Raw genomic sequence first — 113,296 nt, forward strand, 5'->3', positions numbered from 1 at the left:
AGAGACGAGTAGCAGGTGGCTCACGGCAGGGAGGAGCTAGGCCCATCGTGAGCATCCCAGCTGCCCAGGCTGAAGGAAGTAATCCTAAGTTGAGGACTCAGAGCCAGGGGGGTCACCTTGGCCTCCCCCTCCTCCAGTGCTGCTCCCTAGGACTGTGGCTGCTTTCTGCCCCTAGAAGGGGACATCTTCATCTTGTACAGCCAGAGTCAAACCGCTCACAGTCCGGCTTCTCACTGAAACCCCACTTCCTCTGCCTGTGCACTGACAGCCTGGAGGTCCATGCAGAGGATAGGATGCTGAGTGAGAAGATGCTGAGCGGAAGCAACGGGTCTCTGAGCCCCAGAGCTAGATGAGCACCAGAGACAGACACGTGTGGAGTGGGAGGATGTGGGTGTGTGTGAGCGATCACAGCCGCCAAGGCGTTTGGAAGGGCAACAAAGGAGGGGCCTGGGGCCCCGGCTTACTCGCCTCTCTAGTCCTCTGGTGACCTCCATCTCCTGACCTGAATCCCTCGGTCACAGGTATGTCCTCCAATGCTCTTTTCCTTCCTGTTTCACTGTGGGGTTGTTGTTGGGTCAGGGGACAGAGAGAGATAAAGCTGGGAGTTAACCCCCACAAGGCAAGAGCCTGGAGCCATGGGAAGTGAGAAACTACAAAGACTGGAGGGGAGGGCCCCAACTCTCCCTAAAGGACAGAGGTCGGAACAGGGATTAGTACACATTTATCCTTTAGATTTGTGTTCAGGGATCGGATTTATGGAATGAGAAAGTCACCAGGGAGGCTCAATCAGCACATAGGAATCACCTCTGGTCTAGCTGTAAAAGGCACTGGGTAAAGTTAAGGGACAAGAAAGAAGACCGTTCTGTGCTTAGTCCGGTGCATGGGACCCAGGATAGCACCTTAGAGAGGTTTGAGGTACGAATCTGAGGGCACTTCCGGGAGGAGGCAGAGGATGAGTGAGAAATAGACTGAGGCAGGGTGAGGAATGGGGGTGTGTCAAGAAAACTGGGTAGAAAGGTAGCGAAAGGAGAGACAGGTGTGGGAGACAGGAGGAAGGTGAAGGGACCCACGGGAGGAGCCGGGTGATGAGTTGACCTATTCAACCCAGAAAACCTCTTCTGAGGGCCTCTGTGCCTCTGCCGTGGCTGTGCTAAGCCGGGCGGCCTGGGGCAACGCGCGGCCAGCTCCTGCCCGCCAAAGTCACTGTGAAGAAGCAACTTCTGTGAAATTTCTAATTGGCAGTTGTGCTGAGTGCCAGGCATGCGGCAGCGGCAGGGAGATGGGGCCCCACAGGAGGAACTGACACAGGCCGGTTCTGTGTGGGAGATGAGCCGTGCTGGGGCACAGCAGGTGAAAAACCCAAACGCTAGGGGCTCTGTCAGCAGAGGCCCCAGGAGCTGGGGCCTGGAGGGGCCTGCATGTGAAATCAGAATCCAGTCCTCTGTGGAATGAGAGGTGGAATGAGAAAGGGGGAGGGATGAGGTGGGCACCATGCCCCCCTGCTGCAGGTTTAAAAGGGGAGTCTGCTGCCTCTCCATTTCTCTGAAGGTGAAGCTCCTAGAGGAGGGGGTGCCGAGGCAAGAGCAGGAAGGACTTCCTGAGGCCTGGGGCGGGGCTCGGTGGAAGTCTGAGCAGCTGGTGGCCGCCCCTCCATCCTGGAGCCAAGACTGATCCCAGGAGGGGAGGGAGTGGCCTGCAGCCCCTTCTCTTAGTCAGACCTTCAGACGAAGGATGTCACCTCTGTTTTCTGTTTCCCTCTCTGGACCCCTTCTTTGCAGCCTCCCTGGCCTTTCGCTGTGTCCTGTCTGGACAGGGGAAATGGGCAGTGGGTCTGGTGCCAAGTCTTTGGACTGTTCAGCTTCCTCTGGCCCCAGCTCTTCCAGACTGGGATCTAGGGGCAGGGTTGGGTCTGCTCTGATGCTCAGAAGAGGCTTCTTTGCCTGGCCTGCTTGCCTGGTTACCCACAGCCTCGCTCTCTCCCTGGCCAGGGCTCTAGATCCAGACAGAACTCTCCCTCAGGCTCCTGCAGCACCCCTGCCACATCTCTAAAACGCGAGGACCAAGTGGGTGGAGAGTTTGCGTCCTGAGTGAGGGTCCAGGGCCCAGGGTGGGTGGAAGATGGGAGCCCCTGAGATGAGGGTTTGGGGAGGGTGGGGGATGTTGGGAGGAGGCCAGGGGAGGAGGTAGTGAGGGTGGTGAGCCCCAGGGAGAGGCAGGGAGTGGGGTGGATTCAGGTAAAGGCAAGTGCAGACTAGAAGCTCTAATAGGCGTGCAGGAGCAAGGACCAAGGAGAAGGCTCTGAGAGGAAGTGGTCATGACTAGGCTGGAGCTGCCGTTCTAAAGCACTGATCACTCAAGGGCAGATGCAGTGTCTTTTGGGTGTGTGTAACAGACACACACACACACACACACACACACACACACCCCCTTGAGAAGCAGAAGCTGGAGGGGGAAGGCACCTCCTGCACATTCAAACACTACCAAACTTGCCCGCTAGGCAGGCCTGTTCCCTCCCGTAGCACAGCTCCAGACCTGCCCCTGCTTTCTCTTTCGCTCTCCCAGCCTCTCCTTGCCCTCTGGCCACCGCTGTCAGCACCACAGGCCTGTTCAGTGACCGTTTCCTTGCCCTCATCATGCACGGGTAGCTTGACCACCAGCCAGAATGTACCTCCAGTTAAATGTGGGGTCCCAGCTCTGGCCTCGGTCAGCTCCCCACTGGTCCCCAGCTCTGTCCACCCTCATAGACCTCTCTCCAGCTTGCTCCCTCTCCGGGAGAAGTGAGAGCCAGTCTCTCCTCTGCCCCTCACTCTACCATGGTCCTTAGCAGTTAAAGAGTGTCTGGCTGTGACCTGCTGGTCCTAGGAAGGTTTGGCTTGGGGCCCATCAGTGTTCCAGCTCCTTGCCTCGGTCCCCCACCCCAGGAATGGGGAGGGGAGGAGATGGGGGAACTGGACTGGAACCACCCTTGGGGTCAGGAGCCTGGCCAAGCGGACTTTCAGCCTTCCAGAGCTCAGTGGTGGAGTGCAGGTAAGGGGAGCTGGGCTCTCTGAATTGTCTGTCTCTCTCCATTGTCAATAAGCCGTGGCCAAGCGAGAATGGTGGGGATGCTGAGGGAGGCTGCAGCAGACTGAAGAACAGCCCATACACCCTCTGGTCTCCAAACTGGCCCTTTTCCATAGTCCCACAGGAGGCCTGTTAGCTAAGATGCCCTCCAACCTCCAACCTGCGCCCTCCATCCCACCAACAACTTCAAAGGATGTAGCTGAGCCTCGTGAGCAAGGTCTGTAGCATAGGAGAAGGAAGAAAGAATAGGAGACAAGGAAGCAGCCAGGAGGGAGACGAAATAAAATGTCCTCAAAATGAACTGGAAGAGCAGCTGCTCTCCCTTCCGCCCCGCCCTTGGTACATGCCCACAGCTGGCCCTGGCTGACTCCCCCCAGACTTCAACTCATTTCCCCCCGGAATCATTAAGCACCCACTATATGCCAGACACTGCGCTGGGTAGAGGCCTGACCAGATTAGTGTGTTAGGGAGTTACCAGAAAATTCCACCAGGCTCCATGGCCCTGGAGCCCAGTATCTGCCTGGTTTCAGATCCTCAGTTTATGGTAGAGTTCCTAACACTTACAATAAATGCTGCTGAAGGAATTAAAGATCCTTGTGGCATTGCATAGGAATGGCTGAGGAAGGCAAGGCTGAGAGTAGTGATCAGGGTTGTTCAGTCTCTCAGTCGTGTCTGACTCTTTGCAACTCTGGACTGCAGCATACCAGGCTTCCCCTGTCCTTCACTATCTCTCGGAGTTTGCTCAAACTCATGTCCGTTGAGTAGGTGATGCCATCCAACCATTTCATCCTCTGTCACCCCTTCTCCTGCTCTCAATCTTTCCCAGCATCAAGGTCTTTTCTGATGAGTCAGCTCTTCACATCAGGTGACCAAAGTGTTGAAGCTTCAGCTTCAGCATCAGTGATCAGGGAGGCAGTACCAAACTGACTGAGTCTGGGCTTTGTGGTCAGACTGAGTCTGGCATTACTACTTACTAGCTATGTGACCTTGGCTATATTACTTCACCTCTCTGTTCCTCAGGGTCTTCATTGGTAAATAGTGATTGTTTTGAGGGTTAAAAGGTGATGTCTCTAAAGTAGTAAGCAGATTACCCTGCATAGAGTAAGTGCTGGAAGAGACCATCATTGGGCTAGAGCACTTTCAGGGGAGATGGGGCATCACCAACTCTATGGACATGAGTTTGCGTAAGCTCCAGGAGTTGGTGATGGAGGGAAGCCTGGCATGCTGCAGTCCATGGGGTTGCAAAGAGTCAGATATGACTGAGCTGCTGAACTGAACTGAACTGGGGCATAATGGATGGATGCAAGAGGTTATCCACTGGTTGAATCAGCCCAAATTTGAGACTGGTTTTCATTCCAATCCCAAAGAAAGGCAATGCCAAAGAATGCTCAAACTACCGCACAATTGCACTCATCTCACATGCTAGGAAAGTAATGCTCAAAATTCTCCAAGCCAGGCTTCAGCAATATGTGAACTGTGAACTTCCAGATGTTTAAGCTGGTTTTAGAAAAGGCAGAGGAACCAGAGATCAAATTGCCAACATCCGCTAGATCATCGAAAAAGCAAGAAAGTTCCAGAAAAACATCTATTTCTGCTTTATTGACTATGCCAAAGCCTTTGATTGTGAGGATCACAATAAACTGTGGAAAATTCTGAAAGAGATGGGAATACCAGACCATCTGACCTATGTCTTGAGAAACCTATATGCAGGTCAGGAAACAACAGTTAGAATTGGACATGGAACAACAGACTGGTTCCAAATAGGAAAAGGAGTCCTTCAAGGCTGTATACTGTCACCCTGCTTATTTAACTTATATGCAGAGTACATCATGAGAAATGCTGGGCTGGAAGAAGCACAAGCTGGAATCAAGATTGCCGGGAGAAATATCAATAACCTCAGATATGCAGATGACACCACCCTTATGGCAGAAAGTGAAGAGGAACTAAAAAGCCTCTTGATGAAAGTGAAGGAGGAGAGTGAAAAAGTTGGCTTAAAGCTCAACATTCAGAAAACGAAGATCATGGCATCTGGTCCCATCACTTCATGGGAAATAGATGGGGAAACAGTGGAAACAGTGTCAGACTTTATTTTTTTGGGCTTCAAAATCACTGCAGATGGTGATTGCAGCCATGAAATTAAAAGATGCTTACTCCTTGGAAGGAAAGTTATGACAACCTAGACAGCATATTAAAAGCAGAAACATTACTTTGTCAACAAAGGTCCGTCTAGTCAAGGCTATTGTTTTTCCTGTGGTCATGTGTGGATGTGACAGTTGGACAGTGAAGAAAGCTGAGCGCTGAAGAATTGATGCTTTTGAACTGGTGTTGGAGAAGACTCTTGAGAGTCCCTTGAACTGCAAGAAGATCCAACCAGTCCATCCTAAAGGAGATCAGTCTTGGGTGTTCATTGGAAGGACTGATGTTGAAGCTGAAACTCCAATACTTGGGCCACCTCTTGCAAAGAGTTGACTCATTGGAAAAGACCCTAATGCTGGGAAGGATTGGGGGCAGGAGGAGAAGGGGATGACAGAGGATGAGATGGCTGGATGGCATCACCGACTCGATGGATGTGAGTTTGAGTGAACTCTGGGAGGTGATGATGAACAGGGAGGCCTGGCATTCTGCAATTCATTGGGTCGCAAAGAGTCAGATATGACTGAGCAACTGAACTGAACTGGATGTGGGAGAAGGAAGGACCGAGGTATGAGGTGCCCTGCTTAGGCAGTGGTGGGGATCCTGGAGCAGGGAGCTGAGAGAGGCAGGGTGGGAAGAGGAGCAGCTAGGGTGGGAAGGCAGTTTTCCATTCATGTAGTGTGAAGATCCAGGAGGCCGTGGGCTCCACCAGTGTAGAGCTCAGCAGAGAGGCCTGGATGAGGACTACAGCCCAGAGCCACAGCAGACCGAGAAGCCCTCCTTATCCATCAACCCTCCTGGACTACTCCCTGGGAACCTCTGCTTTCCTCTGCTACCAGTCTGAAAACAGGGAGGCATGATTCCAGGAGGCTTGTGTCCTGGCAGAGAGCTCAGCATCGAGGTGGACGGTGTCAAGGGGCCCAGCTGCTCAGCCTCCATTATCTGTCTGTCCCACTCCCCACCTCTTGGAGCCTGTGCACCCAGGTGTCGGGGAAAGGACTCTGGATGTGGGCTTTGCCTTTGCGGGAGCTGTCAGTATATCTGAGAGGCAGGACTGCAGAGTGGTAAATAAAGCACACACAGATTTCTAAGTGCTTGGGGAGAATCACTCAATGCTCCCCATCTTAGCTGTGAGACTTTGAGCACGTCAGTTAACCTTTCCATGTCTCCATCTCCTCATCTGCAAAATGGGATAACAATAGTACCTATCAGATAGGGTTGTTGTGATGATTAAACCTGTGAATGTATAACAAATGTCAAGAACAGAGCCTGGTGCATGCTAACTATTGTTATTATTTATCTGTCCTAACATACCTTTCAGGCATCTAAAGACAGTTGGGGGAGGGTGGAGGTTGTATCGGGGCATGGCACGATTGTCCCCATGATGACTCACCATCTAGCTTAAAGTGTCTTCCTCAGACACACTCCTTTAGACCCCTGCCCCCTCCAGGCCTCAGCCTCCATCAAAAATCTACTGAGCATTCATTCCACCGACCAGTCCCAACCAGGAATCCTGAGAAGGCAACACCTGCTCAATCATTTGCCTTGGTGGGAGGTGGGGGGCCCTGTTCTTCAGAGATAAAGAAACAAGTTGGAAGGTCCCATTTGATGACTTTCTTGGATAGTGGCACCTTACCCCCCACCATACTCAGCTTCTCTTTCTGTAGCCCCCTCTCTTAGGCATGTAGTCTGGATCAGAAAATGAATATGATGTACACACAGTGCAGCATAGCTTGGGGGTTAAGTGCAGCCAGGCCACCCAGGTTCAAGCCCCAGTTCTATCACTGAATAGCTGTGTGACCTTGGCAAGTTACTTAATATCTCTGAGCCTCATCTTCACCATCTTAGGTGGTAATGACAGTAGTACTAATTCACAGGCTGGTGGCAGAGAGAAAATACCTGTGAACACCTGGAACAGTGCCAGGCACTTATAGGCTATTGTGGTCTGCTGTGAGGGATGCAAGTGTCCTGCCTTACTCACTGGCTCCTTTTCCACCTGCCTAAAGTAGTGGCAGTATGAATAGGAAATCAGAGACCCCTTTCTGATTGCAATCTCTGGAAACTCCCCTGCAGCAACTTCTAGACAGATCAATGGCACCAGCAACCTGAAATTTCAACTCACTTCCCAGCCCCACTCCCTCTCAACTCTCTTCCCCATGTGACCTCTGCCTGTTAATCCCTCCAAACTGTTCTTCCTTCTTTAAAATTACCTGCATTTGGGCGGCTGGGTTTGGGCTTGGGGCTAGAATCATCTTTAGGCTCCCCTCCCAGGTGCTCAGTGGTAAAGAATCTGCCTGCCAATGCAGGACACTCATCTTTCATCCTGGGCTGGGAAGGTCCCCTGGAGGAGGAAATGGCAAACCCCCTCCAGTGTTCTTGTCTGGAAAATCCTATGGACAGAGGAGCCTGGTGGGCTAAAGTCCATGGGGTCGCAAAGAGACGCGACTGAGGACTGAGGACGCATACCTAACCTCGTCTTCCCTGAGGGAGCATTTAAAACTCCACCAACATTTTTCAAAGTGTGAACCCAGCAGACAACTTTAGGGTATTTGTTCAAAACACAGATTTTCCATTTCATGCCAGTTAGACTGAGTCTGAATTTAAGGGGCTGGAACTTACATTTGATAAGCTCCTGGGAAGACTTTTAAAGATACATTGAAATTGAGGTTTTAATCACAATGAAAACCCACACCCACACCCCCAAGAGAATAATCATCGGTGGAAGAGCAGGGGGCATGGTACGTTAGAGATGTGTCTTCCTCTGTCCAGGCAGGCTCAGCTGCAGAGGGAAAGGGACACTGATGGGCCAAAAGAGAGTACGTTCTAGAAAGCCGGGGGCGGGGCGCGCGACTCCTTCCAAAACCCTCAATGAAGAATGGGACCAGTTTCGCCGCTGGCGCCGGGGGAATAGCTGACCCGGAGCCACTGTCTCTCCGCCGCCTCAGAAGCAGGAGAAGGGCGAAGAGGGGGCGCTGGGCCACCGACGCGGCGGTGGGAACTGAGGCCCAGGGAGGCGACGGCCCTCCACACATAGCCGGCTTGGGACTCCGGAACCGCGGGGGGGCGAGGCCTTCTAACCCCTTCTCCTCCCAGAGCTCGGCCCCGACTCCAGCCCCCACCATCCGCGAGCGCCGTCCTTCCATTCCAGCCTCAACTTCCCCACCCGTGCCGGGGGTGTGCGTGCGTGTGTAGGGCGGGGAGAAGGCGGATGGGGTGCGTGCAGAGGAGCGCTGCGGTGGGAGGCTGGGCAGCGGGATTCCCTCCGGGAAAATGGCCCAGTCCCTCCCCCAGCCTGTTCGAGACCCTGAACCGAAACAGGAGGCAGGGCGCCCCCGGCCGGGAAGCGGCCCCAGCCCGGATTTCCCTCCCGGGTGGGGCCGCAATGACTCACCCCCTTCCCCCTGCCCCCCGTTTCCTTGTTTGCGTTTCTCTTCCCGGCCGCATGGCGGCCCTACCCCGCAGCCCCTACCCCGACAGCCCCGCCGCCGCCGCCGCTGCTACCGGGCACACACTCCCGGGGCGCTACGGCGCCCGGGGTTTCTCGAGGCCAAGGTTCCCGCCAGCTCCGGGTACCCTGCGCTCCGACTCCGCCCCCTGCCGGAGCCCGCCCCCTTCCCTACCCGAGCGCCAGGCGCGTCCTCCCCGCCCCCTCCGGTCTGCCCTGGAGGGGAAGGGGGCGGGCCGCGCCGGGGGTGTGACAGCTCCCGCCCGGATCTGTGCCAGCTGCAGCCTCGCTTCAGCGCCCGGTGCCAGCTGGCTCTTTCGTTTGGGACGGAGGGGAGGCTCGGGGTTCCTTGTCGCTGGGGGCTGGGGTGACGTTGTCCCCCCACCAAGTCCCCAGTTCTCCCCCAACCCGAGAGGAGCCTTTCCACCCAGCCTGGCTGGGGCTGCCTTGGAAGCGGCTCCAGCTACGAATTGGTCGGCTCACTTCTCCTGGGACTTACAGGCCGGGGGCACACAGTGGCTCGTTGTGGGGCGGGCGGGTGCTCCCGCCACCCCTTGCCTTCTGCTAGAGCCTGCAGGGCTGTGCGAGCTTGAAGGAGGAACATGAAGGTGGGTATGATGGGGTGGGGGCAGGGGAGGAGGAGCAGAGGAGGAAGCTGACACGGTGGGGGAGTTGGGGTGGGAGACAGAGGCTTGGTCAAGGGTGAGGAGGGAGGAGAAAAGAAGGGTTTGAGCTGAAGCTGCGTTTCTCGGGGATCCAGTGAGTCCGCAGCTCCATTCTGGGAGTTGGTGGAGATCCCTGCAGGTCCATGGTCGGTGGGGTGGGGCAGAATTCCAAAGAAGGGCCTGATCTCTGGTACGCCGCCGCCGCCGCCGGCTGGAGACCCCTAAGTGCGCCAGACCGGCAGGCCCCAGTGAAGGTCTTCCTGTCCCTCCCCCGGCTCCTGGCAGGGGCGCAGCACCTCCGCCTGACCAGTACAGAGGATTCGAAGGAGGTGCTTCTGCTTGGGGCAGCCGAGCCGTGCTTTGGTCCAGCTGCCCCGGACCCAGCCTCATGGCTGTCTGCCGTCCTCTTCCCATCACAGGTGGGCTGGCCAGGTGAGGGCCGCTGGCAGGTGGGCCTGGCTGTAGAGGGCGACTCGATTCTGGGAGCACCGCCGTTGGGAGGCCTCCCGGACGTGGTGCCGGAGGGGACGCTGCTCAACATGGTGCTCAGGAGGATGTATCGGTCCCGAAGCTGCTCCTACCAGCTGCTGCTCGAACACCAGCGCCCCAGCTGCATCCAGGGGCTGCGCTGGGTGAGTCCCATCCCCTTCCCTGGCCAGGGCCAGGCCCCCCTGGGCTGGAGAGGGCCCCCGACTGGGAGGGCGAGCATGCTGCTACCAGTCCAGCTTGCTCGGCGGGCATGGGGGATACACCTGGGGTGGGCAGCAGGTCAGGCAGCCTGGCTGCAGTGTGGGTGTCTCACACAACTGCGTTGGGTATGCGGGTATGCTGGGTATGCGTGGTGCCCAAGTCCCCCTATTCAGGAATGTGGCGAAGGGGAAAAGAACTTGTCACTTCCCTGTGGCTTGAGTTAGGTGCTCGTGTGTTCTTCAGGTGGTGTGGGAGACATGTATGAAATACAGGGGTCGGGTCAAGTGCTGGGGAGGTAAGCTTGGTACTATTCTTTAAACATCACCGTGGCAGCATTCTCCTTAGTGAGGACTGAACTGCATGGAGTCTGTGTCTTGATCTGGGGTGAAGTGGTTGGCATTTGGCTTGGAGGGGCTCAGGGGAGAATTATGAGAAGTTTGGAGACTGTGAGATGAACGGAGCTCCCTTTGCCAGTGAAGAACATCTCTGGAGCTGCAAGAATGAAGGAAAGAGAAGTGTGTGTGGTGGGGGGCAGGGTGCGGGGGGGTGGGTAGATGGTGGATGGTAGGCAGGATATGGTTGCAGGATCCAAAACAGCAGAGAAGCTCTCCCCAACCACCCAGACTTAATAGATTTTCTTCACCTGAGCTCTGGTGTGTGTCTGTGACATGTGTGCAGGTGGGTGGGGGGGCCCATCGGGGCAAAGGGGTGGAGTTGGATCAGGTGATAGAGTTTGGAGAACCCCTCTCTTAGGAGCAAATTCTTTTGAGTAGAATGACCACCACCTTCTGCCTCCTCCTTCCTACCTCACCCATTTATATATTTACCAAATATAGCCATTTATATTTACCAAATGTACCAAAATATGAAGCTGAGTTGAGAAAACCAAGGCCCACCAAGATAATGGGGTCCCCCTTGCAATGGGAAGTGAGAGGAGAATCTAGGTGTCAGTCCCCAGCTGTCCTCCACCTCCTCCCTCCCTGGGTCTTCCTGAGAAGGGGCCTCATGGGCCTGGGTGCTGCTCCAGATGGCACTCTGGACGGAGCAGGGGAGCCATGGTCTTTCTGGGCTCAGCTGTCTGTCCCTCCCACCCCCACCCCAGGTCACTGGCAGTAGCTACTGCTTGGAGCCAGTGGGCTGGAACCCTCCCTCCCTCTTTCCCTCTCAGGCTATAATTACTTGTGCATTTCCTGTCCCTTTCCTAGCTTGTAGAGGCTAGGTGGGGAGTAGGGGGAAGGTCAGGGGCCAGGACAATGAGGTCACTGGAGGATCCCCTGGGACCCAAAGTAAGGGAGAGAGTGGAGGAGGCTGCCAGGCTCTCTCCTGACTCCCTCAGTCCCAGAATTGGAGGGCTGGTATGCGAGGGGAGGCCAGAAAGGTGGGGGTGAGGATCAGTGGAGTGAGAGATGGGGTCAGAGGCACAGAAACAAGGCCCCTCCCCCACCAGGTATATGTGCGTGAATTGATGATTAGAGGGAACTTAGATTTTTAGGGCTCGAGGCAGGGGCCACATCCTCTCCTGAGGACGTCTCTGGGGAGTAGGCGTGAGGTGGTTTCAGCCCATTGTGTCTGTGTTTAAGAGACTCTGGGTCCCTGTGAAGCTATTAATTCTCACCTGTGGGATGATGCCTTTGGCTGAGGGGGCTCGGATGAGGGAACAAGTGTCTGGCAGGGAGTGTGCACACACAGGGCGATGGGTGGATGTTGTAAGGACGTGGAGCCCAGCGTCCCAGGAGGACGGTGCTGGGAGTTACCCAGGCCATGGCCACCTTTAGAAAGCTGAGGGGGAAATCCATCAACCTCCTGAGGTCTGAAGAGAGCACTTTCTGTTCCCATTAGACCAGAACAAGAGAAAATTAAAGCAGGTTACAGCTGGAGACCCTGAGGTTTGATACAGAAAGGACTTAACAACCATGGCAAAGCTGATGCTGGAACAGTATGGAAGAACGTCTCCTTTGATAAACATGGGGTCGCACAGAGTCGGACACGACTGAAGTGACTTAGCAGCAGCAGCAGGGGTACATGAGATTATCTGATGCCTGGGAGCCAACACAGAAACCAATCTATCTAGAGGCAGGGGCAAGGTCGGGATGACCTCTGGTGGGTCCCCTAAGCTTAGAGAACCCTGAGATGCTACTCTTTGAGTGATTGTTTGGGGAGAGGTGGCTCTATTCTCTAACTCAGAAAGCATGCTTTCATTCAACCTGTCCAAATGATGGAAGTAGTTAGTGTTTGTGCAGTATTTATATCTGAAGTGCTATTATGAGCTTTAATCACATCAAATAATCTCACAGAAGCCTGAGAGATACCTACTAACGCCATCATTTCATTTTATAGATGCAAAAGCAGAAACACAGAGAGGCTAAGTGACAGTCTAGGGTTACACAGCTGCTAAGGGACAAGCTGGGCTTGGGTCCGAGACAATCTGGCTGCAGAGTTCAAGTCTGTGGTGTATATTCTCTTGCTACAGAAGGTACCATTGACCCTCCAGAACCTCACCCTGCCTCATGCATCCTTTCCCAGTCCCATCACACACAGCCCTGGCCTGAGACCCTAGCCGTGGCTTAAGGGAACTGGTCTGACGGGTCCCCATGTGGCTGTCTGGCTCTGTGCCTGCCCCTCCAGTGTGACTCTGACACTCAGTGACAGGGAGGGGGGTGGGGCAAGCCATGGCCCTGTGCAGGGAAACTAACTATAGGACCTCTTCTCCCACCCTGAGTCCTTCGTGTCCAAACCTGACAGGAGGTGGTGGGTGAGGGCCTCCACCCCTACCCATACCAGCCACTGCTTTCTAGCTGAGAAGCCCCTAAGCTGACACTCAGGGTCATCAGATCAGGTACAGCATCAAAGTACAGCATTTCTTGCACCGTGTCCAGGTGATAGCTGCCCATCGTGAAAGAGGAGTTATATTAAGTTACCATTGACTAAGTAGTTACTGCAAAGCAGGCATGGCTTTGAATGCTCCATATTATTAATTAACTCATTTGATCCTCAAAATTACCCTATGGGATAGGTACTATTGCCACCAACCCCATGTTATAGATGAGGAGGCTGGAGCACAGAGAGCTTTATAAGCAGCCCAGGGTCACACAACAAGCTGGTAGTGGGGAACCAAGATTTGAACCCAGGCACCTGACTCCAGAGCCCACACAGCTGACCGCAGCCCCTGAATAGCACCCCCACCGTGATCCCAGGAGGTCCCCATGCATAGGAGCACGGCAGGGGTTCAGAGGGACTATGATGACACACACACGGGACTTCATCTAACCCAGGATTGTTCAGACTTCCCTGCCGGCGGAACATTCCTGAAGACAGAATTTACCATCGTGCGCAGTGGGGGAGGCCCAGCACCAAGGAGGTGCCATGGGCAATGGTAGGGCTTAGTGGCTAAGACCATGGGCTTTGGAATCAGGTGGGCACAGGGTGAATTCTGGTGCCCCTATTTACCAGCTTGAAAAGGGCAGGTTACATAACCTCTGTGCCTCCTTTTCCCTAGCCAGGAAATAGGAGACAAACACCTACTTCTGGATCAGTGTTAATAACAATTATTCAGTAGGATCGGACATTTCTAAGCAGTTGTGTGACTCTGGGCAAGTTACTTCATCTGTCTGGGCTCCTGCTGCTTTCCTTAGGAAAATAAGAGGGGATGCCTTCAGGTCTCTTCCTTAGCTCTGATGGGCCAGCGTTCCAGCTCTGAGCCTCCTGCACGTCCCCTGGGGCAGGACAGGAAATGGTTGAAGCAAGGCCTGCGGATCTGAGATCTGAGTCTTGCCCAGCCTGGCCACGTGACTGGGCACCTCCCCTCCTGATGTGCCCTCCACGGTCAGAATAATACCAGGAAGGGAGTGTGTGCTGGAGCCTGGGTCCTGGGCACCGAGGGGCGTTGGGGGGACTGAGGCCACCTGGGTACTCTGACATGAACAACAACGAGTCATGAGCACTTGGCACTGTTTGTTCCAACACAGGAGGCTGGGGGGTAGCATTCCTGCCCTTCCTCCCTCCTTGGCTCCTCCTCCTCTTTTCCTGTGCTATCGCTGAGTCCCCAGGGCCATGTCTGGCGGTAGGATGGGCCCCATGACTAGGGTAAGGATACCTCTGGGACACCTAGCAACTTCCGCCCGGCACTGGGCCAGGTGCCTAGGCATGTCGGACCTCAGGCCTCTGCCTGGCGCACAGTGGGAAGATGCTGGGACCAGGGGAGAGGGCTTGGGCGCCAGGCCAGGTCCTCTTCAGGCCCTGAGTGCTGATAGGGAGGCATCGCAGAGAAGGAAGGGGAGGGAGAGGAAACAGGCAGGTGTACTGGGTGGAGTGAGACCGAGAATGTGAGCACTTCTGGAAGGGCTTGAGTTTATCCCTGGCTGTCTGGCTATGTGTCTGAGTTACCAGGGCACATCACCTCTAGAGTTTTGTTTCTTGATAAGTCAAGGAGGACTGACCTTGCCTGCTCTGCCTACTTCCTGTCTGAGCCTATTCTGTATGAAGTCAGATGAAATCACAAGAAAGACATGCTGTATGAACTATCCAGTGCCTGCCTTTGGGAGGGCTCCTAGAGGGTAGGGCATCCTGCTCAGGGGTGTTCACAAATTCCAGTTCTCAGATGGTAGGAGAGGAGCGTGAGAGGCTTTTATGACCGACATCCCAGGGCGAACAGGCCTGTGAGTCCGGCATGGCCTGATGGATGCCAAGGCAGGGAACCTCGTTCACCAATGATTCTACATAAACCCCATTTCCGGAGCCATCCCATGTGCTACCAAGCCTGACTCACGTTTGAAGGGTTAGGGACCAGCAGCAGCATCTCGGAGAATAAAGGGCCTTCCAGCAGGCAGCCCGCCCTGTGCTTCACAGATGAGTAATAATAACTAACGTGCACACACAACTGCATGTATATGCCAGTCAGTGCTTTAAACATTTGATCTCTATTAACTCACATAATCCTTTCCAAAGCTTGAGTTGTTATTATGAATGTTTTATAGATTCATAGGCAGGGAGAGATTAAATCATATATTCAGGGTTACATAGCAGCAGGGACTAGAACCCAGGAGTTGGCTCCAGGGTTTGTGTCTTTAACTACGAGGCTGCACCGAGGCCCGCAGAAGGCAGGAGGTTTGTCCATAGTCCTGTGACTGGGGACCGACCCTGGCTCGGCATCAGGCCGTGGGTCTCCGGACCTCCTGAGCTGCTTACTTCCTGGCCTTCTTATCTCATGTCCCCATGCTCCCCCAGGTCCACTGTGCCCCTCCCTGCCCTACACGCTGAATTACCTGGATGCCTGGGCACAGTGGGCCCTGAGGAAGCAGAGCCTGGACCTTATCCCTGGGGATGCGCTGATGGAGTCATGAAGGAAGACACGGGTCCAGTAATAGGGCTGCAGGGTGGCGATGAGGCGGATGCCTGGCATATGGGGGGGTTACCCAGGGAGTATTTGTTGAACCGTTAGCTAAATGAATGTCTGGAGTCAAGAACTGGGCCGGGGCTGGGAGTCACAGTGGAGGAGCCCGAGAGCTGGGTTTCAAGGCCTGGCACTAACACTCAGACTCCCCACTGCCCTCAGACGCCACTCACCAGCAGCGAGGAGTCCCTGGATTTCAGTGTGAGCCTGGAGCAGGTATGAGTCCAGAGGGGCGGGGCTGGGAGGGGGCCCGCATGCCTGGACTCAGGGCTTGAGCCAGCTAGCTGTGTCTGCCTCCTCCAGGCCTCCGCGGAGCGGGTGCTCAGGGCGGGAAAGCAGCTGCATCGACACCTCCTGGCCAACTGCCCCAACCTCATCCGAGACAGAAAGTACCACCTCCGGCTCCACCGGTGAGTGGCGGCCCGGGCTGCCTACTCGCCCGCCTCTCCACTACCCCCGGCAGTTTTCTCTCCTTTTCACTCTGTCCAGGCTCTGGACCCAGCCTTGCTGCTAGCTCTAGAAGGTGCCATTCGGATGGACTTCCTCCCTCCCCTCTCTCCCTCCTGCCATCTGACCTCCTTTCCCTGCCCTGTCCCCTTGTCTTCCCAGGCAGTGCTGCTCCGGCCGGGAGCTGGTAGATGGGATCCTGGCCCTGGGGCTGGGCGTCCACTCCCGGAGCCAAGCCGTGGGTATCTGCCAGGTGCTCCTGGATGAAGGCGCCCTCTGCCATGGTGAGCCTGAGCCCCGGTGGGTGGGCGCCCGGTGCCAGGCAGTCCTGGGGAGCAGGCCTGTGCTGGGCATCTCCGTATGGGCAAGCCTCATACCTACGTGGCCTCTATTTCCTCTCCTCCCCCTCACCTGGGCCTCTGCCCTGCAGTGAAACACGACTGGGCCTTCCAGGACCGAGACACCCAGTTCTACCGTTTCCCGGGGCCGGAGCCAGAGCCTGTGGGTGTCCATGAGCTAGAGGAAGAGCTGGTGGAGGCTCTGGCCCTGTTGTCCCAGCGGGGGCCCGATGCCCTGCTCACGGTGGCACTTCGAAAGCCGTAAGTGGGTGAAACCCTGCTCTCAGACTCCGTAGTCTCCCCTCCGAGGGTGAGTGAGCCCCGACTTCTCATGGAGGGTTAGGACCCTGGCTGGACCCGAGGCCTGAGCTCTGGTCTGCACCTGCCACGGACATGCTGTGTGATCTCGAGCCCTCCTGCCCCCTCTGAACCTGGTCCTTCCTCTGTAACTGAGGCCGTGGGGCCTGTGGCCTCCAGGGACCCTGCCCTCTCTGAGAAGCATCCGTGGCCAGGACAATCATGGCAGGTCTGGGTTCAAATTCCAGTTCCACTGGCTACTAGCTCTGTGTCCTTGGGTCTCTGCTGGCCAGCTTCCTCTTTTGTCAAAGGATAATGATAGCCCACATCGTGGGGTTGTTGTGAGGGTGGAATGAAGTCATATGTAAAGTGCTTGGCCCAGTGTCTGGCACATGGTGTGTTCCCATCAGAGGCTGGCCCGTTATTGATAAACAGCCACCGCTGGGGCCCCGGGTGGCCCAGGCTGAGTGGGCGCTGTGGCTCCCCGCACCTGGCTTGTTCATCACTTCTTCCTGGTCCCATGTGCCCGCAGCCCTGGTCAGCGCACAGATGAGGAGCTGGACCTCATCTTTGAGGAGCTGCTGCACATCAAGGCCGTGGCCCACCTCTCCAACTCGGTCAGCCCCTGGCCCCGCCCCACCTTGCCCTCCCCCAAACCTCCCTTCCTGTGACCCCTGCCAGGGCAGAAGACACGCCCCTCCCCTTCCACCTGTGGCCTGGATACTTCAGTCTAATGTCTTGTCCCCAGCATGGCATCCTTGTCTGAAGGTCCTTCTGGCTCTCTGTGCCCATTTCTTCCCCTGCCTTGTCTCCTGCTGAATCCCAGGTCACCTGACCTCATCAAGCTCTGTCCCCCGAGCATGCGTGGCTTTGGACCTAACCTCCTCACCTGGCCCCTCGTCCCTGGACTCGCCTCTCTGATTCTCATCCTACTGCCCACAGGTGAAGCGGGAACTGGCTGCAGTCCTGCTCTTTGAACCGCACAGCAAGGCAGGAACTGTGTGTAAGTCCTGCCTGGACGGGGGCGGAGGCCACAGGGAAGAAGCGATGGGTGCCTGGGGCATGTCTGATTTGTGCTGCTTCTCTCAGTGTTCAGCCAGGGGGACAAGGGCACCTCGTGGTACATTATCTGGAAGGGATCGGTCAACGTGGTGACCCATGGCAAGGTGAGTCTTCCCCCATGCCCAGCCCCTGGGCAGAGCTGGTCTCTGGTCCTTGTCCTTTAATGGACCCAAGGCTGCTGGCCTCTCAGGTCTCCTCCTGCTTTGGTGGCTCTGGGTCTGTCCCGGTGAGGGCTGGGGGGCTGGGCTGTAACTCGGGCCTGGCTGCAGGGCCTGGTGACCACCCTGCACGAGGGAGATGACTTCGGACAGCTGGCTCTGGTGAACGATGCACCTCGGGCCGCCACCATCATCCTGGGAGAAGACAACTGTCATTTTCTTCGTGTGGACAAGCAGGACTTCAACCGTATCATCAAGGTGCCGCTGCTGGGGGTGGGGAGGGCAGGGACATGTGTCTGGAGAAGTGGTGTGGGGCAAGGAGTAGGGACCAGATGGACACTTTAAGGAGTAGGGAGAGGTCAGAGGTGGAAACCTTGGGGATGATGGCTGGAGGAGGGAGCCCAGCTCTGGGTGTGTGAGGAGGTGCGTGGCTTGCTGAGGAGGCTCAGTGAGCCCTGGGAACCCTGGTTCCCGTGGGAGACCAGGGGTGAGGTTACAGAGGGGTGAGGGTCTGGGGTGCAGGGGGAGGCGGCGTAATGGAGAGTGGGGTCCATAGAAGGAGCCCTGGGAGGGACAGGGTGGAGGAGGGGCTCAGGCTGGGTGAGAGGCACCAGTGAGGGACAAATCTAAGGTTGTGGGCGTTGACTAGGGCGGGAGAAGGGCTGTGGGTCCTTGTGGGAGCCTTGTGGGGCTTGGAGTTTGGAATGGGGGAGGCAGAGGGAGAGGCCCTAGAATGGGTAAAGGAGTTGTGGTGTGTTTTGAGCACTGGGTGTGGCTTGTTCTCCAGGATGTGGAAGCAAAGACCATGAGGCTGGAAGAACATGGCAAAGTGGTGTTAGTGCTGGAGAGAACCTCTCAGGGCACTGGCCCTTCTCGTCCCCCAACCCCAGGCAGGAATCGGTAACACACCCGCCGTGTTCCCCTCTCCATACCATCTCTCTTGCCCACCTTCTCTTCTGTTTCCTGGGCTTTACTCCCTTCTCTGTGTCATATACCTGCCCGCTGCGGGTGGAGAGGCTTCCAGGGGTTAAGATGCATCCCCCGAGTTAGTCCCCCTTCCACCACACGGGGTGGGGAGAGGGCTGGCAAATAGGGGTGAGCGATATGATTGATTCTTGATGTCTGCCCCCGCTGCGGGAGCGGGAGTCGGGGCTCAAGTGCTATGGACCGGCTGTTTCTTCCAGGTATACAGTGATGTCTGGCACCCCAGAGAAGATCCTAGAACTTCTGTTGGAGGCCATGCGGCCTGACTCCAGTGCTCATGACCCAACAGGTAGGGGCGGGAGACACGCTGCCTGCTTTCTGACTCAGAGGGTGGTCAGCACCACCTGGGAGAGAGCCAGGCACCTGCATCTGACCTCATCGGGTGCTCGATTGGCCTCTTTGGTCAGCTGGCCGGAAGTTTTCGTTCCTGTGTTCTTGGCTTGTGTAGGAAGTGCTGTGACAGGGACAGGGTGTCACTGCTCCCTGGCCCGTGGCGGGATTGGTAAAAGGGGTGTCCCGGTTGTGCATATACTTGGGCTCAGGAGACTCGACTGCTGAATCCCTCACCTGTCCCCTGTCCCTGCCTTGCAGAGACATTCCTCAGTGACTTCCTCCTGACCCACAGTGTCTTCATGCCCACTGCCCAGCTCTGTGCTGCCCTCCTGCACCAATATCCTTCCAGCCCTGGGGGTGAGGATGGTGTGTGGAGCGGGGAGGAGGGATCCCCCGAAGCATGGCTGTACTGATCCCTCCAGGCCCAGCCCATTCATGGGCTCCGGGTGTCCTGCCCTTCCTGTGCCGGTTCCTGAGGGTGGTGGGTGGTCCTGTTGGACACTGTGGTTCCCTTGACTGGGACTCACCTTCCACGCGGAGCCCGCCGGGGGCAGCGAGCAGGAGCGCAGCTCCTACATATGCAACAAGAGGCAGCAGATCCTGCGGCTGGTCAGTCAGTGGGTGACCCTGTACGGCCCTACGCTCCGCACCGACCCTGTGGCCACCAGCTTCCTCAAGGTACCTGGGAGCCAGGAGGGGCTGGGCCGGGTTACCCAGGGTGGACACGGGGGTCTCAGTGAACCTTGGCTTCTCCCAGAAACTGTCGGACCTGGTGAGCAGGGACACCCGGCTTAGCAACCTGCTGCGGGAGCAGTGGCCAGAGAGGCGGCGACACCACAGGTAATGCTTTGGCTCGAGTGAGCTCGTCACGGGCGGGCGGGACAGGCTGTGTGACAGGAGCTGGGAGCACTGCCTTGGGGGGCAAACAGGTGGCTTAAATCCAGCCTGCACCCCTGCAGCTGTGCCGCCCTAAGCCCGTTACCCCACCCCCAGGGCTCCTGCTCCTGTCTGTAAAACCCTGTGCTATGCTCACTTGTCCAGTCCTGCTCATCTCAGCGAGTGTTCTCACCAGTGCCTCACTTCGCACCCTCCCGTCACGCGTCCATCCATGCTCAGGCAGCCCACAGTCATTCGTGTGTCATCCTCCCACTGCCCTGCACACCTGCTCTGCTCACTGGCTCCTCTTTATTGCTGAGCACCCTTGGTGCCAGCTCCCGCCTGCTCCACCCAATTTCCCAGCCTTTACCTCACACTCCCAGGTCTTCCCGCCCTCCCAGGCCTCCTGTGGGGGCAGCTGGGCCTCGGGGAGAGCTCTCATGTGGCCTCCCTGACCTGACACCACATCGGATCCCCTTCTCCCTTGAGCTCCTTCCCTCCCCTGCTGGCCTGGGACAGTCGTAGGATCCAGGGGCTGGATTTCAAGTCATGCCTGTTCTGGGTCATCCTCCCCAAGTCTGCCAACCTCTGAGCCTCTGGTGATGGTGGAGGGAATCCAGAGCCTGGTACCCTTCGGCTCTTGAGCCTGCATCGTCCTGCCTGCTGGGGGACCCTGCCCCCAGTCTCACCTCTCTCTCACTTGCTCCACAGGTTGGAGAACGGCTGTGGGAACGTGTCTCCGCAGATGAAGGTGTCTGACCCGAGTGGGCTCCTCACGCCTCTGCTGGGCCCCTGCTTTCCCCCTCCTCCAAGGACCTCCAGGCCCCTCTGCATGGGAAGGTCCCCCCCCAAACACAGGCACATCCTTGGTCTGGGATAGGTGATCATGGAGCTCGGGCTGCGTGTGACACTGGGGCTGGGCCTTGCAGGAGACAGAGGTCTAAGGTCACTCCCCCCCATCCCCACAAGAGGTTTTATTCCATCTGGTCATGCTCACATGTGAGCTAAGTTGCTTCAGCTGTGTCCAACTTTTTGCGACTCCATGGACTGTAGCCCATCAGGCTTCTCTGTCCATGGGATTCTCCAGGCAAGAACACTGGAGTGGCTTGCTATGCCCTCCTCCAGGGGATCTTCCTGGAGATCTCTGACCCAGGGATCGAACCCACGTCTCTTATGTCTCCTGCACTGGCAGGCGGGTTCTGTACCACTAGCACCACCTGGGAAGCCCACTCATGCTCCCAGCTCGAGCCAGTTAGCAGTTCCTGCCTGGCAGGTGAGGGGTGGTACCTGGAGGCAGCTCAGAAACCCCGGGGTCCTGGGGCCAGTGCCATCCCCAGCAGTGGGCTGGGAGCGGAAAGTGGGAGGAGGAGTCCTGACTGGAGTGAGATTTGAAGAATGGGGTGGCGAGGACTGGGAAGGTAGCTGGGGCCACCTTGGAGACTCACAGTGAGAATCACACCCAAATGCCACATCTGGGCCTGCAGGGCCCAGCTGGCTCTCCCACCTCATCCTGCCCCCTTCCTCCTCGGACTCCTTTTCTGCTGAAGGTGAAGCTCGCTCCCTCCTCGTCTCCTGCCCCCTCCTGCTGGCCCCTCCCATCTCCCTGTGAGAGCCCCTCCCCCACTGGCTCCTCTCCAGGGTGTCCTCCGTGGTTTTCCTCAAAGCTTTGTCCCAGTGGAATTGTTTTCTTTGTTTAGTTGTCTCCTTGCTAGTTGTCTGCTGGTGTCTGTCACGGCCCACTAGAATGCTGGCTCCATCCCTGAGGGGCCTTGACCTCAGTGAAGAACAGGCTGCATGCCTTAGGTGCCAAATATGCTGTAGCGGGTTGGGAGAGCCACCCTGGCCTCCAGTGGCTCACAAGGAAGTGAGGGACAGAGCTGCAGAGCAACCTCATGCTGAATAAGGACAAAGATGGGGTCTCTGGAGGCAGGAAGGAAAGGGCTGAAAAGGAAAGTGTCAGGGTCAGGGAGAAGCGACTGCTGGAACTGAGAGATGCAGGGAGTGAAGATGGAGGGAGAAGAGGCTGCAGGCAGATGTGGGGAAGGAAGCCCGCCTCCTAATGGAGCCCTGGAAGGGCCAGAGCAGGTGGGGCCCTGTGGGCCCTGGAAAGGGGCCTGGCCTTTGTCCTTTGAGCATTGCGAGCCATTGGAGGTGTTTGAGCCCAGGATTGACAAGATGGGATTTGTATATTGAATAGGTCAGCTGGGGAGCCTGAGCTTTGTTCAGCAGACAATGGTGGCCTGGACACTGTGATAGGAAGGTTAATCTGGCTCTGGTCAGGCAGATGGGAGTGGGAGGGAGGGAGGCACCCGAGAGGCAAGGCTGGCGGAGAATAGTTGGCGCTGTTATAGAAGATAAGGCGTGAGGAGATACGGGCTGGTGGGTCTGGGGATGGCCTGGGCTGTGGAAAGGGGAACACAGAGACCCTGGAACTAGATGATACTCTGTGGGGGAGGGGAGCAGGGGGGAGCAGGAGGCTTGAACCCAGGGGAATGGCCGGAAGAGTAGCCTGGGAGGCGGGATGAGGGGATCTGAGGAGTGTGTCGAGTTTGGGATGATGCAGCACAGATATGGAAGATCCTGGAGGCATTTGAGACCAAGGTCTGCAAGAGAATTCAGTGCCCAGTGGTATGGTTTTAAGAGTCTTCCATATGCTGGGGGCGGAGAGAAAGGAGGTATTGGTGCGTGATGCTGGGAGGAGCCCTGAGGGGAGTGCAGAGATTTGGAAATCCAGGGAAGAACCATGGACCAAGGTCTAAACCTCATCTGCCTCCTTCAGAGTTGGGAGGAGGAAAACAGTACAAAATCTGGAAAGAATAGTCGGTGGGCAGAGGAAGTGTGTGAGGGAGGCCTTTAGGCAGTGGGGGCCCCCAAAAGCCCACTGTGGTGGGGCCTTGGAGGAAGGGTTATGGGGCAGCTCACACAGTTGAGTGTTGCTGGACAAGAGCATGGGGGAGGGGGAGCGGGGGGGCAGGTTTAGAATTTTAGCTGGGCCACTTAGCAGCTGTGCTGCTTTGGGTATGTTACTTAACCTCTCTGAGCCCTCACTGATTTTATCTGTAAAAGGGGATAATAATATTTTGTCAAAGGGCTTTTGTGCATATTTAGATACTTAAAATAAGCATGTAGAAAATAGCAAATGGTAGCTGAAGGAGGAAAAGACCAGGATCAACAGCTGCCTTGTGTTCATATTAGAGAGGCTCTGGACCCATTTGGCAGAGGGGGTAACACACATATAGAGGGGCACAGACTCATTCTGAGCTCTGCCCTGTCTTCCTCGGGAGCCTTGGTCCCCAGGTTCCCAGCGCCTTACCTGCCCCGGGTTTGCGGGGCACGCAGATCCCTTAGGTGGTGTGTGTGCTGTGCGGGACCCCCGCTCTGGGTGACAGGCCCCTCCCCTTCCCTGCATGCTCTCCTGTGTCAGCTGGTCCTTACTTCCTCTCCTTCTCAGGCCCGGAATGTTCCCGTTTGGCTCCCCAGCCAGGACGAGCCTCTCCCTAGCAGCAACTGTGCCATCAGAGTTGGGGACAAAGGTTGGTGGTCTGAGTCCGCCAGGGCAGAGCTCAAACCCTGCTCTCTCACCACCCTTGACTTTGGGGTGCCTGGCCCAGAATGGCATGTTGTGCTCCTTGGGGTCTCTGTTTCAGGCTCCCCCCTTGCTCACCTCAGGGTCTCCCACCTGCCTGCCCAGGCTTCTCCTTAGTGCTGTTGCCCCCAGTCCTTGGGACCCTCCCTTGCTGCAGTCACTGCCTTCTCCCTGCTGGGGTGGGGAGACCAGGCGGCTCCCTCCCAATTCAGTCCCATCTTCTTCTCCAGTCCCCTATGACATCTGCCGGCCAGACCACTCCATGCTAACCCTGCAGCTGCCTGTGACGGCCTCAGTGAGAGAGGTGATGGCAGCGTTGGCTCAGGAGGACGGCTGGACTAAGGGGCAGGTGCTGGTGAAGGTCAACTCGGCAGGTGGTGAGTTGTGTCTCTGGGTAGGGTGGCCCCAAGGGAGGGGGGCCCCCTCAGAGCTGTACCCACCCCCTGAATTAAGATCATCACCATCTTTGTCAGTGTTAATGGTAGTTAGCATTTATGGGAGGCTTATCACATCTTACTTATACATGTTACGTATAAGTCATGGACGACTCTTTGTGACCCCATCGACTGTAGCCCACCAGGCTCCTCTGTCCATGGGATTTCCCAGGCAAGAATACTGGAGTGGGTTGCTATTTCCTGTTCCAGGTGATGGGCACAGACCCAGGGATTGAACCTGCGTCTCCTGCTTGGCAGGTGGATTCTTTACCACTGAGCCACCAGGGATGCCTGACATTATTACCATGCTTACATATTTATTTAATCCTAATAGCAATCTTATGAGATAGGTACTTTTATCCTATTTTCAGACAAGGAAACTGAAGCTCAAATGGATTCAGTGATTTTTTCCCCAGGCTTCCCCTTTGAGTGCATAGACAGACTTTGAATTTAGGTAGTTGCTCATTTAGTCCATCAACATCTTTGAGGGTCACCTATGGGCCAGCAGCATTTAGGAGGCAGACTTACCATGGCAGGTAAGATGAGCAGCTTGATGGTTAAGAGCCTAGACTGTGGACACCCAGACCCGAGTTGCAATCCCAGACCCACGGCTTACTGACTGTATGATCCTGCCCAAGTTGTTTGACCTCTGTGAGCTTGCATTTCCTTGTCTGTTGGATGACCACTGTAACTACCTATCACTTAGGATTGCTATGGCTATTAAATGAGCTACTGTGTTTGAAGCTCTTAGCATGGGACCTGGCATAAAGTTGGTGCTCAGAGTATGGCAGAATGAGGATTATTAAGACCTGCCTTTAGAGAACTTGGGACATTAAAAACCACTGTTATTCATGAAAGACACAGAGCATGGGTATGACAGCGGAGTGGGAGCCCAGGGTAAGCCGCTGGTCATCCAGAGAATAATGGCAAGGGGTGGCAGGGAGACCAGCAAAGCCTCCTTCGTTCAGGAAGGAGAGATACTGAGAGCACCAGGGCCTGTGTGCTCCTCTGGGAAGCACTGCCCTCTGGTGGCCATGTGGCAAGTTGCAGTTGTCCAAACCCAGTGTTTAGAGCACTGATTGTTTTGATGGACACCCATGACAGTAATCAGTATTTTATTACAGACTCCCTTATTTGTGTATATTTCCTTGCAAGTCACATACATACATTCCTACACTGTTGCTATGTGATCATAGAGCAACACACAAAGCAAATACAAAACAGGTAAGAAAAATCAGTATAAGTGCTAATATTTTTTTCCTGGACGCATGGAATGGTCTTGTGTACCTTACTTTGAAGACTACTGGTCTAGGGACTGAGGGCTCAAGCATGACTGAAAACCCAGTCCCAGTCCACAAGAGCTGATGGAAATCCACACGAAGATTTCTGTAAGGCATTTCCCAATTTTCAAAGGGCTTGTATATGTATCATATCCTTATAGCCGCTATTTATATCAATGACTTCATTTGACTGATGAGTAGTCACGGGAAATCTTGGTGTCTGCTTTTGACAAAGGAGGAAGCTGGGACTCAGGGAGGCTCCAGCGTCGCCCAGTGTCAGCCTGTCTCCCCAAGACTCCTCTTTCATTGTCCTCTGGCCATGTTGCCCCTGTGCATGTGTGGGCATGCGCACCCATGCATTTAGAACACCTGCCTAGACTCCAGTGCTGCTATTGGGAGACCTCTTCCAGCCTCCACCCCGCCTCCGGTTGCTCCCTGGCCTCCCTCTCTGTCCCCACCCAGCACAGCTCTGCTCTCTTTGCAGATGCCATTGGCCTGCAGCCAGATGCCCGTGGTGTGGCCACATCCCTGGGGCTTAACGAGCGGCTCTTTGTTGTCAACCCACAGGAAGTGCACGAGCTGGTAGGGCCAGGCAGGGCGCCAGGGCCCCGGGAAGGGCTGTTTTGGGAGTGGTACGGGTGGGTGCTAGGAGACAGCCACATGGAAAGGAGAGCAGGGCCTGGCTGTGGCTGCTCCTAAGGAGGAAGAGAGAGGAGTGGGCCTCAGCCGATGGAGGAAGTCCCAAGGGGAAAACTGTTGGGAGCTCTCAAGTGGGAGGGGCCCAGCACTGGGGAGCTGTCAGGGCATGCTTCCTTGGGGCATGCCTCCACTTCCTGCAGCACCTCTGCCCTCCTGACGTGCCTCCGGCCCTGGGCACAGACTTTTGGCCCCAGACTCTCTCCCCCAACCATGCCCCCTGGACTCCCCAGGCACCCCTCTGAGCACTCTTCCACCTGCAGACCCCACACCCCGATCAGCTGGGGCCCACTGTGGGCTCTGCCGAGGGGCTGGACCTGGTGAGCACCAAGGACCTGGCGGGCCAGCTCACGGACCACGACTGGAGCCTCTTCAACAGCATCCACCAGGTGCTGGGGTGGAGCGGAGGGGAGGAGAGTGGGCGATGGGGATGCCCTGCCCCACGCGCAGCCTCGTGTGCTGGACGCCCTGCCCTGCGTGCTGACCTCGCAGTGCTGCCCCCTGCCCAGGTGGAGCTGATCCACTATGTGCTGGGCCCCCAGCACCTGCGGGACGTCACCACCGCCAACCTGGAGCGCTTCATGCGCCGCTTCAACGAGCTGCAGTACTGGGTGGCCACGGAGCTGTGTCTCTGCTCTGTGCCCGGCCTACGGGCCCAGCTGCTCAGGAAGTTCATCAAACTGGCAGCCCAGTGAGTGCTGGTGGGCTGGGTGGCAGAGTCCCACGGTGCCTTTACTTAACCCCCCTATCTGTGGTCGGTGTGCAGCCAAGTCTCCCACCCTTGTGCCTGCCTAGGTCCCCTGGAGCCCCTGCCTCCCCACACCATACAGCCCCAGTCCCTGCAAGGGCAGCATTGGCCTGGCCGGGTCTTGTGCTGTGGCTTGGGGGTGGTGTGGGTGTGGGGCTGTGTGTGTGGCTGCTTCCCCTGAGGGTCTCTGGGTCTTCTGTTCACAGCCTCAAGGAGCAAAAGAATCTTAATTCCTTCTTTGCCATCATGTTTGGTCTCAGCAACTCAGCCATCAGCCGCCTGGCCCATACCTGGGAGGTGAGTGCCATCTGCTGGGTAGGTCAGGGCCCCACCTCAGCCCTGAGTCAGGCCCCTGCCTGTCCTGGGGGTCCTGGCTTGGAATGGGGCCCGCACCCCAGAGGAGTGACAGCCCCGCCTGCCTCTCCTTCACAGCGGCTGCCCCACAAAGTCCGGAAGCTCTACTCGGCCCTCGAGAGGCTGCTGGTGAGTGCTCTCTGCCCCCGCCACCCTGGCCCAAGCCCCTGCTTCTTCCCCTCCACACCTGTGCCTGTCCTTTGTCACTTTCCGGGTTTCTAACCCTGGGTCAGGGCCTGGTTCCCTTTGGCCTGTGAGTCTGGGGGGCTGGCTGAGAAATGCAGTGTTAGCACTATGGGGGTCTGTGTAGTGTATTATATGCCTCAGCAGGTGTATAGGGGCCCGTGTGGCATTTGCTGCGGCATTTGCTGGCCCTGGGGTCTGAGGTGCCAGGGGACCACCAGGGGGCCGCTGACCTGCCTCAGGACTCAGGAAGCGGGTCTTGACCCAATTCCCATGGTGTTCTGGGGTCTGTCAGAGGCCCCTCAGGAGACTCAAGGAGGCTACGCCAAAAAACGAGGCAAGAGTTGAGGAGCTGAGCCCTCCACTCCTGGGAATTGTAGCGGGGGTAGTGAAAGGTGTATAGTTTTCAGGAGGGAGCTCATGCAGGCTGCTTTCATTAGCAAGGCTCCAAGAGCTCCTGAGGAAAAAATTCTTCTCCTGGGGCTGAAGAAGTTCAAAGGGGTGTACCCACTAGAGAGAGAGGGAGAGAGGGAGAAACAGGGACAGAAAAGAGTTTTCCATGAATCCTCAGAGCCCCTGAGACAATGTCCATGAGCGTCCTGGGGCCTAATTGGAGGCCAGGAAACCATGTCATGCAGCCCGGCATCACAGCTCCAGGCCCCTCTGCCTGCCGCACAGCCTGCCTTGGGGAGATCTGGGGCCGAGAGGAGGCTGAGCTCCAAGGACTGTGCGCACGGCTTCTCCTTGGCGGGTGGGCATTTGGTTATGCTGTGGCACGTGGTAGGTCATGGTGTGCGGGACCCTCCCTCTCTCACTGTGGCTTCTTCCCTCTCAGGACCCCTCATGGAACCACCGAGTGTACCGTCTGGCCCTCACCAAGCTCTCCCCTCCCCTCATCCCCTTCATGCCCCTTCTTCTCAAAGGTAAGGGCACCAGCCCCTGCCCCCCTGCCCCCATCCCATCCATCGCTGCCCCAGAGTGTCCACCTGACCCTCTGGGTGATTCCAGTGTGCCAACGCCCTGGGGCCACAAAGGTGAACTAGGAGCTCACCGGATAGAAGCAGAGTTAACACATGCAGACAGATGGCTGATGACATGAGGCCTAAGAGATATAAAGAAACTGTTCCAGGAAGTTAGCAGGGAGGAAGAGGGCTGCATAGCGTCCCTGTTATTGGCCCCTTACCTTTCCTTGGCTGCTGGGAGGGGAAGGAGTTTGGGGACCTATGAGCAGAGCCCATCTCTTTGTAGACATGACCTTCATCCATGAGGGAAATCACACATTGGTGGAGAATCTCATCAACTTTGAGAAGATGGTGAGTCCAAGGAGAGCGGGTATCTGAGGCTGGAACAGGTTGGAGGCTGTGACAAGGGCTTTGGAAGGGGCGGGGGATGGGAGATGGTCCAAAGTTGTTCTCAGTAATATAAATATGAAGACTTCCTTTAAAATAGCCCCTGCTTTACTCCATTGCATGCCCTCAGAGGATCTGGTCTCCACCAGGGAGTGCTGGGGTGATGGCCTCAGCTATCTCGCCCTTCAGCCAGAATCCCCTCCCCACCAGGCCTCCTCCTCTCTAAGCCCTCCCTGATTTCTGTCTTCCCAGTGCCTGGTACCCACTGGGTCTTTGGGTGGGCTGGGGCACAGCAGGCACAGCCCCGTCTCCTACAGCCGCTGGTGCCTAGGAGCACTTCAGCTGTCCCCCAGGCCAGGCCAGGGCCCGTCCCTCATATCAGGTCTCATGTCCTTACTTGGCCCCCAGAGAATGATGGCCAGAGCTGCACGGATGCTACACCACTGCCGAAGCCACAGCAATGGTGAGAGGGCAGATCCCCGGTGGGCGCCCCTGAGTGATGTCCCCTTCAAGGCACCAACTTGGTCTCCTCACTGACTCTCCCCTCACCCCCCAGTGCCTCTGTCACCGCTCAGAAGCCGAGTCTCCCACCTGCACGAGGACAGCCAGGCGGTCAGGGTTTCCACGTGTAAGTGAGGGCAGGGGTGGGTGCTGACAAGCTGGCCGCGGCTGGCTGGCACTTACAGGCACATCCATACATGAAAGGGCTTCCCCAGTGGCTCAGATGGAAGAGAATCTGCCTGCAATGAGGGAGACCTGGATTCAATCCCTGGGTTGGGAAGATCCAGTATTCTTGCCTGGAGAATCGCATGGGCAGAGGAGCCAGGCGGGCTACAGTCCATGGGGTTGCAAAGCACGATGTTGATAATGGTTCATAACAGCTGTATGAAGTAGGTAGAGTATTATCCCCACTTAAAGGTATACAGTGGGCTGGAAGCCTTGAAAAAACAGGTAGAAGCCGCAGTGAGGTAGAGCTGGTTAGATAAGCAGTTAGACAGGGCTGGGACCCACGCACTCCTACTCCAGGCCTGTGTTCTTTTAACTGGCCTTCAGTTTGTGAGAAATGGGATTAGTCGTAATCCACAGTTCGTACCACACCATCATCATTATCTTATGCATTTATCTATTCTGAAAATAAGATGAGCCCTTCTGGACCCAAGCCAAGCTTCAGCACACTGACAATAACTTCCATCTCCCTAGTGGTGGTCCCCTTTCCGGTCTCCTTGCCCCTCCCCACCCAGGGAAACCACTATGCTGAATTTTGAGTTACCCATTTCCTTGTTTTTAAAAAATAGCTTGATCGTGTGTACATATAATAAAATATACATATACATATATCTTTAAAATATCTCATATATATATGACAACAAAATATTCTTTAGTTTTCATTGTTTTTGAACTTGGTAAAAGGGGTATTAAGCTGCATATAATTTTGGGGCCTGTTTCACTGTGCTCTTCTGTCCCAGATGGGGGATGGGGTGTCTTCTAGATTGGCTGTGGGAAGTGGCAGGCTGGGTAGCACAAGGTAGGAGGATCGATTTGCCTCTTGGAAAGGGGAAAGGTGGGCTCTACAAAGTGCTGACCGCCCTCCCTGCCCCCCAGGCTCGGAGCAGTCCCTGAGCACCCGGAGTCCCGCCAGCACCTGGGCTTACGTCCAGCAGCTGAAGGTCATCGACAACCAGCGGGAACTGTCCCGCCTCTCCCGGGAGCTGGAGCCGTGAGGAGGGGCTGGGCTGGAGCAGACACTGGCCACCAGGAGAGCCTGGGGCACGCCGGGCGAGGAGGCCCACGGGCTGGCCGAGCCGGGCAGGGCTCTCCAAGGACTGGACCTGAGGCCCAGGAGAGGGCAGCGTGGAGGCACCTGTCCCCCGCGATGACTGGTGGCCAAGGAGGACCTGCGAATGGAAGGAGCTGGGGCCCAAGGCCAAGGAGTGGGGGACAGAGAGGCCCTGGAGTGAGTGGGAGAGCAGAGCGTTTTCTCTCTTTGTGTTCAATAGAGAGCTCTCCACACCAGGATTTTCCCAGATTCTGCGCCTCACGGCTCTGTTTTCCAGCCGTCTCTGGCTCCTGGCGTGTGTTTCCATGGTGGGCTAAGCGTCTGCACGCATGTGGCAGGAGCAGGCCCACTGCCTGGGGAGGCAGCGGGTGGAGGCGGGGAGCAGCAGCGCTTTTCTTTCCACAGCCTGTGCGATAAACAGCTGGGTGTGGTCAGTGCTGTTTGTCCAGGAGAGGTGGTCCCTGAGGAGCTGTATTGTTACCCTAAGTGGACAGAGACGCTGTGTTCTCTGGCCAGCCCCTGGGGGTGGGCCAGGGAGGGCCAAGCCCGGCCCCCCACCCGGGATGGTCTCTGGGACCCGGCAGGGCTCCATGGCGGACTGCATCCAGGCCTCAGCCCCCTGGTCACAGGGGCTCTGGGAGCCTGCAGCCCTGCGGGGGGCTGGTCCAAGTGGCACTCAGTGGTCCACGGGGGTCTGAGAGGCCGCTCCTTCCTTCCCTCCCCACTCCACTTCCTGCCTTCTACCTCCAGCCGTTGGGTGGTACTCTGAGCAGAGGCAGTGATGCAGAGGTGGAGGCTTCCGGGAGTCACGTCTCTCATCAGTGATGAGTGGTCCCGTCAGCTCTATCGGTTTTGAGTCCTCCACATCTCCCCTGGGAACCAGCCACACCGTGAAGACCCTCCTGCCCAGGGACCCTCACATGAGGAAATTCCAGGTGGGACAGCCCTCTCTGCTCCCGTGGCCTCGAGCCTTGGCAGGGTGCGGTGCCTGTCTGACCCTGAGAGGGACTCTCGGCCTTGGAGATGCCCTGGTGCAGGTTCTGAGTACCAGGGCCCTGGGGCGTATGGAGGAAGCGGGCCCCACACCCGGAGAGGGAAGGCAGCTGGCACATGCTCAGGGGCTCAGGCTGAGCACCCCCTTCTTCCCTCACCCCTCTGCTGCCAGATCTCATCCCTGAGGTCATGGACACACACTGCCTCCAGAAAGGGTCAGAGCTCTTAGCAGGAGGCAGCCCAACTGGGGGATCATACCTCAGGTTTCTAAGTGAATCTGGGCAAGTCAGTGAACAGTTCACCTCCATTTCTCCATTTGTCAGATGGGTGTGAAGATCCCAGGTCAGCACTTAGCGACAAAAAGGTAAACGGCCGCTCTGCCTCTGCAGCTGAGGTGACAGCTGAGGGCTGCCCCATGTCCGCTGCCTGTCGGGGGCAGCATCTCCTCGGAGGAATTAGGGGAGCCCACTCCCCAGGGAGAGCCTGGGATAGAGCAGATAGCAGGGTAACCAAGCCAGTGCCCTTACCCATGGGTGGAGATGGAAGACCCAGGGGCATGGAAGCTTCCAGAGCTGAGTAATCATGACATGAGGTGTGGACCCGGTGAGTCAGGACTCCAGAGTCTTTCTTGTCTCCTAAACCTGTGTCAAAGTTTCGGCCAAGTCCAGACCAGCCAGCTGGACGGCTCTTCTGCATCCTTTCAGACCCAGGGGAGACCAGCCCTGTGACAAGGAGTGGAAACCAACCGTGGTGGGCATCTTCCATCGGCATTTTTCTTTTTCTTCCCTGTGGTCACACACATGTCCCCAAGGAGCTTTGGTAGTGCAGGAATCTCCTTTCCACCTCGACTGCCCTGCCACCTCCAGCTGCCTCAGTCTCTGGGGCGGGACACTTTTTGAGCTGGTCCGGGAAGGCCTTGCCAGGAGAACTGTGCCCAGGGCAGGCAGGAGGACACATACTGGGAGCCAGAGACCCCAGTGACGGGACAAGCCACCATGGAGGGAAAGGCTCCAGTCACGGTGGCCTCTTGCTCTGAGGGCCAAGTCACCTGTCTCCCTGGCTGCCCAGCTATGGGGTGGATGGGTGGCATCGTTGTGGGATCTAGCAGGCCGGGCTGTGTTCCGCCCGTCTCCCAGGGTTTGTCCCACCTTCAGGAAAGCTGCAAAGGGAAGAGGAATTCATGGGATGCTGAAAGAAGGAAGTGTAAGGAGAGGCCTTTTAAAGATATTTTACCTCAAAGGGGGGAAAGCAGAGAGGGAAAGTGTGTATTTTATGAGGAGGAACAGAGTGGGTGATTCCTCCTCTCTAAAACATTTACACACACACCCCTCCCTTACCCTCTAATCCTTAGTTTTCCTGCCAACCCCCAGGGTAGGCTGGGGACCAGGCCAGGACTGTAATTATGGGGTGCACACCAGGGAGGGTCCCCCTCCAGCAGGACCTGGTGAAGGGGTCGGGCAACCTGGGGAGCCCCGACCCTCTGGCTGCTCCTGCTTCTCTCTCCTCTCTCCCCGACCTCGCTCCAGGCGGCACAGACCTGGAGCTGAGGCAGCCGCCGCCCCCTCCATCGCATCCAGCGGAGTTAGAGTGGTGGTGGTGCAGGCACATCTGCTTTCACGGTGCTCCTCGCGGCCTCCGTGCTCCCCGTGGCTTCCGTGCTCCCGGCAGCCCCTGGCTGCACTGAATTCCAAGCAGCAAAGATGACTCTTCTTAATGTTGCTGTTGTTCGCAGTACTTACCATGCTAATAGATTTAATTTTGAATAGTGTTTTCATTATTTCATCTATTATCTTAATTTTTACCCTGATGATAAGGCAAGTATTTTTACTTACCCCTGTTTTATAAAAGTCAGACTGAGGCACACAAAGATTTGCCTAAGCTCACATAACTGGTTAATAACAGGGTGGGCAGGTGAAGGACCTGGATGTGTATCAACCATGCCCATGCCATGGGCCTTCCCATCCAAATCTTTCCCTCATGTCCCTGGAGGAAATGCAGAGATAATCTTGCTGAACCCCAACATTGTCTTCTTTTCTGGGACTAGACCCTGCCTATAAATGTCTCCTTCCAGGTGCTGCAGCGATAAAGAATCTGCCTGTTGATATAGGAGACACAAGAGATTCAGGTTCAATCCATGGGTCTGGAAGATCCCCTGAAGGAAGAAATGGCAACCTGCTCTAGTGTTCTTGGTTGGAAAATTCCATGGACAGAGGAGCCTGGTGGGCTACAGTCCATGGGGCCTCAAAGAGTCAGACACGCCTGAGAATGGCACAGCAGTCCCTCCTTTTATTTTGAGATACTGTGAGCTTGGTAGGGTAGTCCTACATATGAGACAGGGGGTTATGGCCCCCTGGAGCAGACCACCCAGCTAGGGAGACTGATGCATAACAAGGCCGGCAGAGGGGAGGAGATGCCACAGAGGGCAAGTTCAGACAGCGGTGGATGCTTGGGGCCGTGGGATCTCACTACTTGCCTCTAAGCACTCAGGCCCACAGCTGCTCCCCTGGCTGCAACCCTCTGGCACCCCTGAGCTGTGGATGCCTGCCTGCACAGCTCTGCCTCCCAGACTTGGAGTGCTCTGAGCTCATCACTGGCACCAGCCACCCAAGTATCAGTGTGGTGGCTGGTGCCTGGGACGGTCTCTGACTGGGCCATTGTTCTTCATCTCTCCTCCCTTCCATGGACCTGTAGGCCAGAACATAAAGGCATTCCAGAATGTGTCCTCAGACCTTGCCCCTGCCCCCAAAGTCCTGGGCTTCTCACATGAGGGCCAAGGCCATGGGCTGGAAATAAGCATCCTCTTAGGCCCATCCGGTTGCCCCAGCCAAACCAGGCACCCCTCTCCGAGACTCTGGGCTCTTCAAGACCCGAGCATAGTCTAACCTGACAGTGTTCTGAAATGGGGCTACCATCCTTCCCAGCCAGCCGCGTCCGACTGCTCTGTGCTTTGAGAGCTCATCCTTCCCATGCCTGCATGTCATAGGGCAAGTGGTCTTGCTGGGGCCAAAGGGCTGCTGCTGCTGCAGGAGTTTGGGCCGGGGGACCCCCAGAAGGAGGAGGAAGGCTGGGCTTGGGGCCCAGACCCACGTCATGTGGGAAAGAGTAAGATTCTGGTTTTTGTGTGTGTTTAGATTCTAACCAGGATGGCCCGTGGGCCAGGGAGCCCAGGGCCTTGCCTGACCCTGCCTGTCATGCTATTGGCCTTTGAGGAGGGCCTGGGCCTCAGTTTTCTCGCTGGTGTGTAAGCTGTGGGCAGCTGGAGCTGCTTCCCAGTTGCTGAGTGAAGGAGATTGCAAGGCTTTCCTAGCACTCAAGGGACTCTAGCCAGCACAGGGGTGGTGAGAGGGCAACCTTTGCTGCGTCCTTGGCAACAGGACATTTAAAACTTACTCCACTTCCCAGAAAAAGTGCTCTGTAAACCAGAGCTTGAGGTAGCACAGGCCGGTGTCAGGGCAGTCCTCCCATGGGTGGGCAGTGGCCTTGGGCAAGTCCCTTCCTCTCCTGGGGCCTGAGCTTCCTTATTAATAAACAGGGATTTGGATTAGAAGGGCTTGCGATATTTTCTTGCAACTGCTGTATTTGACTTAGCTTAAGGTGTCACATGCGATGTGACCCTCTTGGGTCGTGAGAGTGTGGACCCTCCCCACTTCCTGAAAATCTTCCCAGTGATGGCCCCCAGCCAGACTGCCTGTGGGAGGGACAATCAGTCACAAAATTATTTATTTGGTTGTGCTGGGTCTTAACTGCAGCATGCAGGATCTTCAGTTGCAGCATTCAAACTCTTAGTTGCAGCATTTGGGATCTAGTTCCCTAACCAAGGATCAAACTTGGGCCCCCTGGATTGGGAGCTTGGAGTCTTAGCCTGGACCACTAGGGAAGTCCCAAGCACAATTTTGTTAGAAGCATTCTCAGAGAGTTCTCTGCCCCTAAATATTGCCTTCTGCAGCCTACTTGAGTTCCAGTTGTCTCTAGGAGGTCCCTGTTACATAGGTATGTAACTTGGGAGAAAAGAAGAGAAGCAAAAGGCAAAGGGGAAAGGGAAAGATACACCCAACTGAATGCAGAGTTCCAGAGGATAGCAACGAGAGACAAGAAAGCCTTCTTAAGTGAACAATGCAAAGAAATAGAGGAAACCAATGGGAAAGACTAGCAATCTCTTCGAGAAAATTGGAGATATCAAGGGAATATTTCATGTAAGCATGGGTACAATAAAGCACAGAAACAGTAAGGAAAATTAGAAAAAAAAAAAAAAAGAAACAGTAAGGACCTAATAGAAGCAGAAGAAATTAAGAAGAGATGGCCAGAATATACAGAAGAACTATATGAAAAAAAGTCTTAGGAACTGGATAACCACAATGGTGTAGTCACTAACCTAGAGCCAGACGTCCTGGTGTGTGAAGTCAGATGGGCCTTAGGAAGCATTACTACGAACAAAGCTAGTGGAAGTGATGGAATTCCAGCTGATGCTGTGAAAGTGCTGCACTCAATATGCCAGCAAATTTGGCAAACTCAACAGTAGCCACAGGACTGGAACAGGTCAGTTTTCATTCCAATCCCAAAGAAAGGCAATGCCAAAGAATGTTCAGACTTCTGTACAATTGTGCTCATTTCACATGCTAGTAAGGTTATGCTCAAAATCCTTCAAGCTAAGCTTCAGCAGTATATGAACTGAGAACTTCCAGATGTACAAACTGGGTTTAGAAAAGTCAGAAACCAGAGATCAAATTACCAACATTTGTTGCATCATAGAGAAAGCAAGGGAATTCCAGAAAAACATCTATTCTGCTTCACTGACTATGCTAAAGCCTTTGACTGTGTGGATCACAACAAACTGGACAATTCTTAGATGAGAATACCAGACCACCTTACCTGTCTCCTGAGACACCTGTATGCAAGTCAAGAAGCAACAGTTAGAACTGGACGTGGAAATTAAAAGATGCTTGTTCCTTGGCAGGAAAGCTTTGAGAAACTAGACAGCATATTAAAAAGCAGAGACATCACTTTTTGGACAAAGGTCCATGTAGTCAAAGCTATGGTTTTTCCAGTAGCCATGTAGGGTTGTGACAGTTGGACCATAAAGAAGGCTGAGTGTCGAAGAATTGATGCTTTTGCGTTGTGGTATTGAAGAAGACTCTTGAAAGTCCCTTGGACTGCAAGGAGATCAAATTAGTCAATCCTAAAGGGAATCAATCCTGAATATTCATTGGAAGGACTGATGGTGAAGCTGAAGCTCCAATACTTTGGCCACCTGATGTAAAGAGCAACTCATTGGAAAATACCCTGATGCCGGGAAAGATTGACGGCAAAAGGAGAAGGGGTGGCAGAGAATGAGGGCAAAAGGAGAAGGGGTGGCAGAGAATGAGATGGTTAGATAGCACCACCCACTCAATAGACATGAGTTTGAGGGGACTCTGGGAGATAGTGAAGGACAGGGGGTCCTGGAGTGCTGCAGTCCATGAGGTCACAAAGAGTTGGAAAGACTTAGCAACTGAACAACAAACTTGGGAGGATTCTGATGGTCAAGATTGTAGTGAATACTTCTAATGGTCACTTTAAGGGGGAGAATAGGAAAGGAAGGGCCTAAAGCAATGGCATAAGGGGAATGTTCATGACAGAGGGCCAAGGGCAGGTCCAGAGTATGACTTAGGGAATATGGCAGAATCCTCCGGGGTGATAGTTGGATGGAGAAGTGGGTGGCAAGCTCCATCTGCTCAGCTTCACTGGGACCAGGCCCTGGGGGGCAACCTGTGTGCTGGAGGTAGAGCACTGGATTCTGGAGGCCACCCTTCTTTGTCCCTCTTCTTGGGTTTTGTCCCTCTTCTGGGCCAGGTAACTGTTGGGAATCTCATCAACAGCCAAGGCTCAGGAGGCCAGAGCTGTGCATTGTTCCCACTGAAGTGCTCAGATTCCCACAGCACAAAGCTCAGTTCCCCAGGCTGCAGCCGGACCCCCAGAAAATAGGTGGTCACCTTTGGCAAACAAACCAGGTGATGGTGTGACTCATTAAAGTGTCATCCCCAAGACTTGAAAGTACTCAAATGTACAATTTGAGAATGTAAATTTATTTTTGAAATTATTTTTTAAAATCACCTTATAGAGAATTCTCTGGTGGTCCAGTAGTTAGGACTCCTGGCTTCCCCTGCATGGGCACAGATTTGATCCCTGATCGGGGCTTCTCATGGAGAAGGCAGTGGCACCCCACTCCAGTACTCTTGCCTGGAAAATCCCATGGACGGAGGAGCCTGCTAGGCTGCAGTCCGTGGGGTCGCAAAGAGTCAGATATGACTGAGCGACGTCACTTTCACTTTTCACTTTCATGCATCGGAGAAGGAAATGGCAACCCACTCCAGTATTCTTGCCTAGAGAATCCCAGGGACTGAGGAGCCTGGTGGGCTGCCGTCTATGGGGTCGCACAGAGTCGGACACGACTGAAGTGACTTAGCAGCAGCAGCAGCAGCAGCAGCAGGGCTTCTCAGGTGGAACAAGTGGTAAAGAACCTGTCTGTCAGTGCAGGAGACATAAGAGACGCAGGTTCCATCCCTGGGTCAGGAAGATCCCCTGGAGGAGGGAATAGCAACCCACTCCAGTATTCTTGCCTGGAGAATCCTATGGACAGAGGAGCCTGGAGGGCTAGTCTATAGGGTGCCGAAGAGTTAGACACGATTGAAGCAACTGAGCACGCACGCAGGGAATTAAGGTTCCACAAGCTGTGCGGCAAGGCCAAAAAAAAAAATCACCTAATGGAAAGATTAGATTAGAAAAATTACCTCAAACAAAAAGAAAAATTGCTTCAGGTCATTTTTTCAGAGAGACCTTCCCTAAGCATCCATGTAAATTAGATTCTATGTGGACCTATTTTTATAAGGGAAAAATAATGTTTACTTTATTAAGAACATAATCCAGCAAAGGAAGCAGAGACAATCACAGTCACTAGTTCACCCTGGTCACACAGGGGAGGTGGCAGGGCTCATATCAGGACCCTTACCTCCTTTGCCATCTCTACAATAATCATTTTGGTCAGAAATCCAAAGTTGGAGTGTCACTCTTTGGGGAAACAGGGCCATCATGTAGGTTGGCTTCCTGTTGCCTTTGCTCAAGTAAGCGCTGTGTGTCCTGTTTCCCAATTGTCTTGTTTCCACACTCACAGCCCCTTTTCACGGCCCATTCCCATGCTTAACCAGACACATTTCAGAGAGAACGCTCGGGCTCTGTTACAAATAGAGCTGTCTGCTTGGACCTGCTCTCCAATCTTTTTTCTCTACCCTCCTCCTCTCAGTACATCCCTACAGGGCAGGTCAGTAGGCTGTTAGGGAAGAGGAATCTGTAAGGAGTGAAAAGGAGCAACAGTTTCTCCAAAGTCCCCTGAAACAAGCTTCGAGTCCTCCTGGTTCCCCTTGAAATCTTCTGGTGGAAGGGCTGTGAGATCTAGCTCTTATGTTCAAGGTCCTCTATGTCTGGAGGGCTTTTGTCTTCTTTTTTGATTTGGGCTGTGGGCTTCCCAGGTAGTAAAGGACTTGCCTTCCAAAGCAGGAGATGTAAGAGACTTAGGTTCCGTCACTGGGTCGGGAAGATCCCCTGGAGGAGGACATGACAACCCACTCCAGTATTCTTGCTTGGAGAATCCCATGGACAGAGGAGCCTGGTGGGCTGCAGTCCATGGGGTCGAAAAGAGTGAGGCACCCTAGTACACATGCATTAGTCCTGGCTGGCTTGGGAGGGGCTTCCATTTTCATGGGCGCTTTCTTTTTCTGGGCGAGCCAGCTCTGCTGTGCTTCCCACACAGTAATGTTGGCATGTGCACTGGACACCTGCTTCTTGAGGTGGTTCTGCGTGATCAGCCGTTTGTCTATCACAGCCCCAACCACCCGATGCCTCAGTCTCCACTCCAGGTTCAACATCAGCCCCCACTTGAACAGCTTCTTCTTCAGCTCCATTCACAGCCTGTTGATCTTTCCTCCAGGGGAACACCCATGGCTGTGCTTCGAGGCCAAACCTTTTTTTTTTAAAGCACACACTTCCCTGGTCTTGCTATGTGCCTGATACTGTTTTAAGACTTGGCAAATACTGACTCATTCAGTTTCACAACCTATCCTGTAAGGTATTCTTACTAGGAGAAACCAAGGCCCAGAAAGGTCAGGGAACTCACCCAAGGTTGTACAGTTTGTGACTAGCAGAGCTGGGATTCAGACCCAGGCAGCCTGGCTTAGAACCAGTGGCCTCAGCATGGTGCCCTGCTGGCTTCAATCCGAGCTTTCGGTGCACTCTGTCTGTCGTCCTGTATGACGCTGAGAACACACCCATGGTCCGCTTGGCTTGGCATAATGGAGTGCATGCTCAGATGAATGAGGAAGGGGCAAACTGCCCATCGTTCAACTACCTCAACACAGTAATTATGAAATTTTACCAGATTGCAGATCTCCACGCCCTGGGTTGGGAACTGCTCCTGCCAGTCCTGTCATCATCATTGTGAGGATAGAGCAGCTGGCAGTGCCAACACACCTGGGGCGAGAGGTGGGCAGGGTGCCTTATGCCTGCACCTGGTTCCTGGTCGGCCTCCGCCCAGCACTCTGCCTTGATCTTGCCCTTGCTCACTCCCCCGTTGTCTCTCCAAGCCTCCTTATCCCTGTCTGCTGTCTCATCCACCTCTCTTTGTTCCCATCTGTGCCCCCAGATCTCTCCGAAGCCACTGGGGTTCGGGGATGTGAAAAAGTTTTATTTTACAGTCACTAGCAAGCAGTATAAAATAAACATTAGCACAGTTGGCAAAAAGTGCAGGCAGCTGATTATTTGGAATTCAAAAAAGTGGGATAAAGTTGAATGACCTCCATGGTGGATTCAGAATTTGCTGGAATCCTGAGTTCTAGCCAGTCCCTGCACCGGCTGCCCCTTTGCCAAGGAGTGGTTTGGGGCTTTGGGTCCCCCCCAGGTTTCCATTAGTCCCAGATGAAAATAGTGCTTGCTATGACAAAACAACTACAAAGTGAATCCCTACACCCATGAGCCCTCCCACGCTCTCCCCCAGGACTGACTCTGGACCCTTCAGAGCTACTGGAGGAAGCCATTTGTTCTGTCGTGTCATCGTCTTCCCTTGGGCCTTTATCACAGTGAGGCTGGAAGGCTCAGTCTGCTCATTCATTCACTCCTCATTCACTGATTCATTGATGGTCCCAGGCGCAAGTTGACCTAATCCAATACTCACTGGGTGGGCAATACAAAGCAGTAGCGGGGACCCACGACACAGAGTTCCTAGATCAAGGGACTTCAGAGGCCAGCTGAAGAAACAACCTGTACAGATGAAGAGGTAAATGGAAGGGCAGCGGTTAACCCCCACTCCACTGGCAGCACTGTCTATAAGATGTGATGTGTTTCAAAGGCACACGTGACAAATAGTAAGAACTGAGTCCATAGGCAGGAGTGGAGGAGGAAGTCAGGCTTTGTGGAAGGGTGGATTTGTTCTGGGGCTGGCGGATGAGTAGGAGATGGATAGCAGATGAGTGGGGAGGAGGGCATTCTAGGCAGAGTACCAGGATATGGCGTAGCTGGTAGAACCAGATTTATAGCTTGGGTACATCACGGTACGAATGGGCCAGGTGGCATGTCTGACGAATATGCCTAGGGCCGGTGGTGAATGTGATGCTGAATGTCAAGGATGCCCGTGAACTTAAAAAAAAAAAAAATTCCTGGAAACCCAACTGTGGTACATAGCATGCAAACCAATGTGGGAGAAAAGCACTCATGGACCCATTCTAAGACACTCTCAGTGAGAGGAAACTACAGATTAATGTGGCCCACAAGTAATGAGATGGGGGCTGCCATCCTGGGGGCACTCCCAGGTCACAGTTGGGGGAAGGCTGGAGATCCAGCATCTTCTGGTGCCAGGGTCCCCTCAGTAAGTGACTCCAGGCCTCACCTGTGCTGAGCCAGCTGCAGGGTCCATCCAGACTCTGGTCCTGGGCTGCAGTGATTTGGCCTCAGTTTCAGAAAGGACAAGGGAGGTGGGACAGGTGTTTAAGGCACATCTCCCAACCTTTCTGTGCCTCAGTTTCCTCACCTGTAAAATGAGGGTAACAGTGGTACCTCGGGCTTCCCTGGTGGCTCAGATGGTAAAGAATCTGCTTGCAACGTAGGAGACGTGAGTTTGATCCCTGGGTTGGGAAGATCCCCTGGAGAAGGGCATGGCAAGCCACTCCAGTATTCTTGCCTAGGAATTCTCAGATTCCTCAGATTCTATAGACTGAGGAATCTGCTGGGCTACACACAACAATAGTACCTCTAAAGGATTGCAGTGAGCGAGGAGGGAACAGCACGTAGGCAGCTCTTCGTGGGTGACACGTAATACGTGCTCGGTCAGTGCTGGCAGTTGTTAAGGTTGACCCCATCAGCACACTGGCCCTGCGGGGTCAGTTTCAATGGTCTCTCCAGCTCCCAGCCTTGCCCCTGACCTGAAACTCCCCTGATGGAGGGAAGTGCTCCCACACCTGATGCTCCATCCCATAGTCTGTTCAGCTGGACATCAGGGCAACCCCGGCCAGACCCCACTCCCACCCTGAGAGCTTTGGCCTTGCCCAGGGTCCACCCAGCTGGGCCCCTGGAAGGGACAGACCTTCCAGTCCCAAACTCTGAGGCTTCATTGCTTCCTCCCAGCCAGGGACTCTCTCCTTTAATCCGTAAACTAACTGGTGTCTATGTCCCTGTGTTGCCAGTCCAGGAGGGCGAGTACTTTGGCTGGCCAAAGCCGTCTGGTTGTACAAACAACATTTATGCAAATAAAGGACTCCTAGTCTCTTTAACTGGGCTTCCTGGAGAGAAGGGCGAGGCTTACTCCTTATTATGTTCCTGGCGCAAGTCCCTTACAAAGTGGCTTGCCCCAGGCTGCCTGCTCCATCCCCAAGGGTCCACGGTTTGGTCTCATCTCCTCACAGGGAGGTTTGGGGGATTCTCCTTAACTCACTGCAGCTGCCCACCCCAGGGCATGGGCAGGAAGCTTGAAAATTAGAATCTGAGAACTTAGAAGGGATCGTTAGCTATAACCCCGTCGTTGTTTCAAAGATAGGAAAATTGAAGTTGAGAGGAAGTTTCCACTGTTAAAAAGCACTTGTTGAGGAGGATGTGCTTGCCTTGACTCTACCCCAAGAAAAATTACTACAGTGTGGTCTCAACTGTTCATCAGTTTTGGCTTTTCCTATGAGACTTTTCTTTTTTGAGATAGCTGAGAATCTCCATGCAGGGCTCTTTCTGGAAAGGGCATTTTACTTAGAAGATTTTACCTTTATTAGGAGGGGAGAACTTGGAAGCTCTTTGTTGCTGCATCTCTGCCCTTGGGCCTGGGATGATGGGAGTCCTGAGGGCCTTGTGTCTTGCGGGGTCGGTCCGTGGGGGAGAGGAATGTAACGGGGATGAGGATGAAGGAGGAGGGGAAGGATGGTCCTTCTGCAGCCTTTAAGAGGCCTCTTGCCCTCCCCAGCCTCATAAGCCTGGAGCTTGGGAGAACCTAAAACAGGTAAAACCTGAGATGCTGACTCAGTAAGAGTAGAGGCCCATTTGCATGATATTTCAAGGATGAGGTAGCTATGTGCAGCTTGATGTAGTAAAAGCAGCACTTGTTTCTGACCCATGTCTCCTAGATCACTCCTTCCGGTGCCCCAAACCTTGCTTGGTGGTGGTGGTGTAATTGCTAAGTCGTGTCTGACTCTTGCGACCCCATGGACTGTAGCCTACCAGGTTCCTCTGTCTATGGGATTCTCTAGGCAAGAATACTGGAGTGGGTTGCCATTTCTTTCTCCAGGGGATCTTTCCAACCCAGGAATCGAACCCAGATCTCCTGCATTGCAGGCAGATTCTTTATCCACTGAGCTACGAGGGAAGCCCAAAGCTTGCTTAAGCACTTACTATTTGTCTAACACATAATGATCTTTTCACTATATTCCTCAAGCTGAGCACCTGGAGTTCAAAGATGGAGCCAGTCATAGCCCCTTGGAAGGTCAGACCCTTGGCTTTCAGGTAGGTGGATGTTTAGAAGATATCACCCAGAGACAAGCCCATGAGTTCTCCTCACCTGGACAGAGAACCCCCCCAAACTAGGCCCGAGTTGCTGTGCCTGCTTGCATGGCCTATTTTCTAAGCTACGAACAGCTAGCATTACCTGTTCTAAACATCTGGCGTTACCTGCCTCCTTAGTCACCTTGCCTCTGGCTTCAAACAGCTGTCAGGCCCCACCCCCTCCCCGCCTCCTTCCATCTGGAGTCCCTCCCTCCCTTTTTTTCCTTCCTGAAAGGATCTGGAAGCACCAGATCCACGAGATCTGATGTCTTTAAAAGGACCAGCCTGGGCCAGAAGGCTCACCTGAGAACGGTGACATTCACGTGGACGCTAGTCAGAGTCCACCAGCCATCTCCTTCTGGCCTCCGACTGGACACCATGAGGGCCTGTGTCCCCCTGACAGTGGCCATTCTCTGTGGCCTGGCCTGGGCCGGTAAGTCACTGCTGGTGGGGATGACAGGGGTCCTGCAGAGAGCTGGGGGACCTGGGAGGGACAGCGTGAGGGTCGTGAGATAAAGGAGGGCCAGCTCTGTCCAAAAGCCTTGGTGTGAGGCAGGAGTTGCCTCTGGAGTAGATGGGCTGTGTGAAGGGAGCTACTAGACTGATGGGCCAGGGACACCTTAGAAGATGAGCCTCAAACAACCCTGGTCCAGCTTGACTTGATTTCACCAAGGTTTTGTTTTTCAAGGCCACCATATGGTGTGAAGCTGGACTGTGACTGGCTAGGTTTGCGTGGCCTGGCCACCCTTGGTCACTTCCTCTGCTACCTGGGTGAGGGGTGAGTTGTCTGGGTGGGACTTTTCCCTACGAAGCCTTAGTCGGTGGGCAGGCTCCAGGGATAGAGCCTCTGACCAGGAGGCAGGCCACGTGGTCAGAGGACTCCATTTCATCCCTGGTAGAGGACCTAAAGTGGAGAAAGGTCCAGGCACTAGTCCAGGTACTAGTGGTGCAGGGATGGGACCAGTGTTGAGGATGGGAACACGTTCCTGTTCGGTAGGGGACAGGTGCTGATGCTGCTGTGTTAACTGGTGGTTACTGGGTGAGCAGGGAGAGTGCCAAGGGAGGGGGCTGAGCTGAGGGGTGTGGTGGGAAGCCTCCTCTGCCCAGAGGAGAAAGAATCCGAGCTTGATACCCATTGCACCCCACCAGGGTGTTCCTACACAGGACTGTCATAAGGATTAAATAAGATAATATATCAGAAGCACCCTACATGGAATGATATCTCAAAGAATTGGGTCTTTGATTATGATTGTGATTATAAATTGTCATTTAGTCACTCAGTCGTACCTGATTCTTTGTGACCTCATGGACTGTAGGCCACCAGGCTCCTCTCTCCATGGGATTTCTCAGGCAAGAATACCGGAGCTGGGTGCTACTTCCTTCTCCAGGGGATCTTCCTGACCCAGGGATTGAACCTGAGTCTCCTGCACTGGCAGGCAGATTCTTTACCCCTGAGCCACCAGGGAAACCTGTAATGTAAATACATATAAAATCATGTATACTTACCTGTATTATAATATAGTATATTAATCATATTAATATGATATAATAAATACTTATTTACATAAAATAATTTATATAAATACAGAATTTAGTCTTGGAATCATTTCCCACGAGGTTTTGGGTAAGGAGACCACCAAATAAACTAAATGAAAAGACTTTGGAGGGGGAAGTCTTTCCCAGGCCTCCCCACTGGCTGGGATGCTGTACCTCCACTCCCGCACACATGGCAGAGCAGCCAGCCCGGCTGGTGCAGAGCTCGTGCTAGAGACGGAGGGAGGGTGTAGAGCTTCAGGGTTAGTGTGAAGCAGTGGCCCTGGGGTTGGGGCATCCCAGTCGCAGGAGATGAGAGCAACTGGAGACATTTGGTCCCTGGGGGGTATTCCTGAGGGCAGACGCAACAGTGGCTTCAGAAAGGCAAGGTGGAGCCCTTGCCCCTGGGGCTGGTGGTCTGATCCTGCTGCGGGACTGATGGAGAAGTCAGGGTCCAGTGGGTGATGCCTCCTTCTTTCCTAAAGTGGGAGAATGGGGCTCAGTTCTTGTCTGTCTTCTGCCAACATCTTAGAACTTAGATGCGAGTATGAATAGCGTGGGAGCCAGTCTTAGGTCCTCGGTTATTTCAGGTGAATTGAGGCTGGAAGTGAATCATCTTGGTGGGCTAGATCTCCATGGAAACAGCACCTGGGGCCCCCAGAGAAGCACGGATGTAGGATTCCCTAAACATCAGAGGGGTGGAGAACTGTCATATAGGGGACACCCAGGCTTGGGACCAAGTTTCTTGATGGGCAGTATGGAGAGGGGGTGGGCATTCTGGCACATTTGAGTTTTGGAGTGTAGAGAAATTTAGCATTTCATGTAGGGATTGTTGGCCAGAGGTGGGGGGGGGGGTGGGTGATAAGCTCTGTGAAGCTTTGTTGATAAGCTCTGTGAAGGTAAAGAAAGGCCAAAATAGAGTACGAAAAAAAAAAGAGAGTTAGAGAGATGGGCAAGAGGGTTACTGGAGCAGTGATTCAGGTGCCTAGCTGGTGAGCGAGGTGTACACAGAGGGTTTGTGTGGATCGGAGCTGTGGGCTGGGAGCACTGGAGTAAATAGTCATGGTGACTAGTTCCCAGAGGGTCCCCAGAACAGATATAGCAGAGAGGCCTATGAGGAAAAGTCTCTCCCACCCCCTCCCCATTCCCTCACACCCCAAGGTCCTCTTAAAGCAGATGGTCAGGTTTACAGGGACATGTAAAGGATCTCTGGCTCGGGGTTTCCAGTGATGACAAATCTCTTGAATAGAGATGAAAGAGTTCACTCAGCCAGGGCCAGTGTGGGGTGTCCTCCTGAGCTCTACAGAGCTGACCATTCACTTACTGCCCTTCTCAACTGGCGCCAGCTGCTGGACTGGAGTGAATTCCTTCCTTGGACTCTGCTGATCTGGCCCATTTAAGAAGGTTGTCCTGATTTGTCTGAGTTCTCTCCCTTTGGATTCTGGGTGTACTGCCAGGCTAACTGAGCAGGCAGCTGACACAGTCTTCCTTCTGGGCTGAAAACTTCTCCTTAAGTTCTTTGCATGTGGGCTCCAAGGGAGCATCACTTAAGATTCAGGGGGCATTCCCCTGGGCTTGGAGGGACGAGTGGCCTTGACCCGGTCTTCTCTAGGGACGATTCACTGGCTCTGCCTTTCTGGCCACTTTGGAGGCCCTTTAGGTGAAGTTGCCTCAGAACCTGGGTTAACCCTGACATGATGTAAAGAACCTCTTTGATGTAAAGAACACAGACCCATAGCAATGATGTCAGCTAGAAACTGTCGGCCCAAGGGATGGCCTGGCTGAAACCCAGGGAGGCAGTCAGCTAGATCAGGCATGTAGACAGGGAAGACTGCTCCAGCCAGTGTGGACACTTACCACCTTGAAGATGGGCGTGGAATGCTGACCGCTTATTTATCTAACACTTACGTGGTGCTACTAATGTGTCCTGCCGTGTCTTAAGTGCTTTACAAAAATTAGCTCATTGAATTCTTATGAATATTCTATGAGATGGGCTCCATTATTGTCACACTTTTACAGAGAAGGAACCTGGGGCACAGCAGGTAAATTAACTTGCCCAAGAACACGTAGCTAGAAAGCAGCAGAACTAGAATTCCAGCCTCAAGCAGTTTGGTGCCAGACTCTGGGTTCTTGGCCTCTCTGCTGTGTCACCCTCATTAGAACAGTGTAAGCCCTAATCCCAAACTAGTAACCCAGCCCATAGCCCTCGTCTCCACCTCCACCCTAAGCGATTCTATACCTGTGGGAAACAGCAGCCAGGACCAAACCCCAAATCTTATCTAAGGCAAAATTGGGATTATTTGTCCTCTCCTGGTCTTGCCACATTCCTCAACCCTGAATGTGGTTTTAGACCTACTCCTCATTCCTTATCCAGACAGCAATGCAAAATTGTTATTTTTACCAGTAATTAACTCAAGCCCAAATCCTAACTGTAGCTCTTCATCTAAACCTAACAAGCCCCAATCGCTGGCTAAAATTAGGTTTAAGTTTTTTCATTCATACAAATTCCAGTGTTAAACATGACTCTGACTCTGATCTGACATTCTCTGTAACCCACAGCCTGACCCTAAACCCAGAACCCGCTAAATCCAAACCTCAGGGACCTCAAGTGGAAACAAAGGCTGTGTTATCACCCTTAAAGCCTAGAGTGGAAGGAAAGAGAGCGCAGCCAGCTTGACCTGGCTCACCCCCTTCCACTGTCTTTGCTGTGGTGGGCTTGTTTTTTTAGCAGTGGTGGTGGGTTTGTACCATTTCTTTTAAACTTTCTTGTCTTATGCCCCTTATGTGACCAAAAGCTTGCTTCTGCAAGTCATTTGGCTGGAGCAAGGGATGTGGTCTGTGGTTGCATAACAGCTCTTGTTCCAAAGCCCAATTCTCACCCACACCCACCTCAGTCCCCACCCTGAGCGAAACTAATCCAAACACATTCCCAAGACCAGAAGAGACAGAAAGCTGTAACAAGTGGGGAAGGAGGTGCAGAGAGACCAGGCTAAGGGGAGGAAAGAACAAAGAACCAGAAGATGTAAAAGGGACAGGATGGACAGGCAGGGAATGAGTCATGGGGAGAAGACAGGTGGGGTCGTTAGAACAGCCGTGATCCACCATCCTCAACGTGACAGGGGAATGATGGTTTCTGGGCCAAGCCCAGCCCACAGACCTCTTTCTTTGGTCTCTCCGAATTTTTTAAAATTGGAAAATTTACATAAAAATGAAGGCTTCTGTTGAAAAAAAAAAAAACTGGAGGCTCTGGCAACACTTAGCCCGCATCCCAAATGGCGACAATTGGCTGGAGCTGCTAGTGGCTGCCAGTCTCAGGCAGGGCATTGTTTCTGAGTCTGTCACAGTCCCCACCTCTTGCTACTGCCTCCCTGCTCTTGACTCGTTTGTGTTACAGGTCTAGTACAGTAGGCATCTGAGTTTGTGGTCCCGGTCTATATTATGAGCCCTGCAATAGTCAGTGGGTGGTGGGTGATGGCTCGTGGGCAGTGCGGGAGAGGCATGGGAGGCTGTGTGGGTACTTATCCCTGGCAGCTAGTAATGACCTTTCCTGCTAGGTAAGTCCCCGTCCCTGTCTGTGAACCCTCCTGCAGAGGGTACTGTGATGAGCAGAGTAGAATCCCCAAGGAGCTGAGTCTGACCTTTACTGACCGTAGGCAAAAGGGAGTCATGCGCATCTCGCTGTAATGAGAGATTTGACCGGGATGCTGTCTGCCAGTGTGACCGCCGGTGTCCCCAGCACGGGGACTGCTGTGAAGACTATGAGCAGCTGTGTACAGGTGAGCCTCCTTGTGGGGTGAAGGGTCTGGGAGGTACAGCAGACCAGGCCATGACCACATCTAGCCTGCTGGAGGGACTGCCGGCCAGGATGTCCAGCTATCCAGAGCAGAGTTCCAGACTGATCACGGTGCTCAAAGGACCTGAAGAGGATTAGGATGTCCCCAGTGTAAGACCCCAACTTAAAATAAAAGTCATTTACCTGGAACATCTGTCTGAACTATTAGGATTAATATCTGGAAAGTTTAAGGAATTAAAAAAAAAAGTGAAAAGATGAAAGTATCATTTTAGCATATATGACATTACCAATTATTATTTGCAAAAGTAAACAAATGGTAGTGAACTTTCCCAACTTGCACGCCACCAGGAAGACCACAGGGTGTCAATGACCGTCACAATTCACACCACTCTTCCTATCACAGGGCTTCCCCAGTGGCTTAGATGGTAAAGAATCTGCTTGCAATATGGAAGCCTCAGGTTTGATCCCTGGGTCAGGAAGATCCCCTGGAGAAGGGAATGGCTACCCATTCCAGTATTCTTGCCTGGAGAATCCCACGGACAGAGGAGCCTGGGAGAATACAATCCATGGGGTCGCAAAGAGTCAGACACAACTGAGCGGCTAACACTTTCACTTTTCCTACCACGAGTGGACTGAGTGGCTGCACATCATTCCTAGGCCAAGGGTTAAGCAGAACAAGTACCACCCTCAAAAGCCAGTTGTTCTGCTATTCTAACTACCCAGTTTTAAATTTGCAAAACTCATTTTGAACAATTCCCTTATTTTGATGCTTCCAATGTTTTAGACACCTAGGTAAATGGTCTTCTGCTGTTTACTGTCCACTCATATGCCCCGACTCCCAGCTTGGAAAACATGGTCACTGAAGCCCTGGTACCTAACGGCCAGCTGCATACAGTTGTGTGTGTCATGTACTGCACAAGAGCCTCTGATTGAGAAGGCAAGCTGAACCAAAGTTGAATCTGTATCCTCGCTAAGCCACGTGTCTTGGTGAAGAGCTGTGTCTGCTGAGAGATAGGAGTACTTTTTCCTAATTTGCCCGAGCGTGGTCTCCGCTGACCCAGCCGTGTGCCGTCAGAGGTGCTTCCACCCTGAGGAACGCTGATTCGATTTGCACAAAAACGCCAGTGGACTAGCACTGCTGCTGTCAGGTCCAGGCAGGGAAACCCAGGCCCAGAGCTCAGTGCCAGAATCAGACCCAGCCCTTCTCTGCCGCCCCGGGCCCCATTCAGCAGACACAGGGTGGCTTGTTCGCCGTGGACCATCAGCCTGCCATTTCAACATACTCAGCTTAGCAACCATTTCATCCGTCTCCCTGATGTGCAACTCAGAGCCCTTTTCCTATAGAAAAAATATTATAAATGATGGTTGAGACCCTAGATTAGCTCACAGAAATCTATTCAGCATAAAGTGTGGCTGAGTTAAGAACCCTGTGGATTGTCAACATTAACCAGGCTGGCAGAAAGCAAGTGATTGGAGGGAGATGTTTGTTGACAGTGAATAACCTGCCCAGTGGCTCTGATGGGCTTCCCAGGTGGTGCTAGTGCCAAAGAACCCGCCTGCCAATGTAGGAGGAAGATCCCCTGGAGGAGGGTATGGCAACCCACTCCAGTATTCTTGCCTGGAGAATCCCACAGACAGAGGAGCGTGGCAGGCTACAGTCCCTGGGGTCGCAGAGCTGGACACGACTGAAGCGACTTAGCACACAGACATGGGTCTGATGGTAATAACCCACACTATGTGGTGAACACACTAACCGATTCTGAAGCACTTTGTAATAGTGTTGGCTTTGAGCGGTGGAATTTATTCCACTCTGTGAGGAGAGAGGAGCTGAGTCCCCAGGTCAAGCCTTCCTCTTCCTCCCCACCCCCACTCCATTATTCTCCGCCTAGAGCTCAGGCTGCAGTCAATCTGCTTGCAGGCAAGGGGGTGGGGCACAGTAGGAATGTGCTTTTCTGAACGCCCTTCCCCCAAACGCAGCCTTTGGCCATTGCCAAGTGCAACTGTGAAGAAAGTAGGGAAGTTGGTAACTCAGGAAACAGTTCTTATTCCCTGAGGCCTGGGAGAAGTTCACCCTTGACCCTGGGAGTTATTATAGGTAAGGGATGTTCCTAAGTGAGGGCCTTGTCATTTGGGGGATTCAAGCCTATCCATCTATCAATTTATATTAAAGAAAAGTCATACCAACCTCAGAGTTTTCATCCCAGAAGGGACCACTTTTTGTCCCCACTCTCGTTTTTACGGATGAGCACACTGAATACCAGGCTTCCCTGGTGAAAGTGAAAGTGAAGTCGCTCAGTCGTGTCCGACTCTTTGCGACCTGTGGACTGCAGCCCACCAAGCTCCTCCGTCCATGGGATTCTCCAGGCAAGAATACTGGAGTGGGTTGCCATTTCCTTCTCCACCAGGCTTCCCTGGTGGCTCAGTGGTAAAGAATCTGCCTGCCAATGCAGGAGATGTGGGTTTGATGCCTGGGTTGGGAAGATTCCCTGGAGAAGAAATGGTAACCCACTCCAGTATCCTTGCCTGGAGAACTCTATGGACAGAGGAGCCTGGTGGGCCACAGTCCACGGGGTTGCAAAAGAATCGGAGGCGACTTAGTAACCGAACAGCAACACTGAGTACCAGAAGGGTAAATGGTGAGGAAGGTCATGCCTGGGGATGTTCTTTCATGTTTTAGAATGGTTTTCAATCCCCCTCTGTCTCACATTTTCTATTTTCCTCCTCCTTCACCTGGTACTTGTATGTTGTATCCAAGCCCCTGTTTTGTATTTTTTTCCACTGCACATGCTTGGTTGGGAGGACTGAGAACCAGGGATAAAGAGGAGGGGCCCCTTGGGGGTGACTGGTGACTTTACTTCTCTGACCTACAGCTGAAGAGAATCCCAAAGAACCAGAGCTATTCCTGGAACTGGAAGAGGAGACAGAGGGCGCTCCGGCTAGCAGTGAGTCTGGGGGGGGCCTTTGGGAAAGGACAAGGGACACAGGATGGGGCAAGGAGAGGTCAGCCATGTCAACAGCAGTAGGCCTGGGTCTAAGCCAGCCAGGACCCCAAATCTAGCACCTGGAGGTGGTGAGGGGCTCACTGGACTCTTGAGGCCTGGGCAGGAGGAAGCCCTGGGGTCCTCAGTGAGCTGGGGGGTTAGGCAGGAAAGAGTCTGAAGCCTGCAAGAGGGAGAGGGAGGGTTAAGAGATTTTATTTTTAGAGAGGGAAGATTATAAAAACAACAGGCCTGAAAGGAGAGTTCAGCATCAGAAAGGACTTCCTGACTGTGAAGGGTGTGCACCAATTAAGCTTGTTTGTTTTCCTTCCCTGGAGTTCTTTAATAGGAAGCAGGAGAGCGAGGCTGGTAGCGGGTAGGGATGGGGTGGCGGGGCTGGCAGTAGAGGGTGGGCTGGGGGAGGGGGCATGGCCTGGCTGCTGACACGACAGAGCGACCCCTAGCGGTCTGCTCAGGACACACCTCCTCTCCGTCTTCTCAGGCTTGTATTTGGCACCCAGCTCCTGCCAGGGCCGCTGCCTGGAGGCCTTTGACAAGCACCACTCATGCCACTGTAATGCCCGCTGCCCAGAGTTTGGAAACTGCTGCGAGGATTTTGAGAGCCTGTGTGGCCATGGTCAGTCTCCCGCTCCCTTTAGCATAGCCGGGGAGGCAGAGGGACTCTCTAGAGCAATGGTTCTCCAAGCGTGGCCCCTGGACCAGTAGCATGAGCATAATGTGGGAATTTATTAGAAATGGAAGCTCTAGGGCTCAGCCCGGATCCACAGAATCAGAAACTCTGGGGTGGGGCCCACCGATATGTTTTCACAAACCCTCCAGATGATCCTGATGCTTGCCAAAGTGCAAAAACCTTCCTAGTGGCAGGGGACCGTGTGGGTATTTTGTGCTAAGTGTAAGGATCCTTTAGGCTCTCAGGACTTCCCTGGGTGGCTCAGACAGTTAAGAATCTGCAGGAGCCCTGGGTTTGATCCCTGGGTTGGGAAGGTCCCCTGGAGAAGAAATGGCTACCCACTTCAGTACTCTTGCCTGGAGAATTCCACGGACAGAGGAGCCTGGTGAGCCATAGTTCAGGGGTCGCAAAGAGTTGGACTCGACTGAGGGACTAACAGGCTCTAGGCCACTGCCCTGCAGTCACTAGGGTGCCTGACTGCAGCCCCCTCCCCTGATGCTGGCTTCTGGAAGGTACCTGCGAGGGGATGTTCGCAGATAGCTACCTGCCCCCTGGCCTCCATCGAGCTCTGAGATACCCCTCCCCCAATTCCTCTCAGAGGGCTTCTCCCACAGCAGCGATGCCATAACTAAGGAAGAACTGCAGAGTGTCTCTGAGAAGATCTACAGGGCAGACACCAACAAAGCCCGGAAGGAAGACATCGTTCTCAACAGCCAAAACTGCATCTCGCCCTCAGAGACCAGAGACCAAGTAGACCGCTGCCCAGAGCCGTGAGTTCCCTGAACGCATCTTCCTGAATTTTGCCTCCTTTGGTGCCTCAGCTCTTATCTCCTAAGGCAGGTAGGATCAAAGGCAGAGGGGAAACCGGTTCTCTGGAGACAGATAAAGCCATCCTGAGGGCCTGTGGGGATCCATGTGGGAGGGTTTCTGAGGTTCCCCAGGTAGCACTAGTGCTAAAGAACCCATCTGCCAGTGCAGGAGACTTAAGGTTCTATCCCTGGGTTGGGAAGATCCTCCGGAGAAGAAGTGGCAACCCACTCCAGTATTCTTGCTTGGAGAATCCCATGGACAGAGGAGCCTGACAGGCTACAGTCCATAGGTTGCAAAGAGTCAGACATGATAGAACTTAGGATGGACAGACTGGCTGAGAATAGAACTGACCTTCCAAAAGATGAAGTAGAGAAAAGAGTGACCTCATGCATTGTCCCCAGGAGTATCTGAGGGCCCCACTCTGCCTCTGCACCCAACCCTCACATGCCTGCCCTGCATCTGGACATTCTGGAGTGTTTCTGCTCCATGTCCAGGCCTCTCACTGGGCTTCCCTCTACCTCCCCCAGGCTCTTCACATATGTCAATGAGAAGCTCTTCTCTAAGCCGACCTACTCCGCCTTCCTCAACCTCCTCAACAACTACCAGCGGGCCACGGGCCGCGGGGAGCACTTCACAGCCCAGGAGCTGGCCGAGCAGGACACCTTCCTCAGAGAGATCATGAAGACGGCCGTCATGAAGGAACTCTACGGCTTCCTCCACCAGCAGAGTGAGTGAGGCAGTGGGGCCTCCCCCCCGGCCCATGAGGGAGGTCATCCTGAGGACTCGGGGTGTGCCTGCTGGGGACGGGGGTCCATGATGGGCAGGTTAGGAGAGCAAGTGAGGATTTAGGTGGAGGCCAGTGTACACCTGGGAAGGGGCAGGGAAGGGGCCAGAGAGAGGAGCCCACAGACTCCAGCAGGAGCTGAAGAATCCTCTGCCTGGCTTGGGAGTCATCCTGTCTTTTAACCTAATCTCAGCCCCAGGGGGCTTCCCTGGTGGCTCAGATGATAAAGAGTCTGCCTGCAATGCAGGAAACGGTTCTATCCCTAGGTCGGGTAGAACCCCTGGAGAAGGGAACGGCAAACCACTCCAGTATTCTTGCCTGGAGAATCCCATGGACAGGAACCTGGTGGGCTACAGTCCATGGGGTCATATAGAGAGTGGACATGACTGAGCAGCTAACATTTTCACTTTCTTTCAGCCACCTCGTTTATCCCCCATGTGTATTTCAGTCTCAGGGTTCACTGCAGGCTGTGAGTCACCCCTGCCCCGCCGACCCCTCAGTGGACCCCAGACTCAGCACCATTTTCCAGGCACGAAGAGTCCCTGTTCATGCTCCCTTCTCAGGCACTAAGTCCAGGAAAGAGGCCGGCCCACTTCACTTTTTTTTTTTTTTTTGCTGGGGAAGCAGCAACAGAAAATCAACAAAGGTTCAGAGTAGGAAGTTTCACCGGGAAGGGTTCTGGCTGGAACGATTCCAATAGAGATACATTCGAATCAGACCAAAAATGGTTTGGGCCTCAGGGCTTCTTGGCACGGGGTGTGTTTGTTAGTGTCCTCTGAATTCCTTCCCTGAACTCCAGGCAACTGGGCCTGGCCTGGGGGCGGCTCCAGCCAGGTCGTCCCTTGCTGGCGGGGAGAGCGGGGGATGGCCTCTGCTCAGACACCGCATTCCATCTTCCGGTGGCCGGGTTAAGTTAGTAACACTGTTTTTAGGTAAAGCCAGTGACACAAGCAAACCCTACGAAGAGGGTGTGATCCTGCACTGCCCCCTGGTGTCCTCTTTGTGGTAAACACGCGAGACGATTTTGGAGGTGGAGACAGCGCTACTGCAGGCTCTTCCACTACTCACCCGGTCTTCCCTTCTCTCCCTAACCAAATCCCACTTCTCCTTAAAGTTCTAGCTCACATTCTACCTCGTTATGAAGCTGCACTCGCCGCAGCTTGTGGCAAGGGTTTGGACTCTGTCTTAAAATACCCTTGGAGCAGAGAGACTTGGTTTCACTTGTTAATGAAGCAAGTGACCCCAGGCCCTTTGACCCTTGGACCCTGTCTGAGCATTGTGCAGTGGGATCTTGGGAAACTGATGCATGGAAAGTACTCAGTGAAAAGCAGTCGTCATTCAGATTGTGAAGCTGTTCTCTGTTACATCATATATTTTTATTTTTTTAACTAATTTTTATTGAAGTATAGTTGCTTTATAATGTAGTGTTAGTTTCTACTGTACGGCAAAGTAATCAGCTATGTGGTATGTCATGTATTTTTAGTCTTGTTTTCCAACTATGTTTTAAGTCCTTGAAAGGAGGGAATATGTCTGGTACATCTTCTGTGTCCCCTCTCACAATTCTAGGCAGTAAACCGTTGGTATTTGATCACACCCTAATTCAGATCCCCAGCCCTGACCTTGCCTTTGGGTCGCACTGGCCTTTCTGACATCTCCACCTGCCTAACTGGCATCTACTCAGAGCTTAGTGTAAAGAGAACTCACAGTTCCTGCCTCTTCCTCCAGACAGACCTGCTCCTTTCTCAGTCTTCCCCATCTCATTAATAGTTCCATAATTCATCCAGTTACTTGTGCCCAAAGCCCAGGAGTTATATTTGATTCTTCTCTTTATGTCACCACTCTCCACCCCCATTTCCTCCACCAGGAATTGTTGTCGTTGTTCAGTTGCTAAGTCCTGTCCGACTATGTGATCCTATGAACTGCAGTACACCAGGCTTCTCTGTCCTTCACCATCTCCTGGAGTCTGCTCAGCTCATGCCCACTGAGCCAGTGATGCCATCCAACCATCTTATCCTCTGCTGCCTCCTTCTCCTCCTGCCTTCAACCTTTCCCAGCATCAGGGTCTTTTCCAGTGAGTCAGCTCTTCATATCAAGTGCCCAAATTATTGGGGCTTCAGCATCAGTCCTTCCAATGGATATTCAGGGTTGACTTCTTTAGGATTGACTGGTTTGATCTCCTTGCAGTCCAAGGGACTCTCAGAAATCTTCTCCAGCACACAATTTAAAGGCATCAATTCTTTGGTGCTCAGCCTTATTTATGGTCCAACTCGCACATCCGTATATGACTACTGGAAAAGCCATTGCTTTGACTATACGGACGTTTGTTGGCAAAGTGATGTCTCTGCTTTTTAACATGTTGTCTAGATTTGTCATAACTTTTCTTTCAAGGAGTAAGCGTCTTTTAATTTCATGGCTGCAGTCACTGTTGGCAGTGATTTTGGAGTCCAAGCCTGATACCACTCTGACATGAAGAATCAATGTGAGAATTTAAAGCAGTTAAAACAGTGCCAGGCACATATAACATAGTAAATCTAAAATACTTTTGTTATTATTACTCTTTGATCAAGCTCCAACCCTTGTATGCTGACTTCTGACTGACTCTCAGACCCCCTCTCCCACCACTCTCTCCTCTTGCTCACTATGCTCCCCCACATAGACTCTCAGCTCTTTGAACATCAAGTTCAAGGCGTCCTGGAGCCTTTGTACCTGCTGTTTCTTCTACGTGTAAGAATCTTTCTCCCAGGTCTTTGTACAGCTGACTCCTTATCCTTCGGATCTCTGATTAGTGCCTTCTCAGAGAGGCCTTTCTGGCTTTCTAGAAGAGCACCCCATCCCCACCTCCAGTCATTATGGGATAATCTCCTTTAGTTTCTTCATAGCACTTATCTGAAATCATCCTGTTTATTTGTTTATCATTTGTTTCCTCCACTGGAATGTAAACTATAAAGTCAGGGATCTTGTCCTTGTGATTCCCTGCTGAATCCTCAGCCTTCAGGTCTGGGCCTGGCACAGGACAGGTGCCCCAAAGATAATTGCTAAACAAACAACTGACTACATTTATTGGCTGAACCACCTGCCTCTTGTCAAGTTGGGACAGATGGCCCTGCCTTGCTTCCCAAGACCTGGCCCCGCCTTCCCCTCTCCTAAGTCCTCTGTGCTCCTCTCCCCAGACCGCTACAGCTCGGAACAAGAGTTCGTCAGTGACCTAAAAAACATGTGGTTTGGGCTGTATTCCAGAAGCAAAGAAGAGAGGGACTCCAGTGGCTTTGAGCACGTCTTCTCAGGTGGGATTACTCTGCTTGGGAAGAAGGAGGTGGAGGGATGAAGAGGGATGCTTCCCTCAGGCATGGGGCAGCAGCCACACTGCTGAATCAGCAGCCACACCAGCTCGTAGGCCAAGAGGGAGGGGACTCAGGAACCATTCTTGAGGACCAGTCTCTTCTGGAGCATCTGAGGGAGAAAGCAGCCCAGACACTGGGGCTCCCAACGCGCACACATAGGAAGGGAGATGCCTTTGAGGCCATGGTTGTCTACCTCCCAATGGTCCTCTGCTTCCAGCGCTTGGCCGGCTGCTTCCCAAGAAGAACATGTTCTCTTCCTGCACTGCCACACCCTGCCAAGCTCCCCCCAAAACTGGCTTGTTCCTAGGGAAATGGCTAGAGGATCTTAGATTGATCCAGGGTCAGCCAGGGGAAGAAACTCTCCCGAGGGCTTGAGCTGAAATGGTGGTCGGGGTAGCGGGGAGCTTCCTGAGCTGAGAGTTAGGGATGTGAGGGACTCCAGGAAGTTGGGGTGGACATTCTAGGAGTCAGAGACTAGAGAAGGGGGACAGCCTTGGCATGGGAGTAGGGAAAGAGGTTGGAGGGGCAGCCCAGATCACCCACCTTGATCTCTCTATCATAGGTGAAGTCAAAAAAGGCAAGGTCACTGGCTTCCATAACTGGATCCGTTTCTACATGCAGGAGAAGGAGGGCCTGGTGGACTATTACAGTCACATCTATGATGGGCCTGTGAGTACTGATGCTGACCTCATAGGCTGGAAAAGCCTTGTTAGCACCCAGACTTTCTGTCCTCATTCTGCATTCTGAACAGGCAGGCTTGTCTCTCACCCTGACCCTTTTGGCAGCCCATCCGGGATTGTGAATATGACTTTCCTATTTGCTGGAAAGTAGGTTTATCCAGCCAGCATGCTTCCAAACAGTGAGGGCTCCCGAGGTGCAGGGGGCAGGAGGAGACAGAGGGCATCCTCTGTGGATGGGAGAGTGTAGAAGGGGAGGATTCTCAGAGAGGAAAATCAAAGATATGCAATTACCAGCTGCCTGAATTTCCTTAGAATGTACAGTCAGCTGAAGTTTCAGTCTGGCTAGTCTGAGTTAAATTTCTTATGTTTTTATAAACCTGTGCTGCCCTAAGTCTGGAAACATTTTGGGGACACTAAACTGTCTTCCTCTTCCACGCGTGAAGGCTACGGGGAACAGTTATGTCCCTGCTCCCCTGGCATTGGGCACATGGATTCTGACTCTGGCCTTCCTGGGAGAAGTGAGATGGTGTTTCCAGACAGAGGGTCTGAGTGGAACTCAGACACCTTAGCAGGCAGACTGCTTCCTCTGTTGATTTAGAGAATCCACTCTCCCCAGAAAGCTCACATGGGCCCCCACGGGCCCCCGACACATCCTGGCCACCCCTGTCTTTGACTGCATTGGGGCACTCACCAGACCCTCTTTGCCATCCTTCTCTCTACAGTGGGATTCTTACCCCGACGTGCTGGCCATGCAGTTCAACTGGGATGGGTACTACAAGGAAGTGGGCTCAGCTTTCATTGGCAGCAGCCCTGAGTTTGAGTTTGCGCTCTACTCCCTGTGCTTCATCGCCAGGCCAGGCAAAGTGTAAGTCCTGGTGGCCCAGGAGGGTGTGGGCAAATCACTGCTGTGGGGCTCAGTTTTCTCTCTTGGATTGTGAAGCTGTTGATGAGATCAGTCACATGGCTGCCAACCCTCATCCCAGCAACAGATCTATGTCCCCTCCTTCTCCAAGTGCAATCTTGTGCAGGAGCTCAATGTATCAAACAGTTGGACATGGAACTGCCCTGGGGGCTGCAAGCCTGTCTAGACTTCTCAGGTAGTACTAGTGGTAAAGAACCCACCTGCCAATGTAGGTGACGTGGGTTCGATTTCTGGGTCAGGAAGATCCCCTGGAGGAGTGCATGACAGCCTACTCCAGTATTCTTTCCTGGAGAATCCCATGGACATAGGAACCTGGTTGGCTACCGTCCATAGGATTGTGAACAGTCGGACATGACTGAAGTGACTGAACACGCACGCAAGCCTCCCTTGGCCCCTGAGGCTGCTTGGGGGAACACTGGAGCCCCAGAGAGCACAGCTGGAAACCAGGGGTCTCATCTTCTCTAACATTTGAGGACTCTGGGTCCAACCACTTCTGAAACCCTAAGCAAACATTTCATTTCTGGGGTTTTCAGCTCTAGAATTGGATTTGAGAATATTCCTCTAGGAAAGATGAGAAACAGTATTCTTTAAGAAGATAGAAAATAAGACAGATTTTGAAAGGGCGCTCTGCATGTAGGGAGCTGGAGGCAGTGGCTGAAGCAAGCTGTGGCAGCTCCCTTAAAGGGTAAGACAGGGTAGAGCCCTTCTGCATGGGCTAAACTCAATCCTTCCAGCCTGGAGATGGAGGTGGGGTGAAACAAGTCCCTATTATTTGGTGATCTCTCCCCACAGGTGCCAGTTGAGCCTGGGTGGACATCCCTTGGCCATCCAGACCTATACCTGGAACAAGTCAACCTATGGAAATGGCAAGAAGTACATCGCAACGGCCTATGTGGTGTCCTCCACCCATTAGAGCTTCAAGCCAGAAAGACCTATGAGGGCCGTGAGAGTTCTTGTCAGACTGAGATGCTATTTGCTCTGCGCTGGAGGGTATGGGATTAGAGGAGACTCAATCCAGAAACGTTCCTATGGGAAAGAAGGAAACTATACAAGTTAGAAAAACAGTCAAATCTTTGTCCTCCAGCACTTTGGAAATAGAAGGTTAGGACCCTCCATAGCTCTTTGCCTTGAAGGGAGATGGAACCATGAAGAAGTCCTTGACCTCTCCAGGTCTCATGTTTCCTTTCAATACAAAGGGAAGGGGTTTGCTCCACTTCCTCTTCTGGGGGTTGGTAAGAAGGCAAACCTGATGCTATTTTTACTGTGAAGATGTTTTCAATTGTTCTTAGGAAGAACGGCTGATAGAAATCCCAGATTACCGTAATGGCTGTGTACACAGCGCTGCAAACTGTAATCACCCCTGTACTGGGGCTTCAAAGAAATCAGGCCATGGAGATCAAGGGCAGGTGTTTGGCCTTTCCAAGGGTTACATCCTTAAATGGTCTTAAAGACCTTAAAGAACAGGGTCTGCGAGAGGGTAAGGACTGATGCAGTGAGTAGGCTGGAGAGGGAGTAGACTCCTCCAGGCCTGATTTTTTTTTTTTTTTTTGCAGCTAGGTAACTGCATCAAGAAATTTCCTATTTGTAGATATTAAGTGCAGTTACAGGACTGAATTTTGATCCCAAAGAGTTTGTAGAAGAGTTTTCCTCATAGGAGGAAGATTCTACATCAGAAGAAGAAAGGAACCTATAGTTTGGTATCGCTAACATAATTATCTTAAGTCTCATTCAGCAGCCAAAATTTGCATAAGCTCCAAAATGGAAGACAGGGAGACTGGGGCTCCCTATTTCAACCTCAATCATGCATTTTTCCCCTACCCGCAGTGGGGACCAAATGCTGTCCCACAGAGTGAGGCTTTAGAGTCTTGCGTCTCCAATTAAAGTCATTTAAGAAAACTTGAAATCTGTCTCGTTTTTGTATATGGCCCCCTTGAACTGCTTGGGGAAAGAGTGTCAAAGAAGAAATAAGTGAAGATAAAACTTTTATTTTATGATTCTTAAATGATCTAACAGATAACAGTTTATTCAAGATAATAATAGCAGCTAACAATGTATTTGATTATATAAGCTTATCTGTGACAGGTAAAAGGGACAGAGGAAGGAATTATTTTGTCATTATAAAGTACTAACTATCCATGTAGTGGCACAGTGTTATTTGAAAGTGGGCATGGATTAGTTGTAAATGTGTATTGCAAACTATGGCAACCACTATAGAAGTTAAAAATATGTATAACTGACATGCTAAGAAAGGAGAGAAAATAAAATCATATAAAATACTCAAAAGCATAAAAGGCAGGAAGAGAGTAGAAGACATAATTAGGAACAAAGAACAAGGGCAACAAACAGAAGACTGTAATGAATATGGTAGATATTAACCCAGCTATGTCAGTAATCACTTTGAATGTCAGTGTTCTACATGTACTAATTAAAAAACAGAGATTGTCTGGGTGAATCAAAAACTGAGACCTAACTATGTCATCTACAGGAAATCCACTTTAAAATGGATAAAGAAAAATATACCATGATAATACTAATCAAAAAAAAAGATCACACCTGTACACCCTCAATTGGAAATGCAGCATTTTAACCACTGGATTGCCAGGGAAGTCACTGTAATGCCTTTTTAGATATAACAGCAAAGGCACAATCCATGAAAGGAAAAACTGATAACCTACACTTCATTAACGATAAAAACTTAAACCTGCATGATCAGGACTTCTCTAGTGGTCCATTGGCTAAGACTCCTTGCTCCCAGTGAAAGGGCCTGGGTTTAATCCCTGGCCTGGCAACTGGATCCCACATGCTGCAACCAAGAGTTTGGATACCACAATTAAAGATCCCGTGTGCTGCAACTAAGATCTGGCACAGTCAAATAAATAAATTAAAAAACCAGTATGATCATCTCTATAGATGCAGAAAAATCTTTTGATAAAATTCAATATCCATTTAGGATAAAAACTCTCCAGAAAGTGGGCATAGAGTGAACATACCTCAGCATAAAAAAGGCTATCTATTACAAACCCATAGCTAATATCATACTCAGTGGTAAACAGCTGAAAACATTCCCTCTAAGATCAAGAATAATACAAGGATGTCCATTCTTGCCACTTTTATTTAACATCGTTTTGGAAGTCCTAGTTATAGCAATCAGAGAAGAAAAGGAAATAAAAGGAATCCAAATTGGAAGCAAGAAGTAAAACTGTTCACCATTTGCAGATGAGATGATATGACAACATTGAAAATTCTAAAGATGCCACTAGAAAACTATTAAGAGCTCATCAATGAACTTGGTAAAGGTTCAGGTTATAAAATTAATACACAGAAATCTGTTGCATTTCTATAAACTAACAACAAACAATTAGAGAAATCAGGGAAACAATCCCATTTTCTATCACATCAAAAAGAATAAAATACCTAGTAATACACCAACCTAAGGAGACAAAAGACCTGTACTCTGAAAACTGTAAGATGAAAGAAATTTAAGACAACATGAGTGGAAAGATATATCATGTTCTTAGATCAGAAGAATTAGTATTGTTAAAATGACCATACTACTCAAGACAATGTACAGATTCAGTGCAATCCCTATCAAATTACCAATGGTATTTTTTCACAGAACTGGAATAAAACATTTTAAAATTTGTACGGAAACACAAAAGACCCCAAATAGCCAAAAAAATCTTGAGAAAAAAGAATTGAACTGGAGGAAACATGCTTCTTGACTTTAGACGATACTCTAAGGCTATAGTAGTCAGAACAGTATGGTACTGGAACAAAAATAGAACACAAAAACATAGATCAATGGGACAGGATAGAAAGCCCAGAAACAACCCATGCACTGATGTGAAATTAATCTATGATAAAGGAGGCAAGAATATAAAATGGAGAAAAGACAGTCTCTTCAATAAGTGTTACTGGGGAAAAACTGGATAGCTACACATAAAAGAGTGGAATTAAACATTCTTTAATGCCATATAAAAAGTAAACTCAACATGGATTAAATGGAAGACTTGCTACTATAAAATGCCTAAAGGAAAACATAGGAAGAACACTCTTGGACATAAACTGAAGAAATATTTTTTCAGATCCACTTCCTAGAGTAATGGAAACAAAAGCAACAATAAACAAATGGGACCTAATTAAACTTAAATGCTTTTGCACAGCAAAGTAAACCATAAACAAAAAGACAACCCACAGAATGGGAGAAAAATATTTGCAAATGATGCTACTGACAAGGGATTAATTTCCAGAATATATAAGTAGCTCAATATAAAAACCAAAAACCAAAACCAAACCAAAACCAGCTCAACATCAAAAAAAAAAAAAAACCCCAAACCCCAATCCAATCCAAAATATGGGTAGAAGACCTAAATAAACATTTCTTCAGAGAAGACATACTAGATGGCCAGGAGGCACATGAAAAGATGCTCAACATCACTAATTATTAGACAAATGCAAATTAAAACCACAATGAGGTATCACCTCACACCAGTCGGGCCATTGTCAAAAAGTCAATAAATGCTGGAAAGGGTTTGGAGAAAAGGAAACCCTCTACACTGATGGTAGAAATGTAAACTGGTGCAGCCACTATGGAGAAGAGTATGGAGGTTTGTCAAGAACCTAAAAATAGAGCTACCATATGATCCAGCAGTCCTACCTCTGGGCATATACCCGGAAAAAGACAAACATTCTCATTTGAAAAGGTGCACCTCAATGTTAGCACTATTTACAATAGCCAAGACATGGAATCAACCTAAATGTCCATCAACAGATGAATGGATAAAGAAGGTGTGAATACACACACACACACACACACACACACACACACAGATGAATGGATAAAGAAGGTGTGATACACACACACACACACACACACACACACACACAGGAATATTACTCACTCATAAAAAAGAATGAAATAATGACATTTGCAGCAACATAGATGGACCTAAAAACTATCAATCTAAGTAAAGTAGGTCAGACAGTGACAAAAATCATATTATCACATATCTGGAATCTAAAAAAAGATGCAAATGAACTGACTTACAAAACAAAAACAGACTCACAGTCTTTTTGTCTGTTTCTAGTCTGACATAGAAAACAAGCATGGTTACCAAGGGGAGAAGTGAGGGAGGAGGGGTAAACTGAGAATTTAGACTCTATTGTGTGGCACAGAGGACTGTTCAATACCTTGTAATAACCTATAAAGGAAAAGAATCTGAAAAAGAACACATATATTTGTGTCTATATGCTGCTGCTGCTAAGTTGCTTCAGTCGTGTCCGACTCTGTGCGACCCCAGATGGCAGCCCACCAGGCTCCCCCGTCCCTGGGATTCTCCAGGCAAGAACACTGGAGTGGGTTGCCATTTCCTTCTCCAATGCATGAAAGTGAAAAGTGAAAGTGAAGTCGCTTAGTCGTGTCCGACTCTTCGCGACCCCATGGACTGCAGCCCACCAGGCTCCTTCATCCATAGGATTTTCCAGGCAAGAGTACTGGAGTGGGGTGCCATGTACATTTGAAACATTGTAAATTAACTATACTTCAATTAAAAATAAAAACTTATGCTTTGGGAAAGACAATATCAAGGGAATCAGCAGAAAAGTCACAGATGGGGAGAAAATATTTGCAAAAGACATATTTAATAAAGACTGTTATCCAAAACATGGAAAGAAATCTTGAGACTCCATAAAAAGTCAACAACCAATTAATGAATGGGACATTAACAGACATCAACCATTAACAGGCTAAAGAAGATATATAGATGGCAAATAAGCATATAAAAAGATACTCCACCTCAAACGTTATTCAGTTCTGTCGCTCAGTCGTGTCCGACTTTTTGCGACCCCATGAATCTCAGCACACCGGGCCTCTCTGTCCATCACCAACTCCCAGAGTTTACTCAAACTCATGTCCATCAAGTCGGTGATGCCATCTAGCCATCTCATCCTCTGTTGTCCCCTTCTCCTCCTGCCCCCAATCCCTCCCAGCATCAGAGTCTTTTCCAATGAGTCAACTCTTTGCATGAGGTGGCCAAAGTACTGGAGTTTCAGCTTCAACATCAGTCCTTCCATTGAACACCCAGGACCGATCTCATTTAGAACGGACTGGTTGGATCTCCTTGCAGTCCAAGGGACTCTCAAGAGTCTTCTCCAACACCACAGTTCAAAAGCATCAATTCTTCGGCACTCAGCTTTCTTCACAGTTCAACTCTCACATCCATACATGACCACTGGAAAAACCATAGCCTTGACTAGACGGACTTTTGTTGGCAAAGTAATGTCTCTGCTTTTTAATATGTTATCCAGGTTGGTCATAACTTTCCTTCCAAGGAATAAGCATCTTTTAATTTCATGGCTGCAATCACCACCTGCAGTGATTTTGGAGCCCCCAAAAATAAAGTCTGACACTGCTTCCACTGTTTCCCCGTCTACTTCCCATGAAGTGATGGGACAAGATGCCATGATCTTAGTTGTCTGAATGTTGAGCTTAAGCCAACCATTTCACTCTCCTCTTTCACTTTCATCAAGAGGCTTTTTAGTTCCTTTTCACTTTCTGCCATAAGGGTGGCATCATCTTCATATCTGGGGTTATTGATATTTCTCCTGGCAATCTTGATTCCAGCTAGTGCTTCTTCCAGCCCAGCATTTCTCATGACGTACTCTGCATCATGAGATGCATCATAAGTTAAATAAGCAGGGTGACAATATACAGCCTTGACGTACTCCTTTTCCTATTTGGAACCAGTCTGTTGTTCCATGTCCAGTTCTAACTGTTGCTTCCTGACCTGCATATAGGTTTCTCAAGAGGCAGGTCAGGTGGTCTGGTATTCCCATCTCTTTCAGAATTTTCCACAGTTTAGTGTGATCCACACAGTCAAAGGCTTTGGCATAGTCAATAAAGCAGAAATAGATGTTTTTCTGGAACTCTCTTGCTTTTTTGATGATCCAGCGGATGTTGGCAATTTGATCTCTGGTTCCTCTGCCTTTTCTAAGACCAGCTTGAACATTTGGAAGTTCACGGTTCATGTATTGCTGAAGCCTGGCTTGGAGAATTTTGAGTATTACTTTACTAGCGTGTGAGATGAGCGCAATTGTGCGGTAGTTTGAGCATTCTTTGGCATTGCCTTTCTTTGGGATTGGAATGAAAACTGACCTTTTCCAGTCCTGTGGCCACTGCTGAGTTTTCCAAATTTGCTAACATATTGAGTGCAGCACTTTCACAGCATCGTCTTTCAGGATTTCAAATAGCTCAACTGGAATTCCATCACCTCCACTAGCTTTGTTCGTAGTGATGCTTTCTAAGGCCCACTTGACTTCACATTCCAGGATGTCTGGCTCTAGGTGAGTGATCACACCATCATGATTATCTGGGTCGTGAAGATCTTTTTTTGTACAGTTCTTCTGTGTATTCTTGCCACCTCTTCTTGATATCTTCTGCTTCTGTGAGGTCTATACCATTTCTGTCCTTTATCAAGCCATCTTTGCATGAAATGTTTCCTTGGTATCTCTAATTTTCTTGAAGAGATCTCTAGTCTTTCCCGTTCTGTTGTTTTCCTCTATTTCTTTGCATTGATCGCTGAGGAAGGCTTTCTTATCTCTCCTTGCTATTCTTTGAAAGTGCAAATTAAAACATACCATTTTCCATTACACATCTGTTACAATAGTCAAAATCAGGAACACTAACAACATCAAATGCTGGTGAGGATGTGGAGGATTAGGAACTCTCAGACATTGTTGGTGGAAACGCAAAACGGTATAGTCATTTTAGAAGATAGCTTGATGATTCTGTAACAAAACTAAGCATATTCTTACCATATGATCCAGCAGTTGCACTCCTTGGCAATTGTACTATGAAAGGAACTAAAAACTTTTACCCACACAAAATCCTGCAGATGAAAGTTTTTAACAGTTCCATTCATCATGGCCCAGACTTGGAAGCAAACAAGATGTCCTTCAGCAGGTAAATAAATTGTGGTACATCCAACAATAGAATATAACGCAGAGCTAGAAATAAATGAGCTATCAAGCCCTGTAAGGAATCTGAAACTCATATTACTGAGTGAAAGAAGCCAAACTGAGAAGACTCCATATTATATGATTTCAATTATTTGACATTCTGGAAAGGGCAAAACTGTAGAGACAGTAAAAATGATCAATAGTCATTGGGGGTGGCAGTTGAGGGGGAGAGATGAATATGTGGAGTGCAGAGGATTTTTAGGACAGTGAAAATACTCTGTATGGTATTATAACCATAGATATATAGTTATTAGTTATTTGTCTAAACCTACTGTATAACAAATACCAAGAGTGAATCCTTAGCTAAATTATGGATTCTGGGTGACTATGATGTGTCAATGTAGGTTCATACTTGGCAAAAAAAAAATTTTTTTTTCCCATTCTGGTGAGTGATGTCGATAAAAGGGGAGGGCTATGCATATTTGGGGGACAAGGAGTATATGCAAATCTCTGTACATTTATCTTTTTTTTTGGCAAGAAGTAGATTTATTAATATAGTATTCTTGTAGGAGATGCAAGCATGAAGGCAAAGGAGCTCTGCTCCAAGGACTAAGTAGAGTACAATTTTATAGCCAAGGAAAGGGAGAGGGGCAAAGACCACCTTCTTCGAGTAGACATGAGACTTTCTGTACATTTATCTTAATTTTGTTGTAAGCCCAAAACTGCTCTCAAAAAATAAAGTCTTAAAAAAAAAAAAAGTGGAAGGAGCATTGCACGTAGACTATGAGGGGGTAAATGGAGACTGGTAGTTCCTGGCCCTGATAACCAGCCCCTTGACCGTGTACACAGGGAACGTAAGGGTGCCTCTGGACGCAGCTTCTGTGGTTGCAGAGGCTGACCAAGCTGCGGGAGGAGGAAGTGCCAGAGAGACACAAGGAGACTTCTCACCTGTGAACATGTTATTTAGGCCACAGATGCTAGGAAAATGCCAGGTATTGAGGAGTGCCTCAGGTAAGTTACAGAGTACAGGTGGATAACACAGCCTCCTCTTACCCTTCCTCAGGGGCGCTCACAGTCAAATGAGCAAGACTGGGGACAGCAGAACAGGGGGTCACAGAAGCCAGCTCTGATGTCAGACTGCCCAGCTCTGACTCACCAGCCTCCATAATTTGCAGATTATTTGGGAAAATTCCTTAATTATTCAGGTCAGTGTCCTTATCAGAATGGGGATAATATGACCATTGTTGTGAGACAAGCAAAATAAAATAGCATGCTTATTCCTTCTAATAATTCTTGTCTCCCTTATTATCGTTGTTCAGTTGCTCAGTTGTGTCTGACTCTTTGTGATCCCATGAACTGCAGCACTCCAGGCCTCCCCATCTTTCACCACCTCCTGGAGCTTGCCCAAACTCATGTCCACTGAGTTGGTGATACCATCCATCTCGTCCTCTGTCATCCCCTTCTCCTGCTACCTTCAATCTTTCCCAGCATCAGAGTCTTTTCTAATGAGTTGGCTCTTTGCATTAGGTGGCCGAAGTATTGGAGCTTCAGCTTCAGCATCAGTCCTTCCAATGAATAAACCCTTATTATACAGATACCATTTTGCTCTTGGATAAGCAGTTTACCTTCCTTGCTATCAACCTTAACCTTTATCTCCTGATACCTAGAACTTGTGCTCCTTAGAGACCTCTTCAGAGGTCTTCCAGGTAGTTAAGTGGGAGACAGGGAGAGATGCAGGGGAAAGTTATTCAATCCCAGGGTCTGGATTTTACCTTTGCAGGAGGGAGGGACAGAAAACATTTGTTAAGCTCTTACCATGTCCCAAATTGTGCTAAGTAGGCTGAATACACATGCTTTCTCACTCTAGTAGTATTTTTATCTTCATTTTAATTTAGATTAAGCCTCAATGTACAGATACATTCAGATCACATTTTCAGTAAGTGGCAGAATCAGTATTTCAGAATTCAGCCCTTTTCCTTAGGTTACAGTAAGCTTGGATTTCTCACAGTATGGACTAATTTATTTATTCACTATTCTTTTGATGAATACTTAATAAGGCCTTTAATAAAGGGTACTGGTTGCTCTCAGTAATGCTCTCTTCTTCCTTATTTATCGATTCTTAGTTTTTAGATTAGCACATGACTGTTAAGAAAAACCTTCAACCTCCCTTGCAGAGGGAAGGCTGCCATTCAGGCATGGCTTTTTGCAGGACAGTGGAAGCCTCAGGGTTAGCTGATGGTGGGGGCCATCAAGACTATTTGACTAAGTCCTGTTGCTTTGATTCTATACTTGCCCAGCAACTGATTATCATGTTACTTGAGAGAGAGAGAGAGAGATGTGAGAGAATCTATGATGTTTTACTACAGCAGCCAGCTGTCCCCGTTCTCTCTCAATTGACTCTGCCAGAATTAATTTTTAAAAACATAGTTGCTTTGGGACTTCCCTGGTGGTCTAGTGGTTAGGACTGCAAGCTTCCACTGAAGGGGGCATGGGTTCCATCCCTCGGTGAGGGCTATTTCAAATGGAAAGCTTTGCTTCTTTCAACAAAAAGGTTGTTTTGCTTCTTTTAAAATTATTTTTGTTTTATAATTTGAGTTGCTATGAAAAGTGAAAGCTCACTCATTCAGGAAATAGGAGCATGAAATATTAAAAGTGTCATATTCTTTTTTTTCTTTGTGGCTAGGGCAAATCTAATGACTGACCTTAATACTGACACACATCCAAGACCCAGACTCGTTAAGAAAGAGTTTACTTGAAAGGTGCAAGGCAGTCAGACTGAAAAACTCGTTTGCCGCACATAAGAACTTAAAAAAAAAATTGCTAGAGTTACCAGTTTACATAGCCTGCTCATGGTAGACAAGGGGCAACTTTCTCATATGATTATCATATTCACAAAGGTTGTAAAATATCATTACATACAGCAAGGCAAATATTAGAGACAAAATTGAGGGAAATCCAAGGAAATATTTCAAGGCGTTATTATTTGGGGAATCAAAGCAAGTCAGGATGATCTTGCATTTTCTGTACTACCTACTGTGAAATACGGTCACACTGGAAGCAGGCAAAGCCGAAGACCCTACCTTAACACAGCTGTCAATACTCTAGACTAGTTGTGCCCTGAAAAGCAGGGCACAGCGTATCTGACCTTCTGCGCATGCTCTGTCCCGGCTCCAGGGAGCGGGGCGAGAGCGCGCGAGGACTTGTGGGAAAGTGTAGGAAGGCGGGGCCGGGCGTGAGTTGCTGCCGGCTGGACGCAGTGGAAGTGGGGTTGGTAACGGCCTGGTGAGGTGAGCCGGCTCTGCGGTTATCCCGGGCTGCAGTAGCGAGGAGGCTTTTGGGGTCGCCCGGCGGGAGGAGGGGGTGCTGCCATGGTCCCGCGTGAGGCGGAGAGGGCGAGGGCGAGGGCGTGCGCGGGGGCGCGGCGCGGCGGTGTCTAGGTAGCGGCGCACCGGGGAGCGCGTTTCGGGAGGGGCTGGCCCGGAGCTATCTGGGCCTGGACGGTCAGCTTTACTGTCGGTCCCTCGATTCCTGCTGCTCTGGGCGTTCGGCGATTTGCGGTGGTCCAGGATCGCGGATCCATTCTCCCGAGAAGACCTGTGTGGGGCCCGCCCCACTTAGTCGTGGGTGTGCAGTGCTCGGCCGCATATTGAGTATGAACGTGATACCCTCAGGCGCTGGAAGTTTCTGGTTGCCAGCCTGGACGCAGGTTCCGTGGGAGCGGAAAGATGATGGGTAAAATGAAACAGGTTTCTACCTCCCTTGTATCTCAGTGGCTTGCTGCGGTTTTATTTATGTTTTTGAGCACCTCGCCAAAGCATTGTACTAGTTTTGTTTTTTAATGAGATATATGTGACCAAACGTGTGCACTGCCTGAAAAAAGCTTAAATTTAGTTTCTGAGGCAAGGCTAAGGGGTCAGAAGACCTATCTGCGGTTGCAAACATGTTTTAGGAGAATCCCTTTTCTAATCTTTATCTCTCTTCCAGCCTAACTTTCCCTCACCTCCCCATATTTGGGGACCTTGCCCATCATTCATCTACTTTCCTGTATCTTCTTTAACTTTGTTTTTCAGTTCCTCTGCCCTCCATACTCGTGAAGAATTTTAGGTTATCAAAGATGAAGTACTAATCCCCATATAATCTCATTTATTCAGCTCATTTTACTTTTATACTTAAAAAATGGCCTATTTGAACTCTAAACAATATTTAAATGACTAAATACAATGTACTTTATTTCCCACATATGATCTCTATGGCCTTCTTGAACTCATGGGAATTCTCTTCTGTGACAGTAACTCCAGGTTTTCCTTCCAGCTCTCTAGATGCCACTGCCTGATTTTTAGTGTTGGCATTTCTTCCTCTATTTGTTCCCTAGATATTAATGTTCTGCAGATCTCTTCTCTTCCTTCCCCCTCCACTGTCACAGTAATTTAACGTGTCCAAATCTCATGATTGTAGCTTCTGCCATTATGCTAGTGACACCCGAATTTACATTTCTAGGCCTCTATAACTACTTACTGTGTCCTGACATCTCATAAGAACTCAAAATCAATTTATGCCAAACTGAAAAAATCTATTTTTACACTTGTTCTGCCATCCTGAAACCTCTTTTCCTTTTGAAATTATGATTCCTGACTCAAAATGGTACTACTAATCTTACCAGGCTCCCAAACCAGAAATCTAAGACTTTGCATCCTTCTCTGCTCCCCAGCTGGAGAAGGAAATGGCAACCCATTCCAGTATTCCTGCCTGGAGAATCCCAGGGACAGAGGAGCCTAATGGGCTGCCGTCTGTGGGGTCACACAGGGTCGGACATGACTGAAGCAACTTAGCAGCAGCTGCTCCCCAACTTCTCAGTCTAATGAATTATCATGTCCCTTTTAGTTTACCACCGTAATGTTTCCCGTGGCTTTCAGATCATTGGTCACCTCTCATGGCCTGGCATTTCACGATCTGTCCCATCCTCCTTCTTAGCCTTCTCTTCCATCCTTCTCCCGCCTAGTCCCTCATTCTGCCTGCCCACTCCTCCACATTAATCACTTGACTGGCCCCTTTTGAAACATGGGTAAATTGCAGCAGCTCTGGTGACTCTTTCCTTAAACCTACCACCCTACCATCTGATTCATACCTGTCCTCTGTGGTCAGTTCTGTAGCATCTGTACATACCTCTGACAGTGGTTCTCAACCAGGGGTTTTTATGCTTCCCAGGGGACATTTGACAATGTCTGAAGACATTTTTGATTGTCATAGTCCAGAGGGAAAGGAGTAATACTGGCATCTAGCTAGTAGAGGCTGGGGATGCTGCCAACCATCCTACAATTGCACAGGACAGCTGACCTACAACAAAGAATTATCTGGCCCAAAACATCAGTGATCCCAAGGTTGAGAAGTCCTGCCAAGTATAATATTTTGTTACTCAGTACTTTGATTATTTTCTTCTCCACTAGAGAAGGGACCTTGTCTTGTTTTTGCATCCCTAAATCTTTTTTTTTTATTTTTATTTCCTTTCATCCCTTGAGAATTTGCATTCCCAAGAGACTCCCATTGCTGTTTTTTTTTTTTAATATTTTTATTTTTTGTTTTTTAACTTTACAATATTGTATTGGTTTTGCCATATATCAAAATGAATCCACCACATGTATACATGCGTTCCCCATCCTGAACCCTCCACCTTCCTCCCTCACCGTACCATCCCTCTGGGTCGTCCCAGTGCACCGGCCCCAAGCATCTAGTATTGTGCATCGAATCTGGACTGGCGACTCGTTTCATATATGATATTATACATGTTTCAATGCCATTCTCCCAAATCATCCCACCCTCTCCCTCTCCCACAGAGTCCAAAAGACTGTTCTATACATCAGTGTCTCTTTTGCTGTCTCGTATACAGGGTTATTGTTACCATCTTTCTAAATTCCATATATATGCGTTAGTATACTGTATTGGTGGTTTTTTTTCTGGCTTACTTCACTCTGTATAATAGGCTCCAGTTTCATCCACCTCATTAGAACTGATTCAAATGTATTCTTTTTAATGGCTGAGTGATACTCCATTGTGTATATGTACCACAGGTTTCTTATCCATTCATCTGCTGATGGACATCTGGGTTGCTTCCATGTCCTGGCTATTATAAACAGTGCTGCGATGAACATTGGGGTACACGTGTCTCTTTCCCTTCTGGTTTCCTCAGTGTGTATGCCCAGCAGTGGGATTGCTGGATCATAAGGCAGTTCTATTTCCAGTTTTTTAAGGAATCTCCACACTGTTCTCCATAGTGGCTGTACTAGTTTGCATTCCCACCAACAGTGTAAGAGGGTTCTCTTTTCTCCACACCCTCTCCAGCATTTATTGCTTGTAGACTTTTGGATTGCAGCCATTCTGACTGGTGTGAAATGGTACCTCATAGTGGTTTTGATTTGCATTTCTCTGATAATGAGTGATGTTGAGCATCTTTTCATGTGTTTGTTAGCCATCTGTATGTCTTCTTTGGAGAATTGTCTGTTTAGTTCTTTGGCCCATTTTTTGATTGGGTCATATATTTTTCTGGAATTGAGCTGTAGGAGTTGCTTGTATATTTTTCTTGAGAAAGAAAAATGGAACTGAGGAATCCACCTGCTTGACTTCAGGCTCTACTACAAAGCCACAGTCATCAAGACAGTATGGTACTGGCACAAAGACAGAAATATAGATTAATGGAACAAAATAGAAAGCCCAGAGATAAGTCCATGCACATATGGACACCTTATCTTTGACAAAGGAGGCAAGAATATACAATGGATTTAAGGCAATCTCTTTAACAAGTGGTGCTGGGAAAACTGGTCAACCACTTGTAAAAGAATGAAACTAGAACACTTTCTAACACCATACACAAAAATAAACTCAAATTGGATTAAAGGTCTAAACGTAAGACCAGAAACTATAAAACTCCTAGAGGAGAACATAGGCAAAACACTCTTCGACATACATCACAGCAGGATCCTCTATGATCCACCTCCCAGAATACTGGAAATAAAAGCAAAAATAAACAAATGGGACCTAATAAAACTTAAAAGCTTCTGCACAACAAAAGAAACTATAAGCAAGGTGAAAAGACAGCCTTCAGAATGGGAGAAAATAATAGCAAATGAAGCAACTGACAAACAACTAATCTCAAAAATATACATCCCTAAATCTTAATACAGGGCTTATTACATAGCCAAAGTTCAGTAAATGTTGAAAGGAAAAGGAGTAAAGGAGGTAATTGGCTAAATGTATAAACTGTAGAGATATGCAGCCAATCTGCTACCATAGGCTATTTGCTAATTTCAGTAATTTCCTCCATATTGCCTTTCATTCATATTGCATGGATGCCCAAAGTTTTCTGTTTTACATTTGATTATTCAGCAAACATTGATTGACTCATTTAAAACATAATATACTGATATTTTCTTCTGCATCATTTTAAGTTCCTTTCTTTACATGTATCTTGGCCATTTATAAAGAGGTAAAAATCATTAATTAGCTAGGTTTCAAAAAAAACTAAACCAAATAATTCTGTTTAATTCTTATCAGGGATTGGTCGGTCAAAACTCTGCACGCCGTAATGGCTTCAACAAGTAAAGCAATTGAATTACAACTGCAAGTGAAACAAAATGCAGAAGAGTTACAAGACTTTATGAGGGATTTAGAAAACTGGGAGAAAGATATTAAACAAAAGGATATGGAACTTAGAAGACAGAATGGTGTTCCTGAAGAGGTAAATTTCTTAACTGAATTCCTACTTTAGCATCCAGGGAAACTCTTCATTTATTTATTTTAAAGTAAATCACAGCCTTTAAAATGTTTTGTGGAAATGCTAATTAAAGAGATTTACTTTCTGCCAACATTTTGAAAAATTCTACTTTTAAAAGTCTTTGTAATAATTGTATTAACTATCAATAGGACATTTTTAAGGCTTAGTCCATAGGAAGACCATGTGATAATTCTTAAGGTAAATGAATAGCATCATAAAATAGGCTTGTATATATATCATATGTAATTATATACTTAATGATATATTAACATACAGTATTGCCCTAAACACAGAGAATACCTAGACTCAACCAGTTTTCTTAAGACAGTGCATTGAGATGTGGACAGCTTTTTCATACTGTTGGTAATGTGGAGGCAGTTTGGTGCCATTGTACTGTTGCTAAATCATTGTATTAAGGCTGAAGGTCAAGCGGTTTTTGAATTTTGAATTTAGGATTGCAAATTAAGTGTATAATTAAAATTTCTGGGTAATATTTTTCTTATGACTGAACAGTGTTCAGTATTTGTCAAAGGATGAATTAAAATTTTCAGGCATAGGTTTATCATTAGAAATGAATGAATTGGTATTTCTAACCACTTGAAAACTAAACTAAAATTACTTTTACTTGAAAATATCCTTCAGTGAGAGTTTTAAACATCACTAGTTACACAGGAAAGTAACAGAGCTGTCTCAAAATGTGTTGTTTTCCCTCCCTAGAATTTACCTCCTATTCGAAATGGGAATTTTAGGAAAAAGAAGAAAGGCAAAGTTAAAGAGTCATCTAAAAAAACCAAAGATGAAAACGCAAAAAACAGGATAAAATCTTATGATTATGAGGCATGGGCAAAACTTGATGTGGTAAGTTAATCTGATTATGTGCTTCTTAGTCTTTGAGTAAAATTTTCTTGGAGTTAGTTGAGAGTCATGGATTAAATGAAGAACAATGTAAAGTTCTTAGGACCTGTGTCTTTATCTTATAGACTATTTTGTGTGGAATAAAAACTTAAGTACATAGCTCTTCAATTAACTTTTCTTTCCTCCTATGGCCCTCTTTCAGTGAATAATGGCTAAAACAGCTGGATTCTTTTCTTCCTATTTTTTCTTTTTTTTGCATGGATAGTATGTGGAAGGGGCTTCCCTGGTGGTTCAGTGATAAAGAGTCCACCTACAGTTCAGGGGACGCGAGTTTGATCCCTGGGTCAGGAGGATCCCCTGGAGAAGGAAATGCAGCCCACTCCAGTACTCTTGCCTGGGAAATCCCATGGACAGAAGAGCCTGGAGGGCTACCCATTCATGGGGTTGCAAAAGAATTGGACACAATTTAGCAACTAAAAAACAACAAGAGTACATAGAGGTCTAGTGAACTCTTCACCCTGTTTCCTCTAATGGTTACATCTTATTTAACTATGTATTTTAGTCCCTCAGTTTTGTCCAACTCTTTGTGCCCCCGGTGGATTATAGCCCTCCGAGCTCCTCTGTACATGGAATTCTCCAGGCAAGAATACTGGAATGGGTTGCCATTTCCTTCTCCAGGGGATCTTCCCGACCTAGGGATCGAACCTGGGTCTCCTGCATTACTGGCAGATTCTTTACCATCTGAGCCACCAGGAGAGCTCTGTTTACCTATAGTCCAGTATCAAAACCAGGAAATTGACATTGGTACAATGTGTGTATAGTTCTGTGGCATTTTATGACCTATGGATTTGGGTAACCACCATTGCATCACCAGAAAGATCTCTTTTGTGCTATCCATTCATAGTTGCACCCACCTCCTTCCTCCTCACCATCTCTAACCCCTAAACAGCTAGAATTCTGAGACGGTAACAATATAAGAAAAGAAAGACTCTACCAGCATCTTTTTTTTTTTTTTAGTAGGCTGAAGGACCTGTTGAATAATGGTTGAGAATGCCTTTGTGTGTGGCCTTAGGTTAGGGCTGCGTGACAATAAAAGTAGGGCCTTCTTAATCTCAGGAAGGTAGGCTTCACCTTGCTAGACTGGTGTTTTGCATGCTTCTGGTCTCGGGCACATGAGACACAGTGTAGTTGGAGAAATGTTTGCCATCAGTACTATGCCTCTGTCATAGTTTATATATGCATTAGCATTAGAAGATGCTGCCATAGGGTTTCCAAATAGGGAACCATTCATTTTTTGTAACTTTACCCCTTCTTGTGTAGCCTTATCCTTTTCATAAATTGGTATGTGCTTATAATGCCCTTTCCTAAAAGGCACAGTGTCAGATGATTTCTTAGAGAGGTGGTTTTCTACAGTCATTTACTCATTCAACAGTTATTGATTGAACTCCTGCTTTGTGTGGCCAGTACACTCATGATTGAACTACACTGTTTGACATTGTCATTTTATTGTATCTGTAAAAGATACAGTTGTTTACTTACCACTCCTGCTAGTTCAGATGTGAGCAGTGGCCTTGGCGTTCTGCTGCCGTTAGTTTTCTACACGTGTCAGTGTAGGGGGGTTGACAGTCTTGGCTTTCATATTGATAGGCTGGTGGTATTTCTATTCTTATTTTTTTCTTTTTTTTGGTGCTATTTCTAGAATCTTTATGCTAAAACCCATAGTTGCATTTCAGTCCATCTTTTTGTTTTGGTTTGGTTATTTTATTGTTTTTCAAATTTTTTTGGCTGTGCTGTGCGACAAGCAGGATCTCAGTTCCCTGACCCCAGCAGTGGAAGCGTGGAGTCACTGGACTGCCAGGAAAGTCACTCAGTCCCATCTTTTAATATTCATTTATTTAATGAAAATAAGCATAGGCTTTATTTCATTTTAAAATTTATCAACAGTTTTTTTTCTTACATAAATTACTTAGAATAGTAATAACTTGTAAAAGACAAAGGATTTTATTTATATAATAAAGTTTTTGTTTATATGAGCTTTAATGAACTCTTTAATTCTTACTGGTTTAAAACTTCTTACTCAGGCATTCCCTGGTGGACTGGGATTCTGAGCTTCCACTGCTGTGGCCCAGGTTCAATTCCTGCTGGGGAACTGAGTTTCTGCAAGCCACATGGCATGGCAAAAAAAAAAATCTTACTAAAAATCATTCTTTTATTATATATGGTGACGCTAGTGGTAAAGAACCTGCCTGCCAGTGCAGGAAACATGAGACATGGGTTCTGTCTCTGGGTCGGGAAGATCCCCTGGAGGAGGGCATGGCAACACACTCCAGTATTCTTGCCTGGAGAATCCCCGTCAACCGAGAGGCCAGGTGGGCTGCAATCTATGAGGTTGCAAAGAGTTGGACACAACTAAAGCAACTGAGCCTGCATGCATGCATACTAAAAAAAATAGTTTAAAAAATACTGATGCAATCCATTAAATGATTTATTACCATGAAAGGAATGTCTCAGTCAAAAGAGATTGGAAATTGCTGGACGAGCATGTTGTGTATTTTCTTTGATAGTCAGCTATATTTCAGAGTACATTGATAAACAGTATAACATAGTTATTGAGAGCTCCTTGGAGGAGGCAGATGGCTTGGGTTCAGATCCTCATCTGGCCACTTCCTAGCTGAGTGACCTTGAGTGAGTTTGCTAACTTTTATTTCTCAATTTCTTCAAGTGAAAAACATGGATAATTATATATATATATATATATATATATAAATATATAATTATATCTACCCTTCTAGGTTGCTATGAGAATCAGGAGTTAATTGTACTCTGCAAGCAGTTTTTGTTGTTTTAAAAGTCAGAAAGAAAAAAGGGTTTTAGATAAAACCCTTTCCCTGCTTTTGGATGCCATTACATAGACTTGGGTTAATTGCAAACTTCTCTTATGTAAAACAATAATAGTTCACTGCTAACAGTTTGTGATTTAGGGTTGGTTTGTAGACTTAGTTTACCTTATATGAGTTCAAAGTCAGATTATGTAAGTGGTTTGGATCTTGGTTTTCTAAATAAGACTATCCTTTTCTCTGAATTAACTCCTAATAATGAGGGGTTATTTGGATTATTTTTATAGGCCTTTAAGTCCTTAGGTTGTAAAAACTTAAGTTCTGTTGAATGTTCTTTTTTGGGGGGGCAGGATATCTTTTTTTTTAATGGTCATGTAATTATGACACTGTTCCCCTACTTTTGATTTCAGGATAGTATTCTTGATGAACTTGACAAAGAAGAGAGTACCCATGATTCTGTGTCTCAAGAATCCGAGTCAGAAGAAGATGGGATTCATGTAGATTCACAAAAGGCTCTTGCTCTAAAAGAAAAGGTACTCTTTAGGTTAGCTGTTGGTTCCTTCAGGTAGGCAGGATTTGTAGAAAATCATGTGGCCCCCAAGATTTCTACAGTGTAATTTAGTGGGTGTTCAAGTTGTTTTTGGCCATATCCCTATCAGGATGCAGTATAGCATAGTGGTTAGGAGTGTGTGCTCTGAAACCAGATTATCTAGGTTCAAGTCCTGTGACAAGGTCTTTTAAATTCCCTGTATATATTCAGTCTTTTTAGCTGTAAAGTAAGATTAATATTATTACTAAACCTCAGTGGGTTGTTGTTATTAAATGAATTATTATATGTAAAGTACTTGGAGTGTACAGAGAGTTGTTCCAGGGCTTTAAGTAGTAGACTAAAGTACTAATCAGATCAGTGTGTGATTCTTGACATGGGTATTGTATCCCACAACTCCATGTCACAGACCATCTTTGGTTGCATTTTGGAACATTTGATATCTCCCTGAGAAATGTCTCTTTATTGTTAAACTGGCTGTATTGCTTTTTAAAGAGGTGGCACTCTTCAGATTAAAATTTGTCTTGATGCCTTTCTTTTGTTGCATTTCTGTGGGTTATTGTGAGTAAAAAGTATTTAATGCTAGATATTTTACTCATTTTTCTGCCAGGGCTGTTGGATTGGGCCCAAACTGTGACCATTAGCTTTGATTACATGGCTAATGAGATAGGAAGAGACGAATAATGAAAGAATGTAGGTCTGGAATTCTATGTCAGTGTGCATCTGACTTGTATGCTTTTACAGGGCAATAAATACTTCAAACAAGGAAAATACGATGAAGCAATTGAGTGCTACACCAAAGGCATGGATGCTGATCCATATAATCCGGTGTTGCCAACAAACAGAGCATCAGCTTACTTCAGACTGAAAAAGTAAGGCGTTTCCATAATGTGTGTGAATATTTTATGTGCATATGGAGACTGGTTTTTTTTTTTTTTAATCTTTCTTAATGAAATGTGTGGGAATGCTTGAGAAAATTTTCTATTTCTTTTCAACTATAAATTCTTATTCACTCCCTTTTAGTGAATTCTTTAACTTAAGCCATTTTAAACATTCAGGTGCTCAAACCATGCTCCTTGTAGTTCACTTTATTGAGGTGTTCCTCCTATAAAAATTGAGTAAGATGCCCTTTCCCTAATTTACAGAAGAAAAAAAGTTAGGTGGGTAAAAATTCTTTATAAATTAATTTTCCTTCATTATTTTGAAAAATTATGTATTTACTATTTAATACAGATAACTTTTATTATGGTAAGCTTAAAATGTATTCCAACATTTAAGTCATACTAATCCTTAAAATACATACTTAGTGTTGAAGAACATAAATGTATATGGTCTTAATCCTAAGCAGAGAAATGACCTAGCATAAAAATATTTAAAAAACCAAATACTGTCAAGGAGGATGTTCTTACTGTTTTAATTACTATTTGGAAATATAAATTATATTGGTGTCTGAATTTTTACTACTTTTAATAACATTTTAAAATCTTTGAAACTTACGTTATTAATATCCTGAAAAATTAGGGGATATTTACCTTTTATAATATTTGATAGCTACAGTATGTGTAAATGATGAAGAATAATTTTAAATAAATCTGCATGAAGATGCTTCCAAGCTTAAGAATCAGACATTATTTTTCAAAGCTACCTTTGATATTCTTTTCCATATCCTGACCCTTGTCCCTCCCAGCTAACTACTGTCTTGAGTTGTATATCATTCTTTTGATTAAAAAAAATTTATTATATATGTGTATATCTCTAATACATTGTATAACATTGCTTTATTTTTGAGCTTTAAAAGTATATCATTGGATATGGTTTTCTGTGGCTTGCCTATTTATTTGAATACTATATTTCATATTTCAATTCATCTCATAACATTTGTTCATGTTTTGCATATATCAATAGCTGTAGATCTCTCATTTTCACTGTTGAATGCATATGCAGTTCCTTGTTAGGAATATACCATCATGTATCCATTCTCTAATTGCTGGATTGCTGGTTGGTTCCTTTATTCCTCACCTTCCTTGTCTTCTTTCTTTTCCTGCCTTCCACCCTCCTTCCCTTAATTATTTAACAACAGTGATACTGTGAGCACTTCTGTACATGTTTCTTGGTGCTAGATCTTAGGATGTGCACATGTTCAACTTTTAATGATGGTGACCAGTTGTTACAATGATAGTTGTACATGCTTACATTCCCATTAGCAGTGTATAAGAATACACGTTACATATCCTTACCAACGCTGGTATAATGGGGTTTCTGAATTGTTTTCAATCTAGGGGTGTAAAGTGGTAATTCATTGTGGCCTTAATTTGCATTTCCCCAGTTTCTCATGTGGTTGAACATCTTCTTATGTGTTTATTCACCACTTATCTTTTTTATTTTCCTGTGATATGTTTGTTTTGTCTTTGGTCCTTTTTTTTGTTAGGCTGTTTTTCTGTTGATTTTTAAGCATTCTTTTTTTGGGGATACTAATTCTTTAGTGTTTATAATATTTATCTTCTCTCAGTTTGTAGCTGATCTTTTTTTAAATGAAGAAACAGAAATTCTTATTTTAATGTGTTTCATTTATTAATTTTTATAAAATGTTGGCACTTTGAAAAGTATGATTTGTGAAAATAGTCCCCTTCTTTGAGTTCGTAACAATCTCCTCTATTTTCTCCTAAAAGTTATGTTTTACTTTTCACGCTTAAGTCTCTTTGTGTATGCTGAAGGTACAAGTCCAGTTTCATATCCTGATTGTTTCAGCCCTATTTATTGAATATCCTTGCTTTCCACATGGATCTGCAATTCTACCATTGTCATATGTCAAGTTTGCATGGATCTGTTTCTCATTTCTTTCTTCTCTTCATTGATCTGTTGCCCTTTACTAATAGCCATTCCATACTATTTTTAATTTTTATAGCATTATAGTAAATCTTGGTATTTGGTATAGGGCCTTATTATTCTTTAGGAATGTTGGGTATTCTTGGACTTTTACCAATCAGTATAAATTTTAGAATCATCCTGTCCGATTCCTTGAAAAATTTTGATTACAATTGCATTGGACTTACAGATCAGTTTGGAGAGAATTATATTGTTGTATTTTTGTGTCTTTTAGATGAATGAAATTGCTGTAGTTTTCTTTCATGTCTTTGAAGACAACCTCATAATTTTCTGCATCTGGATCTTGTACATCTTTTGTTAGATTTATTAGTTTATTTTTGTTGTTGATATTTAGTAGAGTAGCCACTTTGCTTAACTTTCTTTATTTTTAACAGTCTGTCTAGCTTGTTTTGAATTTTCTTGGTAGACCATTATATCATCTGAGAATGTCAGTTTTATTCCTTCCTTTCCAGTCTTTTTAGTTCTGTTTCTTTCTTATGGAACTTCATTGGTCAGGACCTCTAGTAGAGTACTGAGTAAAAGCAGTGGTAGTGGGCATTCTTTTCTTTGCTTTAAAGAAACTGCTTACATCAGAAATTACTGATTTTACTAGCTTAACTAAAAGAAGATGGTAGCACAGGGAACTCTGCATAGTACTCTGTAATGGCCTCTGTGGGAAAAGAATCTAAAAAAGAGTGGAGATAAATAGGTATACACACACACGTATACATATATGTATAGCTGATTCACTTTGTTGTATGCCTAAGACTAACACAATACTATAAATCTACTACAATAAAAATTAAAAAGAAAATAGAAAAAAAAAAGAAACATGCCTTCAAATGAGAAATAAATCCCCTTTTCAGAGATTTCAGAAACAAATTTTTTGAAGTTTTTAACAGATGATTTTTATTAACTTCACTTTATTTTTTTTTTTTTAAATTGCAGATTTGCTGTTGCTGAGTCTGATTGTAACTTAGCAATTGCCTTGAATAGAAGTTATACAAAGGCTTATGCAAGACGAGGTGCAGCTCGATTTGCTTTGCAAAAATTAGAGGATGCCAAAAAAGGTATTAATGTTTTCCAGGTCATCATTATCTAAAAAGTTATTTAATAGTTTAACTGATTCTATACAAAGAATACTAGATAATCACAGTTACTATCTTCAGAGATCTTTCTATATTGAATAAAACTGGTTTTTGCCATTTAAAAGGTATTTTGATATTTTGGGAAAAGACCTTGTTATTTGCCACTGATTAAACTTTGGTTCATATTCTCATTCAACCATGAGTTCACTCTGTTACCAGGGGAAAGTTATGTATCTTCTCTGATTTTCAGTTTCTTATATGTGAGACAGATTAAAATATCTTGTTGGCTTTTGTGAGGCTAGAGGTAATGCATGAACCTAACACATTTTTATTTATTTTAAAATTTTAATCCTTTTATTATTTCATAAAATAGGCTTGTGTAGTATAAATCAGAAAATCGGAATGAAGTTTATGTCTGAAAGATTGTGCTCCTTTGTTTTATGAGATGTAACTTATGATAGCAAGTGTTCTTCCTGAGGCTCAAAGAAGGAGGTGATCTGACACAAGGATTAAGGGTTTTATCTGTGCTGGGAGAACGGAGGAAATCCAGTGGAATAATGTCAGTATTTCTTAGTTCCTCTTAATTTAAACTGTCCCCTGTAAGCAAATGACTGATCTTTTATACAGGTTTTTGAATACCATCTATCTTTTTTTGATTGTTGTTGGTTACATTGAGTCTTTGTTGCTGTGCGCAGGCTTTCTGTAGTTGTGGCTCGTCGGGGCGACTCGTCATTGTGACTTTTCTTGTTGTGGAGCCCAGGCTCTAGGGTGTGTGGGTTTCAGTGGTTGGGGCTCACGAGCTCAGTCCTTGTGACTTGTGGGCTGTAGAGCATGGGTACAATAGTTGTGGTGCACAGGCTTAGTTGCTCTGAGACATGTGGAATCTTCCTGGACCAGAGATGGAACGCATGGCCCCTGCATCGGCAGGCAGATTCTTACTCCACTGTACCACCAGGAAAGTCCCATATATCTTTTTTTTTTAATTATATTTTTAATTGAAAGATAATTGCTTTACAGAATTTTGTTATTTTCTGTCAAACCTCAACGTGAATCAGCCGTAGGTACCATATATCTTTTAAATATTCTGTTATCTTCTGTTTTACTCAGATTATGAAAAAGTATTAGAACTGGAACCAAATAACTTTGAAGCTACAAATGAACTCAGGAAAATTAATCAGGTAAACTGCAGTTATTTAAATTAAGTGTGTTACTTATTACCTTTATTTGACAAAGTAAATGTTTTTTTATAGACTTGTATTATGTAATATAGACATTTTTCTACCGGGGTCCAGCCCCGGTTGGATCCAGGGATTCCCTCGGGATGACGGCATCAGCGATTTAAAGGGATAGCGTCAGTGGAGAGAATCAGAGGCCTAATTATAATTGATTTACGTGAGAAATCAATATAACCTGTGACACCAGGTTTGCACTGACCACGGAGGCCGCAGGTGCTCTTTCAAATCGTGGAAGGTCCCACACTTAGGCACCTTCTCGAGTGGGTCTCAGATGCCCAGGCAAGTAAGTGGTCTCAGCGGACCCCCACGCTCCAATTATTTTGGCCTGAAGAAAGAGTAGAGACAAAAGGAGAGAAAAGGAGACGAGAAAGAATGACACGGGGAGACTGAGCTTAGTGAGCAGGGTCCATAGCTTTATCTTCAGCAGGGGCTTTTATACCCCAAGTAGCACATAGAAGATAATAGGGGATGCAAAGTCATGCAAGGTCAGCAGACCTTAATCATTATCGAAACCAGGCTTTTCTTCTGCAGACTATCAGATACAAAGGCTTTAGGTGATTTACATCATCTTCCGGTCAGGAGACCTGCTAACATTTTTCTCTGATAAGAATTAGTCAACCAGAAAAACTTATTTTCTCCAGAGGTGATTTTTCTTAGAGTTTAGTACCACTCCCCGAAGCACTAGACAAGAGTTGCATTCCTATAGGGCAAGAGTGTCGTGGGGGTAATTAAGGGAGGAATTTATTAGCTTAAGGGTCTAAGGTTATTGTTAACATTAAAGCTTCTACATATATATATATATATATATATATATCAACTATATTAATCGATACACTCCCAGGAACACAGTGGGTGAAAAATATGGAAACTTGGCAGCAAGCAGTAGCTCAACAAAGAATTCCTCTATTCTATTTTAACAATTTCTAACTCCCCGAGAGGCTCTGCATTGTTAGAATAACTAAGTCTCCTTGTGCCTCATATGGTTGGGAGGCCGTAAACAATCATGTGCGTAGCTGTAAGAGTCCGGAAATCTGTTAGGCAGGTTAGAAAGCTTTTTGAGGGAATTACAATTGGAACACACCTTGTTATACCGTGGAGACTTATTAACTAGAACTTTAAGTTGCTTTTCTTACAGAGAAAAGTGGTCGGGGATAGCCCCTCGTGACTGTCAGAGGAGTTGGTGAAAGTCATGAAGCAGTAAAACAAGACAGGCTCAGGTTTTGGGGTAGACACTCAGGCAAACCTAGAGGGGCACCCCTCGAGTTCTGGCTCACCTTGCCCACCAGAACTCTCCCACATGACCTTGTCATGGGTGGGGATTCCTGTGCTGGCTCCCGGCATTTTTCTAATTTTAATTCTTTGTACTAGAGAGTTTTTTTAACTAAACACATTGTAAGCTAGAGGTGGTATAATGGTATTTAAAGATTCTTAATTGTTACCTTAAAAAGCTGTCTTATTTAGAACCACTGCTGCTTTATTTTATCCAGATGACAGAATTATTTTTCTTTATCCCACTAATTTTTTAATTTGGCTTGTGCTTTGTTTTTGTGCTAAACTTTCACATATTTCTTTGATTTTTGTAGTTTTAAAGTTGCTCCATCTTTATGGTTTATACAGGGAAAATAATACTAAATTTTTAAAAGTAAGAAAATAGATATTATTTAACTGTAAAATTTGCTGTCAATAGTATGTATTCCTTTTACTTTACTTTTGCATCACATAATTATTTTGCCGTCTGTTGAAAGTAGCAGTGATTGAGGAAAGTCTGCCTTTTAAATACTACCATTACATGTTGCATATAAAATCTCTTGGTAAATACCATCAACTTGACTCTAATTGTGAACTGTATTGTATATTTTTGTGTTTTATCCTAGATGGTCAGATAATGACTATGAATAGTAAATTTGAGAGATTTGGTGATGTGGTCTCAATTACCTTCTTTATTTTTAAAAATTGTTCCTAGAACAGTGTAGAAATTCAAAAGAATCTTTGTTGAATAAATAAATGAACAGCTCTTTAGTGAATATTACTTACTTTAATTGGAATAAGATGTACATTAAATTTATTTGCTTTTTAATTTTGTTAGTAGAAAGATTTTGAATTGGAGTAAATATTTTAATTATTTGAAGTGTGGCAGGAATTCTAATATGAATAGTTTGTTATTTTAAAGTCAAACATGTATGTGTCTTCCATTATTTGTTTTATTTAAGCTGACTGCTCTGTCTTCTAGGCTCTGACTTCCAAAGAAGACTCATATCCAGGGGAAACTGATACAATGGTTAAGTCAGATGAAGGAGAGAAAAAACAAATTGAAGAGCAACAGAATAAACAACAGGCTGTCTCGGAAAAAGATCGGGTAATCCAGGATTCTAACATTAATATGTTTTCCTGAGTTTACTCTTAGTTTTTTGTGTATCAGTTAAGGTTCTGTCTTTGTTAATATTATATTAAAATACTCCTTCAATAGAAACTGAAAACTAAATATACTAAAACTTCTGGAGCCTACTAATTAAAACAGTAATTGATGACTTAATACATAATTATAAAAAAAATTATAAGTTTAGGAAACAAATTATTTTTGAGCATTTTGACATATATTTACATATAGATGGTTATAAATTAACATAGAAATAAATTACAGTGCTTCCTTGGTGGCTCAGTGGTAAAGAATCCACCTGCCAGTATAGGAGACATGCGTTCGATCCCTAGTCTTAGAAGATCCCACATGCCATGCGGCAACCAAGCCCAGTACCACAACGACTGAGCCTGTGCTCTAGAGCCCAGGAACCTCAGCTACTAAAGCCTGTGTGTTCTAGAGCCCGTGCTCCTCAAGAAGAGAAGCCACTGCAGTGAGAAGCCCAACCACTGCAATGAAGAGTAGCCCACCACTCATTGCAACTAGAGAAAGTCCACGAGCAGCAATGAAGACCCAGCACAGCCAGAAATAAATAATAAAATTAGTAAAAAAAGAAATAAAACTGATTCTTATTCATTAAATCACACTGAACTATTTTTTCTCCCCTTTTTGGCCTCACCATGGGGCACATAAAATTTTAATTCTCTGACCAGGGATTGAACCCACGCCCCCAGCAATGAAAGTATGGCGTCTTAACCGCTGGACTGCCAGGAATGTCACACAGTGAACTATTTCTGATCAAAATTTCTTTAGACTTAATTTAACATACTATAGGCTTTCATGGACCTATAGAGGATTCCTAATAAAAATTTATGGAATGATTATTGATTGTGATATGTCTGACTCTGATTATAAATAAATGTTAAAATGAAATCTAGTACACCTTCCAATACAATTCGATTTATTCTCTGTTTAGGCATATTAATGTTACTGAATAGTGAGCTGTACAGTCTGGTACTCTGTTCTTTCACACAAATCATTTGGATTATGAAATTCTTTTGTACAGATTCTATTTTTTTTTGATTGTGCCTCGCAGCTTGGGAGATCTTAATTCCCCAACCAGGGATCAAACCAGTGCCCTCAGCAGTGAGAGTGTGGAGTCCTAACAACTGGACCACAGGGAATTCCCTGCACAGATTCTGATATAATTAAAGAGTACAGTATTTGGTCCTGTATTTATTAAAATGTGTTTTTCATTTAAACTTCATCTAATCTTTAATTGGTAAAATAATGGTTAGTGCTGCAAGATAATATAGTAGCATACTTTTTTTTGGTACTGAAATGAGAAGAACACCATTAAAAAAAACAACCCAAACTAACAGATTCTAAAACATCTCATGGGTTTTTAGCAATTAAAAAGGTTTAATTACTGATATAATAATGATTGGTATACTAGCAGTGTTGCTAAAAATTTGAATTCAACTAATTTTTTTTTTTTAATTCTTCTCCATACTTCTTTCTGAAATGATAGGGAAATGCATTTTTCAAAGAGGGGAAATATGAAAGAGCAATCGAATGCTATACTCGAGGGATAGCAGCAGATGGCGCTAATGCCCTTCTTCCAGCTAACAGAGCAATGGCCTATCTGAAGATTCAGAAGTAAGTTTTGATTACCTTTAATTCTTAGCAGGATGAAAATGAAATTTACTGTAAAATGGTATATTATCTAAATAATTAAATTAAAACTCACTCTTAAACATTAAGTGAGAGAGGGTGTGTGTGTCATAGTACATATTTAGTAAATGTTGTTGTTAGTTGCTTAGTCATGTCTGACTCTTTGCGACCCCATGGACTGTAGCTCGCCAGGCTCCTCTGTCCACAGGATTTTCCAGGCAAGAATCCTAGAGTGAGTTGCCATTTCTTCTCCAGGGAACTTTCTGACCCAGGGATCGAACCTGCATCTCTTGTATTTAGCAGACGGATTCTTTACCACCCTGCCACTAGCTCTAAAGTACTTACCCAGTTTTGGTCTGGCATTACACAGTTTAACACTTCTTTAATTGCTTTATGCTATTCTGAATTAGTGATTTAAAAATTATTTTTAATCTCAGAACCCTTGGGGCAGAATCTTATCTGGAAGCATATGCATATATAACAAAAGAGAATTGCTGTCGTTGAAACTGCTGATTGATTACATACAGAACTAAAACTTGGTCCTGTGATACTAACCACATATTTCTGGATGCACTCAAGGGCTCCATGTTGGACAATCAGCAGAATACTATATCTGATGATAGAAACTACGTCTTTGTTGTAATACTACACACTGCTGCTGCTGCTAAGTCACCTCAGTCATGTCCGATTCTGTGCGACCCCATAGACGGCAGCCCAGCAGGCTCCCCCGTCCCTGGGATTCTCCAGGCAAGAACACCAGAGTGGGTTGCCATTTCCTTCTCCAATGCATGAAAGTGAAAAGTGAAAGGGAAGTCGCTCAGTCGTGTCCAACTTTTCGCGACCCCATGGACTGCAGCCTACCAGGCTCCTCCATCCATGGGATTTTCCAGGCAAGAGTACTGGAGTGGGGTGCCATTGCCTTCTCCAATACTACACACTAGTTATAGAATTAAAAATTCCTATAAATATTATAAGTAGAGATTCTAAACTTACTGGTGCCACAGACCGCTTTGGCTGCATGGTGCACTTTTCTCAAGATAATATTTAAGTGTGTAGTTATACATTTAGGATTACAAAGGAAACCAACTATATTGAAATAGAGTTTTAAAAATATTAAGATTTGTGACGTTAGTTCAGTCACTCAGTCGTGTCCGACTCTTTGTCACCCCATGGACTGTAGCACGCCAGGCTTCACCAACTCACGGAGCTTGCTCAGACTCATTTCCATTGAGTTGGTGATGCCATTCAACCATCTTATCCTCTGTCGTCCCCTTCTCCTGCCTTCAGTCTTTCCTAGCATCGGGTCTTTTCCACTGAGTCAGTTCTTTGCATGAGGTGGCCAGAGTATTAGAGCTTCAGCTTCAGCATCAGTCCTTTCAATGAATATTCAGGACTAATTTCCTTTAAGAGCTTCCCTCATAGCTCAGTCAGTGAAGAATCTACCTGCAATGCAGGAGAGCAGGGTTCGATTCCTGGGTCGAGAAGATTCCCTGGAAAAGGAAATGGCAACCACTCCAGAATTCTTACCTGGAGAATCCCATGGATAGAGGAGCCTGACAGGCTACAGTCCATGGGGTCACAAGAGTCGGACACAACTTAGTGACTAAACCACCACCAATTTCCTTTAGGATTGACTGGTTTGATCTCCTTGCAGTCCAAGGGACTCTCAAGAGTCTTCTCCAATATCACAGTTCAGAAGCATCAATTCTTCAGGGTTCAGCCCTGTTTATGTGAGAGTTGGACCCAACTCTTACATCCATACATGACTACCGGAAAAAAGATAGCTTTGACTAGATGGACCTTTGTTGGCAAAGTAATGTCTCAGCTTTTTATTATGCTGTCTAGGTTGGTCATAGCTATTCTTCCAAGGAGCAAGTGTCTTTTAATTTCATGGCTGCAGTCACCATCTGCAGTGATTTTGGAGCCCAAGAAAATAAGTCTGTCACTGTTTCCATTGTTTCCCCATCTGTTTGCCATGACATGATGGGACCGGATGCCATGATCTTTGTTTTTTGAATGTTGAGCTTTAAGCCAGCCTTTTTACTCTCCTATTTCACCTTCATCAAGAGGCTCTTTAGTTCCTCATCGCTTTCTGCCATAAGAGTAGTGTCATCTGCATATCTGAGGTTATTGATACTTCTCCCTGCAATCTTGATTCCAGCTTGTGCTTCATCAAAATTTGTGATATAATGGTATGTATACTTTTAAAGATTAACACGCTACAGAGGCTTCCCTGGTGGCTCAGTAGTAAAGAATCCGCCTGCCAATGCAGGAGACACAGGTTCACTCCTTGATCCGAAAAGATGCCACATGCTGCAGAGCAACTAAGCCCGTTGCCACAACTGTTGAGCCTGTGCTCTCGAGCCTGGGAGCCGCAACTACTGAAGCCCATTTGCTCCCTAGAACCTGTGTTCAGCAACAAGAGAAGCCACCGCAATGAGAAGCCAGCTCATTGCAACTAAAGAGTAACCCCCGTTCACCGCAACTAGAGAAAAGCCTCACAGCAATGGAGACTCAGCACAGATATAAATAAATAAATAAAATTATTAAAAAGAAATTAAACACAATACAAAATGAGAAACTGCGTTTAAAATACAGGCAAGTTATAGAGAGGGTCATACTGAGTGAAGTAAGTCAGATAGAGAAGGAGAAATATAATAATAACATCCCTTATATGTGGAATCTAAAAAGAAATTATACAAATGAACTTATTTACAAAACAGAGAGAGACTTACAGATTTAGAAAATGAATCTGTTGTTGCCAGGGGGAGGGGATAGTGAAAGGTTGCTGTTGAATCACACAAAGACAACGAGATTCTTGGCCCCGGCCCCCAGAGGAGAAGAATTCAATCTGGGGCCAGAGATGAGGCTTGATCGCTCAGAGCTTTTGTGTAATAAAGTTTTATTAAAGTATAAAGGAGATAGAGAAAGCTTCTGACATAGGAATCAGAAGGGGGCAGAAGGAGTACCCCTCTGCTAGTCTTCAGCTGGATGTTATATAGTCACTAGCAGTCTGTTAATGAAAGAAAGGAATGTTTTAAAACTCAGAATGGCACCAGGCCCCTCACCCATAAGATGTATTTTGGGATAATCTTGGCACCAAATGGTTCATCCTGGGCCATAAAATGATTAACTTGAATCTTGAAGAAGGGCAGATCACCATACAAGTAGTTTCATTTACATAGATTAGGGGAACAATATCTGAGTAAAACATACTGGTTTGTCAAGTAGGTTCTGAGCCATGAGGCAGAACCGACTTGAAGACAGTTTGGGGTAAATGCATAGTATATTAGCATAGCTTAAGATAAACATTTCCGTAAGAAAAATGCATTGGTTATCTGTAGGTTTGAGAATAGTTAACTTCAGGTAAAGCCAGGTGTCATTATGGCAGGGCAGTATTTGAAGAGAAACCTCCTTTTAAATTTGTATACAGAAGGAAAAAATATCGCTAGTTTGTTTCCTCCTGCCACTTAAGAGAGAGAAAAATGTCTGACACTTGCAGGCTATTTCCTCGGTTTGGAGACCCCTGGCCTTCCTGCCTGTTACCCTCCCAGTAGTTAGGGAGTTTGGGAAGGTCATGTACACACTACCATATTTAAAATGGATAACCAACAAAGACCTACTGTACAGCACATGGAACTTTCCTCAGTGTTGGTGCCAGCCTGGATGGGAGCGGGGTTTGGGGGAGAGGGGTTACATGTGTATGTATGACTGAGTCCTGTTGCTGTTCGCCTGAAACTACTGTAGCATTGTTAATTGGCTGTACCCCAGTACAAAATAAAAACTTAACAAAAGTTTCCAAACCTAAAATAAATATAAGCAAGTTAAAGTTAAAAAATTTTTAAAGACATGATATTGTGAAAGTTTGAATAAAGCCGCTAGAATTTGGGGATGTTCATTGACACGTCTTCTACGTATTGATCAACCAGTAAATGTGTCTTACTTTCTGGGAATGCCCAGAAAGCAGCACAGATGATTACATTACCAGTGTGGTAATGGTGGCTCATGGTAAAGAATTTGCCAGTGCGAGGAGACAAAGGAGACGTGGCTTTGATCCCTGGGTCAGGAAGATCTCCTGGAGGAAGAAATGGCAACACACTCCATACATACGGCTTCACTCTTTGGTGTCTAAGTGACTGGTAGGGACAGAGTTGCCTGCTGGTTGGCCAGCTGTGTCATAGGAGCATTTACAAACAGGTACTGTGATCACGTGCAAACAAACATCAGGTTAAATTACCCCGTTATTTCCGAAATAGTTGTGCTAACTCAAAGATATCTGTGACAAATGTGGTGTGATATGAAAATATCTGATTTTTTTTGTTTTATTTTTCTCTTTCTACATTATTTTTATTTTTTTTTCTAATTTTATTTTTAAACTTTACATAATTGTATTAGTTTTGCAAAATATCAAAATGAATCCATCACAGGTATACATGTGTTCCCCATCCCGAACCCTCCTCCCTCCTCCCTCCCCCTCCTCCCTCCTCCCTCCCCATACCATCCCTCTGGGCCGTCCCAGCGCACCAGCCCCAAGCATCCAGCATCGTGCATCGAACCTGGACTGGCAACTCGTTTCCTACATGATATTTTACATGTTTCAATGCCATTCTCCCAAATCTTCCCACCCTCTCCCTCTCCCACAGAGTCCATAAGACTGTTCTATACATCAGTGTCTCTTTTGCTGTCTCGTACACCGGGTTATTGTTACCATCTTTCTAAATTCCATATATATGCATTAGTATACTGTATTTATGTTTTTCCTTCTGGCTTACTTCACTCTCTATAATAGGCTCCAGTTTCATCCACCTCATTAGAACTGATTCAAATGTATTCTTTTTAATGGCTGAGTAATACTCCATTGTGTATATGTACCACAGCTTTCTTATCCATTCATCTGCTGATGGACATCTAGGTTGCTTCCATGTCCTGGCTATTATAAACAGTGCTGCGATGAACATTGGGGTACACGTGTCTCTTTCCCTTCTGGTTTCCTCAGTGTGTATGCCCAGCAGTGGGATTGCTGGATCATAAGGCAGTTCTATTTCCAGTTTTTCAAAACCACTATGAGGTACCATTTCACACCAGTCAGAATGGCTGCAATCCAAAAGTCTACAAATAATAAATGCTGGAGAGGGTGTGGAGAAAAGGGAACCCTCTTACACTGTTGGTGGGAATGCAAACTAGTACAGCCACTATGGAGAACAGTGTGGAGATTCCTTAAAATATCTGATTTTTATTGGTGACAAAGGCATAGGTACTGTTTTTACTAATGTGGTTTATTATCTGCAGTTGTAATTGAAAGGAAAGCTACATGTCATTTAAAAGTTAATGGTAGTAAGGATGTAGTATTTTTCCCATCCAGATTTTCAGATCTCTTAAAGGATCACAGGCTATCATAGAAGAAAATTTTTAATTTGTATTTCATTTCATTGAAACTAACAGACTCACTAGAGATGTATTGTTTTGATTAGACTGAGTAAAAGTCATTGCATTTCTTACTAACTTAGGGAAATTTTGAATTTTGCTATTCAGGAATTGCACATGATTAAAAAATTATAAGGCCTACATTTTTAGGTTTGATTAATGCCAAGAATAATACCTTGTAATAGATTAGAGATTATATCTACATTTATGAGGACTCTAATTTATTGTGTTTTGTTGCTTTGGTTGATAACCACATAAGTATATCATAGCAAGTTTTTTTTAATTTAGAAGACCTATGTGAGTCTTACTTGCATATATTTCTAGTATGTCTTTATTTTTTTTGGCTGCACTGCCCAGCTTGCAGTCTTAGTTCCCTGACCATGGTTCACACCTGTACCCTCAGCAATGAAAATGCTGAGTCCTAGCCATTGGACCACCAGGAAATTCCCTTTAGTGTGTCTTCTAGATTTACAGTTAATGTCTGAAGTTTTCTCTACTAATAGTGAGTGCTGTCAGGTACTATCTGTCGTAGACTAGATGAGGAACAGGGAAAAGAGCAACTTTTCAAACAGGAGTTTGAACGGAACCAAGATGTAAAGGGATGGTATGATTAGTGAGGTGAAGAAACAGGTCTAGTGTCCCAGTGCAGGTTCAAAGACACAGGAAGCAAAAATGCCATGGTACCTTCTGGAAAGGGCAGGAGGTTCATATGATGACTGATACGCAGGGGCACTGGCAGAGATAAGGCTGGAGAGCCAAGCAAGCCCCCAGCTTTGTGCTCTGCAGAGGAGCTCGACTTCATCCTAAAAAGTGTGGAGACCATGCAGTATCTTGAATGGGAAAATGATGTAATCAGTCATGTAGAGAATAAACTGGTTGGGGCATGGACATGAACACACACAAACATAATCTTTTGCTCGGAAGTGAATTAAAGAATTCAGAAAAAAAAAAAAAAAAAGAATTCAGGGGTGTTTAATCTTGTTCATATTAGGTCTTATTTTGAAGGTAGGATGGCATTCATTTAGGTCTTGGGAAGAATGTGATCACAGAAGATTCTTTTTTTTTTTAAGAAAAAATTCTTATGAAACTTTTCATAGTAAACTCTGTACCAAATCATTTAGTTTTCACAGGCCATACCTTTTTTGTCATATTTAGTTCCACTTTTTTCCCTCCTGAGTTATTATAAAGTAAATCCTTGACATGATATTTCATCCTTTAAGGATGCTTCATACATAATCACAATACTATTATTTTGCCAAGTAAATTCATAACAATTCATTAATGTCATTTTAATATATGAGGATATCAAGATTTTTATTTTATTTTTTTTAGCTTTTCTTTTTTGTTATGAAGCAGTACCTAGTCAGACTGAATTGATTGCTGATTGCATGGCTGAGTAGAATTTATGAAAAGTATTAGATGATATTCTTTCACATACACAATGAATTCGAAGTGTGTGTTGTTTTCCTTAGGTGATGTGTAGTATGGGTAAATCTTAATGAAGTTTGGAGAACTGATGCCAGTTACTGCTAATGTAGTAACTGTACATGTTGAGAGTTGGAGGGGAGGTTTGCTGTGGTGTTTTGTCTGCTTTATTCATATTTTACCATCATTAATTCCATCCTTCCACCAGACTAATTTCTGACTTCACTTAATCTGTTACCTTCTCCCTCCTCAACCAGAGGATTCCAAAATTTGGTGAGAATAAAAAATTTAGAAATTAGTCTTCTGCCTTAAACAGAGATTTGGGAATTGGTAATTGAAACTATATGTATATTTTTTTATATTAGAAACTCAGTTTACATTAAGTTTTTTATAAGCTACATTTTCTCCTTAGTATTTATATCATGTTTAATAGGTATGAAGAGGCTGAAAAAGACTGCACACAAGCTGTCTTGTTAGATGGCTCATATTCTAAAGCTTTTGCCAGAAGAGGAACTGCAAGAACATTTTTGGGAAAGCTAAGTGAGGCCAAACAAGGTAAGACTATTTTTATAACAACTGGCTCTCTCTCTCCCTGTTGACACTCTCAAGTTATAGTAGCAGACATTTTTGTAGCCTTTCCACAGTTTGAGGATACAGAACTTGGAGAAGTACATTTTCTTTCACAGTTTAGGTTTGCAAGTTTGGAGAAATTGAGCTTCTATAGTGGGCCTGGTTATCTTCTAATAGCAGTACAGTCTGGCCAATTGTCAATCAAAATTAATGAAAATTTTGAATTATAGGTGAGAAGGAAAAAAGCAGGAAAAAGGCAAGAATGAAAAGAAAAGGAATCAACAATCAGGAGATAGAGGATAATTTGAGATCTGTAATGATGCCTTTTTTCCTTGCTTGCTGCTGATTATTTTTTTTCACAATCTGTCTTTTTAGTATTTATTCTTAGTCATTTTGAAGAACCAGCTTATTTCTCTTGTGTATATTTTCTGTTTTATTTATTTCTGCTCTTTATTTCCTTCCTTCAGCGGTCTTTTGGCTTAATTTGCCAGTTTTCTAACTTACTGATGCATCAGTAGTTACATAGTTGATTTTCAGCCTTTGTTTTGTGACATGTTCATTTAAATCTGGCCCTTTAAAGTCTGGCTTCAACTGTAGCCCATGCATTTTTTTTTTTTATTATGGTAAAATATACATAACATAGAATTTAGTGTTTAAGCCATTTTTAAGTGTACAATTCAATGCATTGAGTACATTCACCTTTTGTGCAACCATCACCATTGTACGTCTCCAGAACGTTTTCATCATTCCATTTTGAATACTTTGTCATTTGACAGTAATTCTCTATTGCCCCTTCGCCAGCATTCTATTTTCTGTCTCTGAATTTGACTGTTCCAGGTACCTCATATGAGTAAAGAATCATAAAATAGTTATCCTTTTATATCTGGCTTACTTCACTTAGTGTGTCTCCAAGACTCATCCATATTGTAGCATATATCAGAATTGGATTCCTTTTTAAGTCTGAATAATATTCCATGATCTGGAATTCTCTTAGATTCTCTCTTACATTTGGTGAGTTACCCCATCATTTGTTATCAGTGTGAGCTTTGATAAGCAGATGACCTCCAGCCCTCAGGCCTCAGTTGTGTCATTATGAAGTGAAATTGTAGTGAAGGCTTACCTGAGAATTGATATAAAGCAAAGAGAAAAGCACTCAATAAGCGTTAGTTCTTATTATTGCTCACCAGTTTCCTAGCATCCCGAGTAAAGCTTCTTGAGATGTAGGTATGTGGTTATTAACTAAATATATGATTTCTTGAACTCCGTAAGGTGTTTGCACTAATTTATTATGTTTCTTAAAAATTTGTTTTAGATTTTGAAACTGTTTTACTTTTGGAGCCTGGAAATAAACAGGCAGTAACTGAACTTTCCAAAATTAAAAAGGTAAGCGTTCTTCTTTCCACCAAAATATGGTCCTATCTTCTGAAGCATAAATGCTTTTATTTGTTGTGTGATTAACTTGAGAATATTTTGATAGTCATAATTACAAATTTATTTTCAAGGAATTAATTGAGAAAGGACACTGGGATGATGTCTTTCTTGATTCTACTCAAAGGCAAAATGTGATAAAACCCATTGATAATCTGCCTCATCTTGGATCAACTGTAAGTAAACCTGAATTTTTCTCCTTGCTATTTAAATATCACTGCTATAATAAACTGAGTTGAAACAAGCTGTTGAATTAGTAGGTCTCTTAAAAGATATGTTGAGATCTCTTCCTAGAACCAGTTTTAGAATCTTAAAAAAATACTTCTTAGGAATATTGGCATAAGAAAATTGGAGGAAATGGAACTGTTTTAAGTTCTGTCATAACTTTTTAAAGTGTCCTTTAATTTAACACTAAATATTTCTTCATATTTTCTGATTAAAAAGAAATTTGAAGCAGTTGTGCGTTTTGTAATTAAATGGCTTTTATTTCTTTTACTGTTCTTATTTGAGATTGGGATTTTATTACAGTATAGTCTTGCAACTTCTGTGGGGTTAGACCTAAAATGAACACTTTGGCAAAAATCTAGTACAGGCATACCTCATTTTATTGCACTTTGCAGATACTGCACTTTTTACAGATTGAAGATTTGTGGCAACCCTCTGCTGTGCAAGTCTGTTGGCACCATTTTCCCAATAGTATTTTCTTTACTTTCTGTCTTTGTGTCACATTTTGGTAATTCTCTCAATATCTCAAACTTTTTTGTTAATATTATATTTGTTACGGTGCTCTGTGATCAGTGATCTTTGTTACTATTACAAAAAGATTATAAGGATGAAGGCTCAGATGATGGTTAGCATTGTTTTGCAATAAAAAAATTTTAAGTTATATACATTGTTTTTTTAAAGACATGCTGCTATTTCACACTTAAAAGAGTATGGTATAGTGTAAACATAACTTGTATTATGCATTAAGAAACCAAAAGCTTTAGGTGACTTGCTTTATTGCAATATTCACTTTACGTGATAGTTGTAACTGAACCTGCAGTATCTCTAAGGTATACCTGTATAGGCAGAATTATTCTTAAGAATATGTGCTGCATGTTGTTTTTAGTATACCATACTGTTTTTTATTAAGTCTAACAAAAACAGCTTTTCCTGCAGTACTGGAACGGAAAGAGTAGATGGTAAAATTCAGTGATTTGTCTTGTGTTGGACTTTTAAAATTGAATCATTTAAGGCATGTATTATTATAGATATATACACGTGTTAGTCTCTCAGTCGTGTCTGACTCTTTGTGACCCTATGGACTGTAGCATGCCAGGCTCCTCTGTCCATGGGATTTTCCAGGCAAGAATACTGGAGTGGGTTGCCATTTCCTTCTCCAGGGGATCTTCCTGACTCAGGGATTGAACATGCATCTCTTATGTCTCCCGCGTTGGCAGGCGGGTTCTTTGCCACTAGCGCCACCTGGGAATTCATGTATATGTGTATATGAATTTATATATATACATATAAATTTGCCTGGTAATTTCTGATGTTTTCTTAGTATCATATATGGAAATTATGAAAGATAAAATACATATAAAAAAGTACCCAGGACAAATTAAAATTTAAAGGATAAAGTGAACATCTATGAAACCACCAACTGGGTCAAAAAATTGAAATGTATCAGCCTCCAGAAACTTCCCTGTGTGCTCTTCACTGATCATGATTCCCTCCCTGCCCCTTGGAAGTAACTGTTAATGCATGGATGATGCTTTGAAAGAAATGCTGATTTTACAATGAAGTCAGGGCAGATATTTTTATCCTCCTTTTACTAAGGAAGAAGGCGAGGCAAAGAAAGTGTTTTGCCAAGTTCTTATTTCAAGTAACGAACAGAGGAATTCTTTAATACATTTCCTGGGTTCTTATTTTGACTTCATTCCTGAATTTTCTGAGATAATATTTCATGTGCCAGGCATAAATCTAGTTGCTTTTATACATTACATTCATTGTCACACATCGTATTTATTACCTATTATTCTGTTTTTTACAGTAAAGGTGATTAAATGTTCAATGTGATTTATACTTTTACATTTCTGTAAAATTTTGTCACAAAAATTAATTCCAAACTTTTAAAAAAATAAGCCTTTGTCACACTTTGCTTGTCCATAATTATAAAAACACTGCCACGTGGTAAGTCAAATATCTGTATGGAAGAATGTTCTGTGGCCAGTGTATCCTAAACAGCTTTTATAAATCTGTTGAGTTCTGTCCTCCCTCAGGTTGTAAATCAATTATGTTAGTAATTGTGAAAATGCAACATGAATTTTAATGTTTTGTGGCTGAATCTCAAAACAGAACACCTCCATGAATTGAGAGATCTGGGGTTAACCATTTTGTAACTGATCCAACACAAGCAAAATCATTATCTTAGTAGGAAGGGGAAAATTTGCTCTTTATTTTTGTAATAGGTCTCTGTTTTAAAATCTGGGGATTATTTTAAAAATAGTATGGCAGTTTGGTATGATGCTTTTGGTTTGATTTGAGTCCCACCTGATAAAGGCTTCCTAGGTGGCACTAGTGGTAAAAACAAAAACAAAAAAACCCTTTTGCCAGTTCAGGAGACACAGGTTCGATTCCTGGATCAGGAAGATCCCTTGGAAAAGGAAATGCAACCCACTCCAGTATTCTTGCCTGGAGAATCCCATGGACAGAGGAGCCTGGCAGGCTATAGTTCATAGGGTTGCAGAGTCGGATACAACTGAAGCAACTTAGGCAGGCAGACCACTTCATAAGCTTTAAAATCTTAGGCAAGTATGATACCTATGTGACTTTTTCTGCTTAAGCTGAAAATTACTCATAGGTTAGTTGAGATCAAAGAAGATGATGTCCAGGAATGCTAAGGCAGTTTCAGGTGAAAGAAATGTTAATTTCCTTTTCAGTCCTTTGTGTGCCTTTGTGTGAGGCCACCTGAACACTGAGGAAAGTGGTCAGGAAAGGGGTTACTTTATTCAAGCGAGAGGCTCAACCACGGAGTTCTGTGCTTGAGGGCTGCACGTTTGACTACTTTTGGCATGTCTTCTCTAGAGAGACTGTAGGTGAGCAGTAATCTAGACCTGCTGGGCCTGGAGTTCCTAGATAGGAAGTAAGTTAGTTTCCACTAATTTATTTTCTATTATTCTATTTTCATTTTCCTGTTTTTCCATATGAAAATTTCACCTTTCTACTTGGTCTTTCTTCTCTTTCTGTTTATTTTCATTTCTGTTTTCTTTTTCTTGAAATGGTCATAAAGCTAAAGAATGGTCATAAGCTAAAGAAAATGTTATGTTTCTAAATTTTAATTTAAAAAGAGATGAATTCGGGAATTCCCTGGTGGTCCAGTGGTTAGGACTCTGTTTTCATTGTCAGCCGCCGGGGCTCAGTCCCTGGTTGGGGCACTGAGATCCCACAGGCTGTGAGGTGTGGCCAGAAAAAAAGAATTTATGCTTTTATGTTTTCTTATATCTTTCAGCTATAGTGGTATCTTTTATGTTTTTCTCCTTTTACCAGTATACTGTTATCCCCTCATCCCTCCCAGCCATCATCAGTAACATTGAGCAGCTCTCAGGAGCCAGTGGTCTACCCTTAAACAGATCATCTGTTAGGAAATTTATTAACTTGGGTCAATTTACACATTGTCATTGACAGGATTTAGGTTTTGTTTTTTGCCTCATGGTGTGACATGCAGGATGTTAGTTCCCTGACCAGGGATTGAACCTGTGTCCCCTGCAGTGGAAGTGCACGGTCTTAACCACTGGACTGCCAGGGAAGTCCCCAGGGTTTGGTTTTAAATGGGACTGCATCAATATAATTCAGTAGTTGTAGTCTCTTTTTTTATAGTCTGTCTTTAACACTATTTTTTAACATTAACATGTCCATTCTTGGTCAATATTTTGATAGAAAGCTTACTGGTTTTGATAGTTCTCAGCAAAGCAGAGGCCTTAGATTAACATGACTCTCCTTTAGAACTGCTAGAACTGCTAACAGGATTCTGTTAACAAATTTATAATAGCTTCTTTATTTATGTATATTCATCCAGTAACACTCAGTTGTTACCATTAGGTCGTTTCTTAGTTATGCTAGTGTAATGTCTGGTTTTAACACTGAGTTTAGTATAAAAGGTTTTTATATTTCAACTTTTTAATTTAAAATTCAGTTGTATAGTTGGGATGAAAACAATATACTGAAGAAAGTCTTATTTTAAAAATTAAAGTATTACGTGTAAGCTGAGAAAGAAATTGAAAATGTTTAACATCTGTTATGATTAAAATAAATAGTGAATGCTATTTATTTTAATAAATTAAAAACCATTATTATGGTCAAGTACTTACCAACTTTGTGAATATTATTTGACAAATCTTTAATCCTGGGCTGGTTTTATCCAGCTGCTACATATGAAGAAGATGCAGTTAGGTTTAAATATTGGTCTCTTTCATCCAGAATGCTGTTTATTGCCTGACCTTGTTCTGCTTAGCTAGCGTACAGTACTGATGTCATTTGGCCGTATTTTTTCTTGGTTTTGTTGCCTCTGGGATAAACTGAAGACTCCTTGAGATGGTACACAAATCCCTTTGTAAGCTGTCTTTAAGCAGCCTTTGCAGCTTTGTCTCACCTCTCCTCCCCTTGCACCAGCCGTGGTGGACGCCTCACCTTCCCACTGGCCACACTGTACCCTGTCACACTGCCAGTCCTATGTGCTTTTTCTGTGAAGCTCCCTGATGTCAATTTTTATCTTCCTTCCTCTGTTCTTTGGGCACCCTGTACCTTCACCTTTTATAGTGCCTTCTAATTATTTCTACATGCACCGTCTTTCCCCCATTTAGACATGCATATGGTAGGTGCCGTGACGCTTTTTGTTCTTTGCATTCTCAGAGGGTATGACTCCAGATTGAATTTACTTACAGCTGGAATATTGGCTGAAAGAACATTGTAACCTTTTAATTTGTGACCCTAAAATAAGAAACCTTTGTATATTGATGTAAAGAATTGATTTTATTGTTTTAGAAGCCACTCAAGAAGGTTATTATTGAAGAAACTGGTAATTTGATACAGACTGTTGATGTGCGGGATAGCACTGCTACTGTGGCTGCTGCAGAGTGTAATCCAGTTACCCTGGCGAGTGTAACAGCGACCACAGGCATGACAAATAAGAACACGAGCCAAGATGACCTTTTGCCCACAAGTGATGTCCCAAAAGCCAAAGTATTGAAAATAGAAGAAATTAGTGATACTTCAGCTCTTCAGTGAGTAGAAATACTCTTATTTGATAATCATCTGAATGGTAATAATTCCACTGGAAAATTGACAGTACTGATAAGACTTCTGGTTGTATTCTTCCTCATAACCTTTTGAACTACCCAACTTTAGATTCTGTTCTTTTTTATTCTTTTTACTTAAATGTAAGAGAGGTTTTGCTGAACGAATTATCGTTATTCCTTTACCATAGTGAGGAATTTAGAAATAATAACAGTACCTTGAACAAATTGATTTCATCTATTTTCTTTTCTAGAACTTAAGTAAATATGTTTCACTTGGTAATTCAGCAAAAATTTTTAATTTTTTGAAGGGAAGCTTCATAAACAATGTAGAATTTAGGCATTGTCATTATTCTAGCCTTTGATATTTATGATTATTTTTAGGCTCTTTAAATTTTGTTCAGAATTTTTTAAAAAGTCATGTATTTTTTAAATCATGAGAATATAAAAGACATAGATTAATAGTTTACTTTGGGGTATTGAAATTTTATTATATATTCTTGCATTGCTACTCAACAGTCCTATTAAAAACATTTTTTTTAAACTTTGAATTCTAGTAGTTCTATTTAGAGTGATAGTATAGATTGTAGGAAAACTTTTAAGTAGGCAGACTTTTTTTTAAAGGAGGAAGCATTTCTTTTTGAAATCTTTCTTGAAACTGTGATAATTCAGATAGTTCAGAGTGAAAGCTTGAGTTGTGAGTATATGTGATATAATAATGCAGTATGGGTTTCCCTGGTGGCTCAGACGGAAAAGAATCTATCTGCAATGTGGGAGACCCAGGTTCGATCCCTGGGTTGGGAAGATCCCCTGGAAAAGGGAATGGCAACTCACTCCGGTCTTCTTGTCTGGAGAATTCCATGGCCAGAGGAGCCTGGTGGAATACAGTCCATGGGTTTGCAAAGAGTCAGACACGACTGAGCACTAACACTGTTACTACTAATGCAGTGTATGGAAATAGTTTGTCAAAAGGTGGCAAGGCTGTTAGCCCAGCTAAAGAGAATAGGCAGTACATAGTCAGCACACAAAAGTTTGTAGAAGTATAATGTCTTGCCAAAATTATATATATATTATCAGCTGAAAGAATTTACTACTGGTAGAATATAAATAGATAACACACTATTAATAAAGTCAGAGATTTTAGAATCTCTATTGATGTTTCTGTATATAAACTTTGACTGTTTGTGTTTCTTTTCTGATTATTTGATACCTCTGAAATATTTCAGCTCTCATGTCAATTTGAAAAAGGATGTATGTCAGTCTTTGAGTGAGAAGATTCCTACAGAGGTAGACAAAGCACCTGCTCAGTTTATCAGGACTGTTCTTCCTCCAGTTCCTGCAAACTCATTTCAGCTTGAATCTGATTTCAGACAACTGAAAAGTTCTCCAGATATGTTGTATCAGTACTTGAAGGTAAGAGGTAGGAAGCTAGTAGTTCTCTTGTAAGTTAGAGGTCAAAGAACTTCTTTTGTTGCCATATAATAATAGGGTTGTATTTGCTTTGTAAACAGTATGATTCTGCGCTTCCCTGATAGCTCAGTTGGTAAAGAATCTGCCTGCATTGCAGGAAACCCGGTTTGATTCCTGGGTCGGGAAGATCCGTTGGAGAAGGGATAGGCTACCCACTCCAGTATTCTTGGGCTTTCCTGGTGGCTCAGCTGGTAAAGAATCTGCCTGCAATGTGGGAGACCTTGGTTCGATCCCTGGGTTGGGAAGATCCCCTGGAGAAGGGAAAGGCTACCCACTCCAGCATTCTGAGTGACTTTCACTTTCACGTCTCTTATACAGTGTGATTGTAGAAAATGCTCTTACCCCTTGCCTAATAAATACATCATCCTGATCAGGCACATACGTCATCCTGATCAGGCCATTTTAAGTATTTGCAACCAGGGAACCTTTGGAAATAGGTTCTGTGTTAAATTTTGTTTTGTAACAGAAACAATCTAATTTCATACATCAGGACTTAAACTTAATTCTCCATTCTTTAAGATGAGGAAAGAAGCTAAAATACAGTGAGTGCCTTCTGTGTGCTAAACTATGCTTACAATATTTAGGTAATCATTCTCCTGAAAATGAACTTTTATTTGCTCACGGAAGAGTCAAATCATATGAAATTCACCAAATAATGGATTTTTTAGCACTTTTTCAAGTGTAATTACTGTAATAATTTCTTATAATTGGTATGTCATATTTCAAAATATATTATCTCATGTAGATCTATTTTTTAAACTCTCTTTTTATTGCTCCTTGAGCTCTCTTGTTTCCTATTCCTCTTGGGTGATATATGTCTCTCCATGAGATTTTTCTGTGAATTGAGCAGAGTAAATATCTTACAGTCCCTCTAACTTTCTGTCATAGTTACATTTCAATGTGATTCCCCATTATTATTCATTAAATACTTATGCATAGGAGTTATTCTTTACTATGTTGATCTAAGCAATTATTATATAAATAATTTGTGATTGGGAATATTGCCATAATTTTCTAACTCCTTATTATTTTTCCCAAGCAAATTGAACCATCCTTGTATCCCAAGTTGTTTCAGAAAAATCTAGATCCAGATGTATTCAACCAAATCATTAAAATTCTGCATGACTTTTACATTGAGTAAGTAAATTTAGTTATACTTTCCTACTGTAATGCTCAGCTACTTTTAGTTATTTGGAAAATTCATCCTTTTTGGTATCATACTGCTACCTTTTATTTTGCAGAATTAGCTATATTGTAAAGTTTACTGTTGCAGTAGTGTAAAGAAATACAAGTATAAACATGAAAAGGGAAATGATTAGGAGAAAAAAGGACTTACAGATTTTTTTAGAGAAAGGTGGAGTATAGAAGTGACAAGTATTATAGCAGATTAATAATGTCTCTTCTATGCCTCACATTTAAGAATATTAGTTTCTTCAGTTGACTTGATAAGCTCTTCATTTGGACACTTAAAATATAGACAGTGTGCAGGAACAAAAGATAAATGAAGACTTTATTTATATATAATTAGAAATATTATTTTAGTAAGCAGAACTAAATGAGCTGCTTTTAATTGATCATTTGCTTTTTATTTGGACTTCAGGAAAGAAAAGCCATCACTCATCTTTGAAATCTTACAAAGACTTTCTGAACTAAGAAGGTTTGATATGGCAGTGATGTTTATGTCAGAATCTGAGAAGAAAAGTGAGTTCTATAGAAAAAGCTTTTCCTTTACTCTTTATTCTTGTGTGTTCCTTTATTTAACAAATGATAGAAAATATTTATTGAATGTCAGTTATGTACAAAGTGTGTGCAATTTAATTGCAGTTTAATTAAATTGAGTTACAGTTAAATTAGGTAAAATTTTTCAGTCAGTGTAGGTATGATTATCATTTTGCTCTTACAAAAGGGGAAACTGAGGCATATATAGGTAAGGAACTTGATTGAGGTTCCACAGCTAGGAAGCCAGACCCAGGATTTAAACCAAGGTGGTCTGAACTCTTCTACTTGAAAATATAGTATCAGTGTAATGGTTGAGCTTCTGGCATGGTGGAACATGTACAGGGTCCCTGCCATAGGAGCATGCAGTGGGGTGTGGGTACATAGGTGGTCGCAACCATTTTTTTTGGCTAATATCTTTGAGTTTGTTTGATTTAAGCTGAATTCTCAAAAAACTACTGGAGTCAGATGAAGGGAGTGAGGATGTGTAGAGGTTTTGAGGCAGGAGAGGGCAAATTGAACTCAGAAAATTAAAAGGAGTGCAGTGTGGCTGAATTGTAGAGTTAGAGGGTAAAGAGAGGCAGGTGATGAACTTGAAGAATTATATCCCTTATTTATTTCTACATCTCAGTCTTTGGCATATAGTGTCAGTTTTGGGAAACCCTAATTTAAGTAAAATCAAACTATAGAGACACTTCAATTACAGTTGTCCCTTGAACAGTGTGGGGGTTAGGGGAACGATCCCTCCACGCAGTTGAAAATCTGCATACAATTTTACAGTCAGTCCACAGCATCTGAGATTCTTCATCCAGATTCAGTCAACTCTGGATCATGTAGTACTATAGTATTTCTACTGAAAAATATCCATCTGTAAGTGGATCTGTGCAGTTCAAACTCATGTTGTTCAAGGGTCAATGGTACTCAAGAGTTTTAAGCTATAGTCTAGTTTTAGAAAGAGAAAAATCATTAGAATGCACCTCCTGGACTAAACACATTTGAGCTCCTTTTCTGTCTCTTCTTTATGTTTGTAGCAGTGACGTTGAGTCTGAATCACTGAAGAAAATACTCTTTATGTTGTATTTAAGGAAGTGGACCTAGTTTAGAGAGATTCTTAATAAACTTAAACCAAAAGAATTCTCTGCTTAATCTTTAGTTAATCAGAAATAGTCCCTGAAATTCCCTCAAGGTATTAGTTTGTTATTACTATTCTGACTTCATTTTCTATCACTGTTTAAAGTCATTCTGCCTACCTCACTGACTGTGTTTTTTAATGTACCAAGTTGCCAGGCTTCTTGTAGCCTCAGGGTCTTTGTGTTTGCTGTTTCTCTCAGCCAGGACTATCCTTCCCTGCCTCTTCTTCATTTCATTCAGTTTCCACCTAATAGGCACTGCCTCAGAGTCACCTTTCCTCACAGGCCTGCTCAAAATAACTGCCCGCCTCCCCTTCCTCCTCACTGTCTGTCATCTTGCCTGGCTTTGTTTTCTTCATAAGACAGAACTACAATAGTGGACAGTATTTTAAGTGTGTATTATTTCTCTATCCCTAATAGAATGAAAGCTCCATGACAGCAGGAATGTTTATCTACCTTGTTCTCTGGGTCTCAGGGTATTAGAATAGTGCTTAGTACATAAAAACCTTAGCATGAGTGCTTGACTGAATGGATTTCTTGTCACTATGATGTGGTTACTTGAAGTGTACTCAAAGAATGTGAGTTGGTCTTCCAAACTGGCCTACCAACAGTACTGTCTTGGTTGGATCACCACTCTCTGCTAGGTTACACATGGAAGCATTTAGAGTAGTTTCTAGCATGTAACTAAATATTCAATAATTAGTAGCTATTGTTGTCTTTTATTGTCATTGTTATTAGTAATAACTGTTAGCTAGTTTTAATGTTGAGGGATATAGTATGAACTCTATAGCAGTGTTTTCCAAAATGTTAACTGTGGACAGTTCACCTGTATGAAAAATAAAGATTTTATTATGACTCATAAGGAAATCTTATTTTTAACTTTTAATTGTTATATATTTTATTATATATTTAAAAAATATATAGCTTACCCATCAAACATGATTTTTGTGGATATTACTGCTAATTGTCTATTTATAGTAGTGATAAAAAATTTTATTTTAAAATAAAATGATTTCAGTTTGAAAAACAGTTAATTGGAATATTAAGTAAATAAAAGTATACTTGTTATACGGGGCAAAAATCTTTAAGGTAGTACAGAATGAATTATGTTTAATCTGCAAAGTTCATGTCATTAAGGATATAGGGAAAATTGTTTATTGCTAAAGCAAAATATTCTGGCAAGAAGTATCATTGGGTTGCTGTATAATTTTCTGTTCTCGGGTTGGTTCTTTAAATATCTGAATTAGAATTTACAAATAACCCTAACGATTGCTTTAAAATGTAAAAAGTATTTAACAGACTTGATTATTCCTTTTAATTTTTGCTTTACTTTTTAAAAATAGAGATTAAAATGAAATTTTTTTCTTTTTCAGTTACACGTGTATTATTCAATCACATAGACAAATCAGGATTGAATGATAACTCTGTTGAAGAACTCAAGAAAAGATATGGTGGTTGATTTCCATTTTTGCTGAAATTATTGCCTCTTTAAATTTCATATGTAAATTTTTTTCTACTGAAATTAAATGTTTTGCTTTTTAAGAAAATTAAATCATACAGAAAAAGGACTGTTTCTGGACATAAGCTAATTAAGTGTAAAGTGAATTGTGATTAGTGAGAAATATACTTAAGTGAACTATTTATAAGTTTTTTCTGAAAATAAAAATATAAATAATGAGGTATACTTGTAAAGATCAGTATTTTATTTTGTAAGTCACTTTAAATGTTTAGAGTATTCTTCAGTGCCTCATGTTACATTATTTTTATATTTTTATGAATTTTTGTAACCACATGATAAGGTTGCTTCATAAGCATATAATAAAAGTATATTTATAGAGAATTAGGTAGATAATCATGTTGTTTCATTATAAAATGGTTTCATATCATTGTGCCAGTTCACTAACATAAAATTGCTTAGTTGCAGGATGTGTATTTTTAGTGTTTATTTTGAAGGAAGACTTTATTATTTAGACTTTTTAAAAGATTACTTGGAGAGTCACAGCTTCCTTAAATTTTAATGCTACAGTTTTTTTTCCATATGATATCCATGCTGCTGCTGCTGCTAAGTCGCTTCAGTCGTGTCCGACTCTGTGCGACCCCACAGATGGCAGCTCACCAGGCTCCCCCATCTCTGGGATTCTCCAGGCAAGAACACTGGAGTGGGTTGCCATTTCCTTCGCCAATGCATGAAAGTGAAAAGTGAAAGTGAAGTCGCTCAGTTGTGTCTGACTCTTTGCAGCCGCATGGACTGTAGCCCACCAGGCTCCTCCATCCATGGGATTTTCCAGGCGAGAGTACTGGAGTGGGGTGCCATTGCCTTCTCCGATGATATCCATGTTATATGTCAAATATAAGACAGATGGTCTAAAGCAAGGTGGAAACGTTTAAACACTTGGAATTTTCAGGTAGTAATTAGCGTATAGCTTGCGTGTAAATGGTTCATGCGAGTGTGGTGACTGTGAACTTTTGAAATCTGGGCTATGTTCTATTTATCCTTGTTCTGCATGGTACCTGGCCCAGTCCTTTGCATAAAGCTAGGTGCTCACTTGATATTTATAAAATTTAATGGGACGGAGGGCAAGAATCAATTTTAGTAAATATTCAAACTAGCAACCTAGCAAATTTTGGGCATCCTGTAAATATTGCTAAAATAAAATTAATTTTAGAGACCTCTGGTCACCATCCTATAGCTGTTGTTAGTATCAACAAGACAGTCAAATTTAAGACTTTATTTTTGTTGCACCATACATATTTTATGCTTGTAATTACTTGAGGAATGATCAATCTGTTTAAAAAAGATAATTTCCCCAGTTCATGGTATAACTTATTAAGATGATCATAAGTTGTATAGCCCAATGTTTTACAACATACTTGGAGTTTATATTTTGCTAAATGTATAGTCTTGCTATGATATATAAATAGGCAATGAAGTTTAGCCATAAAGTATAGCTTATACATAAGTTTATACATAAGCTATGTAATGAATTTTAAATGACTTGAATTTTTCTTAAGTCATTAATAAGAAAGTGATTTTGCTGAGATTTGCTTGCAGGAGGGTGCTTGCGAGGCTTGGCTGTGGTGAGATGGTTGAGGGAGTGGGAGTCAGATTATGAAGGGCCTTTCATGAAGTGACAAAATAAGCCAGTTTTCTGAAAGTGATGAGGAACTGGTGAAGGGTTTTAAGCAAGGGAGTGACATGTGTTTTGATTTTTAAGATCATTCTGGTAGCAGTGATGAGGGGTGGATTGCAGTGATGAGGGGTGGATTGCAGTGATGGTGTGGCTGGAAACAGACCAATTAGAGGAATATAGGAGATGAATAACATTTGAACTAATAGTAGTGGATAACATGAAGTACTTATTTGCCTGACATTAGGGGTTTTATGTCATATTTTTTTTTCATTTAAATCCTCAGCAGCCTTAGGAGATAAATTCTGTTACCTCTAATTTACAGATTGAGTGAATTGAGGCATATATAGGTTGTGTGACTTGCCCCTGGTTACTTGGTAATAGGTGGTCTTTACCCAGAGGTTTCTTGCTCAGCTGTCATTCTATACTGGCTGGTGCCTAGGAATGGAAGACAGGATGAGTTTAAGGTTTATTAAGGAGGAGGGTCCACAGGGATTGGTGGTATTCATTCACTTTCATTCAAACATTCCTTGAGAATCCATTGTGCTGGAAGGTGACTAAGTGCTGGGTGAGACACAGGCACAGTTTCTGCCCTCCGGTCACTCAGTGTAGCTGGGGAGTTGGATAAACTAGCGTTTATGGTATAGTGTCATGAGTGCTCTGAAACAGTTTGGACAGGGCACTGGGGGAGCATGGAGGGTGCAGCTCTGAATCAGATTGGGTGAAACAGAGTTTTATATGAGACTTGAGCTATGGGAACAATGGTCCAGGTGCATGATGGGAGGGAGAGGGTCCTGGCAGAGGGATCAACAGAGGTGAAGGTCATGTAACATATTAGGGCCCCTTGACTTGCCCTGGGGATCATAAGCAGTTCCATATACTATAGGGCTGCTGTATGGGATAGAATTAGAATTCGATTGGCTACATTCTCCTTTCATTTGTTTCTTATTTGTTAATTTTTCATGTATGTACATCCTGACCCCATACTAGATTTTGAAGCTGCTTTGAAGGTCATGACACTGTCTTGTATGTCCTTAGTGCTGACATTGGCTTTGTCCATGGCAGAGGCATGGACATTTATGGATGGATCAGTCTAGATTATTACCACCTTTCTTCCCAGATTAGGTTCGAGTTAGTGCATTTCTTCTCTCACTGTGGTTATTTAACGCAAGACTGTCATTAATCCTGGCTCTTTGAAGCTACAGATATATCACATCTGCTAAATAGTTGTTTTTTCCTTAGTAAGGTTCAGTGATGTTGACACAAACTCCACAAAGAAGCTGTCGATTTAGTTTACTACATACCATCTCCTGTTTTTTTGAGGGGAGGGTGTGTTGCTACTGACTGACTATGATAGCAGACAATTTGCTACCGCTAATCTTCACAGATGTTTTTAAAGAAATCATGTTTTCATGCTTTTACAAATCTGAAAAGGTGGGAGGTAGACTTTCAGGAGCTTTTGCTTTTGAAAAAGAGATGAGAGAGTCAGTTTTTTCCTGCAGTGAGTTATAAAGCAGGTGGCATTAAAAAAGAAAGAAAAACTTCTAATTCACTGGAGAAGCACACTATTCACAACTCTTTCATAGAAATCACTTGGAAAGTAGAAGAAAAATGAGCTATACATGATACAGGTTAACCCCAAATCAGATGGATTAAAATCAATAATAATTTGGACCAACAGAAGCACTTGATTAAAAAATCCTTGTTAACTTAATTGTTTTATTGAGCTTCTATAGGTTTAACAATTCAATTATTTCCCCTTGAAGTGTGAAGATGGATAGCTTCACTTTAACTCAGCTGCAGCATCAGCCCATCTTGCCGTAAGACATTTAGCGTGATGAGTGACATCTTTTATTTTCCATAGCAGTCTTTGTGGCCTTCTAATCCCAACCTGGCAGTGGTGAGGAGGCAGAATTCCTTAATCTCGCTTCTGAAAATGGCTGTTCCTGCTTGAGCACTTCAGTACCCTGGAAACCTTCAGTAACTGATGCTTATTGTGGAGTTAAAGCAAAAAAGGCCTCTGGGTAATTGTGTTACCCTGGGTATTGTATTTCCTAAATATTAATAATCCATATGTGCCCCACTAGATGTGACTCTTGTGGGTCCGTGGTTAATAGTGCAGAGGGCCTGCAGAGGATTTGGCCTCCTTGTTCAGAGGATCCAGAGTTGGGGGCAGCTTATCTGAGAAGACGAGGCCCCTTCAGTTTGGGCTGACTTCTCTGGGAGATAGGCAGTTCCCTTGTGGCTCATGGGATCAGCTGCTTTGGCAGTTGGTGACTGGCACCGTGCTGACAGCTGCGAAACCAGTAGGACCGAGGGTGATGAAAGGCCCAGTAGAGGAATATGACGGATGGTTCTGGAGCTGCAGATGTGGGCAGCAGGGAAGACTGCAGGGAGGAGGTGGGGTCTGAGTGGGTCTTGAGGGACTGGTGGGCTCTGGCTAGGTGGGGGAGGGGTGACAAGACGCTAACTGCTCTGAGTAGATGATGGATAGTGAAATGACAAAGCAGAAATTGCTGTGATTTAGCAGTTTTCTAATGGTCAGCAGTTTTCTAACGGCACAGCAAACCCAGACCTGCTCACACAGGTGAGGCTGCAGGGAGAACTCTCTAGCAGGCGTGTCATTTCACGTGTCTTCTGGAGGATCTTGTATTTTATGTAATGATCTTGCAGCATTTAAACTAGATGTTTTGAAATAATCAGCTTGAGGGGTCAGAGGAAAAAAGGGAAGATAGATGGTCATGCAGTCAACCTGGATAAAACTCAATTTAGGCCTCATTATAATCCTTCTTTTGTTTATTATCTCTTTGGGGAATAGTGTAAATGAGGAAGATAAAAGTCTGAGTTCTTGCTGTCTAGTTTAATCTACTTACCGCTTGCTTTACTGATGACATTTAAAACCATCAAAATGAACATAATTGATGATGACCTTGAGGCTGATAATGGGGGAAAATGTTTCATGAAACCAAGGACATCCCTTGGGTAGTATGGGGCGGATGAAATCAGGATAAAATGAGCAGCTTAATAAAGGTTGAGTATAGAAATAAGAAATACTGAAACGTATGTAAAAATGTCATCAGTAATAAGATTCTCAGCTGCTAATACACTACTGAAACACATCAAACACGCTTCCAAGCCCTGTCTGGTTGTCTTGTTGTCTTTCACTAACGAGTCTCCTGAGTTGCTTCCCGTCTCCATGTGGAGGCCTGTTTGCGCAGAGCAGAGCACAGTGCTGGATAAACGGCTCGCTGACCAGAAGGCCAGCAGAGCTGGAGAGAGTCGCTGGGTATTGGTCACAAACACCACGCAAAAGTTATTCTGAATTAATTTGATATACAAAAGGAGAGTTTAAAAAAGAAACAACCATTCTATAGCCAGAATGGTGAAAACACACAGGGGTAGTGACTCAATCTTTTCATTAATCATGTAGCAGAATGGAACTTGCAGCACTGTTTAGAATACATCTGAAATTTTGTCTTGAAGAACCAGGGCAAGAGAGAAGATAATAAAGAGTTTATCACAACAATGTGATGTATAGTTTTCTTGACACTTGGTTGGTCCTATGTGACCCTTGAAACTGTCCTTTGAGATATTTAGGGCAGCACTTAGGCTAAATTATTTGCTCAAAAGTCATGTGAATAGTGATAGAACGCAGAACTCAATGCTGGTTCCGGAAACCTCTAGTAGGTCTCTTCACGTG

General features: G+C 46.2%; 3 protein-coding genes and 1 pseudogene across 6 annotated transcripts; 3 read left to right on the forward strand and 1 right to left on the reverse strand.

Annotated features, from left to right (window-relative positions):
- The first annotated feature begins 503 nt into the window (after nt 1–503).
- RAPGEF3 (Rap guanine nucleotide exchange factor 3) lies at nt 504–33,048 on the forward strand. Of its 3 annotated transcripts, none has more exons than XM_005206393.3 (28): nt 504–521; nt 9,726–9,938; nt 15,548–15,601; nt 15,689–15,795; nt 15,995–16,116; nt 16,263–16,431; nt 17,000–17,084; nt 17,410–17,470; nt 17,557–17,633; nt 17,799–17,945; nt 18,475–18,587; nt 18,872–18,960; nt 19,263–19,341; nt 19,532–19,682; nt 19,762–19,844; nt 20,592–20,631; nt 23,332–23,413; nt 23,697–23,843; nt 25,665–25,762; nt 26,140–26,265; nt 26,386–26,567; nt 26,831–26,921; nt 27,057–27,107; nt 27,997–28,084; nt 28,410–28,474; nt 28,919–28,973; nt 29,067–29,138; nt 30,113–33,048. In XM_005206393.3, exons 2-28 carry the CDS (start codon nt 9,846–9,848, stop codon nt 30,229–30,231), a joined length of 2,646 nt encoding a protein of 881 aa, XP_005206450.1. In that variant the 5' UTR covers nt 504–521; nt 9,726–9,845; the 3' UTR covers nt 30,232–33,048.
- Nucleotides 33,049–38,162: 5,114 nt separating this feature from the next.
- Nucleotides 38,163–39,581, reverse strand: LOC112446799 (uncharacterized protein C11orf98-like; annotated as a pseudogene).
- Nucleotides 39,582–43,550: 3,969 nt separating this feature from the next.
- On the forward strand, nt 43,551–60,754 carry ENDOU (endonuclease, poly(U) specific). 2 transcript variants are annotated; one of them, NM_001102090.1, is given in 10 exon segments: nt 43,633–43,752; nt 48,506–48,628; nt 51,516–51,587; nt 52,126–52,260; nt 52,913–53,084; nt 53,652–53,851; nt 57,079–57,192; nt 57,812–57,918; nt 58,652–58,794; nt 59,644–60,754. In NM_001102090.1, coding segments are annotated over 10 exon segments (1,242 nt in total). In that variant the 5' UTR covers nt 43,633–43,697; the 3' UTR covers nt 59,765–60,754.
- Nucleotides 60,755–70,012: 9,258 nt separating this feature from the next.
- Nucleotides 70,013–108,146, forward strand: RPAP3 (RNA polymerase II associated protein 3). The gene is given in 17 exon segments (NM_001101930.2): nt 70,013–70,094; nt 74,353–74,536; nt 75,290–75,430; nt 78,675–78,797; nt 79,556–79,683; nt 82,625–82,746; nt 83,872–83,942; nt 86,230–86,355; nt 87,887–88,014; nt 95,312–95,433; nt 96,761–96,831; nt 96,951–97,052; nt 101,902–102,140; nt 103,379–103,565; nt 104,662–104,759; nt 105,223–105,323; nt 107,842–108,146. Coding segments are annotated over 16 exon segments (1,998 nt in total). The 5' UTR covers nt 70,013–70,094; nt 74,353–74,383; the 3' UTR covers nt 107,928–108,146.
- Nucleotides 108,147–113,296: the final 5,150 nt, after the last annotated feature.

This window comes from Bos taurus, chromosome 5, assembly GCF_002263795.3.
Source record: "Bos taurus isolate L1 Dominette 01449 registration number 42190680 breed Hereford chromosome 5, ARS-UCD2.0, whole genome shotgun sequence".
Lineage (NCBI taxonomy): Eukaryota > Metazoa > Chordata > Mammalia > Artiodactyla > Bovidae > Bos > Bos taurus.

What these genes read in the sequence shown, in the direction of transcription:
- ENDOU (XM_005206386.5), top strand. Translation starts at nt 43,698, where the DNA reads ATGAGGGCCTGTGTCCCCCTGACAGTGGCCATTCTCTGTGGCCTGGCC. An exon ending in CTGTGGCCTGGCCTGGGCCG is followed by an intron (nt 43,753 to 51,515) that starts GTAAGTCACTGC and finishes TCTGACCTACAG; the next exon opens with CTGAAGAGAATCCCAAAGAA. An exon ending in ATCGCCAGGCCAGGCAAAGT is followed by an intron (nt 58,795 to 59,643) that starts GTAAGTCCTGGT and finishes CTCTCCCCACAG; the next exon opens with GTGCCAGTTGAGCCTGGGTG.
- RAPGEF3 (XM_005206392.5), top strand. Translation starts at nt 9,450, where the DNA reads ATGGTCGGTGGGGTGGGGCAGAATTCCAAAGAAGGGCCTGATCTCTGG. An exon ending in ACGGTGGCACTTCGAAAGCC is followed by an intron (nt 16,432 to 16,999) that starts GTAAGTGGGTGA and finishes ATGTGCCCGCAG; the next exon opens with CCCTGGTCAGCGCACAGATG. An exon ending in TGGCCCACCTCTCCAACTCG is followed by an intron (nt 17,085 to 17,409) that starts GTCAGCCCCTGG and finishes TACTGCCCACAG; the next exon opens with GTGAAGCGGGAACTGGCTGC.